Source organism: Lontra canadensis, unplaced genomic scaffold (genome assembly GCF_010015895.1).
Source record: "Lontra canadensis isolate GAN:19392208 unplaced genomic scaffold, GSC_riverotter_1.0 scaffold31, whole genome shotgun sequence".
NCBI classification, from domain to species: domain Eukaryota; kingdom Metazoa; phylum Chordata; class Mammalia; order Carnivora; family Mustelidae; genus Lontra; species Lontra canadensis.
In genome coordinates, this window is record NW_022631025.1 from 19,189,989 (window position 1) to 19,334,167 (window position 144,179).

Genomic DNA, 144,179 nt, shown 5'->3' on the forward strand with positions numbered 1-144,179 from the left:
ATCACTATTATCCCATTACTATCACAACTATTGCTACTGTTTTCAGAGGCAGGTGGATATGGAAGAGGTGGTAGAGAAAAGGAAGCAAAATCGAGCAAATGTAAACTTAGGATTTAGGGCAAACATCCCATTTTCATCTTTACAATAAGGGAGGGCACTGAGTTTACCTACTCAGAAATATAATAGAGGAGTTTAATGCCGGTGGGCAAACTCTACAACAACTCAACCCGCAAGAGGCTGGAGATCATTCAAGCCCTTTAGCTTTAGAATAAACTGATGAGGCTCGCAGAAGGCTGTATCCTCGGGAAGTAGGTCCCTGTTGACCTTCCTTTAAAAGTGTACAAAGTTCATGGTTCCCCATGATCCTCTGAGCAAATGTCACATGCTTCTGATACAGCTCACAGTCCGACAAAAGAGCGAGCAGGGGACTCTATTTGAAAATACCCTGGTGAAATTGTGTGTGTCTATGTGTAGCGGGGTCTGGAGAAGAGTGAAGGGACACAGTGTACCCAGGAAGTTGTACTAGAATTGGGGGACTACAAGCAGCCTTGGAAATCGTGGCTGAAGACTCCTGTTTTTAAGACTTGGAAACTGAAACACTGTGGGGTTCGTGACTTGGCCAAACTCACACTGCTTCGAGTGGCCCATCATGATGCCCAGAATTGTGCCCTTCCCCGAAGCACACTGCCCCACTGCATTTAGAAACAAGGGCCTTCAGTTTTAGTGTCAGGCCTGTGGATGCTTGATTATGCAGCAGCGGGCAAATCATGTTATCCGGTTGCATAGAGATTAGATTTCTAAAGGTTCTTTGCTCCTTAACATTCAATGACCCAGCTGTAAGTTTCCTTTCTCACCCTGGCTCTTTCCTTCCAGGCCCCACATCCATTGAGCGTCCTTGCAGGACTTAAGAATGGCCTCCCTTTGTGAGATGTCTCAGCCTGGGTAGGCAGCAGTCCTAGGGCCCACCCAAGAAGATTTATAGTGGGGAGCTTTCTCATAGCCGTGCTTTGACAAGGAAAATGGCAGGCAGCCAGCATCCCAAACCAAACAATTGTCAGATGGCTGGGGAAAGAAAAATAAATGTTGAACGGAGTCAAGAACTCAATAGCTATTTCAAGGCAGTAGAAGGCTTCCTTTATGGTCATTTCTACTGAAGCATCAGTGCGTGCCTGAGCCAGAGGAACTGCCCCTTCCTGACCCCAAATGCCGGGGGTCCAGAGGCCTGAGTGCATTCGGTCAGCCATCTGCTTGGGCCTGGGAGACCACCACCAGTGAGGGCAGGATTCCAGCTGCTACCAGGGGATCTTTGCAGATCTCTCAGGCCAGCAGGGACGCTTTCAGAAACTCTTGGTATCCATCCTGCCGGTGCACAGAGCCGCCCTCCTATTCATCTTGGCATGCAGGGATATGCTTCTCAAGCCCACAGGGTCTTTTTGGTGACATATGTTTGTTTCCTTGACCAATTACTCTCTGTATCCATCTACCACACTGTGGGGTTGACATTTTTTTGATTTTTCCTGGATTGAAAATCGGAGATAAACGACTTCTTTTCACTCTATTCTTCACCCCCACCTCGCTCTTTATTTATGATTAGGCTTGCATCTATTTTTACATGTTTTATAGGGATCATGTGCTACAGATATTGTGTATTTGAGGCTCTCTGAGCTCCATGTGTGCGGAGATTCTACCCTGGTGAGGACAGTCCAGCCAATTTAGATTCTTCAGGCACTGAACTTAATTTCGGACTTCTTCCTTCCTTTATTTGTCCATCTCTTTTTTTCCCTCTTCCTCATTTCTTCCTCCCGCCTCTTTTTCTTTTTCTTCCATTGAAATGTTTTCCTCTGTATCGTACTCTGGGATAGGAGAGCAAAGTAAATATATCAGTAAGAATAAATTTTACAGATGTGTATTTCTCGATTGGCATAATCTCATTTTTAGTAAGCTTTCTTTTGAAGAAGGCAGTGTAAATTTTTTAAAATCTATGCCAGATGAAAAGAAAATATATTTCATTCCCAGGAAAAACTTGAAAATTACCAGAGGATAAAATAGTAAATATCTGTTTTGAGGCATTCTCTCAAACATGAATGCCTTTAAAGCTCATGAGGAAAATGTGTTTACCCATTCAAGGTGAGGCAGTTGGGAATGATGGGGTCTGGTTAGAGCTAGAATATCATGTCTAATAGCATTCAAATTTAGTTTTAACTTGTTAAATTTTTTTAATCTATCACATCAGCTACTCAAGATAAATTTGTAGACTGAAGGCAATAAGTTTGCAACTATTTCTTTGGTAGTCGTGACTTCTTTTTTTAAAGATTTTTTTTTTTTTTTATTTGACAGACAGATCACAAGTAGGCAGAGAGGCAGGCAGAGACAGACAGGAGGAGGAGGCAGGCTCCCTGCTGAGCAGAGAGCCCGATTTGGGACTCGATCCCAGGACCCTGAGATCATGACCTGAGCCAAACGCAGATGCTTTAACCACTGAGCCACCCAGGCGCCCCCAAGTAGTCATGACTTCTTTATCTTACTTCTCTAGTAAAACTGATGCTTGTCCTAGAATCACTTTCTTAAGATGATGGTGTCCATTACCACAGAGCTAGTCATGCTACTCATCTTGTTGTCCTCATTGCTTTTAAGATAAATTGAGAATTCTTCTGGCATTTAATGTTTGTTCTCCTTGATCTGACCCAACCTGTTTTTATGCCCATTATCATTTTCTGTATTCTCCTTAGATTTTTGCCAATCCCACCTACTCATATTTTCTTTTTTTTTTTTTTTTTTAAGATTTTATTTATTTATTTGACAGAGAGAGACACAGTGAAAGATGGAACACAGGAGGGAGAGTGAGGAAGAGAAGCAGGCTTCCCGTTGAGCAGGGAGCCCAATGTGAGGCTTGATCCCAAGATCCCTGGGATCTTGACCTGAGCCAAAGACAGATGCTTAATGACTGAGCCACCCAGGCTCCCCTCATATTTTCCTCTTTTGTTCCTGTGAAAAAAATGTCTTTCTTTTTTCCCTCTTTTTCAAAGTTTAAATTCAATTAGCCAACATATAGTAATCATTAGTTTCAGATGTAGTGTTCAATAATTTATCAGTTGTGACATAAATCAATGGAACAGAATAGAGAACCCAGAAATGGACCCTCAACTCTGTGGTCAACTAATCTTTGACAAAGCAGGAAAGAATATCTAATAGAAAAAAAGACAGTCTCTTCAATAAATGGTGCTGGGAAAATTGGACAACCACATGGAGAAAAATGAAACTGGATCATTCTTCTACACCATACACAAAGATAATCTCACCCACTCATATTTTTGTAAATAGATCTTTTTTTTTCATTCTTTTCCACCCATGTCCTTTTGTTGATATCACATCTTTTCCCTGTCTTTGAAGGCACTCCACTTGTTCAAAACCTTGGTTTAAACTGCCTTTACTGAGTTCTAGCCCTTTGCTTTGTGCTCTCCTAACCCTTTATGGAAATGTCTTGCAGGTTAGGGTGACATATGTCTTGGTTTGTCCTGGACAGTCTCTTTATGCTTGTTGTCCCAGCATAATTATTACCTTATATTAGTCATATTAATTATGACACTTATATTTCTGTCTTATGTTTAAGTATATTTATATCCTCATTAGACCAGCCAGGCTAAACTATTTCTGTTACGTTCACAACTTCCAGTTAAGGCAATTGGTGAATTTTATCTCATTTACAATAGAAAGAAAGGGTCCGAGATAGAGTGTGTTTTATAAGTAGCTTAGAGATTAAGTGACTCTTATCTTTAGGTGTTGGCATTCTTTTTTCTTGTTTGGAGAAATTAGACTTTGGTTCTTTCTTGAATTTAGACAGATAGTGGTGATGGAGTACAGATTATGGAACTATGTGTCTTAGAGCATGGAAGGATCTTACATGACTATCTAGGCAAGTCTCCTGCCTTCACTCATGTAAATAATCTCGGAGTGGACATCTGCTACATTTGACCTCTGCATCATTTTTTTCCCTTCTATACATGGTAGCACACAAATTTTTCTTTAGGGAAACTACCCTCACCTAGCTTTCAGTAGCAAGGCCACTAGAACTAGGGTGGAGTCAGCAAGGTACCTAAGGTGCAAAATTTAAGGAGGCACTCACTCTCAGGGTGATGCAAGAACAGGATCAGCAATGGAAGAGTGCCTTCTTAAACAATGTGCCCTAAAGGCCTTGCTTTCCATGAGACCCTAGTTCTAGCCCTAGCTCTAGCCTGAATTCTGGCCCTCAGTCCAACTCTGGCCCTGATCCAACTCTGTCTCCAGGGATGGACATTTGACCCAAGCCTGGTAAAAGAACTTTCTTCCCACTGCCCATGGTGATTGATTGCAAGAAAATCATGTGACACAGAACCAGTAAAATTCTATTCTAGGATTTTTATTGGAATTCTTAGGAAAACATTTCTTGATTGGATTATTTGTTCTTTGGGTGTTGAGTTTGATAAGTTCTTTATAGAGTTTGGATACTAGTCCTTTGTCTGGTATGTCATTTGCAAATATAAGTAGGGTTGTCTCCTAGTGCATTGTTTGAGCACCTGATTTCTTCTGGAATGTTTAGGTACATAGTCACATATGCACACACTCACTTTGGTTTTTCCTACATGTCAGCGCATAACTCAGATTTCTGTTTATTTGCCCCTGTCCATAAATAAGAAGTGTGAAGACCCACAGGAATTAACACTTGCTCTTGGTCACATGACTTTAGTCAAGTGTAGAGAGTAAAGCTGGCTTTATCCTTGTCTGTGCAGCATCGCTTCATTCCTCTCCATGGCTTCTGATGTTCACGAACACCACATAATAGTTCCAGCATTGAAGCACTCATTTCAAGTGCTTTGGGCAGAAATTGCAAGTTAAAGGTATTTAGAAGCCAAGAGCCTATGCTTGATTTTTCAAAGAACTTTCATTTCTGATTAATTTACTGCCCGGGTTATTATGTTAAGTAAAGGAAAGGGCTAAAGCCAAAAGAAATAAGGTTAAAATGAATCTAGGTCTCTGTACTTCTGTTCAGTGATACTTTCAGTTCCTCTCATGGCAGCTCAAACCTCAAAATTCCTCATTTTTGTCTTCAAGATAGATTTTAATACATGGTTGGGACGAGTTGGGTATCTAGATTATGGCTTATTACAGTGCTTACTCGGCTTAAGACCAAACAGTGGGGATTGATTTTTTTCCTCTCCCAGTGGGGCACACAACTTGGTTTGCTAATGGTGACAAATGACATTAAGAGACAAATCAGTTTAAATTAATGACCCTACACTTGCGAAATACCTCAGGGAGGGCAAGTTCACTCTGATATTGGAGAGAGAGTGGTACTCTTGCCACCTGCGATTAGTGAAGTTAATGAAAAATCCAAAGGCCATCACAACTTCACACACTCCAGCATGCATTTGAATCATCGAGAGGCCTCACTAAAACACAAATCGAGGGGCTCTGTCTCTAGAGTCCTGAGTTCAGCAGGTCTGGGATGAGGCCCAAGAATTTATATTTCTAGCAACTTCCAAGGTGATGCTGATCAAATTCCATCATTAATATAGAGTAGCAATTGTCAAGTTCTGGTGACCACACTTCGACAATTGCTACTCTATATTAATGATGGAATTTGATCAAAACAGGGACTCAGTTAGTGAGAGGTGTTTACAGAGCTGCCTACACAAGAGATGAACTTTCTGAGGCTGTGATAGAAAGGAGAAAGAAAGTCATTCCCAGTGCACCTTCAGTTTTGTTCACAGGTGTCCCATTTTCCCTTTTTAACCCTTCAAACCCAGACATGCTACTAGCATACATTTAAATATTTGAAAGAAGACATATGACAGAGGGTGTATCATTCGTGAGAAAGAAAACAAGCAATCTTGATTTTTTTATTAACATGTAATGTATTATTTGCTTCAGGGGTACAGGTCTGTGAATCATCAGTCTTACGCAATTCACAGCACTCACCATAGCACATACTCTCCCCAATTTCCATAACCCCAGCCACTCTATCCCTCCCCTCCACCACTACCCCCCAGAAAACCTCAGTTTGTTTCCTGAAATTAAGAGTCTCGTATGGTTTGTCTCCCTCCCTGGTCCCATCTTGTTTCATTTTTTCACTCTTTATCCCCCACAACCCCCCACACTGCCTCTCAAATTCCTCATATCGGAGAGATCATATGATAACTGTCTTTCTCTGATTGACTTATTTCAGTTAGCATAATATCTTCTAGTTCCATCCACGTTATTGCAAATGGCAAGATTTCAGGGGTTTTGATGGTTTCATAGTATTCCATTATATATAGATAACTGTTGATGGACATCTATATTCTTTCCATAGTTTGGCTATTGTGGACACTGCTGCTATAAACATTTGGGTGTACATGCCCCTTCAGATCGCTATATTTGTATCTTTAGGGTAAATACCCAGTAGTGCAATTACTGGGTTGTAAGGTACCTCTATTTTCAACTTTTTGAGGAACCTCCATATTGTTTTCCAGAGTGGCTGCACCAACTTACATTCCCACCAATAGTATAGGAGTGTTGCCCTCTCAGCATCCTCACCAACATCTGTCATTTCCTGACTTGTTAATTTTAGCCATTCTGACTGTGAGGTGGTATCTCATTGTGGTTTTGATTTGTATTTCCCTGATGCCAAGTGATGTGGAGCACTTTTTTCATGTGTCTGTTGGCCATCTGGATGTCTTCTTTGTAGAAATGTCTGTTCATGTCTTCTGCCCATTTCTTATTATAGTCTTTGGCTTAAAATCTAATTTATCTGATATAAGCATTGCCACCCCAGCTTTCTTTTGATGTCCATTGGCATGATAAATTGTTTTTCACCCCCTCACTTTAAATCTGGAGGTGTCTTTGGCTCTAAAATGAGTTTCTTGCAGACAGCATATTGATGGATCTTGGTTTTTTATCCATTCTGATACCCTGTGTCTTTTGATTGTGGGCATTTAGCCCATTTACATTCAGGGTAACTATTGAAAGATATTAATTTAGTGCCACTATATTGCCTGTAAGGTGATTATTACTGTATATTGTCTCTGTTCCTTTCTGGTCTGTTACTTTTAGGTTCTCCCTTTGCTTAGAGGCCCCCTTTCAATATTTCCTGTAGGGCTTGTTTGGTGTTTGCAAATTCTTTTTGTTTTGTTTGTCTTGGAGGCTTTGTATCTCTCTTTCTATATTCAATGACAGCCTAGCTGGATATAGTATTCTTGGCTGCATATTTTTCTCATGTAGTGCTCTGAATATATTATGCTAGTCCTTTCTGGCCTGCCAGGTCTCTCTGGATAGGTCTGTTACCAATCTAATATTTCTACCATTGTATGTTACAGACTTCTTGTCCCAAGATGCTTTTAGGATTTTCTTTTTGTCACTGAGACTTGTAAGTTTTACTATTAGATGATGGGGTGTGGACCTACTTTTGTTGATTTTGAGGGAGGTTCTCTGTGCCTCCTGGATTTTGATGCTTGTTCCCCATCAGCAAATTAGGGAAATTTTCTGGTATAATTTGCTCCAATATACCTTCTGCCCCTCTCTTTCTTCTTCTTCTGGGATCCTAATTATTCTAATATTGTTTTGTCTTTTAGTATCATTTATCTCTCAAATTCTCCCCTCTTGGTCCAGTAGTTGTTGATCTCACTTTTCTCAGCTTCTTTTTTATTCATCATTTGGTCTTCTATATCATTAATTCTCTTTTCTGCTTCATTTATCCTAGCAGTAAGAACCTCCAGTTTTTATTACACCTCATTAATAGTTTTTTTTTTTTTAAATTGCAATTTGGTTAGACTTTAGTTCTTCTATTTATTCAGAAAGGGATTTTATTTCTCCAGAATGGGATTCTCTAATATATTCCACGCTTTTTTCAAGTTCAGCTAGTATCTTGATAATCATCATTCTGAACTCTAGTTCTGACATCTTACTAATGTCTGTATTGATTAGGTCCCTAGCTGTCAGTACTGCCTCTTACTCTTTCTTTTGAGGTGAGTTTTTATGCCTTGTCATTTTATCCAAATAAGAATAGATGAATGAGAGAACAAAATACTAAAATGGTAGCAATTACCCCCACAAAATATACAGTAAGCAAATCCAAAGAAACCCAAAATGGGGAGAGAAGGAAGGAGGGGAAAATTATATAGATATGTGTGTGTGTGTTTGTGTTAGAATGGTGACTAGAGCAGAGCACACACTTGATTTTGTGTGTATTTTCATCTTTTAGAAGAGACTGCCCCCCAAAATTTTAAAGAAAGAAAAACTTATATATATACACAAAAATAAGGGTAAACACATTGAAGGGATAGGATATGACTATAAAGATGAAAATTTAGAGAGATTCTAAAAAAGGAATTGATAAGGTAAGAAGTTGGTTGAAAAAAGAATTAAAAAAAGAGGAAAGAATGTGATCAGGCTGGAGACTCGAACAAAGCCATGCACTACAGTTAGGGTATATTTTGATCTGTTAGAAGAAACTGTATCCCAAAATTTTAAAGAAAGAAAAACCTATATATATATATACAAAAAATAGGGTTAAATACAATGAAGGGATAGAATATGACTATGGCAACGAAAATTTTAAAAGATTTTTTAAAAAGGTGTTGATAAGATAAAATAGTTTAAAAAGGTTAAAATCAGAAAGAGGTTTAATTTTAAAAAATAGAATAAGAAAAAAATAAAATTTAAAAATTTTAACTTTGAAAGACTAAAGGATCATGGAGAAAAAGCAATGTATTCTATGTGCTGCATTCCCCAGGTCTGAAGTTCTGAGTTTTTCTTTGATCGGTGAACTTGGTCTTGACTGGATATTCTTGCCGATCATCTGGGGGACCAGCCTGTTGCTGGGATTCTCAAATGTCTTTGTCTGAGGTGGAATTGCACCGCCCTTGCCAGGAGCCAGGTTAAGTAATCTGCTCAGTTTTGCTATGGGTAGTTTTTGGTTCCCTGAACGCTTTCCTTTCCATACTGCTTTGGAGGATGGGAATGAAGATAGCGGCCTCCCAATCCCCAGCCTGGGAGGAGACCAGAACTCAGGGCCCCACTCCTCAGTGCGCCCTCAGAGAAAAGCAATCAATCCCTCCCCTCTCCCTGGTCTCCCACTGTGCTCCGTGCTCACCTGGCCTGTGACCGATTGTTTCCGTCTCTAGCACTCCTCTGCATTTAGACTCTCCAAACATAGCCGATTCCTGAAGAGCACTCCTGAGCCACTTCCCCTGGGGAATGTAGGTGAGTCTCCCAGATCTGCCACTTTTGGGGTCCCTCCTCGAAGATTAGTGGCCCAACTGTGCCTGGGATCACAGTTTAAGGTCACACCGAGCTGAGAGCCCACTGCTCAGCTCTGTTTCTGCAGCCGGTTTCCCCACTCTGATACTTGGGAGCTCTCCCACACTGAGACACCCCCAGTCTTTTTATGACCCCATGGGACCTGAGACCACACTGTCCCTGCAAGGGCTCCACCCCCAGCTTATTCTCTGGAGTGACGTCCCTCACTAGAGCAGACTTGTAAAAGTTCCGATTTTGTGCTCCAGGTCTCTACTGTTTTCCAGGAGCCAGCCCCCTCCCCCCACAGTTTCTCTTCCTGTGTATCATGTATCGAGTCCTTCGGGTCTCTGATTGACTTCTCCACAGGGCCTGTCTTCCAGAAAGTGGTCGCTTTTCTGCTTCTAGAATTGCTGCTCTTCTTCTCTTCAATCTCCTGTTGAGTGTGTAGGTCTTCAGAGAAGTTTGATAACTATGTAGCTGAACTCTTAGATCTCTTACTTCTCCTCTGTCTTGCTCCTTCCAAAAACAGTCTTGATTGATTTAGTTGTGGCTCTTAGTTTTCCATGCCCAGAAACTTTGTAGTTTCATTGATTGGGGATCAATCTTTCCGGGTTGGGTGTGCATTCACAGCTGACCATTAAACCAGTCTGAAAGTGAATGGATGAATGCATGACGAGAATTACAATATGCAAGAGAACTATTACTCTCATGTCAGGAGCTAATACTTTCTCTTACAGTAGGCAAAAATTATAAAGACCAAAATACTGTCCAGTTGTATCTAAAAGCTGCTGAGAAAGTGTGACCCTGGAGCAAGAGGTATCCTTTGAATTTGAGGAATGTTGGTGACAGGCTCATGTGATGCACTCTACTCTGATTGAGGAAAGCCTTTCTGAGGGACATGAGTACTACCACCCTTTCCATCAGGGTCCACTTTGCTCTCTGGGTAGTGCTGGAAATACACTGCTAAAATGTACTTGCCTTGCTTGCTTTTCTATGTGCCAAATTGGCCAGATGATTTCCAGAATACATTATGATGTTTAGACAAGTTGAAAGCAAGGGTTATTCTGGACATTGAGTCATTCTGCTCCCTGATTCTGTACACATAGCTCTCCCGATCTATTTTAATATATCACAGAAATGTCTGCCAAATTTCATAGTAAAATGAAGTGAACTTTCCTGTGGACATAAGAAGACCTAAAGGAATATGTGGGAAATTCAACATTTTTAAAATTTATTTTCTTATTCTTAGTTCTAAAACTTGGACCTTACTCCTTAAAATAATGCCATTCAACTATCAGTTCTTGTCCCTTGGTCCTTTGAGATTGATATACAAATGAGTTAGTTTCCTTGGATCACACAGAAGTCTAAGGCCTCCTCAAGAATTTCATGATTCTTGGAAACTTATGTATTTCTACTCTAGTAATGGTTCTGATTTCTTATTCTCTTTCTCCAATGGGTTCTTTCAGCTCCACATTGACCTGTGTAGGGAACAAAGACACCTTTTAAAATTTCCGACAATATTGCTTCCCCAAAACATTTCTTATAATGGGTTTTTACTGAAATTGTAGGGTGATGGAGGGGTAGGAGTGGGGGGGGGGGCATGTTGTGATGGCAGGTGGTATAAAGACTGACAGCATAGCATTATACAGGAAAGCATTCAGGATGAAATACTACACATCTATGTGTTAAAAATGCTTCAGGGTCCTAACATGGTTTTTTGTTTGTTTGTTTTTTACTTTTAGCCAGCATATAGTACATCATCAGTTTCAGAGGTAGAGTTCAGTAATTCATCAGTTGCTTGTAACACTCAGTGCTTATATATCATGTGCCATCCTTAATGCCCATTAGGGTCCTATCATGTTGAATTGAATTCCTCACAGGACATTTTTTCCCCCATGACTCTGATCTCCCAACATATCATGTTACTACTTATTGAACTTTTCTTAATGACTCAATTTTGAGTTAGTAGGAATGTTCTGGGTCTCAAAACAGTTTGGCCCTCTCCTTTTCCTCCTATTTGTCTCCATATCATTTCTTCAACACCCTACTCTCAAATCATAGTGGTCTAGTATGGTATTTTCTAAAACAAAAACAGCTCTCTATAGACCACTACGCTATCAATGTTTCAAAATAATGAGTAAACTTCATACTTCAAAATGATTTTTCACATTTTCCTGCATAGTCTCTTGTGAGTTGCTGTGATCTCCACTTTGAGAAAAATGGTACTGGTAGTCCCTTTTGTAGTTTCAATCTCAGACAGCAGCTGGCTTTCCATGACCTTGGGCATGTGGTACCTCTCTTTGGTACCTGGATCCTGCCTCAAGGATGTGTTATGTACTGCTCTGTATTATCCTGTGTGACTAGACCAATGTGAGGAGAGCCCAATTACCAATACAATGAGTGAAACATTTGCAACATCCAATCTGGTTACACAAATAATTTTTACATTTCTCAGGAAAATGTAATATTTTTTGACATTGAAATTTCAAGTCTATACTCAAAGTTTTTCCAAAATAGTTTGTGTGTGTGTTTTATTCATATGTTATTGTCAATCTCTAGTCTGACAACAATTGAGCCATGTATACTTATCTTATTTTTAATTGCATTGTATTATATTTCATTGTGTTTATTAAACCTAAGAGTTATAGAGTGCTTTAGTAGGCTTTCTGAATAAATAGATATATTTTCCTTTTTTAAGGGTTTTTAAAAAGATTCCACTGCAATAGTCGTATCTTTTTGTCTGCTTCTTATATTATTGTCTACCCAAGTTTATCATGTTGAAAATTTTCTTCTATTTTTAAATTAAAAAAAAAAAAGAATGGATAGCGAATGCTGTTGAATGGTTTGGAAACATCCGAATGATTAAATGATATGTCTTTTTTTCTTATTAGTCCTAGTTTTTGAATAATTATATTATGTGATTTCTCAATACTCTGCCTGAATTTTCAGGATAAACCCTACTTAGTCATGGTGGCTAATTTCTTTGTACTAATGGATTCAGTTTATAGTATTTATATTAATAAGTAAGGTTTGTGTTTTTAATTTTCTTTCTGATACTTTTTGTATCTAGTTTCAAGCTTAGCTTCTAAAAAACTTGAGTAGCTTCTGTAGCACAAGATGATTGTTTTTTGAAAATCTATATAATTTTTAGATAAACTATTTTAAAAAGTAGTTTTCAGATAAGCATTTAAATAAGTTTCCTGTGATCGTTTTTTTGTATTTTTAAATCTTTAATTGAATCATTTTAGGTAATATACTACTACCCATAAACTCAAGTATTCTATCAAGATGTTCTTATTTTTAGAATCACAGAGTATTTTCTATTTGTTTAATCTCTATATTAATATTTATTATACAAATATATACTTCATTATTTATTATATTCATTATTTATTAAGTTTCATCAGCATTTTAAAACATTTTTATGGGTTTTTTTGTTTTTTCATAGAACCAGTGCTTGGACTTATTTAGCTATTTTATAGTAATACAATTTTTTAAAAAATTAGTCATGTTATCCTGATTTTTGTAATAAGATTTTAAAAATTACTTAATACCTTCTTAAATCCTATGCTTTTTCTAGTATATTCTTACCTATAATGAAGACATTAAGGGTTATGAATTTGCTTCTGGTTACAACTTTGATAGATTTTTGATAGAATTAAGTAAATAAATTTATATATAGTTCTCCAAATTCCACTCTTCTAACAGTCTGTAGTTGTACTTGTGATTTTCTTTTATTACTCATGAGTTTCTTCAATTCTGCAATTTAATTACTGTTCTAATTTTATAAACAAACATCTCATGGACAATTGGGAAAAATGAGTCTTTGTAACTCTAAGCTTTAAATATATGCAAGTGTTGTGTATGTATTTGTATATATATGCATATTTGTATATATAAATGCATATTTATGCATTTATGCATATTTATATATGCATAATATATATGCATATATATATAAATATGCATAAATATGCATATTCATATATATATACAAATACATACACAAAAATTTCCCACAATTCTATTCCTGTACGTTTCCTGGAATTTCTGATTTGTTCACTGGAGTATTTTAATGCTTTGTTAGTTAATTAGGTCTTTGGAGCTAACTACCTTATTTTCTCTAGATGCATATAGGGTTTTATTTTTATCCTTTTAATTAAATAATTAAAATTTTGCCTGAATTTCTGCACATATAGGGTGCTTTTCAATAATTTTTCCAGAAACACAATCAACTGCTTTGATTGACTCTTTATTTTTTAAAACATTTTACTCTGAAGTAATTTTAGATTTACAGAAGAATTGCAAAGACAGTACACAGAATTCCCATATACTCCCAGATTTAGCTAATGTTAACAAATGTTATGCAAAATGGTATGTTTATCAAAGAAATTAACATTAGTGTAATATTTTTAACTGAACTACAGACTTTATTTTGTTTTCCCTAGTTTTTCCAGTGTCGTGCCTTTTCTCTGCCAGGATTCAATGCATTTAGTTGTCATGCCTCTTTAGAATGCTCCAATCTGTGACAGTGTTTTATAACCTTGACACTTTCGATAAGTATATTCAATCATTTCTTAAAACTAGCAATGGAATGCATTCTTCATCTGTGATTTCTGCCTCTATTCCAATCATTCTTCACATTTTGCCCCTGGGGAACATATATAATTAATAAGTTTGATCTCCATTGTCTTATTTCCTTATCTGTCATCTTCTTTCAAAGATTTTCTTCCCCCGCTTCCCGATAAATTTGGAGAGTGTTTCTCACGTTTGTCTTCCACCATGACTATTTGATTATCTGCAGTATCAATGTTGTCACCAACATTAAAAATAGGGCTTGTCTCAATTTGATTTTCATGCAACACTTTCTTATAGAACATTTTATCTTAGCTTGTAATCTATGCCATGCATCTACTATAATTACTTATTATATTAATTATAAATAATCTTAGCCTATTGTCTCCCTTTCATGACATGTTCCTGTTTCACAACATAGAAAGCCATAAGGAAAAAAAAGAGAATGAAGTAGACATACATGAGCAGAAAGAAGTTTATGCAGCTACAAAGGAGAGGCAGCAAGATCAGCTGCTGTGGTTTTGAGAATTTCCAACTCAGATATCTTCTGAGAATGTCAAAAATCCTTGTAGGGTTTTCTTCTGTTTCCTTCAGAAGTTTGTTCCATGCGAAATTATATTTACCTTATTTTTCAGTACTTTTTATTTTCAGTCAGCATAATTTTGTCTTTGTTTCTCTACATATCTGCATTCCGTCTACCTGCCAGCAGGGCTGATGAGGGCCCTTGGGCTTCCTTCCCCACTCCATGGTGCACTGCTTAAGAGCTCTTCTTGTACAGACTGACATATCTGTTGAGTTCCAGCTTACTTTCCAAAGCTGACCAAGGTTCCATCTAGTGTCTCCCATCCACGGTAAGTTGTTTTGGGTGACTGTATTTCCCACAAAACAGCATGCTGTTATTCTTTCCATATTTCTCTTCTCTGAGACCAGTGGCCTCTGGGTGAATATAAAAAGATGAGGCAAAGGAGGAAAAGCAAAGTCCTAAAAGCACAGAGATGAATATCTCAATTCTTTTGATGGCTAGGAAAGATTGTCCGGCAATATGGGGGAGTGAAAATTGGCTGCCTATATTTTGGGGGAAGAGGGTGGGTAGAGCTGCTTATTCATGGTACAAAGGGTGGATAGATCGCAAGTGTTTTTTTATTAATTCATCAATTCAACAAATATGCACATTGTATCGTGGTTATGTATAAGGCACTATGCTTGGTTCTGGTAATATACACTTAAATAAGAAAGACTTGGTCCCTGACTTCATTAATTTTTTTCCTAGTTGCTGAAGATGAGTTAGTATTTTTGAATGTCAGCATTTACTGAATGTATCTCGCTCCATGAAATTGTTATCGGAACTAAACACGATAATCTTAGAGAAAAAAAAAAAGATTTTATTTATTTATTTGAGAGACACAAAGAGAGAGAGAGAGGAGGGGAACAGGGAGAAGGAGAGAATCTCAAACAGACACTACACTCAGGGGCTCATCTCATGACCCTGAGATCATGACCTGAGCCAAAAGTAAGAGTTGGACATCCCTAACCATTATAACCTACATCTGGTATCTGTTGCATGGTAAACAGTCAGCCAAGATTAGCTATTGCTACTTTTGTTCTGATTATTATGACTGCTGCTATTTTTTTTTTTTTTTAACTACTACTGGTCAGGAATTTAGGTGAACACCTTACAGGGCTCAAAATGTTCAGCCTTCAAAATTTGGGGACATCAGTCTTCTTAGTTTTCCTCGTATTTTCATCTATTGGGGGGACACTTTGGTGACCAGAATGATTTCAAACTTAAAAATGGTTGCAAAAACAAAGAATTCCTTTACACTGTTTCCTACCTCTCCCAGACTTTAACATCTTCGTAATCACGGTATAATTATCAAAACCAAGAGATTAACGTTCCCATGATACATTTAACTGATCTATATACCTTATTCAAGTTTCCTACCACGAGTTGTTTGACCAATGTCCTTTCTAGACCACAATCTGATACAGGATCCCCTAAACCATTGAGTCCTTAAGTCTCTTTAGTCTCTGTTAATTGGGATACTTCCTATGCCTTGTGGTCTTTCATGACCTTGACACTTTTTGAAGAGTACTGGCCAGTACTCAATTTGGATTTGTCTCATGTTTCTTCATGATTAAATCCAAATTAAGGATTTGGGGTAAGGATATCAATGAAGTAATACTCTATCCTTCTCAGCACATCATGATCAGGAAGCACATGCTGTTATGTCTAATCTTTGAGAACTTTGACTGCTTGTTTAACATGGTGTCTTCCAAGTTTCTCTATATTAATGTGACTACTTTTTCCCTTGGTAATTAATGAGCGTCTTGAGGGGAGATACTTCGAGACTATGTAAATATCCTGTTTCTCATCTTTTGCCCACTAATTTTAGCGTTCATCGATGGTGATACTGATGCCAGTTTTATGGCTACTTATTATTCTTGCCCACAACAATTATTATTGGTGATCTTCTAATTCCATCATTCCATCTTTACTTCCTAACTGGAATTCTACTGCAGTGACAGCTTTACCTTCTTCTCCACTTAATTATTTATACAACTCTTTATTTATACAGTAAGTCTTCATGGATGTTCATTGCAATCATTATTTATTTTGTGACCCAGATCAAAATGACCCAGATTTGACCACTGGGAGCTCCTTGCAGTTGTGTCCCATTTTGAATAATATTTTATTTTATTTATTTTTTTAAAGATTTATTTATTTATTTATTTGACAGACAGAGATCACAAGTAGGCAGAAAGACAGGCAGAGAGAGAGGGGGAAGCAGAGAGCCTGATGTGGGTCTCGATCCCAGGACCCTGGGATCATGATCTGAACTGAAGGCAGAGGCTTTAACTCACTGAGCCACCCAGGTGCCCCTTGAATAATATTTTAAATTGGAAACCTCATGTATATTAACTTCCCCTCCCTAAATTTTATTATTAAAACTTTTAAACAAAAAGTTAACCAGTCAGTTATAAGTTAGGATAAATGGCATGGGCAGAAAATTTCCCATAAGCAGTTTTTTAATGGTGGCAAGGAGGAAAGAATATTTAAATAGGGGGACCTTGAGGTTTTTATGTGAGTAAGGGGTGGCTCTGCATGAAATAAAGGAAAGAAGGAATCTGGAACAAGAAATTAAACACAATGAACAAGTGTTATTACAACATCTAAATGGTGTGAGGTCCAATTTTTAGATGCAAACTTAAACCTACTTCACCCTTTTGTTTAGGATTGAAGCAGAGGAATGGGGTGATTGAATGCTGGGAATCAGGTATTGGACTCCCCTTTCCTTCTGGAAAGGCCTTATCTGACCTTTTCTGAAGTGGAAATTTAGCCAGACACAGTCAACACTCAAATCAAGTGGTTGCCTGTGTTTCCATCATCCTGGGCCCCATTGGAAATGTGTCTATTTTTTGAGAAACCATGGAGCTCAATCTACATTTCTCATTACCATTTAGTAAAAGAGGGACTGCAGTTGACTATAACAGATAAAGGGCAATTGCTTATTTTTTAATCAATTCTTATTGATTTGGGAGACACAGGATTCTTAATTGTATGTGTACTTCATCTTCCCATTGGAAATTTCTACTTCATCTGATAGATAGATTCTGGTTTAAATTGCAGTGCAATATCCTGATGTGCGCTGGTTGGAAAAGGGTTTAAGTCTTTTCAAATACTTGAGAGAAGAGTCTACAGAACAGGGGAGCCTTTCTTCTGCTGATATTAGCAGTCTTGACTGGTGAGGGAGGCTCTGAACCCAGACTGCTTGGGTTTGAATCCCCCTTCAGTCACTACCTGTGTAACCTTGGGTGAGCTACTTCAACTCCTGATGTCTCAGTGTGTTCATCTGTGAAATGGGTATAACAGTAGTACCATCTACCTTATGAGGTTGTTGTAAAGATTAAGTGAGGATAATTGATGTAAAGCATTTAGCTTTGAGCCTGGCCTCTACTCTCTCTTTTTTTTTTTTTTTCCTCTCCCCTGGGAAGAAAGTGCAAGTTATCACCACTTTGTGGCTGAGCAGCAAGTTTCGTCTCATTTTCTTTGGAATCTCCCTTTTTCAGTTTGCTGAAGTATATTTTTATATGCCTGCCATCAACATTTTTAATAATTCTATTGATAAAAAATTGTGAGCTGTTTTTATTCACATATCACTTATTCTTCTTTTCATTGTGACATACTTACAAGTGATTACAGGTAAATTTTATATTTGTGCTATATGTATTTCTCATGAATATATTCATACATATGTAATGTATGGTTATAATTGATTCACAAAAAAAGGAACACAGAGATCAAAGGCATATGTTATTTTTAGGATTATGATACAGCTTTTAGTTAGTTTGGTAGATGTTTATACTAGTAATATGCTTTAATTCCATCTTTTAAAAATCTGACCATGTTTTGGTACATCTTGTGAATAGAGCATTAAAAATTTTTTTTGCCAAATATGTATTTCTAAATTATTTCATTCATAAATGCCTCATTATTTATCTCTAAAAGTTAAAGATATTTAGCATAACCAAAGCAACATTATCACATCTAAATTTTTAAAAATGCTTAATTTAACAGAAATGGAGAAATACATCTGTAATTTTTAAAAATATTATAAAGAAATTCTGTATATCCTTAACCCAGTTTTTTCCAGTAGTAACATCTTGCGTAATCATGATGCAATATGACAACCAGGAAATTTATATCGATGCAGTTCATCTCCACATCTAAAAAGTTTTCACAACAGTTCTCTAACATCATTCAATGTAAAGGTAGTGTTCAAATTTCTGTATTATTTCATAATATCTTCCCAGTTGTTTTCTTGTCATCAGTAGGATCTTTATGCTCTTGAGAGCAAAACAAACTTCTGTCTTACTAACCTTTGCTGCCTTTCCTAGCCCAGTGTGGATAAGGATATTGTAAGCCCATTCTGCACTAGGTGTGAGAATGGAACAGGACAGAGAGACAAAGAGAAGTTTACCTAGTTATGATTACTGTCCCTAATCTGAAAGTCACAAAATGGAAGTGCCCAAACGACAGGTGCTTATGCAAGAACCCATGGCACTAGAGCCACACCTGGAGGCTTCTTTCCTGTTTTCTGTGACAGCATGAGAGATCCATGGATGCTCTAGGGAAAAATTCTTTTAAAAATTCTGGACAGTTGACAACCCGCAGGACGGGTGGGACTCCACTCCAATATTGCTGACACAGCTTAATACGTTCCGGTACACTGACTTCGAGGGCTAGTTAGATGGGCTCTGGATGAAAGGACACAGGACCTGGCTTTAAGGACGCGGGTTCCATTCTGATCCTATCATGTACCAGCCTTGAACTTTGGGCAGGTCATTTAATCTTTTTGAAATTCTATATTTCATCCATGCAGCAGAAATAGGAGTGCTTATTTTATAGTTTTATTGGCTGATGACACAAGATAATGTTTGTGAAGTTGCCCAGCACATCCCAGTGTTCAATAAATGCTAGTTCAGCCGGGGTGCTTGGCAAACAGCAAAAACCAAACGCTACAAAAAACGTTCTTCGATGTTAGCAATGAGGCTGAAAATTTGAAAACTATTTTTTTTTAAACTCCCTGGGTACTTTAATTTTTCTCCAGACAAGCACAAGGTTGACACAGGACACCTTTTTCATAGAGGTAGTCTTGACTAGGGTCTGGCATTCACCTCCCTCTCCCTTTCGGCCCCACTTCCTGTACAGATCAGGGCTGATGCATGCTCAAACTGCTTGTGACTTGAGCTAGACCTGGTTGAACATCAATGGTCCCTTTGTGGGCAATTTTGTTCTGTTTTTTCCTTAGGAGCAAAATGCCATCCTGGTCAAGATCTAGAAAGTTGCTGTTTCATTGTAATAGGATATGCATTTAAATCAGAGCTATGCAAGTTGAAGGATACTCCTGGTCACATCAGATTCAGCAAGCCAGGGGGAAAATCTCCTGTCTTCTGGAATCACTGAGCCTGAAGGCCTTTGAGGCTGGCTGGCGGCAGGGTTGCCTACTAGCAGCCCACTCTTAATGTAGATATTTTGTTTCTGCACCACCACTGGCAGTCAAACATTGCAAATAAATCCTATTATTTGTTCCTTTCCTTCCTAACATGTTATTTCCACACTTATGATTTTAGAAAGATGTTATTTCCAAACTTTGGGTATAAAATGAAAATTTCTTCCACAACACCTGCCATGATGTTGTATTTTTTATTCCCTCATAAAGGAAGTTGCTTTATTATGGAATTCACAACTTAAAAACGTCAATTGTGTCATTATGTAATTGAATTCCTAAATGCATCTTCTTTTCCTTTTAGCCTCTAATATCAGAATGTATAAAATGAGCAGAAAAAAACACAATATGGGGTTAAGCCTTGGGAACTGCATGAGAGTTTGGGAAAAGTTTTAGGATGCTTTTATTTAAAATGTTAAAATCTTTTGGTAATATTAGGAAGAGTCTCTAAAGGTTTTTCTAATTTAACTATTTCAATAAGTGCTGAAGATTTTCTGTGGAAAGAGCACAAAAACTCTTTAAACAAAGGCCCATTTCACATTTTAATGCAAATTAGTATAATTTGGAGAGGCCACCTATATTTCTAAATATAACGCTGCATAAAATTAGTGGCATATTTTATATTATCCATTCACTTAAACTAATCTCACTTCTGAAAAGCCCTATAGGGATGAATAGATTGCCTGTAGAAAGTAGGCTTATAAGCTTTCAAATATTTAAAGAAAAGATGAGACTATAAAGGCATGGAGGAGAGAGGATATAGAATTCTCGAGAAAACATTACTCAAGCTTCAATGGCGATAATGTTGGAAGAATAAGGCTCATAAGTAGCTCCCACCTCCTGTGGTTCCCCAAGATTGCACGGCCGGGAACAGTGGCCACCGCAGCCATCAGGACCACAACAAGGGACGGTGCTGAGACCATTTCTGGAAACACTGCTAATAGCCTCATTTACGATTAAATGCCCCATAATATATCATTCCCTTGCTTCATGCATATATTTGTACCTCATTTATGATGAATTGCCTGCCCTTGAGTGGATGAGTCGATGTAATTGCTGTTTAGTGTTTCTCTGCTCTGCTTGTGGGACTGGACTGTTCTAGAAGACTCTCAGGATTGCTTCCTTTTCCCCCATTTGCTTCCCACAGTACTTGGGGTGGGGAGGGTGGAATGGCAGAGCAACTATTTCTTCTCCAGGTCAGGAATTCTGCATGTGAATGACAATACAGGTAGTCATTAACTCAGATTCTTCAGAGACAGAGTCCTGGATAGAGGGCCCCTCTCTCCTCTGCCCAGGCAGGGGGTAGGCTCCTTCCCTGCATTGCTGAACATGCAATCCACATTTCAAGAGCCTGGCAAGATCTCGGCAGGGATACCGAACCTCTGATAAAAGTAGGCATTTGCTAACAACCTGAGGAATGTAGGGTGAGGTATGACAATGAAGATATTTAGAAGAGACTCTGCTGTTTTTGATGTGGAGAAATAGATATCTGGGAGGGAAGAGAAAGGAGCTGGGGTTCGAAGGGGGCCTGCCAGTCACTAACCAGCAGCCAGGACAGAAAAATGACTAACGGCTACTAGTCCAGTATCCCGGGCTGCTGTGATGGGATGCGTGCTCTGCCCAGTGCTTGAAGAAGGCAGGCCAGGAAAATAAAAGCAGTAGACGAAGACTGAGGCCGGTTCAGGAAGGTTGCAAAGGATACCAATAAACTCCAGATAAAATGCATTTCTGAGTGTCAGGAGGTCCTGAATGGGAGCAAGCAGGATATTTAGTGCTTACTTCTGGAGACCCTGGGATATAGAAGGGATTGTTCAAAAAATCTAGACTGTACATTTCTGTGTCCTTTGAGTGAGTGCTGCATACAAGTCCCAAGTAAGTCTGAAACCAGGAATAATAATGGGCCCATTTACCAAGTACACATTGCAGTCTCCTGGGCATTCTTAGCCAGTCGAAAGTTTTAATATACTTGGGGTAATTTAGGGATGATAGTCTCCAAAAGCTAAGTGATAGAATGAGGGTGTTGAGCTTCTGAATCCGGGGCACCTGTATGTGTGTATAAAGAGCAGATGTTTCCTCACAGTTTTCTGTGGAATGGTTTAGTCCTCAGGATTAAAGGGAGATTAATCTATGGGAGATGGGTTTTTAGTCATGGGGCTGCCTTTTCCCCAGTGGCCTGGGAAAAGTGAGGGACACTCAGTTCTGCCTCATGAAATATTCCAGCTTCACACCTTGGATTGGACCACCTGGGACCTGGATTGGGGACATGTAGAAAACCAGACAGAATAGAGAATTTGAAGTGACAGGATGCACAAGGACAGGGTTGGTGACCTCTCTCCATTTGAAGAACTCCAGATCCCAAGCTCCTACTTCTCTGTTCTTTTTCTTAAAAAAAAAAAAAAATCGAGGTATAATTGACATAACATTATAATAGTTTCAGGTGTACAATGTAACAACTCAGTATTGTATATATTGCAGATGATCATCACAACAGGTCCAGTGAACATCCCTCATGATATATGGTTATTTTTCTTCCAACTTCTAAAATGAGTGAGTAATGTGGGCATCATGGACTCTAAGCCAGAGGGAGTTGCCCATGTGGATGGTCTCTTGTGGGACCTGGTGCTGTTGGTGTATATCCTGTATGGGCCCTTGGCCCAGTGTAGGGCATACCTGAAGTCCTCTACATGGGATATCAGTGTGCTGCCCACATCATATCCTCTCAAGAACCTACTGAAGAATCCCAAGGGTGGGTGGAAAGAATTCCTAGGATAGTTCTGTGGCTCCTAACCCCTGGTTCTCAAATTTCAGAAAATAAGTTCTCTGTTGCAATTGACATATTAAATTCGAATGTCAAGTGGAGACATTTTAAATATGGGAGATAAGCTATCTCCCATATTTAGAATAGTAATAAACTGCCCAGAAGTACTGGTCCTCTTGAACTTTTGTGAACAGAGTTTTGGGTGCTCTTTGGGGTCTGAAATGAGTCACTATTGTATCCAATGAATCTTAGAACTGTTGGCCATCCTTGATTAAACAGAAGTCCTTATATTGCAGAAGAGGTAATGTCTTGCTCAGTGTCATATAGAACATTTGACTAACTCTTTACCTGAGTGGGCAAGGCTGTCAGACATGGAAGTTTATGGTCTTTAGCATCTTGGACCATCTAGACCCAAGAAAGCTTGGTAGATGGAGAGGTACTGCCCACACTCTTGACTTCCTCTTTCTACTAAGAACAGCCTATCCAGGGGATTCAAGAGTAGAACCACCCAATGGAAGCTCAGAACTAAAGATGAATCCTTCCTTGAGTAGTTCTGCTACTGATGATAACAGAGCATGCTAGGTTCAGAGTTCAGTTACAACCCCATTTTCTAGTTGTGTTGCTATGCACAACCTATACTTTAAGATTGATGGAGGAAGTAGCAGGAGGATGGTTCTGGAACTCTACAGGAGCCTCTGTGGACCATCACATGCTTCTGCAGGGTGCCGAGTATAGCTGGGTACCTATCTCAGGCAGCTTTTAAACTAGAGTTCAATGTGCCTCAGAAGATCAGAGCAATGCTGAATAGTTGTCTGAAGTGAAAAGTCTGTGGGAGCAGGAAGAGAGTAAGTGAAAGATCCAAAGAGTTTTAATAAGATGTAGGCAAGAATGAGAGAGAAAGTGAATGGGAACAAGCCATATAAACATCGCTAGAAGAGGAAAGAAGGGGGCATCTTCAATAGAAAACTTTCAGCCAGGGCCATTTTAGTCTGCATAAACTCTAAAAAATAATTGTAATTTTGGAATTTCTACACCAAAGAACATCCAACATTTACATATTGCCAGATCCAAAATGAAATATAAATTTTGTTGTAAATAAAGCAACAAGATTTTTATAATTGACTTTTAAAATTATCTGCTGTCAAATAACTCATTTACTTCATGATTGACGGTGATTTCATTGAAATCATTGTGCATTCAAAATCCTTGCAAAGTGAGAAAATAGATGCTCCTGATTATTTTCAAGTCGTAGTAAAATTTTGCAAATGTTAAATTTAATGATTGGTAAATCTGAGGAGTATAATATTTTATAGGCATTAAATTAAACATTTATTAATTTTGAATTTCAGCCTTCCTTTTAGAGGTAATAACGTTTTTTTCAGGTGTCTAGCATTTTCATGGGTCCCTGAATAGCTCACAGGATCTTGTCGCTGTGCCTAGAGTGACAGTTGGATAAGACAGCTGTTTCCAGCTGAGCCCACCACAAGGAAGACAGTTGCTAAGTCAGTTTAGACAGTTGGGTACAATTTGCAAGGAGAGTTCTCAGAAGATGTAGACAAATGACCTTTTTGTTGTCTTACCTTCAGTTTTACAATGGTGTGTTGTTTCTGTGGTTTATTTAATTGCATTCCCAACAGAAGGGAAAGGAATGGGTTGAATATCTTCTGATTACAGGACAAACAGATTTCTGTCCTAAAAGGCACGTGGAAATTCTGGACACTGACTTGTCAAGGCAAGAAGGTGTTTTTTTATTTGCATTATATCTTGTTCCACAAAAATTTGAAGTTACATATCACAAATACACATGTAACACTATGGAGAAAATGTTATTCTCTTATATGTCATTAGAAGAAGGGAAGGTCTTTGGAAAATTCTTTGGAAAGCCACTTGGAAATGTAGTGGAGACTTCAGGGCCTGAGTGACCACTGTTGGAGGAAGTCCTCTTTTCCTACCAGAAGGGTGAGAAATTGGAAATTCTATGTGAACATCCAAGGAAGAAGGAACAGGTACTGGAAGAGCCAGACCTTGCAGGGTGGCCTCCCATAGTGAAGAATTTGGAAGCATTTGGGTTTAAATAGAATTGTCAATGGTGTGTTCTTTCTGGTGAGCTTGAAGAGGAAGACAAAGGGACATTGACATTTAGATCACACACATAGCGTGTGTAATATAAATCAGAACAGATATATCAGAAAGGAGACACATGGAATACAGAGGACTCTACCTAAAATGAAGCTATGAATTGTCCTGATACATGTTCCCTAAGATCCAGAAATGATTAATTATAAGTGTTTTAATAAAATGAATATTGTGAGTTGGCATAGAGCACGATTCAGGACATTAGTCTCCTTTTCTCCCCTTATTTGGGACCTCAGTCATCCTCATGCTGAAAGATGGAGGAGCGGTTCTCCAAGGTTCTCTTCTTAGCTCTCTTCTTTCTTTCTTCTTGCCTTTGGATCTTATTCTCTTCACCATACTCTCCTCTGCCCAATTTTTCTTCTTGTTAATGGTTAATTGCTTTTATCAATGATTTTACTAAGTCACTTCCAGCTTTTTCTTTTTCTTACTTTCTGGATGCAATCAGTTAATTAATAAATACTATTAATACTACCTGGGAAATCTGTCTCACCCTGTATCAGCTTCCCATTGCCACCATAACAAATGACTACAAACTTTGTGGTTTAAAACAACACAGATTTATTATCATATAGTTCTAGAGGTCAGAAGTCCAAAGTAGTTTCTTGGGCTAAAATCAAGGCATCAGCAAGATTGCATTCCTTCTGGAGGTTCTAGGGGAGAATCTACCTCTTTACGTTTTCTAGCTTTTAGGGGACATCTGTGGTGTTCGGCTGATGCCTCCTCCCTCTACCTGCAGAACTAATAAGATAGCATCTTCCCTCCTATCTTATCTCTGTATCCATCCTTACATTTTCTCTCTCTGACTCTGATCCTTTTCCCTTTTTCATATAAAGACTCTTGTGATTAGATTGAACCCATCCTTATAATTCAGGGTAATCTTCTAATCTGAGATCCTTAATCCCATCTGCAAAGTCCCCTTTGCCAGGTAAGGTCACATATACATAAATACTAGGGATGTGGATGTGAACATCTTTGAAGGGCGACTCTATATAGCCCAGTACACACATCCTTGACCTATTCTCTCTTTCTTGTTACTATCCTATCTGCCTTACCTCATGTCTAGAATTTATAATAGCTTTAAAACCAGACTATCTCTAGCACCTCACTCTTCCCATCCAAAATCTGTACGGCTTCCCATTATCTCCTTGCAGCTGAGATCTGGTCACACCTTCTCCAAAGACTTCCCCAAAGCCATTTTGTGGCTCCTCACATAAGCATGCAGAAGAAAGCCCCAAATTCTCAGACTTGAAAGGTGGTCATTCGCACCATCCCCATGTTCGACCCCTCCGCAGGACTCAACCCTGTATTTGTATATACCGGCTCTCTTCATGACTCCTTCTATATGCCCTGAACTTTCTCAAATATTTCCATCTGCTTTTAGAATCCCTTCCATGTATAATTTTCTTCTGTTCCTACCTTGTTGGCTGAAGTTCAAGTTGTCAGTCAGGGCTCAAATCAAATCTTCCTTTTCCTGAGGTGCCTGAGTGGCTCCGTAGGTTGAGTGCCTAACTCTTGGTTTTGTTTTGGGCCATGATCTCAGAGTCGTAAGACTGAGCCTTGTGTTGGGCTCCAGGCCCAGTGAGAAGTCTGCTTGGCAGTTCTCTCCCTCTACCTCTCCCCCAACTCAGGCATACACACTCTCTCTAAAATAAATAAATCTTTAAAATAAAAATCTTCCCTTTCCCATTACAACTAGGTCTATCCAGTCTTCACATATTTTTATCATCTCTCTTCCTTCCATATCCCCCCCCTGCATTTTTATAATGGCATGGTTGTCGGTCTCCTCAGACTATGAGGCTCTAATGGGAAGAGACCCTTACCTGTGTTTTTGAGATCTCACAGCTCTTAACAAAAATGTATTGCTCATTGATTGAAGAATGTGAACAGATATTTCTCTTATTAACTATTGGAGAGATTTTCTTTAGGGAGTAGCCAAGGGATTTATAGATTTGCACTTAAAATCACTTTTAAAGGACTATTAAGGCACAACCACAGAAGTTTTGCATATTTTGGTTTGCTCCTTTTCTGGCCAGAGGAAAGTTTCTCCCTTCATTGGACTAGGGAGTCCAAGTCTCTTGGTGAGGGTTAGAATTATGGGAAAGGTCCCTCAGGTCTTCCCAATTCATTTGCCCCCCCCACCCCCCAGTAGCGTTTCACATCTGCTTTGTCGTTTGTGAGTCTCAGATATGGTGCCAAGGGGCCTTGTCTTCCAACAGATACTTCTTTTCAACTCTGTCTGCGGTGAATGATTCCTCTCAGTACCTTATCCAGTCTATAATTCCCCATTTCTTAGCTGTATTGAAGGTGAGGAAGGCCTATCTGATCTCCCAAGAGGCTCAGTGCCAATGGAGTAATTAGCTAGGCTTCATGCCAATTCAGAGCTTTGATCTGAAAACCCATAACCTTTAGTTTCAATACGATGGCAGAAGAAGGTGCTGGGCTAAAGAAGAATGCTCTAGGCTCTTCTTTCAGAACTGTGTAAACATTACCCAGACAACTTGAGAACTGGACTGTATGAAGTATTGTTGAAAAAAAAAAAGAGAGAGATTTATTGGTTCATTTTACTAATCAAACTGTGACAGTGTGTCAGTGGCCTCACAGTAAATTTCAACTAAGGCAGCCTCTATTCCAAAGCAATAAGGCAAATACAGTTATTGAATTGTGAATGGCATTTTTCTGGGCACAGAAATCCTCAATGTGAACAGATCTGCTTCTGTTAGGATGTTTATGACCGTAATGAACGTGGCATCAGGAAAAGCCAACTGTATTTTTTTCCATCTTAAAAAAAATCAGGGAGGAAAAGAAACGTGGTATGACATATAAAAGGCACATTTGACCAGAAGACACATTCCGGTTTTGTGGCCACCAGCTTCAATACAAAAGATTTCTGTTGGAGTGAGGTTTGAATGGCTGACAAGAAATAAAGCAGCCTCAGAAAGCTGTCTGTCCATGTGAAGTACTTTGCTGGCACCACACAGATACGGCAGCTGCATTCGGTATCCAACTGGGAGCTATAGATTTTTACTAATACTCTTGGAGAAAGAGACTGGCAAATACACTCTGTGAGGTGCGCTCAGAAGGTTAGCTCGGCTGCCAGGGAAGCCTGTGGAACTCCAGAGGATGTCTCCACACTTCCCTAATGCCTTTCTCTCATCAGTGGTTTGACTACAGCTTTTAAACTTGAGAGTGAATCATAATGGAATTGCAAAGTGGTCTCGTTATGTTAGATGGATTGCAACAAGGCATAATGGATGACAGTAGGGATGGGGGGAGTGTCAATGGTGGCTGGCAGCAGGCTTGGCCCTCGCTCAGTTAATGAAGGCAGTGGTCTTTGTGGGTGACTGGCAGGGATTCTGGGACAGACACCCTGTCTTAAAAATACCTACCCTGCTGGCCTGCCATGATGCTTTTTATCTCAGCCTTTAAATACCTACTGGCTAAGGTTTAGAGGTCTTTAACAACCAATAAAATGCCAGGGCTGCTGGAATGAGTCATGCATTCAACCATATTAGCACTCAAGAGAATTCCCTTCAAATCTCTCTCTCTCTCTCTCTCCCCGTGTTCCTATCTGCTCCTGCTGTGACCACTCTGACAACGTCCCTATTTGTCCATAATTTCTCTCACTTCCTCACCACACACATCTAATGAGTAAGTGAGTGTTGTCACCTCTACCTCTGGGTTGATTTCCTCCATCCCAGGACACCACACTGGTCATCTCTTGACTGTCTCAATGCAGTATGCTTGGGTCTTCTGTTATGGCTCCTGGACAGCCATTCTCTTCATGGCCTCCACTTGCCTTTCTAAAACACAGGTCTGACCTTGTCACCATTCCCCTTAAAACCTCTCAAGAACTCCTTAGTGGCCAAAGGATTGTCCATATCTTATAGTTTGACAACAATGACCCTTCACAAATCCACCTCCCACCATCTTTCTCTCCTATTCCCTGGCTTCCCACCATGGGGGAAATATTCACCTTTCCCCTGATTGTAACAGCAGCACCTCTGCTGATTTTCCCTTATTACATACGTTCTTGCCCTTCTCCTTAACTGAACTTTCCATTCATCTCTGCTTCTGAAATTTCTTCTTATCTTCCCAAAGCCAAAACATATGTTAATGCTGTTTCTGCAACTCTTCTAGGCAAGACTTAGCCAGTCCCTCCTCTGCTCAAAATAATTTGTACACAACTCCATCAAAGCATTTTCCAGACTGTTAGCAACATTCTCCGCACTTCCTCAAAGGTATAAATAATGTAGCATTCATCTCTACGTCTTCAGTGCCTAACACAATGGCTAGAATAATAAATCTCAATTAAAAAAGCTGACTAACAAAATGAAACATTCTTGGGAATTTGTAGGTATGATCAATTACCTATATAAATAGTTATATTTATGTAGTTCTATGGCAAATTGTAAAGTAAGAGAAACAAATCTTCATTTGTATATCATTTTCTTCTCCTTTTTTTTTTTTTTTAATACCATTCCCCTCATTTTCTCTCAGGAAAGGCTTATGGAATGTGTTCCCTTAATCCTTAATGACAAAACAAGCATTAAAGGGGTGACTACTTTATCACAGATGTTTGGGGGGAAATGTTGGTGTCAGAAAATAAGATAGACCAGGTCCCTGCTTTCATGGGACTTGAAATCCAGGTTGTGTAAGATAAACATCAACTAGACAAATATGTAAATAAGATCTTTTTGGATAGTGATCATTGCTCTTCAGAGAAATAGAAGAGGAGACAGAGGAGCGATTGACCGGAAGGCTCCTTCGGATCAATGTTATCACATGTCCCTAGGAAGGTGTCATTTAAGCAAAAGACAAATGACAAGGAAAAAGATACTAACCAGTTGGTGACATGATGTGGGTGAAAATGGGGTGGGGTGGGGAGCAAAGATAGCAGCAGCTCTTGCAAAATGTCAAAGGAGGGAAAAGTGGTCACATTGGGGAAGAAAAGAAAGGCCCAGTGACTGAAGAAAGACATGTAGGAGGAAGGGTAGCTACACTCTGATAGGGGGGCAAGGAAAGATGGCGTAACACAGGCTGGCATGCTTTTCTGACCATCACAGGATGCCTTTGGAGGGCTTTCAGTGGGAGACCAGTGTGAGGTTAAAGCTGGAGATCCATGACCTCTGGAACTGGGATCTGGCACAGCTCTTGAGGGTTTCATGATATCATTCTTCTGGAATGTATGTGCACCTCCCTGCTTCCCAGCTCATCTCTCTCTCTCTGTCTTGATCTCCTCCTTTGTTCCCATTTGTCTTTCTCTTACTGTTTTCAAGGACTCTGGGGCATAATTTAAAGAAACCAACCAAAGGAGGTCTCTTTTTTCCCTTGTTATATTGAAAATTTTGATGTTGATTTTGTTTCATGCTCTGCTCTAACTCCATTTATCTTCTAGTGGACTTATGCCCTAGGAAGAGGCAGTGCATGTTCCCTGTGGGTTTGCAAAGTTTTTGTGTACCACACACATATCTTAATCTGAGAAACATTGGGAGGTGAGATAGATTGACTTAATTTGAGTGAGATGGGTTAGGTCCCACATGGAATGGGCATGCTTGAAGGGGATCTTCAGGGAGCACCAGGCAGCTGTGGGGAATCCAGGTAGAGAGACGTTTTGCTAGTGAGCGGAATAAAGGGAGCAACACAGGACAAAACAGTTGTTGAAAGGGGGAAGTGAGAGGGCCCCGGAGGCAAATTACTTATCCCTTCACTTACTTTACGATATATCCAGAAGGTCAGTTCCATAAGCAAGGGCCTTGCTTAATCTGTTCACTGCTGTATATTCAGCACCCAGAGCACTGCTTTATACAGAGTAGATGCTCAGTAACTATTTACAGAGTGAGCCAATAAAGGAATAAATGAAATATTCAACGAACATGGAAACCAGCAAAGCCTGCAGCCACTGTCCTGATCTGAGACTCTGCCAGAAAAAGACTAGGAAAAATACACCATGAATGAAGAGGTCACTTAAAATTGATCCTGGAATATTATTGTTGACATTTGAAGAGGGAGTGGGAAGCGGGGAAAAAAAGAAGAAGAGGAAAACCCATGATATTAAAGATGTATAGTCCAAAAAAAAAAAAAAAAGGGAAAATTAGAAAAAGAGAAACAGTAGGTATAGTTTTAAAATAGTATGAAATTGAATAGAGATTGAACATATTTAATCAGACTATAAAAGTCTTTCATAATTACTAAGATGACAGAGAAACCCCTTGAAAGGAAGTTTATGAAGCACCGCTCCAATCAGATTCAGAGCCTTTTGGGACCATTTGAGTGATAACTGTGTGGGTGTTACTCCCTGTAGATTATCATTTTCTTTCTGAATTCATTTCCTCCAGCAGGAATGAGAGCCTGCGTCACTCACAGGGCGTTCTTGTGTGATGTGTGGGTTTCCCTGTCTGAGAGCTTATAGAATCACAGGGCTCATAGTGAACGGGTCACGAGAGGCTCATTCGCCCAGGTGGGAAGGCTCAGTCATCATCCAGAAAGACAGGTTTGAAGATGTCCAAGCCAGAGTGCCCAGAGCTCTCTTTTCAACCAGTTGTGTTGGTGTTCTGTCATTGTGTCCAAATGTCCTTCAAGGCTCTGCTCAAATGCTCCCTTCCCTCTCTGACTTTCCCAAGACATCTTTCCCCTTTGCTCCTACTGGGCTTACCACATATCTGTAGTATTATATTTAATCATAATATAGAGAGCTCAATTACCGACATGTATTATGTACCACACAGTTTATGCGTATACTCATTCATATCACTCGTTCATGAGTTTTTGAACATATTTTAGACTTAAGACACACTATGCTGGGTATATTCTTGGGACTCCCAGTCATTCAAACATGGCAGCTGCCTTTAGGAAGCTTAGCGCATAGAATGGGGAAATGCTGCCAATATCATTTGCTGAGAGGTTACTATACTTCTGTTCTTAGGCTGGATGCTTTACATGTATTATCTCTAAAATCATAATAATCCTATAAGAAAAGAACCAGAAAGCATGCTCGTAGAGAGTAAACTGATTTGGTTGCTTCAAGGCCACATGGTTAGGAAATGATTACAACTCAGGTCTGTTTGGTTCCCAGCTACATTTATTCCCTAAATTACATTCTTATGGCTATTCTCTGCTAGTCAGTCTCCCTGTAATGGCATCTGTAGCTGTCTGCACCACCCTTTTCCCCCATTGATTATACTATCATAGCTATGGGTTAGGAAACGTACTTCTTAATTACTAATTTCTACCAGAGGGTTTAGGATATTGTAGGTGCTCTATAAGGATTTGTTGAAAGGATGCCTTCATGCTTGAATGAGATAGGAGGCTCCCCACTTCAGGGTGGTCTGGCCTCAGTCAACTCAGCTCTCTTCCCCAGCTCTGGGCATCTATCACCTGATCAGTCAGAGTCTGGCCAGGTATCTGAAGCAGGAAATATTTTAATACAGGGAATTAGAGGCTTGCTTACCCATGACAAACTCTGGGAACCAGGGTTAAGAGGGAATTGCTAGTGCCCAAGAAATCTGAATGTGTAGGAAGCCATGACAGCCACATAGTGATTTTCAGTAGGATATGGGGACCTGCGAGTCACCAGCCCTCAGCTGCTACTGTAGAAAAGTGGCTTCTTCTCTCTGCTTTCCAAACCCTGAGTGAGAACCTTTCCTTGGAAGTATCTGACCCAGAATCCTGGTGGCAGGGGATTCTGGGAAGTATAGTTTCCAGAGGGAGAACAGAAGATGGCGAGTGATCCTGGGTTGACAGTCTGGCTCTTGTTGAGCTCATGTTCCTTTTCTCTTTGCTTCTTAGATAAAATTTCTTACTGTGAACCCCAACACCATTTCCTCAGTCAGGCTGCAATTTTGTAAGTCAACTTGTATCTCGCTGCCATGCTAACAGCAGCAATGCTAGAACTCTGCTGGTAGTGAAAGGAGATGCATTTCTAACCAGGACAAGGGAATTCTCTCCCCATCCCCGCCCCCACTTTCCAACAGAGACTAAATTATGAGGTCTAAAAGGGCTTCCAAATAGAGCCTTGACCAGTGCTGAATCGACTTGAAGAATGATGAACGGTTGGCTTCTCTCTCTCAGCAGCTGTGAGTTTGGTCAGCCTTTTGCAGAGTAAGAGGAAATTTAATGAACCCAAATAAGACATGATCCTTTGTGGCTATAAAAGTTACACTTTGAAAAAGCTCAGCTGGTCAAGAGCCACTTGAAAATGATGTTACTGCTGGGGAACTCTGTCAAAAGTCCACTCCTCTGGGTGAGTTTCCTTCTCTTTGAGGGAAAACAAAGAGAGGTTTTACAAGCTAGAGAAGGGTCATTTTGCTATTTGAAAGAGCACATTCAAAAATTGAGGCCCCGTGTGGTTGGGAGACATCCATAGTCAGTACTTGTTTATTTGTCCAGCTTTACACCATGTAAGTGATGCAGAATCCTTTCCGCCTCTAATAATAACACCACCATGGCCCTGAGTTAATGGAAAGCTGGCATGGCCAAATGAGAGCCGGTGTTCAGATTAACCACTGTGGGTCAGACAAGTCCACAGTCGCGGTTGGGGTGGGAGGCAAATGAGTGGAGGGGAAGCAGAGCAGAGGGAGCCCATCTTAAAATATTTTTGCCTCATCAGCAGATTTAACACATGAGATTTTACCACCAAAGTTATCAGCTGGAGGGTTTTCGAAAGGATCCAGAGAAACAACCACCTACTTCATATTCTGTGGCTTTTAATTGTACAAGCAGCATGTTTTAGAAAGCTTTTGTGCCGAGAAGTCTTCATTTTGTAGAGCACTTTGCTGGCTCATACGGTAGGCAAAGGTGCTTCAATGGTGTAATTATGATGTGTTTCCAGTTTGCCTCAAATTTTGATTCAATCAGAATCCCTCAATCTGACAGCCTATAATCAAACAAAGAGAGTGCTCTGGAAGCAGGGGATTAACAGAGGGGAATTAAACTGTCGTTTTCAAACAGCTTAGACCAATATGAAAGCCCATTTAGGAGTCTCTCCATAAATATCCCTTTTGTTTTGTCTAATTGCCGGTTTGAATGTATCCGACTCATCAATGGGATTAGGGTTAATAGATGTTTGGTCACGCAGAACATGCAGAGGAGGAATCTGATACACACACACAAAAATTGCCCTTAATGAGCTTAGCAAATGTTTGCCATATTTTTAATGAACCCTGGGGCTGTCATTTAGAAATGCTTAGCAACTGCTTTTCCATCCTTGGAAATGGAGCAACCGAAGGACATTAACACTATGTACACCCGTAAATAAGAGGAACTATTTAAAGACACCAGCCAGGAGGAGGGAATGATGACATCTCTCTGCCAGTGATACTTAACACCCCGGGTGTGGGTTCAGTGTGTGACAACATAGCTGAGAGGCTGGAGTTTCCCGAAGGGCACGGCGGGGCGTGAGGTTTTTGCAAAGGGTCAAGAAACGGCTTTCTTTTTTTAAGATAAACCTGTTGAGGATGGAATTTCCCTGCCTCCTCCCCCAGGCCCTGCTTCTGTTTTCACACCTTCCCACTGCCCTCTCTGAGTGTCTGTGGAGAGGATTGTGAAAGAGGAGGGTTCTGTGTTGGAGCCGCTCCCCCAGGCCACAAAGCAGGCCACTCCCTAGCTCAGCTGAGGTGGGTGTGGGGGTGCCGGATTGGCAAGCGCTAGGGATTGATTGCTCAGAAGACTGAATGATCCATCTTGGGAACCCTTGGGATTTGGCTCTGAAACCATTGCAGTCGGCGGTAATGGGGACTTATTGAAGGAGGCCATGTGGCTTGCACTCTCAGAGCCCAGACTGGCCCTAAAAGAATCAGGTTTTCCTCGGGGAAGGTTTGATTTGATAGACAGAGCACAAAATGTAAGTCCAATGGATTATGGTTAGAGCAAATGAAGGATGTCTTAGACCCTTCGTTTTCATAAAGCCAATTGATTTCAAGGACTTCCTGCTCCCTGCCATCTCCTGCAGCCCTGGCTCTCAAGGAGGCAAAAATAGATATAACCTTGTTTAAAAAAAAAAAAATCACGGACTAAACACAACCACTTTTCAGCTTTGCTTGAAAATGAACAACCCTCCTGTGATAGCAGCTGGACTTTTGTGTTGAATGATGGGATCATAACTCTTATTAGAACAGAACTAAGAAAAGGCCATTGCTGGCATTGTACGAGGGAGCTCTGCAAAGTGCACAGAATTATAACATTTTCTCTGGAAGGAGTAGAAGAAAGAAAAATCAGTGTCTTGAGGGAAAAGGGCCTGTCTGTTTTGTTCTTGTTGTTCTCCTGGTGGTGGTGGTGGTGGTAAGGGCAGTGGTCGGGGTGCCTGTGTCTGTGTGTTTATGTATTTTACTAGTTATTTGTCATCAAGTGCTCCTTGCCCTCAAGTGACTTTTAGGATGCCTGGTTTGATGCATGAAGCTAGAGATATTACCAAAGGCTTTATGGCTTCGTGGTTAAAAATCATTATCACCAATAAGCTATTTTTCTTTCAAAAGTGTCTAGATTCTTGGCACCCAAGCCAGTGGATCAGATGAGTTAAAAAAAAAAAAAAAATCATCTGTTAAGGAGGTCCCTGAGGTCAAAGGTCCCAAACCCAAACACCAAGTACCACGTCTAGATTGGTACTAGAGTTGAATGAATCTAGGTGGATGAAGCTGTAAGGAGTGGTAGGAACTGCAGAAAACTGAAAACCACACATGCCCCATGTGACGAGGGCACTGACTACTGCGCTGACTGTCCTGACTTGTGAACTCCCTGACTTGTGAACCAACCCTGTCTCATGCCTCTTAACTTTACAACTGCCTGGGTTTCCAGACTTTAGGCTTGATTTTTTTTTTTTTAAGATTTTGTTTATTTATTTGATAGAGAGAGAGAGAGAGAGATCACACGTGGGCCAAAGGGCAGGCAGAGAGAGAGGGGGAAGCATGCTCCCTGCTGAGCAGAGAGCCCCATGTGGGGCTCGATCCCAGGACCATGGGACCCTGGGACCATGACCTGAGCTGAAGGCAGAGGCTTAACCCACTGAGCCACCCAGGCGCCTCTTTAGGCTTGATTTTGACCTTGATAGCAGTGATTCACTGGTTAGCTTGTTTTTTGCTTTTAATACTGCATCTTGCATTTTCTTTTAATTTAATTTCTTTTAATTTTTAATTCTGAGCATCATCCTAAATCCGCATCTCTGGGATGAATGAAAGAATGTGGTGGTGAATGAATGAATGGCCAATGAATGTGTGATTTTTTTTTTCCTCCGTCCCTCCTTCTTTCCTTTGCTTCTGCCTTCCTTCCTCTTTTCCAGGATATATAAAGATAGACAAGGAATAGACTCTCTACTTTGTAGGCATTGCATAACCTACATAATCTAGAGGGAGCAGTGAAAACCATATACACAAACAGTTGTAACAGGAGGGGAGGGGCTCAAGTTGGGAAACACACAGTGGGCTTGGGGAGATAAAGAAGGGATCCTCTGAGTCTCATCAAGCCATGTCACGGAAGATCTCACAGACCATTGAAGGTGTGTTAAATTGTGTGTCGCTATTTACCAGGTGTCAGTGTTGAGAAGAATACTCTATGAGGTTAGAGGACAGCTTGTACAAGGAGGCAGGAGTGTGAGAGTGTGACTTGCTTGGAAAATTTACAAACATAGCTGTAGATTGAGATGCTCAATTGTGGCTTGACCCTAATGCAAAAAAGTTCTCTCCTGCTGGCCAAATATCTGAACCTAGACCAGGCAAAGCCCTCTGGCCATCTTTCTGGGTGATTCATTTTTCAGGGACAGCATTTGGCTGTTTAATGAACACCAATGTGTCTAAGACAATGCTTCTGTTTTTTGTCATCTCCCAAATATATTTTTTAAGAATCTTTCAGTTGTCATGCTGATTCAAATCATTCCAGTATGCCTTTCTGAACACCTACCAAGGAATGGCAGTGAGCCATGGAAGGTGGAGTTACAGAGGCTCTATATCATCCCCTCTCTTCTTAAAGAGTTGACAATCTCTCAGAAACATTGATGAGGTTACTTTAAAAAAGGGTAGGGGGAACTTTTGGGGGAAAGAAGCCATATTTTTATAAAAAAACAAACAAAAGAAAATGCCTTGGCTTATTTGTGACTTTTCAGATTTACTATCAGAGATTTTCTTAGCTAAGGCACAAGAGGTTCAGTGAGAATTATCTCACTAAAAAAATGGTAAAAAGATGTAAAATTTAGATCAAAATCCTCTTTGGGAATGGAGGGAGGAAGGACTGGCCAGAAATCTTATGTTAGTCTATTTAGACTTCGTTCAGCCTTTTTGACGTCTGGAATTGGCTATGCTTATAAATTTCATAAATTAAAGTATCACTGTGTAGCTTTGAATGTCTCAGAAATTTAATGCACGATGCTAACATAAGGCTGGCATTACAGGGGAAAAATGCTAGTTTACCACTGTGTCTGTCTTTGGAGAACTTAGATGTACTCTAAATATGATATAATCAAGAAAGGACAATATTTTAAAAGCTGGCATTTTCACGAATTTTATCTATTCCTGAGTTTCCAACTGATCTTTTTTTTAATTAAAAAATGGTTTCAAGTTGTGGTGAGGTACATATAACATAAAGTTCACTATTTTAACCATTTTAAGTGTATGTGACCTATTTGTTTTTAAAGAGGGACAGAGCTTATCCCAAAGTATTCTTTGAAGGAGGCAATTCTTAAATGTTTGTATTTAGGTTGGGAGATGGAAAAAGTCCTTTTCCTAATTAAGTCAAGAGAGAGAAAGATTGGAATTTTACATTAGTAAATAATGCATTAGCTTTGGATTTCTTACTAAGAGGATCAAAACATAGGCCTGGAAGCTAGAAGCCCTTGGTTCTAGAGTGCCAGCCCATTGTGGAAGGAGCCTGCTGATGCCCACAGAGGGAGTGGGAGCAAAAGTTTATAGCTGACTCGTTGGGCTCATTTGTAGCTGAGCTCTGGCCACTGATCTGTTTGGGTCTTTTCATGGGTGGTGGGCAATATTGGGTTATTTATTCTGACAGGAGGCTAGATGCTATTTCCATCTGCCTTGGAGTATTTGAGGAGATAAATGTCTGCCACATCCTGATAAATGGCCTCTCTGGTTCACTGCCAGAGAAACTGAGTTATGGCTCCTATATTTCATTTCAGAGAAAACTTCAGCCATCTGAAGTGTGCAGAGCAGGCTTCCATTTGACCAGGACAGCAAAGAGTTTCTCTGTTTAAAGGATACCGGTCTGCACAGTAGCTCCTTGGGGGGACTGGAGGGTAGGGGATAAATAGAAAGCACTCTGTAAGTCAGACCAGTAAATCAAGTGTAGTCAATTCAAAATATGAAAAAGAATCCAGGGACCGAAATGTAATACTTCTATGTCCTGGCTGGGTTTAAAATCATCTTTACCTTCACGCTCACATCCTTAGTCAGTTAAAATCATCCTAGAGCACATTATCTTTAAAAATAACATGGATGGGATGTGCATAAGCATTTAAATGCTATCTGGAGGATCATAAGTTATTTATTTTCATAAGAAATATGAAAAAGATACATTTTTTTGCACATACATCAGTTATAGGTATCAGTGGATTGAATAAAAATTTATTCTAGAGATCAGCTGATTTTCAGATACCAAATAGCAAGGGGATTATAATTGTGAATAGGTTTGTCATGATCTAGTGTCATGCATATATATACCGCATGCATTCATCACTTACTGATATGTGGACACCTACATATGTTGAGAGGCTTGTACTGATGGGGTGGGGTGTCTGCTGCATGGAAGGAGGGGAAATGTTTCAGGTTAATGTAGCCCAATGGGATGTGTGAGGTCAGTCCCTCCAAGGGAGCTTGTGGTGGTCACCATGACCTTTGAGGGAACAGACAAAACACAGAAGGAAGTCCCTTTTATGCATTCTTGTTAGCTTAGAAGTGAGGTGAGCCAAGAACTCCCTTGGGAATTCAATCAAATTGAGCAAAGTATCCCTATGTGCCAAACTGTATCTTTTCCAGTTGCCTGGACACCGGGGCCATCCTTTATGAAAAAGCCATTAAGATGGGACAAAACCATGCCATCTGAGCAAATGTTAATTGCAGGTGGATCCTGGTGGGGTCGAGGTAGCTCCATATGGAGAATGGTCTGGGGTGGGGTTTTGGAAAGTTTTGTGCCACTGTGTTAGGCCTGGAGGAAAGACATGGAGTTAGGTATAAAAGATTTGTCCTACATTCAAGAAAACTCCTCGGTATGAAACTCACTTATTATTCCCTGCCTAACTTTGGTCAGTTGTACCTTCATGCGGCCTTGTCTAATTGAAACATACTTGATCATTCCTGGTGGAAAACTGGAAAGAAGTAGAAGCTTGTCCTCCCAGGGCACCATGGGAGTTAGAGCACAAGAAGCAGACTTGCTGCTCGACCCAAGGAAAGGTGGGGCCCACACAGGGGTATGTGTAGGGAGTTCCAAATAAATCTGAATTTTTCTTATAAATTTGACACTGGTAAAAAAAAAAAAAAAGATGCAATTTCAGGATAACTTTTCTTTCCTAAGCTGATGGTACAGTATAACCTGACACAAATTTTTTGAAACACTCAGAGACACAGAGGCAGTAAACACTGAGTTATGAACATGGTTCATGCAGTAATTAACCTCAGTGGAGAATGCCTAATTTTGAATCCTGTGTAACCTCCCCTAAGAAACCTTCTCTGATACCTTCAACCACCTTTCTGCATCTTTACATGGTGAATGATCTGCCCCTTTTTCCTAGTCCCAAAACATTCTGTGCCTACTTCTCTCATCATACTATGCACATAATCACTTGTCTTTCTAACTAGACACTTGTGAACTAATTGAAAATGCATTCTCTAGCATTGAGCAACTTGAGCCATTGTAAGTGTTTAGTTAACGTTGAATGAATAGTTGTCTCCAGAAAAATCCTGAAGCTCAAGAAAAAAAAAAAATGTTGTTTCTTGCTGTTTCCTAAATAAGTTTAAAAGGGTTATTCCAAAGCAGAGGCAAAATGGACAATAAATGCAATTTATCAAGATGGGACATAGTTCTAGTTGGTAAGTGGTAGAAAATAGTGACAGTCAAAAGAGGAGTCACTGACTGTAGAAGTCTGCTAATTCTGAGTGCTGTGGACTTAGATTCTGGGCTCATTCATGCAAGGAAGGGCTTGGAATGACCACACTTTGAGCAAAGCAGAGCAGGCAATCCCTGAGGTCTCCTACCAAGCAGGAGTCATGGAAGCAACAGCCATCTATGCATTCAATTCTTGACGTCACCACTTACTTACTCTGAGATCTTGGATAGTGGCAGTAAGAAGTCCAATCTTCCATTGGACTTCTTGTCCATTTTGCCTCTGCTTTGGAATAACCCTTTTACACTTATCTAGGAAACAGCAGGAAACTTTTTTTTTTTTTTTAATCTTGAGCTTCAGGGTTTTTCTGGAGACATCTATTCATTCAACGTTAATTGAACATTTACAATGTGCTTGATATGTGTTCGAAAGCATAATTGACACACAGAATATTAGTTCCCTCCTTCTGTGTGTCAGAAGGTGGTTTGGTTTGGGCTAGGTGCTCTGAGAACAGCACCAATTCTCTTCTCTGATGCACCAAGATCCTGTTCTCTAAGGCAGACCCTGCATGAACTTTCAGGGAGACTCGGCAATCCTTCTGCACCAACCAAGTCATTACAATTCATGAGTTTCAATCTCTCCTTCAGTGGCTCTCACCTCCCAATCAATACAAACTAGCTCTATGTTGAGGGACGCTCCCTTGGCAGAGAACAAAGACGCATATTCTCTTCCTTGCATCAGCACCACCCTTTCAGACTTGCAGGCTGAGCTCTTCAGAGCCAACTCTATTCCAGGTAGAGAGAAGATGGGTCTTACTGAAGAGGTGTAGTTGTGTCTTTGAACTGGATTCACATTGCCTGGATTGTGGCAATGCTCCTTCAGAACTGAAAGTTGCAAAGTTTGAATATTGTATCTTGAAGCCAAAATGCATTTGTAGTAATGTTGTTTTACATCTGTCTATTAGTACAGATTAAAAACAAAACTATAAGAATGGCCATAAAGCAGAATTCACCCTTAACTTCTTCAATTGCTGTTAGTTTCAGGAGCCAATTCACGATATCTTTCCCTATTCTATCGGGTTTCGTAATTTTGAGGCTCTTTTCTCATCGCTCATGAGATCTTAAGTATATATACTTACATGGGGTCACTAAGCTTTGCCTATATTTGACATATTTCCATAGAAAAATAATCCCGTTAAGTCAAATAGAAACCCCACATACCCTCTTCAGAAGCACAAGCTTAACATTTTTTTTCTTAATTTACACAGAGGTGAGTTTAGGAATATTCCTGCTCCATCTCCTTTTTCTTTTTTTTCCCCCTCATAAGGCCAGTGATGCATCAAAAATGATAAGTATTTATAAAGGGAGCAAATGAGATCCATTAGATTTTATGCCACTGTTTTTTTTTTTTTTAAGTGTAGAGTTTCTCTACATCCATTTAAATTAGACTTTGCTCTAATAACCTATCAAGGGGTGGATACAATTTCAATTGAGTAATGCTAAGATAGAAGCTGGAGCCAGACCAACACGATTCCAGTGTCAGGACCACACCTAATTATTGTGACCCAACCAGAGATACGATGCCTTGTCTTTTTAAACCAGCTAAACTGAAGGGGAAGCATGCCAGGGAGAGGGTGTGCCAGTTTGGCCTTACATGCCCCAAACTTGCTGTCTAGATTGATTCAGTGGAAAGAACGTGGGCTTTGTAGACAAACCTCAGATTGAATTCTGGCTGTTGCACTTCTAACCTTGAGGCCTCGAGCATATTACTTAACCTCTCTGAGTCTCAGTTTCCTTTCCCATAAAACAGGGATTATATCTCCCCTGCAGTACTGTTTGTAAAGATGAAATGAAATACATTAACTCATGTCTGTTCTTTGGGCTAGCACAGGGTGGCTACTCCAGAACTATCCATTTCTTTGCTCCCTGTTCTTTCTAAGTGTGTCACATTAATGGTGGGCAATGTTTTGAGTGAGTTATTGAAAAGAGCTACTTTTCTACAATGATGCTGACATTCACCAGATCTTTCACACTGAGAATAGAAATGTTCAGGAAAGTTCTGGAGAGATGGTATGAATTACAGCAGGATCCTTTCTTAGTACATTCTTCTCATTTTCCCCTCTTTTAGAGAAGAAAAGGAAATAATAGTCCATGGGAGGAAAAGGCGTTCAGATTTCCTTTCCTCTCTTATATTTTATTTTATTTTAGTTCAGTTTGATTTTTGGTAGAATAGAGAACTTGCACCAAATCTTTAGAGGCTACAACAAATTCACCATCTTCGTGTTCTACCCTGGATAAGACCTCAAGCTTCACCTGGGCAAATGTCCTTCTCTGTGACCATCTTCTGGAAATCAGAGAGAAGATGCAGTTTCATTGCTCAGCATGTAAAGTAGCAGGCCATCCATATAGGACACGACGTGCAAAGTACCAGTAACTTGACATTCAAGGCACTTTAACTCCTGTTTCCATAGCTACACTGTAATCCAGACATTTGAGAGGCAGGCCTGCCTCTGCCAGGCCTGTCATTTCAGGGAAATAAATTAAGAGAGCTGATGACAAGGCCTGGATTATACAATTTCTTTAAAGTACAAAGCAGACCTGAAACCTAACCAGGAACGAACAGAGTTCAGACAAAATGGATAAAATCCATTTCCAGTAACCTTTGTAAGAAAATCTGAATGCAACCTCCTTTAGACATTTTGTTCCCCCGCTCCCAGAAGCAGCTTCATATGCTGCACCTGGCAGGGTGATTTGCGGCACCATATTTTTCTTAGTTTTAAGAGGTGATACCATATTTTTTTAACTGGAAGTTTGGAAAAAATAAACAGATGGGAAGACACTGGTGGTGGGGAGGCATGATGGAGAGAGAAAAAGACGGAAAGATGGGTGAGGCAGGTGCTAAAGGGCAAAGCTTCAGTACCAGACACTGAGATATTTGCATATTCACAATATGTTTCTGGCCCAGAGCACGTTTCTCTGGAGTTCTGTATGTATTTCTAGGTCTCTATATTTATCAGTGTCTCTGGCTACATATGTAAGACTAAGTTTGGAGGTGGTGTGTTTGCTGGATGCTTTGCAGCGGTACTCGAAGAGTTTCATCTTAAATATGCACTGACTGGGGGCGCCTGGGTGGCTCAGTCATTAAGCATCTGCGTTCGGCTCAGGTCATAATCCCAGCGTCCTGGGATCGAGCCCTGCATGGGGCTCCCTACTCTGCAGGAAGCCTGCTTCTCCCTTTCCCGCTCCCCCTGCTTGTATTCCTTCTCTCGCTGTGTCTCTCTCTGTCAAATAAATAAAATCTTAAAAAAAAAAAAAATATGCACTGGCTGGTGATAGAGGAGCTCCTGTCACATAGAAGGGGGTGTGGGGGACGGTAGACTGGAGGGGCGAGGGAACACTGGCTCAGATCTGCGGCAGGTTGGCCAGTGGTAAACAGGGCCTTTCAACATTGTTTTCATCAAGTGTTTCTGAACCAGTTCATTTATTTTTGGAGTCCCCATAACACCAAACAAAAGCAGTCTGATAATAAAATCAGACTGTGCCGCATGGGAACAACTACCCTTCTCCAAAAGGCCCAGGCCAAGCTCCTTTTTACCTCATGTGCCAGTGAAGTTCAGGGGTAGATAATTCCAGTGGGAAATCAGGTAATGCCTGCTTGCCCGAATGCTATTTATTTGCTGATTTATTTTGGTAAATAAGCAAGACAGAAAGTTGTTTTGGAAGGGAAGAAGTAAGGAGAAAGGGAGTTAGAGGAATGGATTATGTTCCTCAGCGTTGATCTCTGAGACGTTCTCACCACGAAAAAGAAACGGTAATTAACTGATGTGATGCAGATGTGAACCAACACAGAGGTGGTGATCATTTTGCCATATAGATAAGTACATCAAATCAACTCACTGTACGCCTTAAACTTATGCAATGTTATATATGTCGATCATTTCTCAGTAAAGCTGGGAAGAAAAAGAAGGTATTATTATAGGTCTCTGTGCTCTCCCAGTGATGTGGCCACTGGCCATCATGGGAATCTGCCAGTTGTTAATCAGTTTACTTTTTGCCCTTTTCTTAGTGTTGGTAACACCCACACCATTCAGACCCTCTGCACCAGGTGACACTGATGACACAGCTGGTTTTTATTTCTTTTCTTTTTTAAGATTTTATTTATTTGAGAGAGAGAAAAAAAGAGAGAGAGCAGGCACATGTGCATGCAAATGGGGAGAGGGGCCAAGGGCCTAGCAGAGCCCCTGCTGTTGAGCACAACCCCCAGCTGGATCCCAGGACCCCAGGATCATGACCTGAGCCAAAGTCAGATGCTTAACTAACTGAGCCACCCAGGTGCCCCTCAGCTGGTTGTTATTTCTAGCATCTTCTAGAAAACTTACTTTGGGGAACAACATATTAAAAACATTTTTATTGAATTATGTACAACATTAAACATTCCCTTGTAATGACGTTTTAAATCCATTATTTCATTTAAAACTGTTTACAAAGGAATATCGGCCCATGTGTTTGCTTCCAATTAGGTGGATTTATTTCTTTTTTCCAAACTGAAAAACAAAAGATGAGAATTAGGAAGTAAAATTATGAACACATGAAAAGTGAAGAAATTTATATGATATTGTTGGCCTGGGGGGGATATGTGTGTGGGTAGGCATGTGTATATACCACTCACACCCTCACCCACACAAGAACAGACTTTTAGTGTTTTGTTCATACTGGAGTGAACTAGATGCAACAAAGTTTAAGCTAAAGTAATGTGGATAACGTTTTGAACATTGATTATTGTGCCTTAGTCGTCTACCTTTGCAAGTGCAAGCTCTTAATCCTTTCCTGCCCAATGCATCCATCTGCGTGGGGACCATGGGAGGAGACAGATAATCTTCCATATGCAAACTGAGACCGGGCAGTGGGACAAACACCTGTCAGCCACACTATTGAGCTGAGAGGGGGATTTTCCAGTCCAGAGTAGAGAAGACCCTGCTTTAGTCCATGATGGACTGACCTGCCTAAGATAAGGAACTTTGGATCTAGTGGATTGCAAGTGATAAGTCCCCCTTTCCAGACTGGGGGAATGGTAGGAAAAAGAAGTGAGAAAGGGAGAAAGAGGAGAGAAGTGAAGGTAAGTGGGTCCCAATTTTCATCTTTTCCAGACTTCTTTTCAACTCATTTGGGGTCTAGGGAAAGCCATCTTGCAGGTTGACCCATGCAGTCTGAAGCCCCACCATATCAGAGTAACTCATGGTGGCAGAGATTGTTCTAGGGCCCCCAGGACCACCCCCAGGTTTGATGATGCCCTAGGAGGATTCACAGGACTCTGCATATAGTCTGACTCATGGTTGTGATTTATTGCAATGAATAGATACAAAACAGTATCACCAAAGGTAGAGGAGCCTGGGGTGAAGTCTGGAAGAAAGCAGATGCAGTCTTCTGTGAGATCTCCCCTGTGGAGTTGCATGGGATGTGTTTGATTCACCCCAGCAATGATTGTGACAACACACGTAAAATGCTATCTTCCAGGAAGCTCATTAGAGAGTCAGTGCCCTGGGGTCTTATTGGGAACTGATCAGGAAGGCATTCTCTCACTGGCATGTACCAAAACTCCAGACTCCCAGAGGAAAGCAGGTGTTCAGTATAAGCCTCATTGTCTGCACAAATGTTTTAGAGATACCAGTTCATTCTTATCAGTTAGTATGGTAGGAACTCTCCCCAGTTCCAAGTTCCCAGATGCCAGCTAAGGGCCACCCTTGTGAGGGGGCCGTAGGGTAGGATGCATTCTCAGGCCATCTGTTACTTTTTTGCACCGAGGGTGATCAGGCCGAGGGGATCTGAGGACAGAGTTTCTTGACAGCCTTTGGTTCTCAAATGGCACGGGTGCCACCTTAAAAGACCAGGGGACTGCCATGGGGTCCGCTGTGCAAGGAGGGATGATCTCGCCAGAGAGGCTGGACTGGGTGAGGTTCGCTGGTCCAGATGGAGGATTTTGCAGGATTGGTGTCTGTAGCCAGCAGGAGTGAGGGGAGGCCAGATTGTTTGGGGGAACTCCATCTAGAGCATTTCCAAAGGCAGAAGAATGTAGCAGCCCCAGACAATTCCAGAGACCAGTAGGAGCCATGATGACCAGGAAGATAAGGGAAATCCCTCCAGCAGCCAAATATCCAGGGCCTGAATAAGCCCAGAGGTCCCTTACCCTCATTGCTAGGGGACATGAGGCACCCTCTCTCCCAAGTACTCGGGTGCTCTTTGGGATATAAACAGAGAAGCAAGGAGAGCCTGAACATTGCCTGGGTGACTGCTTAGGGTCTAGATCATGGCTCTAAGCCAGATTGTATACTGAATACATTTTCCCCCCACTCAACAGTGGGTAGGTATTGGGAGGTCAAGCCAGATTAGCAACCGAAATTTAAGATTACATTTTTCCCTATGTCAGCATTATAGTGTAAGTTGAACTCTGTGTCTTTGCTACACTAGTAATTTCTATTTAATTTGTGAGAAAGAGTATTATTTTATAGTCTAAAGTTAGTGTTTACCATTTCACTGCCCAAAAGTTTTCTCCTAAAAAAGTTACCTTAAAAAGGTATCTTCTAAAAATAAGAATATGTTGCCACTAAATGATAGTATTTTCAAAGTGCTCAAGATTCAAAATCCAAGACACATCCCAAATATAAAGCTCTTAACTCCAGGTAAAGTGAACAATATGTGATAGATAGTCTATCACCAGATAGATAGATAGATAGTCTAAAAATCACCACCAACAGTCCGTTGTCTCCCTGTTTGGGCGAGCTGATTCATCCGTTAAGTGGAGACGTCCCTCTCCTTAAATCTAGGCTGGTGCCTCAGCCCTCTGATTGGCTTTGATCAATAGAATACAGCAAAGATCACTCATGCCAGTTCTGAGCCTAGCTTTTATGAAGGCTGACATCCTTCTTTTCTCTAGGGAAGCCCACTGCCACGTAATAAATGCGGTGCTGTGAATATGCCCAGTTAGGTATGTGCCGAGGCCACAAGGCGGACACTGAGAAGCCCCACCAACAGTAAGAAGTGAGCCCCAGACCTGTAAGCCCAGTTGAACTGTCCAGCTCATTCCCAGCCATTGAGATCATCCCAGCTAAGATCCTAGATACCACAAAGCAAAGACACTCTTACTGTCCAGATTCCTGATCTATGGATTCATGAACAAATGAAATAGTTGTTATTGTAAGTCACTAAATTTCAGGGTAGCTTCTAATGCAGCAATAGATAACTGGAATATATTTAAGTTACCAACAGAATTAAAAAGGTAACCTTCAAAAAAAAAAAAAATAAACACAGAGTCTTTGTTATCTACATGAAATAGTTTTAACTCAGACTTTTAGAGTCAAATTATCCTCCCAATAGCATATGATTACCAAATCTTCCAGTCATTTTGACATGAAAATTTTTTGTGTCTTTTGACAGTACAGATCAAGGAACATAAAAATTAACTGTTGTTTTTTTTTTTTCCCCCAAGTGGAAGTAGAAAACATACCATTAATTCAGCTGTGCATCAATCATTACCAGTATTAACTGCTTTGGTAAATTGATTTCAGCTTTGGCCCAAGGAAATGTTAAAAAATTTTTATTACAGAATTTCCCCAAATTATACAAAAGTAGGAAATTAGGATAAGGCAGTTGCTATGTATCTTTCAGGCAAATTCAAGAATGATCAGCATTCTGCTTTTTTTCTTTTCCCCCCTAAAGAATTCATGTTCTGACCACCCTTTTCACAAGCAGCATTCTTTCTGGGCACCTGTATCTGAACTTCATGGCAGAAACTGGAAGAGAAAGAGGAAGAGAAGAGAAGTATCCTTCTGTGAAAAACTTGAGAATCCCCCATTCTCATGTCCTGCTCCCAATTTCTTTAATCAGGAGACTTACTTTCCATTTAGCACTCCAGTTTGTGCACGGAGGGATATTGACTCCAAAACCGAGATGACGTGCTTAGCTTTACTGAGTTTGTAGCAATGGTTGGGGTTCTGCCTGTAATAAGTGCCTCTGATATAAACACTTCCAGAACCCATAGTCTAAAAGGGCATCCTCCTGCAGAAAGTTTGAAACAAAATTTAAACAAGATTTTGATCACAGGTTTACAATAGTTTCAGGACAAAAGCTTTGGCTTAAGATGTTTTAGGAGTTGCTGGTGGGTCTTTGAGAACGTAGTGTGTGTTATACATTAGCTGTTTAATGTGTTCAGTTGTTGAATCCAACATTGCTCAGAAGGTTTAAACATTGACAGTCATGAAAACAAACACTAGTTCATGTTCCCAGGGTCTAAAAAGAAATCAAAGGAAGCCTAATAGAAGGCAGGCTTAATCATTTTTCTCCATCCGACTAATAAAGATGTGGAAAACCGACCTTCAGTTTTACATTTAAGTGGTAATCTTCGTAATTACATCTGGGTTACAGAATGTAATGCTATGTTTCTTCTCCATAGTTGTAAAATGAAAACTGATCTTTTACATAGGCCACCGTCTGGATCACATGACCATGGCGGGCTTAATGAGACTCGGGCAGCAGGCCAAAAGGAAATGTGTTAGAGACTCTCTCCCTCTTTCTTTCTTGAGAATCTGTGTCAGAGTTGTATTTTTCTTGGGGCAGAGTTTTCTCTGTCCGTTTATGGATATGGAGAGGGACAGAATGAAAAGAGCAGAAAATTGGGTGAGGATAAGTAGGTGAAGTAGGAATTTGCTGAAAGAAGGCTGGTCAGTATGTTGGCAGGCCTGCTAGTTTGGGAAAGCTTTTGGGAAGGCTGGCTTTGTTTGTTATTAAAACTGTGGTAGACCCTGAGTGTTGAGACATGGGTCATAACTGTTTGAGAGGTAGTTCTCATTGAAGTAAGAAGCTTATATTTATCATATGTTGCTTTTCAAGGATTGTTCTTTTAAGAATTTGATTCTCTTAGAAACACAAAGAAGGCCATGAGATATCAGCAGGGTGCCCTATTTCCTAACTATGGCATGAAAAGGACAGAGTCCTGAAAAGGGAACATCTGGGTGAAGGTTTTGACTCACTTTGTTCTAGGAAGGCCTATGGATAAATAGCTAAATAGCTAAATTTACTTAGATTCATCACACAATGTCCAACTTGCTTTATATGCAAAATGAAGATAATAAAATCTTTACTTCCTACATGAAAAGATTGATTTAAAAATTCAATGGCATTGGCTGGTGGCTTGAAAACATAACTGAAAAAGTTCAAGTAGAGTATGAAGGCCTGGTTGTCGACATTCGTGTTATTTATGGAGTGCTGACCTCATGCAGAACAGAGCCTTTGGAAGAGAAGTTTCAAAGAAACATGTCAGTTATTACTACTAATATAAACAAGATTGTAATCCATAAATAAATCATTTGTTCTTGAGACTAGGAAGTTAGGTAAAAGTGAAATAAACACATGGATTTTATCATCATTTTTTCCTTGTAGTTGGCATTTGCTGGTACATCAATAGGTATTTGCTCTTTATTCAAAGCATATATATGCTTGGTGCAGAAGCCTGCACGCACACACACACATTGTATTTCTAGGAACTGCTGCAGTCTTATAACCCTAAACACAATCAAAATGGGCATTGTTGATTGTAAAGAGTTAGAAACGGAGAGCTCTCTAAAAGCCTGGGCTCCACCTGGGGAAATAAGTCACCATAAGAACTTACTACCATCTTCTGCTTCTGCTTTCTATTACTGCCTAATGAACCACCCCTAAATCGAATAGCCTAAAACAATATACATTTTATTGCTTATGCTTCTATGAATGAGGAACTATGGCAAAGTTCACTGGGAGATGGCCCAACTCTTCTGTATGTGGTGTCATCTGGGGTAGCTCAGCTGAGCTCGAGGATCTGATCAGCCGGGCCCTTTGGTCTCCTCCACACTGCTTCTCTCTCCATGCAGTTTCTCACCCACCAGGGACTCTCTCTCCATGTGGCCTCTTTTCCAACAGGAGCCAGGATTTCTTTCTGAGAGGGGAAAATGGAAGCAGCAAGAGCTCTTAAGACCTAGGCCCGGAACCAATGGCAGCATCCTTCCTTCTGAAATCTTGTTGTGTGAGGAAGATGAACTCCTGAATGTTTGCACCATTTTGCTGGGGTATTCTGTTCTGTGGCTGAGTAATTCCTTTTGGTGACAACCCGAAAACCTGGCTTATCGGAGGGCTGAAACATTCTCCATCTGTCCCCTTAGTTTTCATCATGGAACACAGAGCTTTCCTGGGGCAGCCAGGAATCCCACTGCCTGGATGACGATTTGAAATGAGAAGAGCAGGCATTTCACCATTTTGTTCACTTTATGCGGGGGAAGGGGTATTAGTCCTTGTTGAGAAGACAGGTCAGCTAAGCAAAATATCTCTGTTGCCCAAAGAATTACAGTTCTTCCAGGTGAATTTAGTAAGAAGGGGCTGCCCTGGGACTTTGAAAAGGGTTGCTGCAGAGCGAAAAATGGTATAAGGATACAGAATTAAGTGGTAGCAACAAACATAAATATTCATGACAGGTTGCCAAAGAACTTGAAAGGAAGAGGAGGCAGTCCGAGCTAATGGATTATTTCCATAAACCTTTACCTCAAGAAACAGTTGTAGAGAATTAATCTGGCAACTGTACAATCCCAAGATTCTAATTATACAATCTCCCTCAAATGTCATAGCTGAGAACAGGAATAAACCATACCTCCTTGCTCGAATATTTGTGTGTTAATTCACATCTTAGTTGGACTGTATGCAGTCTAATAGGTTGAGAAGTAGTAGATGTGTGTATTGAAGACTCAAAATACAGAAATCAGCTGCTCGCTGTGAAGGCCTGACCTCCCTAACCCTTTTCCCAACGCTTCTGAACTTTGAAAGGGTTGCTACTCTGTTATTGGAAAATGGGTCCAAAAAATATGAGAACTTAAGAAAAAAATAACACAACAACAACGACAACAACAACAGGTCACATGAAAATGTTTGTCTCAGGTCCTTCCCTATGGCTTTCTGTGTCTGAAGTGATCAGCGAAGGGAAAACACAAAGGAAGACATGGTGGGGAAGAGGACAAATGCCATTGAAAAGGACAGTCTAGGGAGAAGGCTCTGTCCTGTTCATCTTCTCCCTCCTTCCCTCTCTCCTCCTTTACTTACAGAGGGCAACTGCTTTGGGTGTTTTTCTCCATGTAGACATGAGGCTGTGTCTAGCTAGTCTCATCTAGTTCACATGGGTCCATGGATTTCCTTTCATGGCATCCTCTTTATTTCAGGGCAGTGGAATATTCTAGTTTCACTCCACTCTGGTTTTCTCTCAAGAGGACCTGGAGAACTGCACAGGTAAGGCAGAAACCAGTGCTGTCAACATTGCTGAGGGGAAACCCACTTTCTGTTGACTGGCCACATTTTCCATTCATGGCCATGGATGGGCACACAGAGCTCTTTTTCTTTTGCTTTCTGTATGGGTTTCTCCTCATCTTTGTAACTGCTCAAAGGTTTTGGAATCTAGGGCTTGGAATGGAGCCCTCTGGCCTTTACTGTTTCCTTGGGTGACTGCTTTTAGGGCTGTGGCTTTAAATACCTATCTCTGTGCTAATATCTCAAATTTGTGTCTTCAAACCAGACTTCCCTCATGACTCCAGCATCCTAGATCTAAGTGTCAGTGGACATCTTCTTTTTTTTTTTTTTTTAAGATTTTATTTATTTATTTATTTGACAGACAAAGACCACAAGTTGGCAGAAAGGCAGGCAGGGAGAGAGGAGGAAGCAGGCTCCATGCTGAGCAGAGAGCACTACGTGGGGCTCAATCCCAGGACCCTGAGATCATGACATGAGCTGAAGGCAGAGGCTTTAACCCACTGAACCCCCCAGGCCCCCTGTGGACATCTTCTTTTAAGAGTTGGTCGGCAACTTAAACTTAACATATTAAAAAAAAAAAGTCACTTGACAAACACACTGTCCCCACCCAAACACACACATGTGTGTGCACACACACAGACATTTGCACAAGCACATGTGTCTCTTCGGGGCCATCTTGTGTCTGTAAAGGCTCCTTCTCACCCTCACCCACTCAGTAGTTCAAGGCCAAGTACCTAGGAGTCATTTCTTATTTTTCTCCTTTATTTACCACATACTCCTTTACTCACAAGCATAGTAGGCCATTCGATCTCTAAAATAAAACCAGAATCCATCTTCTTCTCAGTATTTTTAGTATTAACCCCTTAATCTAAGTCTCTAAACTGTCATTTCAAATGAATTCGTCCACTGTCTTCCTAACGGGTTTTCCCACTCCTCTCATTGCCTGCAGTCAATTCCCTATACAGGAGCCAAAGTGTTTTTTTTAAAAAGGTGAATCTGAACATGCCGCTCTTCTGCATCAAATCATCCAATATCTTCCTGCCACACATAGAATAAACTCATACTGCTTACACCCCGCATGAGCTGATCCCACCTATCACCCCCACTTCATCCAGCACGTCCCTCCCAGCTGCTCATTATGACTCCACCCTCCTTCCTGCATCTCCAACACCTCATGCCGCTGCTTTAAATCTTTTGCATCTGCCATCCCCTTTGCCTGGAATATTTTCCCTCCAAATCCCTTTATATGTGGATTCTTATGGAATTCAGTTGTCAGATCTGATGGATACATCCTTTTCCAACTACCTAGGACATCACCCTCTCTTATTTTCTTCAGAGCATTTCCCATTACCTAATATTGGTTATGGAATATCTCTCCTGGTAGCATGTAAGCTCCTTTAGAGTGGGGACCTTGCGTGTTTACTCTATTGAATCTCCAACACCTAGAATATTGTCTGGTACATACAGTTTTCTCAGTAAATATTTGTTTACTATAAGCTTTTTAACTAGTGTTTATTAGATGAATGAATATATGAGAGATGCTGACATTTGCTGGTGCTTTTCTTGGAAAGAGTTCTTCCCACTACCTCCAACCCCACCCCACTCTATTTGGATGAATCCATCTGACTTGGATTTTTAGTCAGTATATGCATTATGGTCTAGCCAGATTCCAGAGCCACAAATAGGTATAGTCTTTCTCAAGCAAATATTTGCCCAAACATATCTCACTGGACCTTGGTACTCTTACCTTATTGGAGAGTATTATTCTTGAAACATCAAATATTCTTTCTACATTTCCTACCAGGTCTAGGATTCCATGAGTTTCTCTTCTTTATCTTTTGTTTTCTTTAGCTAGATGTGCAGGAGTTACCAGCAGTATCTGTGTACTGTCTTCCATAAACAGTGGAGTCAAAGGCTAAGGGGGTATCTGACTTGACTTGTGCAAGATTTCTGCAGCCGTAGAGGAACAGAATAATCTTTGTAGCCAAATTCTTTGCCATATCTCTTAAAGTGTGCAAAATGCTTTCCATGCTCACTGATATTGGCCTTTAAGCATTTTGCCATTATAACAAGGAATTTAGTTTTATGTCTTTTTAAATTCCTGGTGATAAGCCATTGTGGTTCCATTTTATAAATATTTACTTTTGGAAATTTGATACATATTCAAATTTAGAGAAGTAAGATGCCACACGACATGGTTGAACTTGAAGTTCGGTCTGATATTTTGCTTGTCTTCAAAGAATTTTTTTTAGAACTGTAAATTAATTGGTTTATTCTACACAGTGAAAGTGTAAAATGTTAGAATTCTTATTTGCTTCTATAATTGACAATTTTTTAAAAAAGATTTTATTTACTTATTTGACAGAGAGAGATCAGGCAGAGAGGCAGGCAGAGAGAAAGGAGGAAGCAGGCTCCTTGCTGAGCTGAAAGCCCGATGTGGGGCTTGATCCCAGGATGCTGAGACCATGACCTGAGCTGAAGGCAGAGGCTTAACCCACTGAGCCACCCAGGCGCCCCTATAATTGACAATTTTAATTGATATATTTTATTTATTAAAAAATCAAGGATTTATACCTATTTTAAATAGGAATGGGTAGAGTCATAACTCAGATAGATATATATATATATATATATATATATATATAAAGAGAGAGAGAGAGGCATATGTATATACACGTGTGTAGTCACACATGTATGATACATGTGTATAAAATATTCCTTAGAGTATTTTTATGTTTTTTATCCATGCTATAATTCATCTGTCAAAAATCTTCAAAACTTTTCAGTTAAGCATCTCTTTGGCTTTTTCAGGTAGGAGTACTAACACTAGAAATGAATCTGAATTTTTATAATATCATATATAGAAGTGACTATGGTTATTGAGCATTTTTAGTAGGGGTGTTGTGCTCTTCCCTTAAGAAGTATAAACTATTGGAGAGTAGTATAAATTGTTATTATGATATTACGGGAAGCAGATAGAACAGGGGATCTAAGTGTTCTGGGTTCTAGTACTATCTATACTACTAACTAATTATACGTGTTTATATATAAGCCACAGTCTTCTGGGTGTCAGAATCAATCACCTTGTTCTTCAAGAAAATCTTCTAACATACATTTCATTACAAAAGGTTTCTATACCTAAAAAATTTCAGGAACTGCTTTTAATATCCCTTGTGTAGTCTTAGAAATCCAGTAAGAATATTATCATGTTGTAGGCACTGAGAAGGTCCATAAAAGCAACAAAGTTGATTAAAAAACAACAACAACAACAACAAACCACCATTTCTCAAACATTTTTGCTCACAGAACTTTATTTTTAAATCATTTTAACTTTTTCTCAGAACACCTCTCAAATCTTGTCATTTAAGTGTTCTGCAATAACCCAGCATAGGTAATATCCTTACACTACAAGACTTCCGAGGGTTGTTTCAAACCCTAGAAATCCATGATTCTTTATATCAAAATTATAAAAATAATAGCTCAAAACAAAACAATAGACTCAACTCTCAGAATTTTTTTCTGAAACCCTATTTTTTTTCTCATAATGTAATCTGCCAATAAAATTTAGATCTTTCATTACTGTCTCATCAAAAGTCTGAAAAACCAGAAGTCATATTATTTTATGGTTTATTTAATAGTTCTGATTATAACAAACATGCAAAAAGAAGGGGGAAGTGACAAGTCTCAGAAATTGTACCTATTTCTCCTGACTATATACGGTATTATTAGTTCCCTTCAATGAGAAATTAGCAAGCCAACTCTATGTTTCTGGTGGTAAGCCAGGCACTAGACATGTAGATGTGAGTAAGATATGTCCCTGCATCCTGTGATAAACAACTGCGCAAAATGTTATGAGGACCCCAAATCTAGTATGAGTATACACAGGCTGGGAGGACAAAATAGAATATAAATATAATACAATAAGAAAACCAGGGGCACCTGGGTGGTTCAGTGGGTTAAGCCTCTGCCTTCAGCTCAGGTCATGATCTCAGGGTCCTGGGATCGAGCCCCGCATCGGGCTCTCTGCTCAGCGGGGAGCCTGCTTCTCACTCTCTCTCTGCCTGCCTCTCTGCCTGCTTGTGAGCTCTGTCTGTCAAAAAAACAAACAAACAAACAAAAAAACCAAAAAACAAAAACAAAAAAACCCCCAAAACTTAAAGAAAACCGAAGTAAGCCAAAGAAAAGCCGTAACATGGACTCTTGACAGAAATTGTTGGTACTGGAAGGCAGTGGGCCCATAAGATAAGGGACATGGTGGCTATGGAAAGAAAAGCCAGAAAAGACAATCTCAATAGTTCATGGATCCCATTTCTAGGAACTTTATCAGAGGATCCCACACTTTAAGAGACAACGGGTCCTTGAAGCTTATTAACAAGTCATTCTACAGATAATTACGCTAAGGTCCAAAGTCACAAACCTGATTTGTGGCAGAAACAAGACCCAGGTCTAAGACATCTGACTTTGAGCAAATCTTTTTCCACTGTGAAATTATTGGGAAATCCTGTGACTTTTATTTTTATTACTATCCTACATGACTTGAAATAAATAGGCCATTGTTTGTGGCTATCCAGTGAGTTCCAGTGATACCTTAATGAGATTTGAGTTATAACATATTAAATAGCAATTCAACAAATGTCCATATTAGAAGAACAGGAGTTCTACTTGGATACAGAGAAAATGGCAAGTAATTCAAGGCACACGAGGAAGGAACAACTGACCTGGTCTCTGATGATATATGGCGATGGTGGGAGGAGAGGAAGGAAGACCTTCAAGCTCATTCAATATTTCATTGTCTACTGATGGGAAGAATGTTGATGGCATTGCCAGCTGCAGGTGGCCTGTGGAGGAGGGGAAGCAATGCTGATGATGTGGAGGGCTAAGAGTGGGGGCCAGACAAGAGGGATTCTCTGAAGGGAGAATTGATGCACCCGGTTATGCCATGCATGGTGAATAAAGCAAGACAATTTAAAAAGCATGCTGATGACGAGGGAAGGCCATTTAGCTAGTTATAGGGATGGAGTCTAAGGTTTCTTAGACTTCACTACACATAAGAGCAGCTGTAAATAATCAAAATTTTTAAGTCTAGAAAGAATATGGGGAGATCATCAAGTTTTTTTCCTGCCCCTAAAAAAGTTCTCTTCAGTCTTTAATAATGGATAATACGATGGTTTTATCATGTTTTTAAAAACACCCCTTGAAAAAATAATTGTACGTCTAATAATCATTTTGTCCGTAGATTGTTCTGCATGCATATTCTGGACCCTCTTCTCTATTTGTTCCATCTCCTTTTATACAGACTGAAAATTGATAATATAATCAGTAGACCTCATTTCTCTCCCTAAAGGCAACTTGGGGAGAACTGCTTGTTAGCTGTTCCTTCTCAAATCTAAACTTTAAAGTTCCCATGAAGTTTGCTTCATGGAAATTATATACCAACTTCAGTGTTATTTTGACAGCCCAGCTTCAATTTCTCTCTATTCTATTTTAACGGATGAGGCAATAACCAGATACAGTTCTCTTTTTCGGGGGGAAAAAAAGACCATTCAAATAATGAATGGATAGTTTGTATTTTCTGTAGGTTCTGGCCTTATTTATATAAACAGAAGGAACCCTTTTGAACTTCTTAAGAGTACTATACATGTATCTTAGTTCAGTTTGATATTCAATACATTAAGCCTCCTGTTACTCCCCTCCCCTTGAATAAATAAAAATGCTTCTTTGCTCCTTTGCTAGGCAGTTGCTTTGGAGAATATGTAAATAACTTTTTGACATACATTTTCAGAATCCTCCTCTAACACTGTGATGATATATATTTTTTGATTCAAAGACAAACTCCAGCACCACAATTTCTTGGGACAAAAAAACACATTTCCCAGGTAGAACAGAAATGATAAATAGAGAGGTTTCCAGAAGCTTACAAAGCCTGCTACTTAATATTATTTTTCTGAATCTATGGTAAAGAAATTGATCTATTGATAATTTTAACAGGTGTCTGAGAAAATAAAGACCGTGTATCAAATTCCTGTCACTGGCAATAGTCTTCTCTTTGGGATGTCTCATCATGGAGACATTACAGATATTTGCAAAGGGAAATGAGAAGGCGTAAGTTATTTTATTTATAGGCAATTCAAATTCTTCCTGCGAAGAATTTATAGCATCACATAAAAAAGCTAAAATATCGACATTCTCACTTCCAATCTTGCACATCCTTTTAAGTCACTGTCCCTAAAATCCTCACGTCCTCCCCAAATTCCCCCAAATGCTACTGTCACTTCTTCCAATATATTTTTGTAATATCAGCTCTTTTCTGTCTACATCAAAGTCAGGTGACTGTACTGGTTTCCTGAATTTGCAGTAATTTGCACTTTGACCTTGTTTAAAGTGTACAAATATTTACCTTGTAAATAATATGAATAATGTAACTCTTTATTTGTTCTTTATCTGTTCTGCTAAAAAAGTACCATGTGATATACCTATAAACTGTTGCTTATTTCTAAAACAGTAGCAAAATAAGTCATAAATTCCGGTGTAAAACGATGGGGTGGAGAGGCAGTTAATTGACTTGTGATGATTTGAGAGAGCTAGACTCAATTGATTTACTATTCATGGAGTTGATGAATTTTATTACATTATCAGTGTCATGTAGTAGGGAGTCCTTTTCGTCTGGGCTATTAATTTGGTGTTTTTATAACGGTTTTTACTAACCTGTGTACAAGGGCCAGCTTCAGCAAAATCACTTAAGCTTTTTCAAATGACAAATTCCTGTGCTCACCTGATTCTGATTTCATCTCGGTTTCCAAGGACAGGCCTTGGGACCTGCATTTTAAACAAGCAGCTCTGACTATTCTCACGATAAAATGCTTGAGAGTCACTGGTTTATGACAAGATGTATATTCTAACCCAAATCTCCTGTTGAACTTGGCAGTCTGTTTATAGAACCAGCTATTAGTTTTTCTAGAATGTTCTACAGGTATTTCATATTGTTGCATGCTCCACCCACCAAACCTAGGAAGCACCTGAGACTCTGCCCACTCTACTTTATTTTATTTTATTTTATTTATTTTATTTTTTTACTTATTTGAGAGAGAGAATGAGAGAAAGCACAAGCAGGAGGAGGAGCAGAGGGAGAGGGAGAAGCAGGTTCCCCACTGAACAGGGAGCCCCATGCGGGGCTCAATCCCAGGACCCCAGGATCAGACGCTTAACCAGCTGAACCACCCAGGCAACCCAACTGCCCACTCTCTTATCAGCAACACACAATCCATCAATATGTGTCCCCATGTCTAATATCTTAAGATTCTTGAGTCTATCATCTCTTCTCCATCCCCATTCTTCCCTAACATGCCAAGTTGCTAAGACTTTTCATAATGTAAAGCGATGTGACCAAGTAGAGTGTATCATGTCCCTTTTTGAGCTTCCAAGTGGCACAAAAAGGGGGAACAGTGGCAGTGGGCTGCCACTCATGCAGGCAAGAAGCCTTTCTTTGTTGCTATCTATATTTGTAGAAAACCAAATAGCAACAGTAAAACTGTTGGTCTGCTTTAATTACCATGATTAAACAGTGTTAATAATAAAATACTCCTCACTATGGGATTTTTCCCACCAATTTCAGCACACTGTTGGCCCACATGTACTTTGTACATATTTTTATGATCTTTACACATGCCACTTTATGTTATAATTGTATGTTGACACATTTTTCCCTTGCCCTAAACTCTCAGCTCTTTATGTATTTTCTATCTCCCAGCAACTAGCGGAACACTCCCTATGCATTAATAAATGCAAATCTTCCATACTGGAATAAACGGATTATTACTACATTATATACAAGGCATGGATCAAACTGGAAGACAAGGTAGGCATATCTGCATACTCATTCCCACAGAAATCTCTGTAAATTATGATACAATAGAAAATGACTATGGAAAACGAGATGCCATTATTGGATTAAGTAATTCAAAGAATAATTGAGTGAAGAAGTCAAACCGGTGTGACTATTTGAATAAACCACTGCCCTAACACCAGCTGGAGAGTACATCAAATACAAGAATAACATATAGACACACACATAACCCTCTACTAATAGGTAAACACGGAATATCAGACTCAAAATGAACAAAGACACGCGCACACACACACACACACACACACACATTACTAATATTTAAGGAAAATGAGCAACATTGTTTTATAGAAGCACCAAATCATAGAAGTGTTAATGATCAAAACAATGAAGATAGTATAGGAAATGTAAAATAAATATAACTAATATACTCAGATGAAGAAGAAGGAATATTTAATTCTGTAAGAAAGAATAGTTTGTTTGTTTTTTATGAGAAAGGGACACTTAAAATCTAAACAGCATCATCATGGGTACAAACAAAAACTCAGTTGACATATTTGGTAGTGAAATAGACAAGGATGGGTTGTTTGAACAGAAATATTAAGCCAGAGAATTATCCCAGTATTTAGCATAAAATGTTTAAAAAATCTTTGAAAAATAGCTAAAATAGTAGAGAAATTGGCTCTGAAATTTAGAATACTTTTGTCACAAGGTAGCAAAATAAAATCTGTCCACATGGAAATTAAAAGCCAATCTTCCATCTAACTACTAGGTCAAAAAGGGTGCTATATAATAAGTATCTGTTGTGGCCAAAGTTATTCAAGGAAGTTTTTTACTAAAAATCATGAAATTGTTGTGTTAGAAAATGAGAAATCTCAGAGAAAAGGTTTTAATCATTCAACTCAAGAAATTAGGGGGAAAATAAATCTAAAGCATGAGAAAACAATTGCTAAAGTAAAATAAGAAATTAGTAAAATTTAAACCAAATTTAAAATAAGAAATTAGTGAAATTTAAACTAAAAATTTGATAAGCAGAACTGAATGCTATTTTAAAAGATGAATAAAATACAAAAAACATTAACAAATATGCTAAAAACCCCAGGAGGTACAAAAGCAGTATAAGATATAAATTTTATACCTTTTATACTTATAAAAGGCATAAAAATTTAAAGAAAATATTATGTGTATTTTGCATAAAAATTTTGAAAAATTGGATCAAACAGACAAAGTACTGGGAAATTATCAAACAACAAGATTAGTTTTAACAATATGTAGAATACTTGCACACGTGGGTAGAACAACTAGCCAGGACACCTGGGTGGCTCAGTCAGTTAAGCATCTCCCTTGGGCTCAGGTCATGATCCCAGGGTCCTGGGATTGAATTCTGCATCAGGAACCTTGCTCATCAGGGAGCCTGCTTCTCTCTCTGCCTGCAGCTCCCCCTGCTTGTGCTCTCTCTTGCTCTCTCTCTCTCTCTCTCTGACAAATAAACAAAATCTTTAAAAAAAAAAAAAAACTATAGCATAAACCAAAATTGCGGAAATAATTTCTTTTTTTTTTTTTTAAAGATTTTATTCATTTGTCAGGGAGAGAGAGAGAGCAAGCAAGTACACACAAGCAGGCAGAGAGGCAGGTTCCCTGCTGAGCAAGAAGCCCGATGCCGGACTTGATCCCAGGACCCTGGGATCATGACCTGAGCTGAAGGCAGTGGCTTAACCCACTGAGCCACCCAGGCATCCCGCAGAAATCATTTCTAAGGAGGCACCAGGCTCCGGTGATTTTACTAAAAAGTCTTCTAAATTTTTAAGAAATGAATCATTTTCCATATTAATAAATTTTTCTGGAGCAGTGAAAGTGTGGAAGCCTTTTTAAAATAATCCTGCCACCCTACTGTGGCACTAAATGGATCTAATACACTAAAATACACTATATGGATCTGACTTTCACCTATAACTTAATCATAGGGCACCTGGGTGGCTCAGTGGGTTAAAGCCTTTAGAGGCCTTCGGCTCAGATCATGATCCCAGGGTCCTAGGATCAAGCCCTGCATCGGGCTCTCTGCTCAGCGGGGAGCCTGCTTTCCCCTCTCTCTGCCTGCCTCTCTGTCTACTTGTGATCTCTGTCAAGTAAATAAAATCTTAAAAAAAAATTGAAGCAAACATCCTGAATATAATATTAGTAAGTTGAAATCAACAACATGCTAATTGGATGATACATTTTTATGTCAGGAATGCAAAGATTGCTTCGACGGCATAAAAATCATAACATAAAAATTAGTTACTATATTAACAAATCAAATTAGAAAGAAATTACATGACTGCCTCCATTGATGAAAACGCATCTGATGAATTTCAATTCTCAGTCTTCACTTTTTAATTGAAACTTGAAAATTTAACAGTAATCCAGAGTAGAATCCACAAGCAAGCATTACATGTATCTGTCATATATGTCTCTAATCCATGTTAGCCTTAGATGATATTTCTAACTCCATCATTCCCTCTATATTTACTATTTGACAATCTACTCTAAGAATATATGAATTTTGTTATGTTTATCATTCAATTAGAAATATTTCTTAACTTTTAAAATTCCTTTAACCCCTGGGTATGTTTTAACTTCCCCATATTAAAGCCTTGCTAGGTAACTTCTTTTTTTTTTCTTTTTTTTAAATTTTGATTCCAAATTAATTCTCTTATTGAGGAACCTGTGTAGCTCAGTTAGTTAAGCATCTGACTCTTGATCTCAGCTCAGATCCTAGTCTTAGGGTTGTGAGTTTAAACCTTAAGTTGGTCCCCATGCTGGGCATGGAGACTACAAATAGATTAGATAGATAGATAGATAGATAGATAGATGATAGATAAATAAAATTCGGTTATTGTCCATTAACCTACTCTGTAAGGCTTTAATATTTGGGAATTTACAGAATCTTATTTATCGCCTAGCATATGTTTCATTGGTACTGGAAAAGAAAGAATATTTAGTTCCTAGAGTCTTATTTCATAAATTAGTCAATGTGGCTGATAGTTTGGGTCAGGTTTTCTATGTATTTTCCAGTTGTTTTGTTTCATTTTATCACTCTAGGAAGGGGCGCTAATATCTCCAACCGTAATTGTGATTTTTCTGTTTTTCTCTTCAATTTGTCGATTTTTGCTTCATACACTATGAAGTTATTAAACACATATGGAGTTAAAATTACCGTGTTTTCCTCATGAATTGATTCTTTTATTGTGCTGGAAATATCCTCTGTGTCTTTGGTTTGCCCTTTGTCTTGAAGTCTTCTGTATGGTCTGAATATTAATATTGCCTCTACAGCTTACTTATGCATACTCATGGCATGACATATTTTTTCTGTCAATTTACTTTCCATTTATCTCTGTTTTTCATATACACAGTGTGTCTCTTACAGGGGATATATATTTGGGTCGTATTTATTTATCTGTTCTGACAAATTTTGCTTTTTAATTTGAATGTTTAGGCAATGTATGTTTAACATAATTATTGATATGAGTGGATACCAATGTATCATTTTGTTGTTTGTTTCCTGTTTGCCCCACTTGCTTTTTAACTTTTTTCATTTTGCCTTCTGTTTCCAGTGCTTTCTAGGAATTTTAATATGCATTTGTAAATCAATATCAAAATCAATTTGGCGTTAATGTTGCACTTCTTCATTTAAAATATAAGAAACTTACAGCAGGTTAGTCCCATTTTACTTTTCTTTCTTTGTGTTATTTTCATCATATGTTGTTTAAAAATATTCATAGAATGAAAAAATACAGCCTTTTATATCTATCTATACATTCACTATATCTGTATTTCTTGATCTCTTCCTATAGATCCTAGTTTCTGTCTGGTATTATTTTTCTTTAACCTGAACTTTTATGGTGGTTTTTTGAAGCAAATCTTTTGATAATGAATTCTCTTAACTTTCATTTACCTGAAAATAGCTTTACTTTGCTTTAATTTTTTTATTGATATTTTCATAGGATAAAGACTCAAAGGTTGACATTTTGGGGTTTTTTTAGAGCAATTTTTAGTTCACAGCAAAATGGAATGGAAGGTACAGAGATTTCTGATATACCCCTTATTCTTACATACACATAGTCATCCCCACGATCAACATCTTGCACCACAGCAGTACATTTGTTACAAAAGATGAAGCTATGTTGACACATCATTATCATCCATAGTCCCTAGTTTACATTAGAGTTCACTCTTGGTGTTTATATTATATGGGTTTTGACAAATGTGTAGTGACATGTATCCTCCATTGTAACATCCTACCAGAATAGTTTCACTGCCCTAAAATCCTCTATGCTCTGCCTGTTTGTCTCTCCCTTCCCTCAACACCAAGCTACAACTGATCCTTTTACTATCTCCACAGTTTTGCCTATTATAGAATATCATGTAATTGGAATTATGTAGTTGTGGTTTTCTTTGTGTTTATTCTATCTTGGGATGTTTGAGATTCTTGAACCTTTTTAATATTTTTGGAACAAACTTTGAGCATTATTTAGTAATATTTCTTCCAATATTTGTTTTTTCTCCATGTGTTTTAATTTTCTCTTTTTGGGCTTTAATTACTCATGTATTGCATTGCTTGATATTAATTGATAGCACATCAGAGTTCTGTTCATTCTTTCTCATTATTTTTTCTCTTTTCTTTAGATTTGATCATTCTTGTTCCTTTATTTTTTAAGAGATTTACTTATTTTATTTATTTATTTTTAAGATTTTATTTATTTATTTGACAGACAGGGATCACAAGTAGGCAGAAAGGCAGACAGAGAGAGAGGAAGGGAAGCAGGCTCCCAGCTGAGCAGAGAGCCTGATGCAGGGCTGAATCCCAGGACCCTGGGATCATGACCTGAGCCAAAGGCAGAGGCTTCAACCCACTGAGCCACCCAGGTGCCCCTATATACTTATTTTAGAAATAGAGAGCAAGAGCACATTAGTGGGAGAGGCAGAGAGAGAGAGAGAGAGAGAGAGAGAATTTCAAACAAACTCCACACTCAGCATGGAGTAGATGTGGGGCTTGATCTCAGGAGCCTGAGGTCATGACCTAAGCTGAAACCCAGAGTCTGAAGCTTAACCAACTGAGTCATCCAGGTGCCCTGCTTTATTTATTTATTTTTTTGACATTGATGTATGTGTTTTAGAGAGAAAGAGAGAGGAAATGCAAGTGAGGGAAGGGGCAGAAGGAGAGGGAGAGAATATTTAGCAGACTCCCCACAGAGCACAGAGCTGAACACAGGTCTCAATGCAGGACTCTATCTCGTGACCCTGAGATTAGGACCTGAGCTGAAATAAAAAAATATGATGCTTAACTGACTCAACCACCCAGGTTTCCCCTAATTTTTATTGCTTTAAGTTCACTAATCCATTCATCTGCTATACCCAGTGCACAAGTTTTTCATTTTTGCATTACATGTTTTGAATCTAGATTTCATTTGGTAGTTTGTAACAGTTTTGAATTCTCTGTTGATATTCCCCATTCCTTCAACCATTAAGAACTTTTTTAAAGTTTTTTTTCTTGACTATATTTATTTCAACTTTCTATTCTATTCTAACTTCTTTGAATTCTTTGCCTATTATTCATTTGGGGGTCATATGGATGTTGTAAAAAATCAGTTGAAGCTATCATTATTTTCTTTTTCTTTTTTTTTTTAAGATTTTATTTTATTTATTTGACAGAGAGAGATCACAGTAGACAGAGGCAGGCAGAGAGAGAGAGAGAGGGAAGCAGGCTCCCCACTGAGCAGAGAGCCCGATGCGGGACTCGATCCCAGGATCCTGAGATCATGACCTGAGCCGAAGGCAGCGGCTTAACCCACTGAGCCACCCAGGCGTCCCGAAGCTATCATTATTTTCAAATAATCAATATTTACCTTGAGATTCAATACTAAAACTATTAAAATCTAATGAGTTGGATATATAACCAACATAAAATAATCAAGACATTTAGTGTATAAATATACTCAAAATGCACAAACTTGTTTTAAATAATGAAAATTTATTAACACAAATTGATGTAAATTTTTCTTGAATAAAATGCCTCACTAATGTAAAGATGTTATGTTCTCCAAGAACTAATCAAACTCAAGGAAATTTTAATTAAAGATCAGATATGACATTTGTGTGTGTGTGTGTGTGAAATATTCCGACACTTAAGTTCATCTGGAAGAAAAATGTATCAATAGAAATCTAAACATGATTGAAGGTGAGTACAGGGAGCAGGTACCAAAATACACTAAAAAAGCTATAGTCATTAAAAAATATGAATATTGGTTTTGGCATCTTCCCTGCCAATATCTTATTCCAAACTATCATCCTGTTTTAATTCCATTAATGCATTACCTTCTAAACTGCTATTTCTGTTTCTACTATTCTCCTTTGTCATTTATCCCCAGCACAGCTGCTAAAATAATCCCATTAAAATATAAGTCAGATGATATTATTTCTAGGCACAAAAATTGCCAATGGCTTCTTATGTCACTCAAAATAAAAGGGAAAAATCCATAAATTAATTCTAAGGCCCATAGAAGATCTGGCTTGTATTTATTTCTCTTTTTTCATCTCCCATTGTGCCTTCTTTTTTTTTTTTTTAAGATTATTTATTTATTTGACAGAGAGAGAGAGAGAGAGAAAGAGGTCACAAGTAGGCAGAGAGGCAGGCAGAGAGAGAGGGTGAAGCAGGCTCCCTGCTGAGCAGAGAGCCTGATTCGGGGGCTCAATCCCAGGACCTTGGGACCATGACCTGAGCTGAAGGCAGAGGCTTAAACCACTGAGCCACCCAGGTGCCCCCCATTGTGCCTTCTCACTACTAAGCCTCCTTGATGTTGAGCAAACACCCTGAGCATGCTCCTGCCTTGAGAATAAGCAACTAAATAGGTGGCAGGGAAGCCAGGCCCTTCTCTGGCGTGGCAGAGTGAAGCAATGCAGCAAGTAGAAGGGGCAGCTGCAATTTCTAGATCGTGAAGCAGAGGTTCTGCGAATGTGCATGGTCCACCATGGCAGAGCTGGCCCCCAAAGGTAGATTGTGTCTGGAGTTGGCTCCTCCCTTCTAGTCACTGCTGTTTAGCTTCCTGTAGCAGACGTGAGCTGTTCTGCTTGCAGCAATGATCAGAGAGAAGGCTTCTGGTACCATATTTCTCAATACATGTAATTTTACAGAGTGGCTTTATTTTGGGGACTCCATTCCTTTCCACTGGGCAGTTGTCGAGCTGTGCCAGTTCTCCCTTATCTCTTTAACTCCAGAATTTAGGGAAAGAGATTCGTTGCCTATGACACTCTTTTCTATGGAAACAACCCTGACTTCATCTCACAAAATTTTCCTTCATTTTCTCAGATGCCTTTATTCAACAATGAATACTTTGGTGTGTTAATCCAAACTGTCATTGCTCTTTCCCAGAGCATGGCCTGCCCTGTGTACTTCCCCTTTGTCCAATGGTACTACTTACAACATTCTCCAAGGTGACTCTATTTCTATCTACACAAAGAGCCCCTGGCGGCTATTTTCACTGAGGGAAGAAATAAGATATATGATGGGGCACCTAACTTCAACAGCATAATTGCATCCTTTTGGAGGTTTAAATATCTACTTTGAGTTTGTTTAAAGAGAGTATGGAGATAAAAAGGAAGGAGGAAGATTCTTTGGATATCTGGAGTGAAGATGAATACCATGGAAGATGAAGAAAAGTAGTCTGCGGAAGAAGTTTGCCTTACTCACTTAAGACATTTTTTTAATACTTTAAATACCAGTAAGTAGAATGTCAGGTGAGAGGTAGAAGTCTTGTATAATGTGGTAATATTCCATTTTCATAGGAAAAATCCTATTCAGTACTTTGAAGCCTGTTTTATTTCACCTGGATAAATTTAAGAGCCCTCCCCCTCCCCCTTTTTAAATACTCAGTCTGACTAGGAAGAGCTATTGATTGTAAAGTATAAAATGATTCTGATTAACTTTGCAGTGCTGCAGCCAAAGCTTATTTAAGAAACATTTAACCTTAGAAATCCATAATTCAAGTCTCTATCTGCACCATCCAATTTTTATTTTGTCTTTGGCTAGTCAATAATCTCTTCAATTTCTTTAACTTCCTCTTCTAAGCTCGTTATGTGTTCGGTTACTGTCACTGACAAGCATTACCTAAATAATGACACAAATAAGCAAAGTGATATAGGAGGTGGCTTGTTGGCTTTGGCACAACAGACAGAAGAACTGGTTAGTACAGAGTTGCTAGCAGAGTGATTGTAGGCAACAGTGAGAATAATTTGTTATGTTCTATTATTACAGTAATTTTCACAAGTTAATTCTATAATTTCCATTCATTTTGTTTCTAGGCTTCAGTCTAGATAGCATTTACTGATTGTCTTGAGCTCATTAAGCCTTTTTTTTTTTTTTTGACAGTGATCAGTTTGCTTTTATAACCACGTATTGAGTTCCTAATTGTTGTTACAGTGTTTTTTATTTCTTCAACATCACACAAATCTTTTCCATATGTTAAAGTTCTCTTCTGAGGTGGCCCACATTATTTTCTATTTTCTGAAATGTATGCATTAGTTATTGTGAAATATATATCAGTAACTAAGTCTCCTTTGAGTTTGTTTGAATTGTCTCTATTTTCTTTTGGTCTTGTTGTTTGGTGTGCCTTGTTATTTTGATTAAATGTTAGACACTGTGTTGAAAAACTGTAGAGGCTTTGCACTAATTTATCTTCCTCTAGAGTGGACTCATCCTATCCTCGGGAATGCAGCAGAAGGTTGGATCAACTCAACCTAGTTGCAGACTGTGCTCACTCAGTTTAGTGTCCAGGCTTTATGTAAGCCTTGATCTACTTTTGGTCTTCTTACACTCACCCATCTTCAGTGGTTTTAATCCATAGCCTGGAGCTTCCTAAGACCTATTTAACTTTGTAGGTCATGAATTCTAACTTTTGCTTCCTAGCATAAAGGGATGACCAAAATTCTCATATGCCTTTCAGCCATTTTCATTTTATACTTCTTGGTATTTTGCTTTACTCAGGTTAATCAGCAAATGACCAGAATAAAATGAGTTTCAAGTATTGGGTGTAATTCTTTTTGACCTCACTTCTCCCTTGGATCTTGTTTCCTCGATATTTAGCTGCCTTAGCAGCCTTGAACTTCAAGTTTTGTCTTCATTAAGCTGATGATATTGCCTGAAAACACTCTCCATCTGTTATTGACAACACCTTGTCTTCCTATCCAGCCCATCTCCTCATGCTAAGGCTCTGTAAATGTCCTAGGATATATCAGAAAGCAAAAAATTGAGTTAACTTCAATTATTTTTCCTTCTCTCTATAATCTGGACCCTCAATTCTTTCTGTCAGTAATGCTTTGATGCCTACAAACAGATGTTTCGTATTTTATGGGACTTCCAAATTTTTTTCTCTAGAAACACTGGTATGCTATAAGTTACAGCAACTACAAACAATAGAAATTTCTTGGCCAACCTTTTAACATATGATTTGTTATCAAAGATTGCTTGATAATATTTATTTCCACTTTGGTATTTTAGATATGATTCTTTTTAAAATTTATTCACTTATGTTGTGTGAAAAAAGGAAGCCATCTTAAGAAATAAATACTTCCAAATATGTCATAACTCCAGAAGTTTAGAATTTGAGTTTGTCTGGATGAAATTCTCCAAATTTGATTTCAGGCCAAAGGAAGATATTTTAGAAGAAAAAAAATAAAATAAACTAGGTCAATTCATTATTATTATTTTTTTGGTAAGTGTGTTCTATCATTTATAAATATGAATGTGTAGGTATAAAGGTGAGGTAACAAACAGAATTGTTTTTCAAGTAGAGATAACACTGAAGCAGCTACTATTCTCTAAACAGGAGAAATAATAAAGTTTGATTTTAATTTTTATTTTCTTATAATTTTCTGCCTTTTAACACTTGCTTATTTTCTTATTCTGTCATTAAATTCCAGTTTTTATAGTTTAATAGTACATTCTCTGTAGTACATGTATTATATAGCTTTTCTGTAGCTACTCATTAACATTCATAATAGTTATAATTAAGAAAGTGTTAAAAGCCTTTTTCAATAGGAAGTGGACCAAATTGAAAAATATGTGGGAATAAGAAGGGAGATATTGACAATTGGGTGAAATCAGTCACTTATTAAGGAGAGTACAATTGTTTTTCTAAAATATAAAGTGATCATAAGAAACCACAATGTTTGGAAGATATGAAATTAATATTGCCAAAGAAATTATGGGTTCTCCAAGTTTAAAAATATTTGAGAAAACAAGTATTGTGATAAAAGCATTATAAAAGCCATCTCATTTGGGTTAATTCATTTCTTAGCTATTGACATGATTATTTCAAAGGATTCTGAAAATCATACAGGATAATACAATATAGAAGAAAGTAATTTATTTTAAGGGGAATGGTTTTGTGTAATAGTTTTCAGTTCACTGAAAGTCTTTTATTATTTTGATATATTTAAACATGATAAGCAAAACTTTTTTAAAAGTTGTGTGTGATAGCTCTGATTAGCATCCCTTATAGGTCTATAGATGTGTTTCTATAGTTGCTCTGTTTCTCTCAATTTTTAAACTCACTATCTTGTCTTCTCATATATGGTTAGTTTTGATTGAGTGCTAGACATTGTATTTAAAAATTGAAGAGATAAATTGAGGCCTGGCTTATGGTATCTTCCTTCTGAGAATTACATTTGTGTCTGCAAGGTGGCTAGGGATTCTAGCCATCCCAGGTCACATTCATACAATCAAGAATTGAAATAATCCCCAAATAGGTTTAGACCTTGCCAAGGTTGATTTATTTCTGCTTTACTCTTGCCTGTAGGGAGTATGTGGCTTCAGAATACTAATTTGAAAGCTGGAAAGGTTTTCCAGGGATTTACTTCCCCCATTGCTAAACCCCCAGTTTTAATTTGTATTTCTGTATACTTGTGAGAGTTTGGTCATCCAGCTCAGTAGCTTAGCTGTTCAGTAATTTTTTTTTTTCTTCTGAAACTGGAAGAGACTCTTAGAAGAAAAGCAATCTCAAGTGCTTATTTCAACTTTCAAGATTTATTTATTTTCTTAGATCTTGACACTATAATTTTTCAGTGAGATGTTAATTCTCTATTGCATTCAGATCTTCTTTTTTATACATATTTTGTCTAGATTTTCAAGCTGTTTTCAATGGGAAATTTGATATGAAATGCCTAGGTTATCATTACTGCAATAGAACACCCTAAAAATAGTTAAATATGACCAGAAGTTATTTTTTCCTGCAACCCCAAAATGTGGAACCATATTTTGCCCAAATTATTCACTGAAGAGAACTATCTGAATCATATTCTATTCATTTTATTACATTTGGTTTTAAAACTTAGTTGTATGTTTAACCTACTATGTTAAAATAAAACAGAAAAATATTTATAAAAAGCTAATAATTTCTCTCCTCCTCACTTCCTCACATCCTTGACCAATCTCTGTCCCTTGAAATAGCCAATCTTCAGCATGTATATATCTACACTTATTTTTATGTATATGTACAAGCTTTATATACACACGTTTATTTTTAAGAAATAAAATTTATTTCATACTCAGTGTGTTAATTTATTTTAATAAATTTCTATGCAAGTTAACCAAGACACTTCAAAAATATCTATAGAACTGTATCAATTTTTGGTAGACAGAGTAATTCTCTAAAATAAGCAAAATTTGAGATTGTTTTTCTTTTTGGCAGCAAGATGTGTTTTAGTGCTCATGTGTCTTTCATTATCTTCTTTCATTAGTTTCAGAGGGCAAAGTCATTATAAGACTTTTACTTGAATGACTTCTAAGTTCTCTGAGTATCACATTCCAAAAGCAGAAGCTGCTGGGAGTGAGTAGCATCCAGTACTCTTTAAGGGCTGCTTCACGTTAGGCAAAATATGTTTGCAAGTTTAGGGGCTTTATGGACTATAGAAGAAATTTTACAGACAGACACATATTCAATACATATATGTATTAAATAAATAAAATAATTCACATAAATATATTAATAATTAGATTTGGAATTAATTTATTATTAATTAGAATTCTGTACCAATTTTATTATATATGTATATACTCACACAAACCCATAGTATATGAAGCCAAACATTATATTCATATGAGATTTGATATGCAAACTCTGTTTTTTGACTCCGAGCTCTTGACTGTCCCCCTAATCCATTGTACTTGAATTTCTTCAGTTTCATTGCATTCACATGTTCTTTTTGATCTTTGAATTTTCTCAGAACTCTCTATTTTGTTACCTGTTTTGTTTGTACTTTGGTGCCCAGTTCTACTCCACAATGTGTTAGAACAAGGCTGACAAAAACTACTTTCCTATTCAAATTCTCATTTTTTTTCTTCAATTGGGAAAAAAGTCACTTGAGTCTCACAAATTGCCTTAATATCTCAAGAGTTTTTGAATTTCTATCAATTTTTGGCTGAGAGGTTAAGAGGATGCATGATTATCCTGTAGAAGTTCTCTTATTAGAAATAATTGTCCTAAGTATTTGACCAGTTAAATAGAAATTTCATTTAACGTGGGTTGGGGTGCCTAGGTGGCTCAGTCGGTTAAGGATCTGACTCTTGATTTCTGCTCAGGGTTGTAAGTGCAGAGCCTACCTAAGATTCTCTCTCTTTCCCTTTCCTTTTTTTTTTTTTTTAATATTTTATTTATTTGACAGAGAGAGAGAGAGAGATCACAAGTAGGCAGAGAGGCAGGCAGAGGAAGAGGGCAGAAGCAGGCTCCCCACTGAGCAGAGAGCCCAACGTGAGACTCTATCCCAGGACCCTGAGATCATAACCTGAGCTGAAGGCAGAGGCTTAATCCACTGAGCCACCCAGGCACCCCTTTCCCTTTCCTTCTGTCCCACGCCCCCTTTCACTCTCTAAAAAGAAAACAGGTAATTATACAATATGATTCATACATCTATATATATGTATATATACACAAATATCTTACACATTTTATTTTATGTGTATTCATATATTATGAATTATATATATGTAGAGTTTTGGCCAATCAATCAATACACTTCAAGTTCTTATTTAGTATTAATCAAACTTCTTTTATTATAATAAAAGGAATTTGGCATCATCAGTTAGGATGTTCTATTATATTTATTATGTAAATATTCCAATAATCCATTAATCCAATAATCCAATAATCCATTACATACATTTTTCACATTTGGCTTATTTAAAAATTCATGAGAATTTAAAGATACTTGCAGTGCAGTTTAAAAGAGGAAAGCTTACAATTCTTTTCCTCACACTTAATGTGACAACATTTTTTTTAGTAACTCATTTTTACTGGGTTTTTACTAAGAATTCAACTTAGTTTTAAGGGAAATGACAATTCTTCTTTTATTGTCTTCATATTTCATCTTAAAACTTGCTTAAATAGTTTTGGGGGAAAACACAACTGGTCCTTATTAAGCATGCAGGTCAGTAGGTGCTAGCAGACATGGCTAAATATGCCAAAGGTTGTTTGTCCACTGGTATCCAGTACACAGGGGAACCACATGCTATCTAGAGAGTGGAATACCCTTGCAAATGAATGGAGAGCTGGTTAAAAGGTATTTCATTTCCTATAGTGGATATATTTGCCCATCCATTAGATCTCCAAAATAGGACTAGGGAAGATATCTGGTGGTAGAAAAATGCCTTCTCCTATTGGGCCTATGCTATGGAATGCTATTTTAAAAGATTTTATTTATTTATTTGACAGAGAGAGAGAGAGAGAGAGAGAGCATGCACAAGTAGGCAGAGAGGCAGGCAGAGAGAGACCAGAAAGCAGGCTCCCTGCTGAGCAGAGAGCCCGATGTGGGGCTTGATCCCAGGACCCTGAGATCATGACCTAAGCCAAAGGCAGAGGCCTAACCCACTGAGCCACCCAGGCGCCCCTGGAATGTTATTTTAATCAAAGATTGCTACAAAATAGTTTCCAGATTTTTACCTAAATAATTTTTGTAAATCTTTTTATTTAGTTTACTTCTCTAGAAATTGCTGAAATTGTTGGTGCTATTCCTGGAAATTGCTATGCATTTTACATTTTCCATTTCAAAATTGTGTCTGCATTGTAGGCGATTCTCTGGCTACCCAAGAAATTTAATATTTTATTGTAGAATTATACTATGCTAAAATATTATAGTATACTAAAATACTATATTATTTTTTCTTACTAGAAATTTTATAATTCAAAGACTGTATCCAAAAAAATGATCTTTTTGACCAAATTGGCCAGCTAAATTTAGCAATAAATTAATAACTATTTTTCCCCATCTTTTGTCTATAAACTGTAATCTTTGAATCAACCAATTGTTTTGGCCTCCTCTTACAGATCACCTAAGTAGGTTTATTTCACAGTCCAGTTACCATTGTGTCTGACTCACATAAACACACTTGGAGCTCATTTGCAAATTCTCACACTAAATACCAAATTAAAGTATGCTTTTGATTAACAAGCTTTATCAACCCATAAATCTCCTATATGACTATAGTAAGAGCTAGAGTTCCTTAAAACCATTGTCACATAATCATTAACTTGCCCACTTTCTCTCAGCCCATTTCATATCTGTAGGCAAAAATATAAATCCATTAAAATACAATTCTACAAACTTCCCTTGTTTCTTTGTGTTCCAGAGTGAGGTGTGATTGAAATAAGCCCTGGGTGATCTGTTGTTAATATCTTTTTAAGAAAGCCGGGAAAATCACAGTGACTTAAAAATGAAACTCATGAATTCATTTCAAAGTTCACATAAATCTGAAACTTGAAGTTAAACTTGAAGGTCACACGAAACATAAGAACTGGAAGCCCTAGGGTTTCTTAGCGTTTTGGTTATTCTAGTTCTGTCAGTTCTGAGTGACCAGGCCAACTTCCTTTGGAACACTGAATTATGAAAGTGCATCTAGTTCTGTATAACTTCTGTGTACATTAGTAAAGATCTTAAAATTCTTCAAGAAACAATTAGTGGACATTTTGTGGATTTTCATCTCTGTTATGTGACTTTCTTTTTTGGTTCTAAATACTGATTCTCTTACTGATTGAGAGTTTGAGAGAACATGTCCATTGAACAGATTTCTTCACTCTAATAGGACATTGCCCTCTTCCACTGTGGTTGAAGTGCCCTTCTTGGCACTCCACTCCTCTACCAGGCTCTGTTGACTCCTGCTGGGTACCCCCTTTGGATACCACATTCTCTGTTGAACATTCACCCACTGTGCATCTGCTAGGGAATGTCTCTGCTTGACTGAATGTGCCCTCAGGTACCTTTTCCTTAGGAGCTTCCAACTAATTGGTCCAAGTCTTGTGACAAAAAAGCTACATGGTCATCCATGGCAAAGTGGAATAAAATATTTCTCCTTTGTTAGTTGTACAGTGTTGAAAATAACACAAAGCATGATTCTTCTGCCAGATATAGAATAGGCTTTTAAAATAAATAGTTATTTCAGTTTTTAATCTCCCCTACCATGCCTCTTGTTGAGTCAGGAGGAGGTATGAATATCAGACATCACTCAGAGGATGAAGGCTTTGTTAGTGGGTCAGTTCATAGTCCTCTGCTCCATTACTGCTCAGAGTGACTTTTCTCCCCAAGAGGCTCTTAATTTTGCTGCTACAAATAGATTGTTGTGGCATCCATTTGATTTCTCCATTCCATAAACTGAGGTTTTGGGTTTTTTTCATTTTATGTATGTCTGTATGTATTTTTCCAGCTTTATTGAAATCTAATTGGTATACGATATTACATAAATTGGGTGTGTGCCAGGGACTAGGAGGCGGAGGAGATGTTGGTCAAGGGTACATATGTACAGCTATACAATGAATAAGCTCTAGGGATTGAATGTATAGCATGGTGACTATAGTTAACAATACTGTACTACATGCTTGAAAGTTGCTAGGACAGTAGATCTTAAATGTTCCCACCACACACAAAAAATGGTAATTTTGTGAGTTGATACATATATTAACTAATCTTATTTATTTATATTTTTTGTTATTATTTGGCTGTTTCAATTATTCGTTCCATTTTCATTTGGCATGAGTCTTGTTTTCTCAAGAAATAGTGTTGGCTTTTCTGCAAAGAGATTTCAATTGTACAAGCACCCCCAGGTTGCCAGATGTATCATGATGTATTTGAACCTAGCAGTGAACTGATCTTGGACTCTTTCATGGGAAGCTCCTTAGAGTCCACTCCAGTATGCTTTTGGAAGGTTTGGCCAACTGTTTGCTAGACATGGCAAACTATATGTGACTATTACTAAGACTCAAATCTGGACACTTTCTGCTTTACCATACTTACAATAGACCTATAGGTTATGCATTATACACTGGTTTCTACAGGTGACCAAGCTTGTCCCTAAAGAGTTTTAGGAACTTGCTTAGGGCCTCTTACATCCAGTGAGCAACACTGAAGATTCTGAAGGCAGGCTTTTATCTACTGCACCTCATTACACTTTTAAAACTGGGATACAGCATACAAATCATAACACTTCATAGGAGAATTATCTTAGAAGCAGGTGGGTGAAATGATCTCTAGTTTCTTCATTTACCTTCTCATTCATCAGGAAGTTATTGGCATTCATGTTCTTCGATTGAAGAACCACCAGGACACTAGACTCTTCTCTTCTTTTAGCTTCTCATGGAGAATTTTGTTTTGTTATTTTGTTGTTGGTGGTGTTGTTTTACTATTAAGAAAATAACTACTCCCTGTTAGGCTGGGTGTCTGCTTTTCCCTTTCCCTCTGCCCCTTCACCCCTACTCATTCTCTCTCTATCTCTCTGGCTTGCTCTCTCTCTCTCTCAAGTAAATAAATAAAATATCAAAACAAAGAAAAGAACATAACTATTTGACATTACTTTTCACTTTGTTTGAAATCCCTATGGCTTCCCATTTTAAAGTGACATCTAGTGGGGTGCCTGGATGGCCCTGTTGGTTAAAGGTCTCACTCTTGATTTCAGCTCAGGTCCTAATCTCAGTGTTGTGAGATGGAGCCCCGCCTTGGACTCAGTGCTCAACAGGGAGTTGGCTTAAGATTCTCTCCCTCTCCCTCTGCTCTACCCCCTTCACACTTTCTCTAAGATGAATGAATGAATGAATGAATGAATGATATTTAGCATTGCTTAGTCACCACAAGAGAGAAGTATTTCTTGGAATTATACAATGGAAGGGAGGCTAAGAAACACATAGTCCACTTCCCCATTTAGTGCTTCAGTCCCAACAGCCTAGAGTCTGCCATGCTTCATAAGATCCACATCAGACCACTAACTATGCTCTAGAACCCCACCATCTTCAGGGCAGTCTTGACACGCTAACATTCTAATGCTGGCTTTAAAGCCTCTGGTCTTACCTTTGCCTCCTAAGAGAATATGAAAATCCTCATGTCTCTTCCACATGGAGACTTTTCAGAAACCTTCGTGACCCACTCTTATAGCAATGATAATAACCACTTACAAGTCTTTTTCATTTTTAAATTTATGGAACACTCTAACAGAAGTCTTGTTTAAAATTACCTCTGAGGTAAAGACAGTAAGTGTTTACAGATGAGGAAAATGAGGTTCAGGGAAGGAAGCCAAATAAGATTATTTTAGAACTCTTCTCCAAGCTTCTGTCCTTCTGTAAGTGACCTGTTTCCTTTTCCCATCAATCTTGCACCATGCCCTCTTAGCGCTGCAAATACTGTCCTGGCTCATGGTGACGTTCATGTTCTCAGGACTAAAGCGAGGGACCACAGCTATTTCTGAGCAGTGCGAATGGGTTGTGTTCACCTAGAGAAACAGTGCTGATAAACTGTTGAGTGCTTAGGTAATATCATTGCAGAAATAATATGACATAGGTGGGAAAAAAGCAGCAGAAGACCAGGATTGGAGGGTGGGTACACTGAGGTGACTTCCTGAGGATGGGATGGTTACATGATTAAAAATAAAAAAAAAAAAAAAAGAAATATATATATATATATATATATATATACACATGCTATATATATATATATGCCATTCCAACTTTTCCTCTTGGATATTTTGTAACCCATTTACCAAGTGGTCCTGTCCATATATTTCTGTTTCCTAAGTTTCCAAAACCAATCAGAAGACAACTGCAGAACCCTCTTCTATACATCCCCATCTCTACAGCCCTTGTCTTGATTGAGTCCTGTGTGATGTTTCTTCTGGCTATTTGTAATATCCTCCTCACTGTGCTCTGTCACTGCAGTCTTGCAAATCCATAATCCTCTCCAAACATGAAGCTGACCAAGTCAGTTTTCTACTCAAAAGCCTTCAGTCATCTCCCATTCTATGGAGAATCACATGCAGTCCCTCAAGCTTGCCATTTGAATTTTACAATTTTCCCAAGCTCCCACAAGACCTGCAGTCATGCATTCTTGATCTTACAGAACTAAGAACTGTATTTGCTTTTCTCTAAATACAGGTTGCATTTTTCCTGCCTTTGTGCTCCAAGCACACTTGTTTTTCTCTCTTTCTGGAATTCCAGTTGCTTCTTACCTCCATACTAGATTTACAACCTTTCAAAGGCCTACTGAAATCTAACCTCTTCCAAAAGCCATCTTGTGTCCCCCACCGCCCCCTTTGTTTTTTTTTTTTTAACTTTCCCTGAACTCCATTACATATTCATCCCAGTCAGCCACTATTGAGTATTTAAGTGGTTGACTCTCCCAATTCACTGTAATTCCTGGAGAAGAAAATCCACAGCCTATCACAGGCACTTAAAAGATTTCATGGATTGAATTGAATCCCAACTGGTGTTAGTATAGTTGTGTATTTATTTATTTGTCATGTGTTTCTTCAGTATATGTTTGTTGAGTGGCTGCTTTTTTGACAACTAAGAATTTCAAGCCCAGCGGGAAAGATCTGCACAATTGTATCTAAGTATAATTCACCATAGGAGAATGCCATAACTGGGACTGGGATAACTATGGTGGAGCTATGGTCACTTAGTTTCATATTGTGCTTCTTCAGTGCTCTTTTCATTCCTCATGACTCTATTTTTCTTCATCATTTAAGTTTTGGTCTCTTGTAGGCTGTACCTGGATAGTGATTGAAAAACCATGTAAAATGTACTGTAACCCAGTACTTTTTCTTAGTACTCTCCCCAGTACTCTGATCTTAGTTTTCCTTTCCTTTGTGGTCATTTAGCGGCTATGGATCCTTCAGCACTTTCCACCTCTCCTTTTCTTGCTTCAGAGTTGGGGACAGTCTTTCATTTTCCTTCTTCTTAAAGATCAGCACACAGGCATTAGAGTTTTAGAGTTTTTTCTGTTAGTAAGTATAACTAAAGAAAGAAAGTGTTAACCCAAAAAGAAAATTAAGAAATATTCTGTGGGGACAGACACTTATAAGTCACCAAATCCTACTTTTGGATTTTTCTGGAGTAGTGTTTGGTTGCACTTTTAGACTACAGCCCTCCTGGTTTTAGCTCTATAATTCTATTATGATACAATATACATAACTCAAAATTGATGATCTTAACTGTTTTTGAGTGTACAGTTTTTGTGGCATTAAAGATATTCACACTCTTGTGCAGCTGTTACCACCATCCATCTCTAGAGCTTTTTCATTGACCCTAAATAAATCTCCATACCCATTAAACACTAGCTTACCATTCCTCCTTCCTCTGCCCCCAGCTCCTGCAATCCACACTTCCACTTTCTGTCTCAGTGAATTGGACTCCACTCGGTACTTCGAAGTATGTGTCCTTTTGTGATTGACCTATTGTACTTAGGAGACTGTCTTCAGGTTTCATCCACATTGGAGTATGTCTCAGAATTTCCCTCCCTTTGAAGCATAATAATATTCCACTGGATGTACATACCACAGTTCGTTTATTAATCTGTTGATGGATACTTGGGCTGCATTCACCTTTCGCCTATTGTAAATGATGCAGCCGTGAACATGGGTGTACAAATACCTGTTCAAGTCCTTTCACTTCTTTTGGGTTCATACCCAGAAGTGGAATTGCTGAATTGCATGGTAATTTTATGTGTAATTTTTTAAAGGAGTTGCAATACCCTTTTCCACAGCGGCTACATCATTTTACATTCCTAACAGCAATGCACAAGCAATGCACAACGTTCCAATTTTTCCACATCCTTGCAGTGCTTGTTAGTTTGTTTCTTTTTTCATTTCTTTTCTTTCCTTTTCTTTTTAAATTTTATAATGCTAGCCATCCTAATGAATGTGAAAGGGTGTATCTCATTGTGGTTTCCTGGATGTTTCTGAAGGTGATAATCACCTAATCGCACCCTTTCTTCAGACCCACATGTCTTCTTCTACTTTGCTCTGTGAAAACTTATTTTCCCAGGATGTCATTCTGAGCAATAATGGAGGGCAAAATAGTAGGTATTCTTTGTAATAAGGAATTTATTTAGATTTATGAGATCTCTGTATGGATGCCGTCTCTCAGTGTTCAGTTCCTTCCCCTTGACATGGTCTTTGTAGAAAATTTTCTTAGACCTCTTTCCATCTCTGACCACATTTGGTGATAGTTCAGACTTGGATCTACCCAGATACAAGAATCCATTTATTTTCATGCAACTGTTTATTAATTCGTACCTTCATGCATTTATTCCATTCTTCCTTATCACCCCTGTATTTAAAATGTTTAATGTCTTTTCTTTATTGCTTATAGTAATTAAGGAGGTGTACCAGTGAAATATTTGGATCATTTCCCATTCGTTCAGTGTTCAAGCTGATTCTCTAAACATCTTTTATGGGAGGGCCAAGTTTTGTGGGGTACATTGAATTGTCTATTAGAAATGGATGTTCACTTCATATCTGGCTCAAGTCAGCATTTCAAAGTAAGACCCAATACTTTTAGAAATCTATTTACACAGCCTGAAGTAGGTACTTGTAGTCCACTTAGAAGTGGAACTATTTCTTTCTTTCTAATATTACAAATAACATATTGTGAGTTAAGGATGCTTAATAAATGCCAAATAATAAAAAAAGGAGACTGGCAAGGCTGTTTTCCTGGATCTTATAATAATTTTCTTAAATTTCTTTATATCATTACAGTAATGATTTCCTTTCCTTTTCTATCTGTCTTTTTCTTTCTTTCTTTTCTGAGCAAGGGAAAACAAGATTGACAGTGAGAATTACCACATGCAATGTTTTGTTGTTGCTGTTAGATTTCAGGCTTATAACTAAATAAAAGATGGCATAATTTTGCATCAAATATGTCCCCAAATAAATCTAGGACTTTCCACTAAGCTTTGTTCTCAGGAAACCATCTCCATATCTCACTGTAGAAATATTTCCATGTGTAATTAATTTAAATATAACGTAAAAGAAACAGACTTAAAACGAAAAAAAAAAAAATGCCTTCTACCCAAACATATTTGACCACAAACCAAAGGCACATTTTGGGTTTGGTCCTTATTTTGATGATCACAGGATTTATCTTTATTTGCATTTTACTTGGGCTATTTTCAATGCCTGGGGAGACATGATGCACACTGTAAAATAATGTAATAAAATAATTGGACATATTTCCCTTGTCTCTGGGCATATTTATGCTTGTATACATGGTCACATTGCAAGGGCTGGCAGTGCAGCAACCTCAGCTGTAAATTGTTATGCTAATAGTGCCAAGTCACCATGGCCGCTCTCTTTCTGAGAAGCAGACTGGGTGTTCCAATGGGAGAGATTGCCCTCAAGTCAGCTGAGAAGTCAGGGCAGCCCATAAAACAAATGTCTGTTGGGCTTAAAAGAAAAAGACCCATGAAACAAAACAAACCAACATCTAGTCCTTTGCCAGTAGAAGTTTTATAGAAAGCACAAAATTAGTGACAGATTGAGGGACGTTCTTCTGGTCTAGAATCAGGGAACAAACACAGCTACTATCATTCTTCCCATTCTCAGCCAAAAGAACTTGGTTGCCCACAGTGCCTGCATTTGTTCTGACCTCTCACATGAGGAGAGTGATTTAAAAACTAGTCATTTCAAAAAAAAAAAAAAAAAAGAAAGAAAGAAAGAAAGAAAGAAAAGAAAGAAAGAGACAACAACAACAACTGGTCATTTCAACTCAGGAAACTTGGTTAAGTGGAGTGAGCTAGCTTTGGAATCAGAGTTATAGTCAGAAGCAAGTTTGATACGATTTGAGAGTTGGAGTTGGGAATTCAGGATCTCAAATCAGGACAGATGATTTCAAAGACAGCATTGTACTTGAAAATGTACATCAGAATCTGAAGTAGGGCCTTATCCGTTTTTAGGGAGAGGCAGGAGACTTCTAATTTCTTGAGTTCTCTATACAAGTTATGAATTGACCCTGAAATCAAGTAGGGATGCTCTCTACTATATCTGCCTGATGGCAAACAAAGTTGACCTGATTTTGTTCTCTCTGAGAAGTGGCTATAAGAGCTTTCATCAAGTGCTCAAAGGACAACATTAGTTTTGAGAAGGTACACTAAATTTAGAGTCACAAGACCAAAGTCTGAATCCTAGCTCCTTTCCTTGTCATTTTGGATCTGAGTTTGGTTATTTTGGAAATGTCACTCTATCTCCTCTGGTTGTCTTTTACCTAGAAGATGGGAACATTGGTTGTTAACCCTACCTGAAGACAGTGAGGTATTCTATAAATTCATGCCAAGGATCATGTTTATTTTAAAGCTGAATTCATTTCTCAGTAATAATCCTTAAAAAGCTCCTTTTTTTTTTTTTTTTTCCCTGTTAACTTGGAAGTATGTTTTTAGGGCCTCATTGCTACATATGAAGCCCCTGGAAAGGGAAAGTACCTAGAGGGTATGATATGGGAGTTTTTTATGAGCCAGTCTTGGAAGTTGCATATATCCCTCCCGCTCAGTTCCCCTTGGCTAGAATTCAGGCTCCCAGGCTTAGCTCTCTGCAAGGATGGCTGGGTATTGTAGCTGATTCTTATGCCTGGAGAGAAGAGGAAATGGAATTGGAATAGCTAGCCAAATTTAGGGTCAGAACAACAACTCACATAATGTCTGGTTTATAATACAGTCATGTAAATCGTTTTGATTAGAGTATCACTTAATGGGGATCGAAAGACCAAACTTTTCACAAATCCCCAGAAGGGACATTAAGAAAAGCTTGTGTTCAGCAGCAGGAAGCAGGTGGTGCCTTGTGAGAGGCAGGGTAACACTGATTCAGACATATCTTTCTTCTTTGTCTTCTCATGGGGGCTGACTGAGGTGGCTCAACTCTATGTGAGAGGAAGGGCCCTGCTCCCCAGTGATCAATATAGGAACCCTCTAAATGAGGGTTCAACAAGCTCAACTCACGAGCTTGTTTTGGCCTGCAGTACTTTCTAGAAAACGGTCACTCCTGGGATGTGGGGAAGAGGCCTGTAAGAAAGCAGAGCCCTGCCTGGGTGAACTTTACTAGTTTTTTTGAGAGGAGTCAGAATGTAAACCATACCATTTATATGTGGACAGTAATCTCATGGTCTAACTTGCAGACAGGAGAGATTTTGTGGTCAAGGGCTAGCCTCAGAAACAAAGTCTTGTGCATGAATAAATGATCCTGTGGTTCCTGACACATATGTGAGCATAAGGACTCATGATATGAGAGGACCATGAACCAAAGAAGCTGGCCCATTGGGTTGGTGGTGGGCACAAGAATGAAAGGCATCCAGCCTCTGAGTTAAAAGTACCTCCAAGTACCCCATAATTGCATTTTAACCAAGATTTTTTATAAATAAATATAACAATGTTGACTAGGGACTTGTTAGCTATAGGATCCCATATATTTTTAGTCATAGCAGTTTTTTTAACAGAGAAACTGCATATGGAGCCAGGGAATGATTTTGTATACTGGGAAACTTTCAAATTAAATTCATTACTCATTCTCAGTGAGTGGCCTTCATTTAGTGGTATTTCCTAAATTTCAGTGCAAACTGAAGTCCATGGAAAAGCATGTTAAAATTCCAGATCTCTGGTTTCCCAGCCCCTGCAAAAAATTCTGAACCAATAAATCTGGGGCAAGGCTTGGGACTCCAGATTTTAATACCATTCTCACCCCCCAAGAATTCTGCTTTGTAGCTAGTCCTCATGCTTTAGGAAAGACAGGCTTAGTGATTTAATAGGACTTGCTCATGTTTGTGCAAAAGTCGGTACACACGGTTTTCATGACTCTTAGCATAAGAAACTATGACATGATCAGCGTTGTCAGGAAGAGCACTTGTTCCTTTATTTATTTCAGGAAGGGCATAATGGATTTAGATCAAACCGTGAAATAACCGGCGGACACTGTAAGAAGCAACCTGACATGAACCACAGCGATTTGGTGCCTACTGTGTTCCAGGTGCTACACGGTGCACTTTATCTCTCACAGCAACCTCGCGAGGTGGGGGTTATTGATTTCATTTTAGAGTTGAGAAAACTGGAATTCCAAGGGGCTAAGTAAATTGCTAACCTTGGATGGATAGTAAGCAGCAGGGTCCAGATTTGGATCTTGCTGTGTTTGACTCCAGTGTCCTCTCGTCTGTTCTAGATCAAAGCTGCAGGCTGGGATAATGGCAGCTCATAGGAAGTAAGAGCAGGAGATGTGGGAGGAGATGGCAGGGCTAGCAGAGAACATGGGGAATGTCAGGAGGAAGAGGGCAACTGGCAGATGGGAAGACAAGTAATCTACCTTGAGTTTCTGGGGACCACAATAGGTCAAAGGGAGCATCTCTCCAAGATAGCTCCCTTAAGTTTCTGGTTCTGCTTTCTGTTGAATAGCATAAAAAATAAGTACTCTGTAAGGTGGCCATCACTGCACCTGTTGTTATGGACCAGGAATCTGAGGATTAGTGCACTTAAGCCATTAACTGAGTCACAGAATTAGTTAATGAACAATTGGGGATTATAATCCAAGTCTATCGGATCTCAGAACCCACTCTTTCCAATTCACAATATTCTCCCCCAACAGAATCCAAACAAGCATTTTCCTGACTGGTTTATTCTGTGAGATTAACAGGAGATAAGATTAGGAAGATTTGCTGTAAATTTCGGTGGTGGTGGTAAATTAGAAGCAGAAGTCAGGATCCATGGAATTGAGTAAGTGAAGGAACAGGGATTTGGGGGAATGGGCTTTGTACTAGTGAAGGAGGAGAAAGACAGGATAGGATAAAAGAAATGTACAAGGCAAGGAGAAGAAAAGGGAAGCCAAAGCAAAATGAAGAGAGAAATAGAGATAATTTGGTATTTTTTGCTTTATTAACACCATCCTTCTTAAATATGTCAGATTTTAAAAAACTTGACAGTAAAACTTTGGAAGGGATAGTGATAAAACCTGTTTCCAAATATATATACACACACACACAAATATAATATATATATTTGTATATGTGCATATATATTTGTGCATACATATGTATGTAAAATGCGTATATATTTGTGTGTGTGTATGTGTGTGTGTGTGTGTAATAAAAACACAATCACATTTTCATGGTCCTTTCATATGCTATAAGTACTGCAAAGTTAACACACCAGATGGCGGGGCACCTGTATGAGTGTGTGCCTGTTGGGAGGGTGGGTGAGGCTATTTGTGGGGTTCTATCTACCTATCAGTATGGACGTAGGAAGCAAAAGATGAATTGAGAAAATCACCATATTGAAATTGTACCTAATTTGTGTGAGTTAATAATGGGGACATAAAGCTGTATTTATTCTAGCCCATAAAAGCTAGAAAAGAAGTCTTTTATTATGAAATAATTACTTTCTCAAGGCAGGAAGATAATAGTAATTTGATGTATGAATGATTTCCTGATATTCCAAGTGAAATCCAAGGGAATTTCCAAAACCAAATATAGATTATGTTTGGCTTTCATACTGCTTCGAATGGTCTGTGACCATATTCTCTAATTAGCATTAAAAATCAAAAATTGATTATAAGAGGATCTCCAGAGGCAGGATCAAATGTGATTTTTTTTTTTCCTGAACGTCTTTGTTTTTTGATTGTTCTCCAATTAACACAGATTAGTAAACAAATTAAAGAAGATAATTGTTGCTGAATAGATATGCCAAGTCTCAAATTCCTAACAAGAACAATTCATTGGCAAATAGGTTGATGGCAGATGAGACCGAGTTTTTAGATAAAGATGATGATTTAAATCCAATTTTGATCTGAAGTCAGCTCATAAGGACCTCTGTAACTTTAATTTAGTTGAGCTTCAGTACTGGTAAGGCAAACTGAAAGATGAGTCTCAAAAATTACCATTAGTGATAAGTTTATTCCTGTAAGATAAATATCTAAGTTCTGAAACATTGATCTACAGAAATATTTTTAGCACATCTTGCTTGTGAGATGAAAAGTATGTCTCTACCATTTGCTGATGTTGACCATCATCATAGTCTTCTCTCTTACTCTATTATGTATATTCTTATATATTTCCCTCTACCAAACTCCCAAGAAAGCCAAATTACCTGGTGCCATAGGAAGCAATTTATTGAAGGCAGGACTGTTGGCAATGCTGTGACCCAGCCAAGGAGTGGCTCTAGAAAGTGACTCATTTCATATCCAATGAGAGCCAGGGGTGGGTGTGAGTGGATTGATGTCTGAGTGGTAGATGCAAACTTCTAGTGGAGGTTTCTACTTCTCCACCCAACCATTTGCTCCTTGGAGCTTTGCTGCCTCTCTATTTTACTTCCCTGCCGCTGACTCCCACCTATAGGCATCCTCTTCTTTTCTGACTCAGAATGGAAAAACTGCACCGAATGGTGAATTTTCTAGGCAGAGCTACAGCAGGGTTTTCTTCTTTGAAGTCCACTCTGCATTTCTCTGTTGGGAAGGAGGATTAACCTTCAGGGACATCCAAAGTTCAGAGTGAGGAATACAAGTATGGTTGCTCAGGTATTCCCTTCCTGTAGGTCCCTTTATGCCTTACTATCACCCATCTGCCTTAAGATTAAAATTAAGTAAGACATAATTATCCACTATTATTTTAGTTAAAAATGTAAGATTTTAAACCTACAAGTGCTTTAGTGCTAACCAATGGTGTTTCTTAAAACAAACAAGAAATAAAACAATGTCTAGAAATTGATTCCATAACCACGTCTCAAATGATAGGACTGATAATTCAGTCTGATACTGACCTTGAACTGGGATTGCTTGTCTTTTCATAGATATCTCTTTGAAATTGCCAAATCCGATGAGTTAAAAACTTAGTAAGCTTTTGAATGCATTTTTAAAACTTTTTTCAGACACTGTTTATATCAGTCATACGTATGTATATAAATATACATATGTGTATGTGTGTATATATACTATATATACGCAAAGCACATATACCTACATAGTGTAGATATATAAGTACACGTGTTTGAACTCTAAAGAGAGAAAGGTCAAAAATGACTTCAGTGACAGAGTGATTAAAGTTTGGGTTAATTTTATTTTGCCTGATAAGTTTACTTCTGGCCGTTGCGAGTTGGCAGCAGAATTGTCATCCTGGAGCTCTGTTTCACAATCTGAAACCTCTTCCCTTGTCTGTGTGTACGAGTGCAGAGACATTCGGGAGTGCTCACAAGTGTAACTGCAAGTTTGCCTCCGAGTGCATAGTCCTGAAATCTTAATATGCTACTTTTTTTCCTCCATAAACAATACAAAGAAGTTGACAGGTCTGAAAGGGGCTTATGTGAAAAGATAATTAAGAGCTTTAGAGAGTGTCAAGAGTCAATAGCTCAGCACTGTCAGCACCAAGGAGTGTTACAGGCTATAATTAGATGGCATGGAGGTGGAAGGTATGTTTGGCAGTTGATTCCTGCATGATCTCCGGCGGAAAAACAAAGAGCTGCCTTCACGAGATACCAGGCGAAGTGGGGAACAAAGGTACTGGAGTTAAACCTTTCAAGTGTCTGTCTGTTTTCCCAGGGTGCATCATTTGGTGAAGAGCTTCTTTCCTTTCTGGTGCCAGCATGGGACATTTGGCCCGCGTTCGTCATTCCCACAATCCTCTTGGCTTTGGGCTGCTGACCTCCCTGTGGCGTGGCGGATGAGACGCCATTTTTGTGGTGCCTGCGGGTCCAACTTGCTCCACGTTCCTGTACTGCCTTCGGACCCAGAAAGTTCGAACTGATTTCGGGCAGAGCTAGTTGATTGCTGATAAGAAGACCTTTTCCAAGGAGCTCTGGTAAGTCCAGAAGAGTTTCTCCATAAGAGGAAATGAAAGTCAAAAGGCATTACAGGACTGGGTAAAGTTGCTCTAAATCATGAGATTCAAAGTTTATAAACAGACAAAAATCTGTAAAATATGTGTTTGAGGGTACAACAATATACAGTATATTCTCACTTCCCCCATTATGATGATCTCAAATATGTATATGTGTGTGTATATATAGAGAGAGAGATACATATCTATCTCCATAAAATTCTTCACAGAGGCTTGTGCTTTAGAGCTTTTAGTTGCTTAGTGTTTTAGATGTACTCAGCCTGTCTGTTTGCTCTCTTGGTGTATTTTTCAGTCAGAGAGCAATACTTTGATATTACTGGTGAAGTTCTACTTCCATCATGTTAAAAGATAAACTGAGGCATATTAAAAGTTTTATGAATTTATTTGAGCAAAACTCAATTGGAATTGGGCAGCATCCAATCTAGCAGAAAGAAAGGCACTCTGATTTTCAGGGCATAAAAGAATGGGAACAGCAAAACTATAGTAGGTAAAAAATTGGGTAGGTTATTGCAAGGTTACTTTCCTTTAGGGGATGCCAGATGACCTAACTAATGTTGATCAACTGATTCCTAATTGAGTGGCTTATGATTCCATTTCTGGGAAATCTGAAACTGTAATTAAGCTAAGTCTTGGTTTGGTGATGCCGGGCTTAGCGTAAGTGACTCCATTTTGGGTTTGTTGTCCTGTTTCCAGCAGTAGTTGCCAAAGCACTGTCCATATTATTGAGCAAAACTGCAAATTTGGGAGTAAACATTCCTGGCCAAAAATGATCTTAAAAGCTTCTTCTGATATAGAAGTTGTAATTAAGCAACAATATTTAATCAAGAAAAGTGAATTTTAATCAATACTATTTAAGTTAAACATGTTAATATAATGACATAAATTGTATAAGTACAAAGTCAGAAAACATTACACAAAATTGGCCTGAAATCAGCCTGTACACCCTTAAAACATAACCATTTTTTAAATGTTTGAAAAATGTATTTCTTACCTCTAAGAACACTGTGATCAAAGAATCATCCCACACATACCTGCTAACTTTTTAGCATTTTCTTTAAAATCTTATGAAACACGTAAGGGTGGTTGAAGTCCCCATCATCTTGTTCCCATCTCCTGTTCCAAAGGCAGTATTTTCATAAATTTAAAAAAAATTTACATACATTTTTGTCTGTATATCTTGACAGTAATAGAGTATTGTTATTGTGTTACTGTGTTTTAAAAGTTCATAAATAGTGTCAAAAAAGGTCCCATTCTGTAATTTGTCTTTTTAAAATTTAATACTGTGGTTTTTTTGAGACCTATCCGTGTTAATATATACCCTGGTTTATTTTCTTAACTACTATATGTTATTCCATTTTATGATTAATGACAACGAGCCTGGAAAGGTAATTTGGGCTGGACTCTGCTAGTCCTCAGGTGCCACACTAAAGACTGCAGACTTTATCTGTGGTGACAGGTGTAAGAGAAACTAGAGGATGATAGGATGTTTCTAAGAATTAAATGGCGCGGAGAGATCTAAGAACCAGAAGAATGAGTGTGGGGAGACTAAGTAAAGTAGGTTGGAGTGGGAGGGCTTTGTGGGGCCCCAGGTTAATCCCACAATTCAGAGCATAATTACCCTATGAGATAAAATGATAGCCCACCCCTGTTGATTAACATTTAGGTAGTTTCTGATTTTTCTCTTAAAAAACAAAACCTATATGAATGTTCATGTATATATGTCTGGATGAGAGAGAGTTGCCCCATGTAGTTGTAGAATATTAACTATACCCATTTGGGCTAATTTTCCATATTGATGGAGTACTTGGGCATTTTGGCTCCCAGAATAAAAAAAGGGAAGAAATCAAAATAGACTGATGTTGTACATAGATGCAATCAACAAATAGCACCTGAATTCACATCTGTTGAAGTTGAATATTGTATCACTTATAAGTTTTCCATCATTTATGATTACGGTTGGGTTACTTTTCTGAAGTCATGCATTTTATCAATGATTCTCAGCCATCTTCTGGAGCTCAACATCCACTCAAAGGTACAGAATTTCAGTGGTCACACTGTCTACAAGTTCAGGTGTCAGGGTCCTTTCTGAATCTAACCTTAAGATCCAGTGACCCAAGATCATGCAGATTTCTCCTCAACCTGCCTCATTATCCAAAAGAGTTTTTACTTGGTTTGGGAGGAAAGAGAAGGGTATGAAGACCAACTCAGGCACATTTAAGAAGAAAGCAAACTTAAATAAAAATAAATGGCATATAGTAGCTTCTGCGATCCTCTCTTCTGCTCCCAAGCAGGTTTGAAAAGAGGTTAGTTAAGTTTTGCATGTAACTCTTAGGACTGTTTACTATTGCTCATTCTTTCCTCATTTTCTCTCATTAGAATCTAATAAGTGTGATATGATAGCTGAACTCAGACTATAATCAGATCAGGATGAGTTGCTTGAGAACGAGATGTTCTAACCCCCTTCTATAAGAAGACCCTGGACAGACAGATGGCTCAGAAACCTCATTGTATCTCATGCAATTGTTATATTACATTTGGAACCATGGTCTTAAGCTGGGGTCCCACAAAACCCTCCTCCTCCAGTAAACTTTCCTTAATGTCCCCACATTCATTCTTCTGATACTAAGATCTTATTGTGCCATTTAATGCTTGGAAACATCTTATCATCCCCTGGTTTCTTCTACATCAGACACTACAGATAAAGTTTGAAGTCTCCAGTGTGGCACTTGAAGACAGGCAGAATGCAGTCCACCCTACATTTCCAGGCTCAGTGTCACCTGTTCTTACTTCTGGATTTAGTGTTCTCCTTGGACACTCATGCCCTCATCTTTCATAGCTCTTCACTTTTGCTATAACCGTTGCTGAAAATCCTAAAAGACACACCTTGTTGAAATCTTGGCCAATGGTTTGTGTCTTCCTTGCTTAAATCCTAGTAACACCTTGTAGACGCTTCTGCTGCATGACCTGTTACCCACAATTATTAGCACTGATGCATGAATCTAAATCCTTCAGAAAATCCCAGACTTCCAGAAGACAAGGAAAATATCTCACTCCCTGTCAGATCTCCCCAACATACCACTGTGCGTATAGTAGGTTCCTATTTAATACAGTGGAAGCTGGACAAGAAAAGGAGTCTTATTTCGCTTATCACCCCTCTACCTTGTGTTCTTAGAACAGCACTTGGCATATGAGGGCTCATAAATATTTTGTATTATATCAAGAGTCGGTAAATTATGGTCTGTGGGCCACATCCAGCTCCATACCTGTTTTTATGAAGAATTTTTGGTATGCAGCCATGCTTATGCCTTTATATATTGTTTATGGATGCTTTCTCTACAACGGCAAAGTCGAGTAGTTACAATAGAGACTCTATGGCCCACAAAGCTGGAAATATTTACCATCTGGCTCCTTGCAGAACAGAGTTCACGGACCAAATAAATGTAAATGGGCTGTGCACCAGGGAGATACAAGACCAGAGAGCAGCATAAAATGTTCCTAAAAATACTGAATTTAGTTATTACTCTGATTTGTCATTTCAAGAGATTGGCCTCCTCTCTATTTCCATCAACATGAAGATAGGCATATATACATTTATTGTCAGCCTCCTTGCCATTATCTGCTGGTGAGTGATTAAAGATAGCTGAGACTGATATTTGAAAGTGAGAGACACACACACATGCATTTATGTGTGTATAGTGTATATATTCATTAATTGTAGGCATCACTTTGGAAAATGCTCAGAAGTATAAATAAAAATTATTACACTCTAATCACACAGTCCGATGTTTTAAAAGTCACACAGATCATTTTAACCAATTGATTTTCAGAGTTCAGTCAAGAAATTTCAGGTTTGTATACATATATTCATTACTAGCTGAACATCCAAAAATGACCTGCATATAATTGCATGGTGACAATATTATAATTCCATTAGAAACAGTGGTACTTATTACATGCTAACTTGTGTTTATCCTGAAACTCCATCACCTGATGAATATGCAATTAACCTACTTATTACCACAGGAAACACCTCCTTAGAAATACAACACATCCACATAATTTTTAACCTGATCTTCAAAGGCTTTCTGCGGGAGAAAATAATTTTTTCCCCAATAAGATGTATTATTGGAAACACAACGGTATGTAGCCAACTCACTACATCATCTGATTTATTTTAATTAGAGGTTAGCTGCTGAATGTGATTACAGTTATAATTATTACAATACCAGTCATCCACATTTCCATTAGCATTCCACTTGATCGTCAGCAATAAGCAGAAATAAAATATTAGGACTTTTAAGAGAAGAGATTACCAATTAGTACAATCCTCCACTGGCACAAGATAATTATTAATTATGATCATCATGGTAATTATTCACCAAGTTAAATTTCACAGGGCTACCGGTGTGCAGATCCTCTCTGCACTGCATTCCAACATCAGCAGCCTTCTTATCTGCTCTGGAAATCCTGAAGCAATATTTGTATTAAATACACAGTTGAATTGCACACCAAATGGGAAGGCAGCTGTAGAGGCCCAGAATGGATCTCCATTTCATTAAAGGATCCCTTCTCTTCGTAGAGTGTTGTGAGGGGAGTATGTAAAAACGTAGACCTTAAGAAAGGTACCTCTATTCACAGACAGACATGTGGGTTGATCACACAGGATACAGTTGAACCCAAATTAACCCTCCCAGTACCAGCTCTTTCATTCTCCTCCTACAACTGCCATTCATATTCGCACCAACACTCTTTATTTTAAGAGAGCCAACAAATGCTATTTGAGGATGGTTAATTACTCAAGGACGAACACTATAAAGAGAAGTTGGAAAAATATCTACAGGCATTGTGGTTTTCAACGTGCTTCCACTTCACTGCTGCAAAGCTGAAATATAAAGGCATTATTTGGCAATATGTACCTTTTTCTATGTAAATGCCTTTATACAAAACCACCATACTCTGCTCAAGGTTCTCTACCTGACATGAGAGAAGTTTAAGAAGGTATAAAGGAAATACCAAATGGGACTCAGGCGCTGGACTAGGATCTGGAAGACAATCAATGCTAGTCTTGATCTTGATCCTGAACCTCCATGGTTACTCTTGAGGCAAGTTGTTGAACCTCTCAGGGCCTCAGGTTCTTTCTGGAGACAACTCTCTCGTCTGCCTTCCTCCTGAGACTGTTGGTAGAGTCAAATGAGATTGTATATGCAGTCATATCTATGAGCTATAAACTGCTGTACAAATCTAAGGCACATTTAAATAATTCAAAGGAACCACATTCAACTAGACTTTTGAATATGTTTTAAGAAAATAATTTAAGAGCATTACATATCACCAAGTCATGTTTTTACTCAGTAGCCAGTGGGAAAAGGCTGGAGTTGCCGGAAATGGAATTTAGGTGAGAAATTAGAGTTTCTTCAATCTCTGGATTGGGAAGTGTTGAAATAAATGATAAAGCGAGGTTTCATTATCTCCTTTTTTTAAAAGGAAAATGCGGATGGCTAATGCTTTGGAAATGAAAAGTAGATGGGCTGGGACAGGGGGGTGGTTGATGGAACAGTGCAATCTCGGAGAATCTCTTTCATACACAGAATCATGTGCCCAGTGCTAGCAGGACGCACTTCTTGCTGTGGTTGTCTTTGTAGTAACTGCACCAATCAACTCTTGCTGACTCTAAATGGGGGAAAAGTAAAGTAAATTTCAAATGACTTTTTTTCATTGCTGTTCATGTTTGCTGCCAATGTTTGCTTCCATGCTTGAAAACATGAGCAGAGATTTGTCTTTGGGAAGAGCTCTATTTCTCTTGTTTAAATAGCTGCTGCCCTAAAGGGAATTGAAAAGAGGTTGGGAACAGCCAGTACCCCATGGCCAGAGGGACAGCACATTTTGCTCGACAAAACAAAGAATGTTTAGAATAAAAAGAAAGCAACCAACGTGGAATGTGTTATTGCTTACCTGCATTTCTTGAATTGGATCAGAAACAAAGACAGACAGACAGGGCTCAAATTGCCTTTGGGCATTTATCATTGTGTTTGGAGAGCCCAGGTTATGAAATATCAGTGTGATTAAAGATTTATGGATATAATAGTCATTTTCTTGTTAATTTAATTCTCTTACAGTTTTTAAAAAATACACATCTTCTATTCTAGGCCAAATTTCTGAAGTATCTGTCAGGAAGAAAATGCTATAATATATGAATTTTTTGCCCTATGAACTGATTATTTTTAGCAGCTTTTTATGAGCATAATAACAGTAATTTTAGCAGCTAATTTACCTAAAATCATTTCATTCCGAAACCTGAAAGCCCCCAAATCAAAAGGTTCTCTTTGTCTAAAAAGTTTAATCAAAATAAATGTTTCTAGTTAGTTTTGAGAGGAAAAATTAGGGTTTCTTCTTGCTCAGATATTTAGTAAGCTCTCAGGGAGGTGTGGGGGGAAGCAATCTGCCTGTCATAGGAGAGAAAAAAAAATTAAAGAGCAGGATTTTTAAATTGTACCTCTTGACACCAATAAATAACAAGAAAGAGCTAGTACCATTCTTTAACATGCGTGCGTACAATACAATAAGCAAATCTGACTCATCTGCCAGCCTGATTGCTTTGTTTAGAATTCCACTGTCAGAGGTAAAGTGGGGGTGAGGGGATTTATGTAAATTAGGCCCTTCCAAGCTGGAAGAAAGTTGGATTACTTAAAAAAACAAAAACAAAAACAAAAAAAAACCCAAAACAAAACAAAATAATTTTTCCAACTTTACAAAGTTAAAAGTGCTTTTGTTTGCACAGCAGTTCTGAATAAGAGTGACTTTTAAGTCCCCAGATTCAGGTTAGAAGTATGATCTGGAAACCACGACGATGAATTTCCACAGATTTTTTCCAAGCTTTGAAGGTAACTGCTCTGTATCTTCCTGCCTTTCTGGCGTTGAGTGTTGGAATGGGGAAATGGGCCAGGGGGCTAGAAGAGGGGGAGTGGATTTTTGGATGAGACATTTAGTCCTGGTTTCTGTATGAGCTGAGTGTCATCAATCAGATTAACCTAAGAAATAAGCAGCTGCCTGTCTGAAGGTTATATAAAGTGATGGCAGCTCCAATTTGTTTATGTTCAATCAGAATTGATAGGAAGGTAACAGTATAGACCCTGGAACGTAACAGTATAGACCCTCTGACCCCTGGAAACCTCTGTGTAGTACCCTAACATTGTGGGCACTTTGTTGGTTTGTTCTAGAGGGCAGTGGGGCTGGCACCTGATTCTCTGACCCCATTTGACCTGACCGTGGGTATTTCACATTCTGGCAGTCTGCGCGCACTTAAATGCTGAATTCAGATTACTTAGAGAATTCTAGGTCCTCTCTGACACTTCGCAGAGAGGGCATTGTTGCAGCGTTGACTGCAAAATAAGAAGTAATAAATTCAAATCCACACCACTGATTGGGGAATCAGAGAGCATGCGCTTCTGGGGAAATTTGGTTTTAGGCAATGGGTGGAGCCTGATGGCATGGAGAAACAGTCCTTTCAGGTGACACCAGCGTTTTCCCTTTCCAGCTCCAGTCTAATCCCAACCAGCCTTGGATTGACCCGCTATGGGGGCTGGAAGTTTTGTGAGAATGCTCTAGCTCTCATAGCAATTGAGGGAGAGGACAAGAAGGGGAGACAACAGGTCTGAAGAATTGCATTCTCCCCTGGAAGAGTGGCCAGGCTAAAGGCCAGCAACAGAGCTCTGGGCCTGTGGTTCTCAGAGTTCGTGGAGAACAAGGGTGGCTTCTGTCTACTCATGGTTCCAGGAATACTCGCTGATCTTCCTCGTCCTGAAGAAGCGGAGACATGGGGGTTTCACAACCTCTGTCTGAGGTGGAGCATGTCACTCTTTGTCCCTAAGGAGACCAAGAACTAATAATAAAATACCAAATGGTTAAATATTTTCTGTATTATTTTTAACAGGACTTCTTATCATTTTCTTATTTTTTTAAATGAAGAAGTGGAATTCAGTCAGGCTATGTGCTGAATCCTCTGTCACAATGGCTAACTTAACATTAATTAACATTTTTTGTCAGGAGCTGCATAAGAGCTAGCTTTGAGCAGAGAAATGGAGAGGCAGGACTGGGTAGGACAAACACAACCTCCCAAAGGATGTTAAACTGGGGGACAGTATTTTTTTAGATGGCTGCGCAAGATTGATGTGTCATTGGTGCCATGACTGTGGAGGCAGTGACCCAAATGAAGCTCATTTTGAAATGGAAAATGTATCTGTTATAGGAATGAAAAAGCACTATCAACTCATTTACACTGTGTTGCCGTGATTTTTCTGTATACATTGCTTAAATTATTTCATTTTCACTAATTTCTGAACAGTAGTGGGATTGAGGCCGGGGTCTACATTTTGTAGTTTTGTATTGGCTGGACAGTTTTAATAAATCCAAAAGTATGAGAGCAAAATTTTTAAAAATTTTGAAAATTATTAATTTGTTTCATAATTATGAGACAATATTTGACAGATATTTCACAGGCATTGAACAACATTGTTCAACAATTTTGAAGAGCCATTTTGAGGAGCCATTTTTGGGAGTGAAAATGTCTCAACAATCCCTGCCCTTGAAAAGGTCAAATTAGCTTTATTTGAAATAATGTGACTCCAAAGACACCCTCACCCTCCTTTTTGTCATCTTCCAGTATATCCACTGGAACTGTCCTGTTAGTGTCCAGATCTCAAAATGTGTTCTTTCAAAGATTCCTCCTAAGAGGAGCTGTGGCCCTCAAGCATAGTATGCCTTGGAGAGTAGCCTGCTTTTAATGATGATAAGAAATGTCACAAAAAAATAATCTATCGCATGTACTTTCTTAGTATAAATATATGAGAAAAGTTTGTTCTATCTTTTTTATTCATTCTAACAGACATTATTAGACATAATGAGCAATATTGTAGAGACTTATACAATAAGTTGAGAATTTGTAGATGGATGATGATCAGGTATAAGAATATTAAAAAAACAACAACACTATTTGGCCCATTGTGTTCTCATTATGTTTAGTTGCCAGAATCCCCCAGATAAGACTTAATTTTCCCTTTTAAATAATCTGTGAATTTATATTTTAAAAATACCTCTTTTCCCATTCCTTTCCAATGTTTTTGATATTTTGATACTTAATTCTATTTTTGATGCTATTTATATGCATGTATTATTTATTGTAATCATGTCATATTATTTTTGATAACCGACTGAGTGTAAACCATAAATAAACTGTCTTAACAAAGTTGTCATGTGGTATATGAAATTCACACTGATGACGAGAACACTAAAGTAAATTTACGTGAGTGGTTTTTCTTTGTTTAATTTAAAAGCTCTCTGCCAAGATTATTGAAACATAGGCTCCCAAATTTTATGACAACAGTAAAACCCGAGCAATATAGAAATTAATGGAAAACTTTCATATTAGACTTCTGATACAGCAGTTCAGAATGGTGGATGAAAGAAAGCCAAGCCTTCACTTTATGGGAAAATATCTGTGTTTAGCAATCCAGCACTAAAATATATTAAGACTTTAAGCTCCAGAGAGACTTCCAACCAGGTTTGATTCTAGGAACTCAAGTTTCAATGATCTGTTACATTGTTGTCCATCTAAAAAACATCTCTTGAAAATCTGTAAAGTCCTAATATCAGAATATATTTTGCATGTACCACAACTAATGTCCTATTTGGTAAACATTCTAACTTTGTTATATACCACCTTCTTTCTCCCCTTTGTATCCTGCCTATTTTATTCCTCTAGAATGCATGTTTTAAGACCACTAAATCTTCTGGTACTATACAATAATAAGAAATAAATGGCAGGGGCCCCTGGGTGGTTCAGTCATTAAGCGTCTGCCTTTAGCTCAGGTCATGATCCCAGGGTCCTGGCATGGAACCCCACATCAGGCTCCCTGCTGGGCTGGAAGCCTGCTTCTCCCTCTCCCACTCCCCCTGCTTGTGTTCCCTCTTTTACTGTGTCTCTCTCTGTCAAATAAGTAAAATCTTAAAAAAAAAAAAAAAAATGGCAGATCCCATCTGGGGATGAATAAATTATATAACTGGAAAATGCTTGGCTTGTATGGGAAAGAACATGTCATTTCTGGGATGACTTGTATGTACATGTATTTGTCGGATAGGGGTGTGTGCACTGAGATAGGGCAGCCTCCTCCTGTTAACAGATCTCAGAAAGCTCAGAAGAAGCCACAAGGCCAGGCACTGATGGGAGGATTGTTCAGTCTTTCCTTTTAAAACTACTTAACCAGGGGCGCCTGGGTGGCTCAGTGGGTTGAAGCCTCTGCCTCGGCTCAGGTCATGGTCTTGGGGTCCTGGGATCGAGCCCCGCATCGGGCTCTCTGCTCGGCGGGAAGCCTGCTCCCCCTGCCCCCCGGCCTGCCTCTCTGCCTACTTGTGATTTCTCTCTCTGTCAAATAAATAAATAAAATCTTTGAAAAAAAGAAAAAAAAAATACTACTTAACCAGGGAATGCCTAGGTGGCTCAATCCGTTATGCATCTGCCTTTGGCTCAGGTCATGATCCAGGAATCCCGGGATCAAGCCCTGCATGGGGCTCCCTGCTCAGCGGGGAGTCTGCTTCTCCCTCTGCCCCTGCTCCTTCTCTCTCTCTCTCTCTGTCTCTCAAATTAAAAAAAAAAAAAAAAATTTAAAAATTAAAAAAAAAAAAACCAAAAACTACTTAACCAGTTGGCACCTGAGCTCTAGTTTCAGTATTGAAATTTGACCTCAGGCAAACATTAAACTCATATGCTTCAGCTTCCCACAATTATTTAAATCATATCACTTGTATTGGTTGCAGTGGGAGGGAAAAATTCTCTGACAAAAATTCTCATCTCTTCCTCCTACAGATGTGGCCAAAAATACTGTGGATCTTCACTCCTGACATGTTCCTCTGCTCTGGTGTCTAGACTAATGTTTTTCAACGTTTAATCTGCAAATGAGTTGCCAGAGATCTTTGTCAGTTTGGAGATTTGCACTCAAGGTATCTGATTGTGGCCTGGGATTCTGCCTATCTGGCAAGCTCCGGAGCAACCCCAGTGAGACTCATCGTTGGACTGTACCTCAGGTACCAGGTGTCTGGATTAGAGTCCATTATAAATGTTGTCTGGTCACTTTGAGATGTTCCGTATAACATATTTTGGAACCAGTCTAAAGCTTGCAGCAGATTTAACTCCATGTGATAAGGTAACAGTATGAAAGTGTTAACATTTGATGAGCTGTGGGAGTACTTCAGTTTTAATAGAACTCACCTGTGATGTGAGAAGGATGTGTGAGAATGGGTTTTAAGGTCCCTAAACTTCAAAATAATTTGAATCCATCACTCTAGTCTATGTGCCATAGATGTAAAGATACATTTATTTCCTTCCCCCAAATTTTAGCTCCTGGCTCACTGTCAGCCTCCCCAATACTATCTTTGTCATAAATCATATTCCACCTAAATGCCCCTGGCTCCTTGACTCCTGTGATGACACCGACTTCCGTCCTGTGTCAGCCTCATCCCTCCATTACCTTGGGTTCAACCATCATCTTCTCTAACCACCACCATCCAATTCCTTTTCCATCACAACCAGTTCACGGGTACCAAATACTGCAGTCGTGGGGAACCTATCCTGCATTTTCCCATCCCTCACCTCTTCTTGCTCTCATTTCTGTCCTTGTCATGTTGAACTCAATGGTCCACCATAAGACCCCTCCCCTGCCCCTCTCCTGTTCATTATGCCAGCTGGGCAAAACCACATTGTCGCTTGCCACAGGCTGGATAATGCCCCCCACAAAATATCCAAGTCCCGACTCTAGCCAGCTGGGAGCGTCATGTTATAGGACAAAAGAGACTTTACAGACAAGATTCAATGAAAGCTCTCAAGATGGGGAGATCATTCTATATGGTATGAATGAACCCTGGATGCAAATGCGAGTGTTTTTAATCCTCACAGGACAAAGGCAGCAAAAGATTTGGCACAGAAGGTTGAGGACTATATGATAATGGAAGCAGAAGGGGATTTAAGGCACTAGGCTGCTTGTTTAAAAGATGGAGGAAGGGGCCAGAAACCAAAGAAAGCCTCTCTAGAATCTGGAAATAGCCAGGAAATGGATTCTCCAGAAGAGGCTCCATAGGGAGAGTGGTCCTGCTGACACCTTGACTATAGTCCAGTGAAACTGACTTCAGACTTCTGGTCTTCAAAACTGGAAGAGAATTGATTTGTGTTGTTAAAGCCACTAGGTTAGTGATGATTTGTTATAGCAGCCATAGGAAAAGATTACATTTTTTTTAAATCAAGTCTCTGCCTACACTATGCTTATACTAGCACAGCTAAACATGGTGAAGGGCAATCACACAACCATGCTGACCAGTTGAACTTTTTTTTTTTTCAAGATTATTTGAGAGAGAGAGAGAATGAACGAGTTGGGGGAGAGGTAGAGGGAGACGGAGAGAATCTTAAGCAGATGCCCTGCTGAGCACAGAGCCCAGTGTGGGGCTCGATCCCATGACCCTGAGATCATGACCTGAGCTGAAATCAAGAATCAGATGTCTTACTGACTGAGCCATCCAGGTGCCCTCCACCCCCAGCACTGGTATTTTAAATGGAAGTCCCTGAGTGAGTCTTCAGCTCTGCCCTGAAATCCTATGACATTACCCTTGCCTGCTCACACTCTTCCATTATTTTAGGGGATATTTCATATCTCCTTTCTCCTCAACTGTTTACTGCTTCTAGTCTCCTCTTTTAGCCAAAGAGCTATTCCACTGGAAACAAAAGCAGAAACAGAATCAATTAGACACAAAGTTGAAGACCTTCAGCCAGCTTCTACCGCCTTCCTGTGTCTCTGGCCTTTTACCAGCTCTCCCCTTAACTATAAATGAACTGTTCTCACCCCAAGCTAAGGCTCACACCTCTATTTTTATGCCAAATATCATCTCTTCTGCCTATTTCCCTAAAATAGGGAAACAGTTTTTCTTTTTTGACTTGCTCATTGACAACAACCTGAAAATCCTCTTACTCTTCCCACCCAACTATAGCCCTGTTTATTGCCTTAATTTTACCATAAAATATATCCAAAAAGTATCCACTCTTGCTGTCTTCTCCTCCCGTTGCTTCTTAATCCTACTAAAATGGACTTTTACCCCACCATCCAGTAAAAGTGCTCTTGTAGAGGTCATCAGTGGTTTTGATACCTCTGCCCACAGAGGTAAATTCTCAGTCCTTACTTGTCTTACCAACAGCTTTGACACAAGTGATCACTTCCTGCTCTGTCAAGCACTTTCTTCACTAGGCTTTCAGCTTGAACACTGCTGATTTTTCTTCCATCTCATCAACCTCTCTCCCTGACCTCTTAGAATTGGGCTGCTCCCAGAGTGAAGTCCTTGGATCTCATTCCTCAATCAACTCTCACCCTTATTTATCTCCTCCAACTCATAGCTTTAATATCATCTCTACACTGATGAATCCCAAACTTGTGTCTTCATGTTAAAACTTCCCTGTAATCCTCAGACTTGTATATTTAACTGCTTTTTTGATATCCCAACTTAGGTATACAACAGGTGCCTCAAATTTAACATGTCTATTGAAAGATAATCGTCATTCACAAAAATCTGTCCCTTCTACATTCTCTTCTAACCCAATAGATGGATGACAGTTTGCCCATTTTAGACCAAAAACATGGAGTCATTCTTGACCCCTCTTTTTTTCACATTCCATATTCACTGCAACAGCAACTCTGACAGCTCACATTTCATATTTATTCCATAGTCTGACCACTTCTCACCATGTTTGCTTCTTCTACTTTAGTCATCACCACCAGGAGATCTCACTGGGATTATGGTTACATTCCCAGCTTCTTCCCATTCCCAAAGTTTATTCTCGACACATTGACCAGAGTTGTGTTCTTAAGACCCTGGTATAGACCATGTCACTTCTCTGTGTGAAACCCTTCATTCTTACTTTATTTACACCAGTGTAGCCAAACCAACCTCCTTGCTGTCCCTTGAGTACTCTAGGCATACTCACACTTCAGGATCTGTGCACATGTTCTTTCCTCTATGATTTTCCTCAGACATGCAAGTAATTCACTCATTTGAGTCTTTCTGAAATACCACTTTCTTAGTGAATCCTCTCTAGGTCAATTTAAACATATATCTCCGCATCTCCATTCCTATTATTTTTCTAATAGTGCTCATCACTCTTAGATGGACTATATATTCATACACACACACACACACACACACAGATACTTTTTTGTATATATTCATATATATATACCCTTTTTTGGTTTATTGTGTCTTTATGCTTCCTAAAATAAAAAGCTCTTAAGATGAGGGGAGTTTTGTCTATTGTGTTTGCTGTAATATCCCCCACTGCATAAAACAGTGCCTGATACACGATAGAAACTCAGTGAATAATTTTATTGTTCCTAGAATTGCTGCTATTCTTTTCTTCAATTTCCTGTTGAGTTTGTAGGTATTGAATGGTTTGATAACTATCTGGCTGAATTCCTGCAACTTGCCGAAATTTAGGTCTCCTACTCCTCTGCCGTCTTGCTCCTCCCTCTCTCAATGAATAATTTTTGAGTGAATGGCTACATGAATGAATGAACAGATGAATGAATGAATGGAATATGTTACTGCCACTCCCCTCAAAGAAACCAATTAAGTAAATACATGGGTCCCACGAGAGTAGAAGGAGATAATCCAGAAATGTGTGCTGAGTATGCTCTGGAGTTACAGTGTAGAGGTCAGGTGATATTTCAGGGATGATACACACACTTAGATTACATTGAAGAGTTGGAGCTATTTCATGACTGTCTTCCATTGGTTCTTTTCTGTATTCCCCTGATGTATGTGAACATGGAAACTTCTTTTTCCCTTTAGAAAACAAATTCAGGAGTAAACAGAAGATGTATACTAACATTTCATTTTCAGAAATGAGTGGCTTTTGTAAAATTTCAAATATTTTATTGCCATATGAAGACCTTCAATTTTTTTTCTTTGTGTGTCTTAGGGTTTTAAAAATAGTGGGGGTATTTAGAAGAGAAATTTCCTAAGTTAGCATCTTGGATATTCACTCTCCCCCCCAACCTTTTATAATAAAAATTTTTGAAACTACAGAAAATTTGAAAAAAATTACTTCAATCAACAGTTACATTCTCTTTATCTGGATTCATCAACTGTTAATATTTAGCCATATTTGCTTATGTATATATTTATCCCTGTACATGCATCTGTCTTTTTTCCCCCAAACCATATGAAAGTGGGCGACAAAACATTTCACCCCTACCTATTTCAGTATATGTCTGCTAGAAAAAAGAACATTTATTAGCCACAATACAATTTTCATATATAAAAGTTACTAATTCAACAATATCATCTAATTGGAAGTCTTGAATAATTTCCGTTTGTCTGAAATATCATTTATTATCAAAATACCATTTATAGCTACTTATTTCTAATCCAGTGATGAATCAATTTTTACTTATTGCTCTAATTATTGTTGACCTTTCATCCATTTTAATCTGGAACATCATTCAGCCCACCCTTTTTATTTATTTATTTTTTGTAACATTAACTTGTCAAAAGAGTCCAGGTAGGTTGCACTGTGGACTGTCTCAGATTGTATCTGTTTCCTCATTTAGATTCATTTAAAGGTTTTTGGTAAGAACACTCTTTGGGTCCCCTATGTACTTCTCACTACTTCACAGAATACTTCTTACTACCTTCACAGGGACATATGACCTCATGTTGTCCCATTATTGATGTCACTAAGTTTTATCACTTGGTTAAGGTGGTAACTGCCTTATCTCTCTCTATTTAAAAAAAAAAGATTTTATTTATTTATTTGACAGAGAGAGAGATCACAAGTAGGGCAGGCAGAGAGAGCGGGAAAAGCAGGCTCCCTGCCGAGCGAGAGCCCAATGTGGGGCTTGATCCCGGGACCCTGAGATCATGACCTGAGCCGAAGGCAGAGGCTTAACCCTCTGAACCACCCAGGTGCCCCTTATCTCTTAATTATAGTTATGCACGTTTACCTTTGTAATTAGTAAGTATTCTCTGAAATGAAAGTATCCTTCTTAAAAAAAAGTATTTCTGGAAAACCTTTTCTATATGTTGGTAATTGTAACTATAAAATCCTGCAACCTAATAGTAGTATGATGGCCATGTGAGGTGAGGAATGGGGACACTTCCTGATGTTGTGTTTTTGTGTCTTAGGTTGTTCAAGCATTTTGTTATTATAATAATCCTTATGCCCTAGTCAACCTGGTGGGAATCCAGATTTTAGGAAAATAATTATTTTCCATCTGAGAGGTGAGATGTGATGGTGTCCCCTTGACTTTCAGATTCATCTGTGATAGACCTCTTGAGTTTAGAATAAAAGTATGACTTACCCATCAATACCCCACTCATCTGGGGCCAACAGGTGGCTTGCGAAGGGGTATCATAAAAAGTTGCCCTTTAACCAAAGCCAACATAGCCAAAGAGTTTTTGTACAGAAGAAAATGATTTGGTTTATCTTATTCCATTGATATGAGAAAGCTGGATTTTAGGAATTACTCTTTTTAGAAAATATGTAACAACATTATAGGAAGCAAATGAAATCATCCATAGTAACATTACCTGGTTCCAAAAACACTAAAGTGGTTGGCGTGCTGGGGTGCCTCAGTCGGTTAAGCATCTGCCTTCTGCTCAGGTCATGATCTCAGGGTCCTGGGATTGAGCCCCTCATCAGGCTTTCTGCTAAGCGGGGAGTCTGCTTCTCCCTCTCTCTCTGCCTGCCTCTCTGCCTACTTGTGATCTCTCTCTCTGTCAAATAAATAAATAAAATCTTAAAAAAAAAAAAGAAAAAGAAAAGAAAAGAAAAGAAAAAAGAAAAGAAAACACATGGTGTAGGAAGATCGGACTGTGACTGTGTGACCCTGGTAAGCTCTGTTTTTTTGGTGTGGGTGTTTTTTTTTTTTTTTACGATTATTGATTTTGTCCAGAAAACAGAAATAATGATGGTTATATCACAGGGCTGTTGTAAAAATTAAATGAGACTAATGTGCTTCATGAGCATAGCACAGTGTTTGAGTATGTGCTAAATGTTCAATGAATGTGTTTCACTAGTATTACAGTTTTTACTATGTAAAAGTACACTCATTTTTATACAAAGCTATAAAAATAACCTACATGTAATTTTGAGGAGATCTGAATCTTTCCCCTGTTTGAAATAGAGGCTTATGTTTAGTCGTCAGAAAGTAAATTTGGCATTTTCCTTAACTTTGCTTGGTTTATTGAATAGGCAGTGTTATTTTGAGTCAGAATTTCAAAACAAATTTACAGTATCATTTATCTAATTTACACATGGCCACATGCATCGTTCTGTGTTTTCATCTTTACTGTGAGATTAACAAGGGCTATTTTTTTTTTTTTACACCTGTGGAAATAATGAGAGGACTAATTCTATTTTAGAAAAAAATAAGCTCCTAAGAGTTCCTAACTTCCTAAACAAATAGAAAATTGCTGTTTATTTCTTAGAAAATACAACAAGGAATCAAAAGAAGGTTGGATTGTGCAATTTTAATATCTGTGTTTCAACGAAATTGGTATTTTGGATTCTCTAGTGACTAGCCTTCCAAGCAAAACAGTATTTAGGAACTCTTGATGGGTTTGGAAATTTGTATTCTAAATAGCTTACAGTAAAGAATTATGAATCCAGGGTATATTTTATCTGAATTAGTTTTTTAGACTGATAGCATGACATGCAGATGAGGGAAAAGATACAGGCAGAGGAGCCTTAGGGTGTGCACGGATCCTTGCCCCTGTGCTGATCCAGAGATAAGGGAAGTGGGTCTTTCTTCTGTTGGACTCATAGAACTGGATGGAACAAAGAAACAGGCATTCTTTTTTTTTTACGTCCACATCCTCTTCCCCTTTCTCTCTCGGTCTCTTTTTTTAAAGATTTATTTATTTATTTATTTGACAGAGATCACAAGGAGGCAGAGAGGCAGGCAGAAAGAGAGGCGGAAGCAGGCTCCCTGCCGAGCAGAGAGCCTGATGTGGGGTTCGATCCCAGGACCCTGGGATCATGACCCGAGCCAAAGGCAGAGGCTTTAACCCACTGAGCCACCCAGGCGCCCCAAGTCCATGTCCTCTTCCATGTTGTCTTTTGTTGACGCATGCTCAAGACTATCAGTGCTTAAGTGTATTAAGATACAGACATCAATACTGACAACTCAGTATTGTTCTCTCCACCAGCAAGCAAAAGCCAGATGACATCACTGGTGTGGCTGCACCCAGAGGGTGTTCAGCCTTACTTCCTGAAGTCATCAGAAAGTATCAGATCTCTGCAGTAGTGATCTTTGAAATCAGGGAAGAAGCTATGAGTTCCTCCCACTCTAATCTTGCAAATCCATTGCTTATGGAAATATTGATGATTTAATCTGCCTGTGTGCCTAGTAATGCCTGGAAAGTTGTTGGTTTGAGAGCTCCAGAAGCATCCTCTGACTGTCACTGAGATATTCAAATGTACAAGCATGGGGTATTAATATGATTTATAAGAATGGTGATTTTTTTTAATCAAAAATGTTTTCCTAGCACACAAACTTGCAATTACTGGAGGAAATTCCATGTGTGGGAAGTGTTAGGACTTCCAGTTCTATAACAATCAAGATCATTATTGTGATCTTGGGATTTATAGAAATATGTATGAGGATCACATCTGGAAGTACTTGAGAAATTGCCGAAGGTGGTGACACAGTGACCCCCAAGGTGGAAAGTAACTTGGAAATTTGGGGTCTGGTTTTAAAGATCTATTTGGTTTTATTAGTGCTGAATGGTTTGGGCCCTAAGGTTATACAGAAAACTCCCAGCAGGCCAAGTAGTAGAATTCAGGACATTATATCAAGCAGCTTTTTCTCAATAACAGACCACCTCCAAACTTAAACTCTTGAGACAAGGATGTCCAGTAATTTAGCTTGAGAACTGTGGGTAAGCAGTTTAGGCTGGGTTCCTCCAGGTGGTTCCTTGGCTCTTGGAGCCAGCCCTCTCGTTATGTCTGTGTCAGCTACTGGGTTAGCCGAGGTTGGCTGCCAGGATGGCCTTTAGCTAGGACAGTTAACTTCACAGTTTCCCATTCTTCAGTAGAAAAGCCCAGGCTTGTTCACAAGGCAGTTGGGTATTTCCGAGAGAGGAACAGAAATTAGGTGTCTGAAGGCCTGGGCTCAGCGTTGGCACAACTACACTTCTTGCCACATGAAAGTTGCCAAAGAAAATCACAAGGTCAGCCCAGATTCAAGAGCGTGGAACTAGGCTCCTCCTCACCAGGAGAGGCATTGTCAAGCCACATTGTAAAGTTTGTGATACAGGGAGGGAAATATTACACCTATTTCTGCAAACAGTCCACCAAACCTCCTTCAGCACTGGTTAGTTTGGTGGGTGATCCCTGGGCTCTTTCTAGGTCTATAAAAAAGACAGACACCCTCTTGAGCTAACTTTTTTTCTAAGGATCTTCCAGGAATGAGGCAATACTGATGGTCCAATATCAATCTCTTGCAAAACCCATTCACAGGTGTGGAAGCCTTGTCCCCCAAGGTAGTATAAACAATTCCACGGGTTAGATACTTGGAATAATCAAGAGTTCGAAGTTGGGTCGGGAATGGGAACAGTCAAAATAAGGAGTTAAATTGTAGCTAAACTTAGCTAGTGTTCTTGGCCAGCAATGTGGCAAGTTGTCATATATTCAGAAAAAAGAGTTAAGCTGGATATTGCCATGCATGATTCTCCTTTGAATCTGCACAAGATGTTTCATGCTCATTTTTTTATATTTAATTTTGCCTGTAAGCCAACTAAAATAAATAGCAGTGAAGTGTAATGTTTTGAAATAATCCCATAGTTTTCAAGTGCTCTTGAAGTAGAAAGCAATGAGGCCCTGTGTGCTTTCCTCTACCGACTTAACACTTACCGTTTATGCTGCCTGGAACAGTTCTCTTTAATTGATACTTGGCTTGATATCCTTTTAAATTATTAAAGATTGGAGGTGCTCATTAAATGAGAGATTAAAAGAAATAGTAGACACAGCTAATTATTAAAGGCCCAAGAAGAGACATGAAATGCATTTTATCTAAGGCTTTAGTGGATTGTTAAAGTAAATGAATGGTTTAGTGATAAACCAGTCGAAGTTAATCAATTGAGCAAACTATAGGGAAGCTCTTTGAGTCTAGATTTGAAGGGTTTATAAGTAATCATAGTAAGAGACTTACCAGCTGCTCCCTATTTCTTTAATTTTAGACCCTTGAGCTGCTAATTGGTCAGGAAATTGGGTCCAACCTCTACAGCTAATTATGACTGGAGGAAAGCAGCTTATGTGTCTTTGTGGGGGAAGGTCTGCATGGCTAAACATAAGCAGGTCAGAAGTTGGGGTGAATTCTTTTGTGGCACATTGTGATTTAAAGACAGTTGTGAATCATTCTGAGGCAAAGCTCTGAGGAGGCGTATTTTCGACTTCCTCGCTTCCTGAACTTTTCAACCTCTCAACTGCTCCTCCAACTTCCAGATCATGGGCTGTGTATTATTTTTGCCCGCTTACTAAGAGGGAATGTTGCTTGTTGACACAGCCACCGTTGACCAGTGAGATTAGTAACATGATACAGAGATTTTCACCACTTAAAAGTCACTGGTTCAACATGGCTCAGATAGGTAATGACTTACAGTTATTCTGACCTGACAGCTGTTTAGAGGCCCATTTAAAGTGAACTATTTCTCAGTTTGCCCCCAGATAGGGGACATGTTGCCTCTCTGGATTGCAAAATGTCATCTCTGTTGGAGTCTCACATAGCAGCAAGGCTCAGCGTTGAGTCATCATCACAAAGGCTAAAATAACATGTTGCCTAGAATTAGGAACATTTGGCTGGCTTTTGTGCAAAAGGTTTTGAGCCCTGTGGAAAAATAATATTGAGTTAGTTTCTCCTCAGAGTCAAAGTCACTCTACTTACAAGTTGAATACTATTAACTAGTTCAAGGCACCAGGGCAACATTTAACGCGTTACTAACAATCAGTGAGAGCTTCAGATAAGATGCATGTAATTGTCCCTTTCTTGGCCCTTGAACAATTAGCCACATCTACTGTGCTTCCTAATCGCTTATGTAATGAACATCTCTGATTGGAAAGAAGGGTCTGCCAGCCACTTAAGGAGGGATTGAGGCACCAGGGAGGACAGGGTTCAGAGGGTTTATGTCACTGAGGATTCAGTTATTTCCAGCCTCACAGAAAAAGGTACATAGTTCAAAGACAACAGCCACAGTGGACCACAAAGGGAAGGGAAGAATGGGATGGCGATTAGAGAAAGGGAACAGGACACGTGGGTTAATAATAAAACTATTTATTTATTTGGATTTTATTTATTTGAGAGAGAGAGACTGAGTGAGAGGGTGAAGGAGAACGAATCTGAAGCAGACTCCACACTGAGCACAGAGCCTGACTCAGGGCTCCATCCCATAACAGCGAGATCATAACCTGAGCTGAAACGAAGAGTCAGGAGCTTAACTGACTGAGCCACCCAGGTGCCCCAATAAAACTTTATTTAAAAACTGCATGCATTTAAAGCGGTTGTGACAGACAGACATACTCTTAACTGCAGGGTTTCAAGGCATCTTCTTCTGTGTGCCTAACTACACATGAAGGGCCCTAATAATCCTTTTGATGGCATAACCTTTCTTTTCACTGTTCAGTGGTTGTCTTTAGATCCAATGCATGCCTATCACAAGAACTGTAATAACTTATTTCTGATTTTATATTATACTTTGTGTGATGTGAGTGCTGAGTATGCAAAGACTTTCATCTGCCGTGTCAATTTGTTATGTCTAATCTTTCCAAATTATAAGGGTCAAATCTGTTATCATGGATCCTCTCTCATATATTCGTGTCTTACCTTCACAGCTAATCTGTACTTTTTTTGAAGGCAGCACACATTCCCTTTGTTACCTTTTACCTCTTTAAACTGCTGAAGATCATGCTGACAATGTGATTGGTGGCTGATGAATGAGTTTTTTAAGTCACTTTGGAGCTCTCTTGAGTGTTGTATCAGATTGTATTACCATTACTGTTATTTGTCACACAGCCCAAAGTATAAGACAGGAGGAGAAGACTACGATTCTTTTCGATTTGCACCCATCCTAGGGACTTAAATTGTAAGGATAGGAAGCCTGTGCCCCAGTGGTTCGCAGCATGCCATGTTTTGGCAGGCCTGTCTTTCTTGAGGTCATAAAACTTCACAAACTGGCTGAGAAATTCTAAGTGTTAACCCCCCTGCAAGAGTGCTGTAAACATAGGCTTGTGCTGAAGCCAAAGGGGCCAGGAGATACCACCTTAATTCTACAGTTTATGTTACTACTATTCCCTAGAGAGCCTAGCAGAGGAAATGAAGCAGAGAACATGTCTATTTTGAGCCTTCTTTACTCAAAACCTTTGTTGTAGCAAGGATTCTGTGGTGGGCTGAAATATGCAGCCCAAACACTTTGAAGCCATCCTGATCTTCTTCTTTTATTTTATTTTTAAAATTTCTTTTCAGCGTAATAGTATTCATTGTTTTTGCACCATACCCAGTGCTCCATGCAATACGTGCCCTCCCCAATACCCACCACCTGGTTCCCCCAACCTCCCACCCACCCCCCGCCGCCCCTTCAAAACCCTCAGGTTGTTTTACAATGTCCATAGTCTCTCATGGCTCACCTCCCCTTCCAATTTCCCTCAACTCCCTTCTCTCCATCTCCGCATGTTCGTGGGAATGCAAGTTGGTGCAGCCACTTTGGAGAACAGTGTGGCGATTCCTCAAGAAATTAAAAATAGAGCTTCCCTATGACCCTGCAATTGCACTACTGGGTATTTACCCCAAAGATACAGATGTAGTGAAAAGAAGGGCCATCTGTATCCCAATGTTTATAGCAGCAATGGCCACGGTCGCCAAACTGTGGAAAGAACCAAGATGACCTTCAATGGACAAATGGATAAGGAAGATGTGGTCCATATACACTATGGAGTATTATGCTGATCTTCTTATGTGAGGCTGTTTCATTTAATGTTACCATTTTTGTGTTAATGGAATGTGTTTTTAATTTCCTTTCCTTGCACTTCCCTGGACTTCTCGTCCTTCAAAACTTTTCTTATATTTTATTTTCTTTATGATAACTTTCTCCAGTGCTCCTCTACAGTTGATTACTTACTTATTGTTCTGGTTAGACTTTGGATTCACCTTTACTGTGGTATAGATGACAATGATTTGTAAATGTGTGTTTCTTTCTGCTTCTCCTCCTAGTACAAGAACTGTTGGAGGGTGAAGATAAGGTTTGCAGTCGTTATATCAATGCTTTCTTCTCCACCATCTTCCTTCTCCATGCCAAGGTTATACACAGGGCTACGTGATACCAAATAAGCATTCTTAAATGCATTGAATTTGGGGAAAAAATAAGATTTTATTTAAAATTTTGAAGGGAACATCGTTCAATATTAATATGAGAACTAGTTTGTTTACTGTTGAAAATAATCTAGCAGTTAATAGGAGTTTTAAATGTGCATATTGCAGATCAAACTGACATAATATATAAAATGCCTCTAGACGTGATAGCATTCCGAAGAACTTAACTTGAAAATGATAGAATTAGTGTGTCAGTTTTTAAGGTGGTTGAAGAAGAGCAAAAATTGTAATGGACTTACAATTCATTAAAATGATGGCTAGGAAGCTGCTCATATAATCTATCACAAAGTAGTTTTGGAGGGCAAATAACTAAAACAATTAAGGATATGCCTGGTAGAATGGAAGATTCAATATTTAGGAAAAAGATCAAGAAATGGGGTATTTGGATTGTCAAATTCACTCCTATGTCAATAATTTTGTGTTTCATTAGGAAAGCAGTTCATGGAGTCGGTAGGTTTGATTCCCACAAGTCTGACTCTAACACATCATTCATTAAGTGGCTTTGGTGTCTTAATGACTTGTTGTGCTTCAAGGTGTGGCCCTCTGGGCCTTCATCATTTGTATGACCTGGGAGCTAGCTGAAAATGCAGCTCTACTGTTCCGCCCAGGAAATTTGCAACTACAGCTCCATTTTAATGACAATCCCAGGTGATTCACGCTCACGTGACAACTGAGTGGCACTTGTCTCAGTATATGTCATTGAAATATGCATGATGATTACAGGAGATTAAGTCCATTTGAAAAAGTAATCAATTGCTGTTTCCTTCTAAGAAAGGAGAAAACATACATATTTAACGTGACAACTTCCTTGATGCCTCTTACTGGGGTAGCAGTAAAGTATCTGAAAATCAGCTTGTATCTTCTGAATTTGTTGTGAACTGACAGAGAAGCAAAGGAAAAAAAAAAAAGAATACCAAGTAGTCCAGTTAAAATAGCAATTTCATTTCATTCTGCCAGGAATTGACTTTTTTTCAATCAAAAGTTTGAAAAATAGGAATGTTTATCAAAGTTTCCTAACATCTTTAGTTTAGGTATTTTAGTCTGTCCAAGCAGTGTTTACAGAGCAGGCACATTAGACTTCTGTTCTTCATAAAAAAATCTAGTCAAAGAATATCCTGTTATATGAGATCATCTGGGAAACTGAAGAAGTTTGACACTTGACTGTCTTTGGTTGACTTATAGACCATTTGCTTCAAAGTTCTATCCTATTTTCTTTCTGTTGTCCTGTTAGTTTCATTCAGATTTTATTTGAATCCCAGATGGTAGCATCCGTGTAGTTTCCCAGAAACAAGTCACATTAGGCATAATAAAAAACCACAAATGGACTCTGTGGAGGAACCTGGTATGGCCTGCCTTCTTTCTTTCTCCCTTTCATTTTGCAATGTTTAAAAGAATGGCATTCCATGTGATGAGTTTGCCCACATTGTGGGGTTGGGGGGTGACATGAGGCAGTATGAGACTAGGGCCAGTTAAACACAGTTAATACCAGTTTTCCCTAGGCCAAATAGAAACATATTCGGTTTTAGAATTTTCAAGAATTAAACCCATGATCATGAGCCTGCTTTATTCCAGTTGTAAAATGACTTCCATTTCCTGCTGGCAGCTCAAACAGCTTTCTCTGGAAAGTCCTCTCCATAAATAGTTGTGTTTCTCTTCCCCCCCACCCTCCCGTCAAAGTCAGTCAGACACACGGAACTCTTGAGTCTCACCCCGCTACTAATGTCCACAACCAGCCCCACTTAATTGCAGTAATGGGGATTTACTCGTCAACTGTTCTGAAGGATGGTTTTATCTACGGGGAAGCAGAGACCCTTTCGTGCAGAAACAAAATATAAATATCTCACTATGCCCTTTTCCTTCCCCTTGCCTCCCAGGACCTGGAGCATAAGATCAGATCAACTCAAATATCTTAGAAATAGTGCTTTCTACTGGCAGTTATTATTTTGTTCATTTTTTTAAGTGACCTTAATTTTTTTCCCTTCCTCCTTGTTTCACTAATGGCCTGAGGCATAGAGAAATACAAACCGAACCTGACACACATCCAGACATTGGCTTGTCATGCCTTATGTTTGTATTTTTGACTCTTTGGAAATTAATTAAGAGATGTTGTTTTCAAAGTGCTTTTTTTCCCCGAGTTTCTCAAATATTTGAACAATTTTTACACATTTAAAAAAAAAATTTCCCTTTCTCTCTGTTTGTAATAAGATTAATTATGTGAGGTGCACCGCTGCTTATCCCCATGAAAGAAAATCTAAAACGAGGGATTTCAGCTTCAAGAAGGCTATTTTGTCCTGTTTCCGATGTTCTAAAGGGATTAATTTACCATATCGTATAGCCCTGGAAGACTGTGATAATTGAAAACATCCATATTCATTGCATGTTCAAAGGGATCTGTCTGACTTTGTAATGTAAAAAGTGCATTTTTAACCTGAACGGGGACCTGCATCTGCTATTGCTTAATCCTATTAGTCCAACAGTTCCAAAGCTTTAGTGTATAATCATTAGCTCGCGTTAATCCTGAGACATGCCTCCAGCTTCAGCCTGTCAGAAGGAATCCCTGCAGGGAAAATGTGGAGGTGCTGATAGCACAACACCAACTAATCTTATCTTAAATGCTAGCAGCAGTCTCTATCTGTGAGAGCCAGGGAATTAAAAACAAATTTTTTCTGGGTATTGGATCGCAGGGTGTTCCTCACTCCCCACCCCCACCTCCCCACCTCTCTCTCCTCTTTCTCTCTCTCTCCCTCTCTTTCTCCACCTCTCCTTCTCCCTCTCCTGGTGCTTCTTCCTTGCCCTAGTTTCCCTAGGTTCCTTGTCAGGGTGATGCTAGCGATGACAACAAGAATGAATGGAAGGGGGTTGGGGAAAGGAGCATTGAAGGTACTTACTGTTTCAGCAGGGAAGCTCTTTGCTAAGTCACTTAGGATACTTGCCAAGTTTTCTCCCATTTGTATTCCTTGACGTCATAAAGCCAAGCCAATCCTTTGCTTTCTGTTGCTCTGGATTATAATGTGAGCAGCAAAATGTTTTCTGATCGTTGTTACCATCCCCCATGACACAGCCTCCTGAAAGTTTGGGAGCCGGGTGCCCAGGTGCCCACTGAAGCTTGCCTGAGTAGAGAAGTAAACTGCCATAGAATACTAGCCAATGAGCTCCTGATGTGGGAAGAAGATGAAGTGGGGGTTGGGAGCAGGAGACAGAGTGGGCTTGGGGGTTGCTGGAAGAGCTATATGAAAATGTGGATGCCGAGTGGAGTTTTGAGCTGTATGTTTCAGACCAGAGTAGAATGGGAGTTAAGAGGACATTTGCTTTGGAGATTTTTTTTCAAAAGTGAGAGAGAAGTTTCATCATTTTTCTGTAACAAACATTAATTTAGTGATTACTACACACCCATCCTGGGGACTCTAATAGTGAATGTGGTCCTTGCTCTCACAGAACTTAGAGAAGTAGTCTAACTGCTATTAATAAACCATTGAACAAAGGAAAAATAGGCACATAAATCATTGATTACAAAGTGTGATAACTGCTAAGGTGCTCCATATTCTCTTATCTGTTTGCCTGGATGTCATGAGCTCGGCTTGGTCATCAGTAAAATGCCTCCAAGGAGCATGTTGGGAGTTGTGTGGTCCTCCTTTCCATGTGATGTATTAAAGTTTAACTACTTGCTTCCTCAGGAGACTGGAAATAGCCAGAGGGTTACACTTTTCTTCTGCCCATCTAAGTTTCATTAAGTATTCATTAAAATTTGGAGATGTTTCTAAATTCAGCCATTTTGGCAAAATGGTGTATCGATGATGCAATTGATAGTTAAAGAACATAATTTGACTTTGGCTGGTGTTTCCCATTGCCCGATGGTTCTCATTCAATTGATGGTATGCAGGATGAACAAATGTTGTATTTTAAGATTTATATATTTTCTATTGGAATCCTCTTCTGTTTATGAGAGTGATTTGAAGGTTCTCTTTTGAAATCCATTTAACTGACAGTGAACTCTTTTAAAAATATTAAAACAAGTTATAAATAGCACAGGAGTTGTAAATATAGGGCAAAAATCTTGAATATGGTGCTGGGATGACTTACTGTATGAACAACTATACTACAAAACTACTGGTGTTTAAAATGCAGTAAGAAGGGACACATGGGTGGCTCAGTTGGTTAAGTGGCGGCCTTCTGCTCAGTTCATGATCCCGGTGTCCTGGGATGGAATCCCACATCAGGCTCCTTGCGCAGCGGGGAGCCTGCTTTCCTCTCTGTCTGCCTCTCTCCCTGCTTGTGCGTGGTCTCTCTCTCTCTCTCTGATAATTAAATAAAAATCTTTAAAAAAAAAAAAAGCAGTAAGGATTGGTAACTCTCTAGCCATAACTGTGAAGACAAGAGCATTGTCCCTGCCGGAGAATATGAAGCTGCCTTGGTTGAGGAGCTGGTTCACCAGGTAACAGGGTTCCTTTGACTAGAGTTATCAGTTGTGAGCTGTGTTGCAAGTTAGTTGCCTAGACAAGATAAATGATAATGACAACAAAAAGCAGATTGTTGAATGTGTAAACCAAAAGAAAGGTAACAGAGAAATAAACATTTTCATTTTGGTCAATTTTGATAGATTCATTTATTATATTTAGTTTACAATAGCAAAATACAACTGTATATTGAAAGCTTTTTAAAAAAAAGTATAGCTCCTAGTGAAAAAAAAATCTAGCTTTTTAAAAAAATTTTTTTAAAGATTTTATTTATTTGACAGAGAGAGAGCACAAGCAGGGGGACTGGCAGGCAGAGGGAGAGGGAGAAACAGGCTTCCTACCAGGAGGAAGCCCAATACTCTGTCCCAAGGTCCCAGGATCATCATTTGAGCCAAACGCAGACCTTGCTTCACTGACTGAGCCACCCAGGCACCCCCACAATGTCTAGCTTCTAAGTAGCTCCTTTCCACCCATCAATATTATTGTTTTTAGGACAGCTGTAAAGTTACAGCAGAACATGCTGTCCAAGAATGTCTTTGAAGAAAATCATCGCAGCATTTGTGTTTTTGCCTCCAAGAACACATTGAGAGAATTACCTGCAGTGAGATTTAAGATGTTACCTGAGCAAGAATCACCAAATCACCAACCTTAATTCTTCACTTTTTATTTCCTCATAGATCATCACTTTGCTACTCCATTGAAAGGGACTCCTTAGCGTTTATGAATTTAAAAATCTGAGAGTAGATTGACTCAGCTAATCAGACACTATGCCACTCAATCATTTCATACTCTCTCAGCATGGTGCCTGCCAGAGCCTTCTAGAACCTGCAGAAACACGAAGCTGAATTGGACGTAGCATCCCCCCTCCAAGAATTTATTCTTTAAGGCGGGGGAGAGGTGATTTGGATACATCTACTTTCTATAAACGGTAGACAATATAAAAACAGGAAGTTTGGAGAACCTATTATTGCTGCCAGCTGGGGAGATAAGGAAGCTTTCTATGTCTGTGGTTGTCAATCCAGATTATGGATTCAATCCTTAGGGAACACTCAAAACTCAGCGTCTGAGCCTCATTTGCAGGGCCTCTGACTTAAGTGGTCTAGGCAGGGTTCGATCATCACTAGTCTCTCAAAGCTCCCTAAGTGATTTTAAATGCATCCAGGGGTGAGAACCACTGTTCTGAACACTTATCAATAAGAACTGGGTGGTTCTTACATTTCTTATGTGCAAAACATCCTATTTCTGATGAAAAATAAAATGTCATGATGGAATAGCTTACATAGGTTTTGTGTATGGCGGTGTTGATCTGGATCAATTCATTTAAAATATTTCATCAAACAATTGTTTTCCTTTGTGAGATTTTTTTTCCAAAGTGTATTTTAATCAATTAGAGAAATCAAAGACTTGGTTCCTCCAAGGCACTAATGCAACACTATTCATTAGTACATTTGACTCTTTAAAAAAAAATAAAATCTTGTTTGTTTACAAAAGATACAGGTTTTATCTACCTTTCATTGTGATAAAGAAAGTTGTAATATTCCTTCAGTACTCTAAAAGTTGATCAACGTCATTTGAAATTTTTTTTCAACTCCATGTTTCTTCCATATGGAATTCTCCGCCCTTAACAAAGGTCCAGGGCCCAATTGTGAAGGAAAAAGCTACTATAAATAGCTTTGAAAGAGGAGCTATCCTGAAGCTTGCTCATTGTAATCATGGAGTATTTCAAAAACTGTCTCTAAATTATCAAATTGTCTTGCTTGCTTTCTGTTGGCCTGATTACTCCTATGAAGAGAACCTTGGATACTGGGAACAATGCTGCCAAAAGGAGATACTGTGAAAAAATCTCTTATTTTCTCCTAGGGGTACCTCATTAAGCAGAAAGCTTCCTGAGAACTCAGCACATAGCATTCTGGAGAAACTAATGTGATGCTCTATTCAAAATTGTCTAGTTTATTCTTTGTTATGGATTTTCTTCAACTGTGCAAAACTTGGCTCATCTAAATTAATCTTCTAACTCCACTTCTTTAGTGGAATTGGAAGGGCGCTCGAGACGCTACCAAATCTAGGTATGACTGTGCATTAGTTGTATAATGCAAGCCTATTCTACTTTTTAAATTCTAGGATAAAAACCATGAAGAATGAATGAATAAACACATGGACAAATAGATGTGAAAGGCACCAGGACTGCTACGTAGTCACCTTCCCCAATAGGATAAGTCTTTTATTACTCATCCTACTTTTTGTAGGCATGAGCAATAGTTTGTCAACAACCCTTCTAGGACTTCCATCCCGAGGATAAGTATTTGAGGAGAAAATTTTTTTAAGATTTTTTTTTTAAAGATTTTATTTATTCGACACAGAGAGAGATATCACAAGTAGGCAGATAGGCAGGCAGAGAGAGAGAGGGAAGCACCAGGCAGAGGGTGGGGAAGCAGGCTTCCCCCTGAGCAGAGAGCCTGATGCAGGACTCGATCCCAGGACCCTGAGATCATGACCTGAGCTGAAGGCAGAAGCTTAACCCACTGAGCCACCTGGGCACCCTAAGATTTTTTTTTTAAAGTAGTCTCTACACCCAGTGTGGGGCTCAAACTCACTACCCTGAGATCAAGAGTTGCATGCTTTACCAACTGAGCCAGCCAGGAGCCACGGTTGAGGAGAAATTTGGTCCTCCTTGGGAAAGGTAGAAAAAGGTAGAAAGACTCACTTTAGGTATCTAAATTTAGGTATCTAGGTCAAAATATTGGGAAAAGTTGTATATGTATATATATGACATTTTAGAAGCTTGCAGAAAAAGTATTGTCCAACCAAATTCTGCACATTTATTCTGTATTTGCCAGTCTGCTTGCAGGTAGGAAAGGGTAATGTGACCAGTTTGTGGGGCCAGGAAAATGTGAGTATATGTGTCTCCATTATAGAGCAAAAAAAGGGAAAAGCCCATGAACAATTTCCAATCTTCCTTTCTCTCTTCCCCTCTCTTCCCAACTGGGAAAGCTATATGTTCCAGATGGCTAATCCCAAGAAGGTGGCCCTCTGTGTGACAGGGTGACTGGAGCAAAGCTCCTCCCTATGTCCCCTCATATGGGTCATATAGCGTGCCTCAGGAATATCAAACCATGGAGAACTTTGTGTTGTTGCTACTGTAGGATAGCCTAGTTATCTTGACTAATACAGTCAACAATGCTATAATAATGATCTTAACTAATTTTGGTTCTTCTCTGCTTTAAATGATTCTAATTCTGTCCATCTTCTTTTTACTTTTTGGGAATCATCAAAAACAGCAACCACCACCATTAGTAGCTACCACCTTACTCTGTCTTGAGCTAAGCCTCAGTTGGCTGGGGCAAGGAGGGGCGGGGGAGACTGCAAGTAGGCTGGGAAGGAGGTCTATCTGCTTTGTGTCCAAGGGAAGCATGTTGCTAATGCCCTTTCTGGGCTTGAAAGAAATAATTGGACTCATTAAGTTGCTTTTCTGTCTTCTTTTCATTAGTCTAGATAACCCTTAGGTTAATTAGACATGGTTTCTATCCCTAGGAAATTTTTCTGTATGCAGTTCGTAGTGGAGAGAATAGTCATAAATTCAATAATTAAATTTTCAGTTTTACAAACACTAAATAATGACAAACTACCTGTAAGGTGTCTTGAAAAATAATAGCCCTTGTGAAACTACTGTCTTGTATCAATAATTGTGCAAATATTAGGTTATGATCAAGATGCTTCTTTCTGTTCGAGTGACAAAGTGGTAGGTCCCAGTTTATGTGTGACCCACTGTACTGATGGTTAGCAGATGGGATCATGGAGTGTGGTTGCTTCTCAGCCCTGGCTGCACAAATATCTGGGTTTGTTTTTAAAAATACTGTTGCCCAGGCCTGATCCCAGACCTACTGAATGAGAATCTCTAAATCATTCTAGTCTCTAGCAGGGCTGGGCACCACTGGTGAAGTTAACAAGAACAGTAACCTGGAGTCAGAATCTGAATTTTGATCCTCTTTTTATTAGCTATGTAACTTCAGACAGATCATGCAGTCTCTCTCTCTCCCTGGATTTTGGTTTTCTCACCCATATGATATGTATAATAATACCCTCCCTGCCTTGCTCCACATATAGTTTTGATACCAAAATAAGAAAATGTATGTGGAAATTCTTTGTAAACTATGACAAGTAAAACTACAATATTGTCATTAGTATTCTTATAGGCTCATAGCCCTGACTCAATCCCACATCCAATCATTTTATTAAAGTCACAAGAAATAGGTTAACAAACTGGGTTTGTTAGTAAATTATCCACCTATTAGTGCTCAGGAGAAAATCAGAAATCCAAGCAGAATGACCTGGCTGGCAGACAACTCCTCCCTCCTGCTCCAATGTCTGTGTTTGTTGGAAGAAGCAGCCTTACAACATCTTGATGAATTACACTCTTAGGCCGCATTCTGGGCACAGCAGAAGTACTGATGATGTCAGGATTGCTGTTCTCTTTGGGAGTGGATTCTCTCCACTTTTCTTGAGGTCTTTACCTCTTCAAGAAGTGTGCACCTAAGTCAGATTGGTCTCTTCCACCCTAGAGAGGGCAAAGGCAGGATAGGGTCAGAAACAGGTGTCTACTTCCCACAATGATCTAGGTTTGAATCTTGACTCTGCTATTTGCTGGTTGTATGAACTTGGGTATCTTGTGTGACCCTCTTGAGCTTATTAAATCTTTACCAAGTTCCTACTCTTGCCAAACTCTCTGATTAGAGAAGAAAAGACCAATATAAAAGAGAATACCTCCTCCACAAAGAGTTTGCAGTCCAGACAGGAAAGACCAGCAAGCAAAGGGACAATAATTTTTACCTTCCTTGTTTTGTAATTAGGCGAGCCCTGTGCCTGGCAGAGAAGCTCTTCAGTGAATGGTAATAAATGTTGTCAGTATTTGTTGTCCTGGGTGTGCCAGAGGCACAAGCCAAAGGACATGAACCAAGCCCTCTGCCTAAGCAGGTCAGGCTGTAGTGAAATGTTACTCATCCATACCTTCTTGCTCCTGGCCATGCTCTGTGGGGGCTTAAGGAAACTAGGAAGCTCTTCTGAGTACAAAAAAGACCTTGAAAACCTCCCCTTGACCTCAGCTGTCCCTGCTGGCAGAAGATCAGACTCATTCTAAAGCAGATCTATGGCTTTGGGTTTTCTCCAGGACTGACAGGGCATAATTCCAGATCACTATTTCAGAACTCATCTCGGCCAGCAGTGAGTTGCCTCGGTTAGTCTCAGGAACACCCTGGCCTCCTGAGAATCACCCAACCAAAATGCCTGGGAACTGGGCCAGACTCCCTCAGGCTTTTTCTGGGCTTGCTGGGGAATCACTTTTGAGCCAGAACATATTCTACGATGAGAGATGAGGACAGGATCATCCAAACATTAACCGGCTCTCTCAAACATGGCCTCCTTTGTGGGTTCATTACATCCAAATTAATGGAATAATTTTTTTTTTTTAAGTCACAGAGATTTGTCCATGTAATAAGAAAATGATAATGTTTGACCATTTGTTTTATTTATTTGTTTTTTTAAATTTTGATTCCAGGATAGTTAACATTGACCATTCATTTCAGATGAAGGACATAAACATTTCTAGATTCATGAAATTAATGAATCGCCTTTTACCATACTGTCCAAGGACAGGAGATTCTGCCAAACCCAAGCTTGAGTCTGCTCGTCTTCTAGAACTTACAGATGTTCACAGTTTAAACAAAAACAAAAGGATAAGGAGAAAAATCCTCTCCAATAAAAGAATAATTAAAGCAGAACTTAAGGTGGGAAGAAAAGTTTGGTTTTTTAATTTTATTTTTATGTGGTTCTCCCTCCCCCTTTCTTTGGCTAGTCAAGTGAAGCAATGGGGTTATTTTTCCCATTTTCAAGCCTGACCTCAAGCACACCCATTCATTTGTTATATAAAGACAATGAATTACGTCACTACTGCCTCAACATGGATGATCTAGAGATAGGTTCCATGGAGTTACAGTCTTTCCCAGTGGCTAATTAAAAGGGCCTCCAAGGTCAAGATCTGCTTGCAGGTTCTAAGCCCTTTAAAGGGCAGGGTTGCCAGTCCCCACTTCCTTACTTCTCTGCAGGGATCCTTTCTGAAAAACACACCAACTTGCTCTCTTTAGGACTGTGACATACATGTGGTGAGATCATCTCAATAGTCTGCTTCTGTGTCAGAAAAGCTGTAAAAGTGTTCAAATCAAAATAGTGGCGTTTGGTTGAGGATGTTTCTCCTTCTCTCCCTGCTCATTTTTCATCTTCCCAAAGGGCTCCCCTCCCCCTCCCCTGCTATTCTTCACGCCTCTTACTTGTCTCCCTTCCTGACAAGAAGGAGTGTCTCCACGGGGCCAATGCATCAAGCAGTGACACCACAGAGTCTCGTTCCCCTCCGACAGACGTCAGTTTAAAAGGCAGGAGCAGATTCTGAGGCAGGGGTGAGGGACGTGAATGGAATTAGTCATCATTACCCTGAAGCGATGTGGGCTCGCTGTGGATGTTCCCTCATCAGGCTTCTCATGACTCTGCCCGGAGGATCACCCCCATCACTCTAAACAGTCATGACACAGCCGATGTATGGGTTAAAATGATGAGCAGGAGAGACAGGCCTATCCCAAAGTAAATAGACTGAATTAGAGGCATTACAACAGTTAATATGTCAGGTCCCTGTTGGGAGGCCATAGATCCTGTGTGGTCTATTTTCCCTGCATATTGAAATTGATTGTGCCTTGGGCTACTGCAGGGTTAGTTGGGGGGAGGGGAGCTGACGATTCATCCTTCCAGTCACATGGATCAAAGAAAGCAGACAGTGTTATGTGGAATTATTTGCTCTGAAGGTGCAGCGAATAGAATTTAATAGAGCAACGGGGTATAATGAAAGAAGCCATGAGTCTTAGCCAATGTCTCCCCAGGCCACACCATTGGAGGAGTATAAATAAGATCATGCTCTTACCCAAATCATATTTCCCTGGCTCAGCCCTATCTAACACTGCAGGAACTATACCCCTTTTTTCCTCCTCCCCCACCTGGCCAACTGTTTTTAGGACACCTCAGGGGATGCTTTCCATGCAATTGAATGCAGCCCTCTTGGCCGCCATATCTGAGGCTCTTCTCCCCTGCTTTCTGCATACTGGGGTGATGTCTGTCAGCGAGACTGCCAGCTCCTAAGCCAGTCCCTGAGGTCAAGCACGAAGGGAATCTTGCCACCACTGGGAGGCTGCTGGCACAGCCCTGTTGCCTGTAACGCCACACAGAGTCTCAAGTTACCGCTCAAGTGCTTGGCACCAATGCTTTTAATCCGGTTGGTTCCTCCTTGAACTCAAAGCAAATTCAATGCCACAGTGACTTTGATAGAGGTGATTTTGTTTGTTTGTTTCTATTCCCTCATTACATTTACTCTTCACTTGCATGAATCCACAGTGACTGAGTCTGAGAGTGGGTCAGGTGATAGTTAATGATTTTCTGGAAGCAGAAATGGAAGATTTGTGTGTAGCCTCTGTATGGGGAGTGCGCTGAAGATTCACCCCTTGCATGAGGGGAGATGAAGAAGCCAGCCTGGGGAAAAGGGGAAGGTAAACTGACTGCACTTGCAGGGGAGGCCCTTCAGAGATGTCCCAGCTGAGGCAAGGAGCTGGGATTTGTCCCCCCACATCATGGTTGCGGGTTGTGCCAGGGAAGAGACATAACCTTGGGTGAGGTGGTCCTTTTCAGCTGAGGGCAAGTTCCAAAGAAAGATTCAGCTGGGAGTGGTCTGTAGCCAATGATTTGGGCAACCAGGGGAATAAGTACCTTGGTCTTGAAAGGGTGATCTGACTGGTGCACATTCAGTCCCTGCCTCTTCCCTATCCTGTAGACTTTGTTGACCTTGGCCCTGTACTTTCTTAGGCTGAGTTATTTTCTAAGAAAATCCTCAAACCTGGTAAACTTTCTCAGTTCACTTTGGGTCATTGGATAAGTGATTGTTAATGTTCATCCTGGGACCACTTACACCATCCTGGTGGAAGCAAAATGAGAATATGTTTCATTTAAGTCCCAGTAAGTCAAATGAGAGGCTCCTATGTCCCAAGGAAGGTGAAAACTAGGTCTGATGCCTGTCTCAACTCTTAGCTGACATTGAAAATCACTTCACACCTCTAGGCCTTTAAATCCTAGTTAGACTAGCTGGCCGCTAAGGTTGGTTTCGGCTTTAGATTTTTCCAACAATATGCTCACATGGATGTCAAAGAAGCACATGTGTGACTTACCTCTTGGAGGACATTAAAGCTTTGTTGAAGAGACAGGCACCTGGGTGTCTCAGTCGTTTGAACATCTGACTCTTAGTTTCAGCTCAGATCATGATCTCAAGGTCCTGAGATGGAGCCCCACAATGGGCTCTGTGCTCACCATGGAGTCTGTTTGAAATTCTCTCTCTCCCTCTGCCACTCCCATTGTGTGCGCGCGCTCTCTCTCTCTCTCTCAAATAAATCATCCTTAAAAAGAAGAAAAGAAAAAAAAAGAAAAATTAGAATAACAATGTGTTGTTAATACAATCAGTAGTTAATACATTCAGATTCCAAATTAATTGCCAAAATCAACTCACTAATATAGAGGACTCAGCAAACTTGTATGAAGGGACACAAGGCAGATATTTTTGGTTTTGCAGACGCATATGGTCTCTGTTGCAACTAGTCTACTCTGCTATTGTAGTGTGAAATCAGTCATAGATAATAGATAAATCTATATGCATGGCTGTGCGCCAGTAAAACTTTATTTATAAAAACAGGTGACCAATTATGGTTTGCCAACTTTGCTAAGGAAAGGAATCTTAACAGTTATCTAACACTCTGCTACTCGAGGAGTGAGTGTGGTTCATGGATGCTCATCATTGGCCTCATCTGTATTAGAAATGCAGAACCTCAGACAGCACATCAGACCAACTGAATTATAACAGGCATTTCAAAACTATCCTCAGGTGATTTATATGCACAATAAAATTTGAGTGGCACTCACCTATTCTATTTTTCCCATTTTTATAGGCAAACACCCTGAGACCCAGAATGATCAAGTGACTTTTCTGAAATCATACAGCTGATTTTAGATCAAAATTAAAATAGAGGTCTTCTGAGTTTTTCTTTATTCTTATAAATATTTATTTTTAAAGATTTTATTTATTTGAGAGAGAGAGAGAGCGGGGGTAGGGGGCAGAAGGAGAGAGAGAGAGAAGCAGACTCTGCCAAGCACAGAGCCTGATTCAGGGCTTGATCTCACGACCCTGAGATTATATCCTGAGCCAAAATCAAGAGTCGGACACTTGACTGACTGAGCCACCCAGGCACTCCTACAAATATTTATTGAACCTCTCCTACATGTCAAGCAAAATGTCTGCCTTCATAGAACCTATATATTTTGGAAGGGAAACAGGTAATGAAAAATTTTCTAAATGAATCAATCACATGGCACATGGTTAGAAATCAGTAAATGTGTTGGAGGAAAATGAATCCAGAATAAATAATAGAGAGTATAGGAATGTGGGTATTATAATTTTACTAAGTTGGTCAAAGAAGACCTCATTAAGAAGGCAACATCTGAGCAACACTTAAAGGAGACAAAGGAATGAGCATGTAACTATCGAAGGGAACAACCTTCCAGACATAGGAAGTAGCAGGTACAAAGGTCCTCTACTGGGAGCATGACTAGTATGTTCAAGGAATAGGAAGGCAGCCCTGTGGCTTGGAGTAGAGTGAGAACAGGGAGTTAGATGGAAATAAGTTCATGAAGTCAGAGAGAGATGACGGCCTGTGGGAAGTTAGAGGACAGAATTGTGTAGGGTCTCAGAGATTGCTGTAAAAATTTGCTTTTTATACAAACTAAAAGATTTTGAGCAAAAGACAACAGGATTACTCTGGGTGCTATGATGAGAATAAAGAACAGTGGAGGATGCCAAAAGAGGGGTCAGGAAGACAAGTTAGGAGGCCTTTGCAATAATTCAAGGGGGATATCATGGTGGCTCATACCAAAGAGTTGAGAAGTGATTGGGTTAGGGAGATATTTAAGGCAAAGCAAACATGTTTTCCTAAAAGATGGTTAGATGTAGTATGCAAAAGAAAGAGAGGAGTGAATGTTGAGATTGACATCAACTGATGTGGGGAGAGAAAGGAGGAGCAGGTAAAGGAATGATGATTATAAGTTTTATTGTTGCTGGGATAAATTTGAGATGCCAGTTAGGCATCCAGTGGGAGCTGTCAAATAGGGACGTGCATCTAGAGTTCACTGGAAAGGTTGGGTTGGAGTTCTTAATATGCTGATACAATGTAGAGATGGTGTTTAAGTCCACAAGATTCAATGCGTTGACCAAGGAAATGGGTGGAGGTAAAGAAGGGAAGACGTCCAAAAACTAAGCCTTAAGACACTCCAATTTAAGAACTCAGAGAGTTGAAGAAGGACTGGCAAAGCACACTGCATCTTGCTCTCTGTGTTATGATAAGGCCATGTAGAGGGAGCATATCTCTGGTGTTAAGTGGGTCCTGATAGCCTCAGCCACTGCTCTCCTCTCTTTTTATAACAGCTTTCTGGCTGTTTCAGATAGGCTTGATTTTCCACTTGATTCCTACCAGATGCCAGACACTAGACTGAAAAAGGTGTGAGTGCCTGGGAGTAAAGAGCTAATTTGCTGTTTCTGAAGATGGTTCTGCTGGTACAAATGAACTATTTCATTTTGTGTTTGTATTCCACAATAGAAGGGTAGGGGGAAGGCACCAGAGCTATTTTCTGGTGACAAAGTCCATCAAACTCAGCTGGTTTCATTTGAATTAAGAAAAGGAAAAAAAAAAATTAACACAGATAAGGAGCCTGTTATTTCCAGGCTGAAAGAAACTTGTTTAGAAGCATTCAGTCTGAGGATGGCATTAGAAAAGAAACAGGAAGGATAGGCATCAAAACTACATGTTAACTTCTACTGTAGAGCATGTTTGTGCCCTTTCAGTTCCACGTTGCCAAGTCCCTTAGTGTTATTATCTGTGGTTACATCTTCTTTGGGGAAAAATTAAGGCAAGGATTGTGGCTTTAGATGCATCCTATTTTAAAGAGCCAGTGGGCTCAAGTGCAGAGTGTGGGGGGAAGCAGTTTAAATAAATAAAAGACATGAGGCCATAATAATTAGTGATTTTAGGGTAGGAATAAAAATCTGAATTTTTGTGTGAAATTTCTCAAATTTAACATTGGTAACTCAGATACTTTTCAAATGCTGTGAGAGCAGAACATATACATACACTCATACATACACATCTGTGCCTCACAACTCACTCATAAGCAGACAGTAATAATAAAGAATTTTCTAACAAACAATATTGATAAATGCCAAAGGAATCTATTCCTTGGTAATAATGATTTTCTGCTAAAAAAAAAAATCCAACGCTAATAAAGACAAGTGTGAAACAGAATAAGACATGATGTTCTGATGGTAGAATTTCAGGAATCACCCACCCTTCTCATTCAGGAAAAGCATTCTATGTCATGGGAACCTTTTTCTTACCACTGACCCACCAAGTCAGTAGTTACTTCCTTTGCCTACAAGTGAGGCTAGTTTTAATATTAAACCAAGTTAAAATAAAAATAACATAGTGATGGGACCCTAAAGTCCTCAAAACTGAGATTCTGGAATATCTTTGTATTCTTTTCCAGATAGAGGGTGATAGGAATTGACCTAAGCCAGTTTGACCCATTAGCAGGTTTCAGGTATTTTGGTGAATACCAGAAGCGGTCAGAAGTATATGGAAGCTATAAGGTCCCTTCACCAAATGGTATTTTACATTAAAAACAAATCTTAGACCCAACTACAATAACCCATGAATGAGTGGTCACAACCTGTTCTAATTAAGTGTGGGGAAATCTCCTTCCCACTCATAAGGCACTCTCACATGTCACAGCTGTGAAGGATTCACTAGGAGGTGGAAGCCACAATTTTGGGATTCTAGCTCGGTCAGTCATAATATTCTCTAGAAAGGTCCAAATAGAGCAAGAATGTGTGGCATTTCTATACCTTTCTCATCCAACAGTCTTAGAGGCTGAATAGTCCTCTAGTCAATCATGTATTTTAAATTCTTATTTTATTGGTGAAAACTGATCTCTCATACTAAGTAAAGAAACCACTAGTATCGATTTCTTTAATATTTGAAATTCTTACATAGTCATCTCTATATATGGATTATTAACTGGAGTCCTTGAAATGTTACCTAACCATTGGGATGAAAATTCTAGACAGAGTTCAAGTGTTAACAGGTCCTAGGGTGCAGATTAAAATGAATTCATACATTAGTACATTACATACTGTATGCTAAAGCATAATACATGAATAATATAACCATCATCCTAACTGCTTTCCATCTATACACAAAGAACAAATCCCCCCTCATTTGGAATTCCTACGACCTGCACGTTTATAACTCATGACACTCATGTCACTGGCTTTGAAAATTATCTTCATTACAAACAAGGAAATTTCCTCTTGAAATTGGTGTCAATATTTCCAAAAAGTTATTTCTCTTTGTGGGTTACTATATTCTTTATAGGTAGATTAAAGATACATATTATACATCTATATTTTTGGAAACTAAAAAGCAGACAACAGTTGCCTATGTAAGGAGCTGGAAGTTACCACTTTGTTCTAGTAACAGGTAAAAACCTGAACAGACTGCAAATCAACAAAATGTGACAATATGCAGGAAATTTACGGGGAAGGATACACACATTTCCCTCCATATAGGGTAGGGGGGTAAAAGAAGCAACATGAAGAACGAACTGCAAATACAATTCTATAGTGAGAATGTATGTTCTGTTGAGACTAGAAAATGTAAGAAAAATTAGGAACATTTGTAGTAGCTTCTAGGCTTGATTAAATAAAGAAAATCTATTATGTTATGAGGTAGTATGAAACAGGATACCAAGATAACCCTTGCTTGGCATGACTAGAAGGTAAGATTGGATTGTTCTAGTCTATGAGCTAATTAGACCTGTGACCTAATTCTTATTCTTCACTAATAACCATCTGTGTGAAGTTCTCCCTGTAACTTAATTTCCTGAATCTCATACTCAACTTTCAGAAGTAAGAACTATGTAAAAATGGAGGACACTAATTATTTTTCTCTCATAAAAATATGTTGCACGTTTTGTTTCCATGGAATCTTTCATTGTAAGGCAAGTAAACCAGAGTAAAGCCAATTTGGGGAAAACAAAAAGCAATAGTCTTATTTGCCTGATACCAGATCTCTTTTCATTCTGTTCTCTTCCTGGTTTTATCCACAATGATACGTACTTTTATGTAGAATGATGATATTACATAATTTTTATTTTACTAACAATTTTTTTAAAGTTTTTATTTGTTTGAGAGAGAGACTGAGAGCATAAGCCAGGGAAGTGGCAGAGAGAGAGGGAGAAGCAGGCTTCCTGCTGAGCAGGGAGCCCAGTGTGGGGCTCGATTTCAGGACCCTGAGATCATGACCTGAGCCTAAGGCAGACCTTAACCAACTGAGCCATCTAGTCACCCCTTATTGTACTAACAATTTTTATTTTCATTTTACTAACCTGGCATTAAAATTTAAAGCCAGGGGCGCCTGGGTTGCTCGGTGGGTTAAGCCTCTGCCTTCAGCTCAGGTCATGATCTCAGTGTCCTGGGATCAAGCCCCACATCAGGCTCTCTGCTCAGCGGGAAGCCTGGTTCCCCCCATCTCCCCCCCGCCTGGTGCTCTGCCTACATGTGATCTCTGTCAAATAAATTAATAAAATCTTTTTTTTAAATTAAAAAAAAATTAAAGCCATTCTTTTTATAGATTTCATTATCATTTTTGGTGTCTTTCCATATTATAAAATGATGTAAACATTTAGAATTAAATGAAATAATGTCTTCTAATTAGTTAAGGCCACCAGAGACCAATATTTTATTTAATAATATGCAAATTTAAAATTGCCTTCTGCATAATTTTAAAGCTATATATTGCCCCAAAGTTATATGAATGTATTCTCATTTTGAAAGAGACATATTTTAGAAAAATATAGAGATGTAAAGGAACATAGAGACATATTAACAGAATAAACTATACAGTAGCCTCTCGTTTCCTTTACCCTTCTTTAGACACCATGGCAATTGCAATTTTGATGTCAGTATTTCTAGTCTTTGTTTTTAAATTTTATTTATTTATTTGACAGAGACACAGCAAGAGAGGGAAAATGAGCAGAGGGAGTGGGAGAGGGAGAAGCAGGCTTCCCGCTGAGCAGTCTTTAAATAAATAAGTACAGAGGGCACTGACTGGCTCAGTTGGTAGAGCATGCAATTCTTGATCTTAGGGTTGTGAGTTTGAGCCCCACATTGGGTGTAGAGATTACTCAAAAATAGATAAATAAATTCAAGTATCAGTGTGTATGTGCATATGTATTTTGTTTTGCATAATTGTCACAATATCCGAATTATTGTGTAACTTTTCACACATCATGGAGATTTTACGTGTTTACATATTTATTTACAACATTTTTATTTAAAAATTTTTCCTTTTACTTTTATGTTAATTCTGTATAGTTAACATACAGTGCTGTATTAGTTTGAGGTGTACAATATAGTGATCTAACAATTCCATGTGTTACCCAGTGCTCATCACAACAGATACACTCCTTAATCCCCATCACCTATTACATCCATCCCCCCACCCATCTCCCCTCTGGTAACCAGCAGTTTGTTTGCTATAGTTAAGTATATGTTTCTTGATTAGTCTCTTTTTTTCCTTGGCTCGTTTTGTTTCTTAAATTCCACATATGAGTGAAATAATATGGTATTTGTCTTTTCTTATTTCACTTAGCATTATACTCTCTAGCTCCATTCAAGTTATTGCAAATGACAAGATTTCATTCTTTTTTATGGCTGAATAATATTTTATTATATACATATACACACACACACATATGTATGTGTGTATATTACACCTTCTTTATTCATTCATTAATCAGTGAACACTTGGGCTGCTTCCATATCTTGTCTACTGTAGATAATGCCGCTATAAACATAGAGGTGCATGTATTCTTTTAAATTAGTGTTTTTGTACTTTTGGGGTAAATACCCAGCAGTACAATTACTGGATCTTAAGCTAGTTCTATTTTTAACTTTTTGAAAACCTTCATACTGTTTTCCACAGTGGCTGCACAGTTTGTGTTCCCACCAAAACAGGGTTTCCCTTTCTCCACACCCTTGTCAACACTCATTTTTTCTTTTGGTTTTGATTTTAGCCATTCTGACAGGTATGAGGTGATATCTCATTGTACTTTTGATACATTTCCTGGAGATGAGTGATGTTGAGCACCTTTTCATGTGTCCTTTTTAGGGAAATATTTGTTAATGTGTTCTACCCACTTTTAACTGAATTATTTGTTTTTGGAATGTTGATTTTTTTAAAAAAATTGTATTTATTTATTTGGCAGAGATCACAAGTAGACAGAGAGGCAGGCAGAGAGGAAGAGAAGCAGGCTCCCCCTTGAGCAGGGAGCCCAATGCAGGGCTCGATTCTAGGACCCTGGGATCATGACCTGAGCCGAAGGCAGAGGCTTTAACCCACTGAACCACCCTTCCAGGTGCCCTGGAATATTGATTTATATAAGTTCTTTATATTTATTGGATACTAACCCGCTATCGGATATGTCATTTGCAAATATCTTCTTTCATTCCATAGGTTGTCTTTTAATTTTGTTGATTTTTTTTTCCACTGTGCAGAAGCTTTTTATTTCTATGCAATCCTAATAGCTTATTGTGCTTTTATTTTCCTTGCCTTAGGAGACTTATCTAGAAAAATGTTGTTACGGCCAGGCCAGTGTTAGAGATACTGCCTGTGCTTTCTTCTAGGATTTTTATGGTTTCAAGTTTCACCTTTAGGTCTTTAATCCATTTTGAATTTATTTTTGTGTATGGTGGAAAAATGTAGTCCAGTTTCATTTTTTTGGCATGTAACTGACCAACACCATTTTTTGAAGAGATTGTGTTTTCCTCATTGGATATTCTTTCCTGATTGTCAAAGATTAATTGATCGTAAAATGTGAGTTTATTTCTGGGTTTTTACTCTTTTCAAATTGACCTATGTGTTTGTTTATATGTTGGTATGATATTGTTTTGATTACTATAGCTTTGTATTATAATTTCAGATCCTGAAGTGTGACATGTCCAGCTTGGTTCTTCTTTTTCAAGGTCGCTTTGGCTATTTGGAGTTTTTTTTGGCTCCATACAAATTTTAGAATTTTTTTCTATTTCTGTGAAAAATGCCATTGGAATTTTGATTGGGATTGTATTGAATCTGTAGATTGCTTTGGCTGGTATGCACATTTTACCAGTATTAATTTTTTCTATTCATTAACATGGGATATCTTCCTAATTGATTGTGCTGCTTCAACTTCTTTCACCAGTGTCTTACAGTTTTCAGTGTACAGGTAATTGATCTCCTTGGTAAGGAGTATGCTTATTCCTAAACATTTTGTTATTTTTTTAATATTATTGTAAATGGCATTCTGATAGTTAGTTGTTAGTGCACAGAAATACAACTGATTTTTTTTAATACTGATATTGTATCCTGCAACATTACTGAATTTGTTTATCAGTTCTAACCATTGCTTTTTGTTTTATTTTTGTTTTTGTTTGGTGGAGTCTTTAGAGATTTCCACATAAAATATGTCATCTGTAAACAGAGACTGTTTTATTCCTATCTTTTGATTTTGATGGCTTTTATTCCTTTTTCTTAACTGAGTGGTGGATCTAGAATTTCCAGTACTATTTTGAATAAAAGTGGTGAGAGGGGACATCCTTATCTTGTTTCTGATCTCATTGACTATGAGGCTAACTCACATATGGTCCTTTTAAGGTTGAAATATACAATAACTCAGGTTGTTTATTTCTTATTAAGTAGAATTGGGTAGTTTGTGTCTTGCTATCTTTTTTTTTTTTTTTAGCTTGTGGATCATACCTATTTTAGGGTTCATGTTTGTTAACTTCATTATTTGATTGCCCTGTGGATCTGTTTTATTTTTTCTTATTTTATTTACTTATTTTCTTCTAATATGCCAGATATTAAAGAATTAGGAAACCCTGGCCAAACCATCCCAAGATGATGATTCTGAAAATGTAATTATGGTGTTTCTGCCAGATCCCTTTTTAACATCATGTTCATCTCTTGGGATCCAGCAAAAATGTTAAGCCACTATGCCCTTGTGCCTTTTAATATACCACAGTGCCAGTTAAACTAGCATGTCTGTTGCTTGGGAGTTATTTTCCTGAGTGATTCAGCAAATCTTATGATAAAGGACAGGCCAAAGACCTGACAAGCGCAAACCAAGCTGCAGAGCACTGAGCAGAGGCTTTTGACGAGAAAGGAAAAGTCTTGCACACTGAACTGTAATGACGCGGCCAGTGCAGGCTAACCGGAGGTGCAGCCAGGGCCTCCCCGAGATGGAAGAGTGTCTACTGAGGCTGCGGGCGGGCCGGGAGTGGCACCACGCTGCTGGGATGGCCAGCCCCACTAGGCTTCTTGAAACACAACTGCGGCAACATTCTGCATCACTGGAAACTGCAATATAATATTAAATCTGTTGGTCTATGAAAAAAAAAATTATTTCCTCAGAATGCCAAAAATTATATATGAATAGTTCTAGAAATAATTTAAAGCTTAGGATAATTTTTTTTTTCTTGTAATGAAGTTTCATTTTGCTTCTGACTGGTTGTTACTCTAGGGACATTAACAATCTAAAATCACCTCAACTCTAAAAGGTTTAAGATTATTTGAACCTGATTTTGTTTCCTGTTAGAGAAAGCCTCTTTCTGGTCCAATATTACTTTCTATGCCACATAAAAGTATGGTTATTTATACAAGGACCTTCTTATTTGACAGGACTTGAGTTCTAGTTTGGGGTCTCAGCCCTGTGAGTCTATCAAAAGCTCTGCTCAACTTCACAATGTTATAGCTATTGCTTTTGGAATTGACAGTCATCTTGAGAGAAGCTGTCTCAAGTGCTTATTGTTGTCCCTTTATCAAGTCATATAGTAATATTTCATAATATTGATTTATCAGCACTTACTAATATCTTGAAGGATATTGAAGTTACAACTTTCAAAATAGGTAAAAATCATTATACATTTAAGATGGAAGGTTTTTTTTTTGAAATTGGCCTTTTTTGTTTTATTTTTTCATATGCATTGTTGTCAAGGAGAAGTCTGATGCTAGCATGATTCTTTTTCTTTTGTAGGGAAGTTATTCTTTTTCTTAGGAACATCTATCTTGGAAGTATTATTTTTTTAGTTTTGGCTGTTGAATCACATTTTTTTTTTATTTAGCGCTGGATTTGGACTCTTTCTCTAAGTGCATAATTTTGAGTCTTCTGCTTGTAAAAAAATTCTATTATTTTATTGATTAAATATTCTATTTTCTAGTTTTCTTTTTCCTGATTCTCCTGTTAAATGAATTTTGGGTCTAATTGATCTGTTCTCCACAACACTTTATTTTTCCTAGCTTCCATTTTTTCCTTGAACACCATATTCTGTGAAGTTCTTTTTCATGTTTGTCTAGTTCACTAATTTAGTCTTAAACCTAGTTCATTTTGCTATTTATCTCCCCTTTTGAATTGATTTTCATTTCCATGCTCTTCAGATTTTTTTCATAAAATATTCTTCTATTTTTATAGAAACCATGAATGTATCCACACACTCTCATTACATACTTAGTCTGTTTGCTCCATTAAATGTTTTTTACATATATTTGTTTTCTACTTACCTAATTGGGGTTCTTTGATAGCTTGGCTTATCCTCAGATATTTGAAGATTCTTAGTTTATACACTTACATTCTTCTGGAATGTTCCCTGTTTGGCTGCTTGTGGATGCATGTTTTGACTATAGAAGCTAGTTTTCAAAGAGATACAAATACTGCAAAATAAGATGTTTTGGAGACCTGGTTTGGGTTTTGAAAGCATCTCCTCCATTTTTCTCTGTGCCTCAGCTGCCTGAAATTTTCTGCTTGCTTTATTCACTGATACATTTTGGCAGCAAACTCAGTTACTTTGTCCTCTCAAGATAATTGTACAAAGTAATAGTTTGACTTGATAATTATCTAAAGCTCCATTATTGTTACCTGTATCCTTTGATTGGAGTGTCCCCCAAAGCCACTCTGATCTCAACACCATTTGCCATCTGTATTTGTATATTTTCATTACAACTTTATGTAGTCTTCAGTTCCTCTTTCATTCCTATTCACTATCTGTTCTTCAGAAATTCATCAAAATTTTATATTCACTTAAGATGACCTTTTTTTGTTTCATTATATTTTAAGCAGTTTTGTTTTACTTCAAAGGAGTTGGAGCTACGATAAAAGTGATTGTGTGAGCTGAATCCAGTCTATTTTAACAGCATTGCAATGAAAATCATAATTTTGCAGAGCAAAACTATGAATAAAAATATTGTAATTATATATACTGTAAAAGTATATTGTATATTATGAAAATATATATATTGTAGAGCAAAAACCTCAGAAGTAGTTCACACAGAAACACATGGTGGTGGTTTGTGTCTACTTTTTATGTTGCTGTCATAGTGAGGGGATGGGTGCATGCAATCTCCAGAGACTGATTTATGTTGCATGTTGAGTATTGAATCTTTGGTCCTTGGTTAGCCAAAAAAAAGAAAGCCCACGGTGTAATAAAGCATGAGCCGGAGTACAAATCAGAGGAATGCTTCAGAATAAGTCAAACAAGTCTTAATATGAAACCTCTCCCCAAAACACAAGACACACATGAATATTTGATGGCAGGAAAGAGGTTTGAAAACGAAAACCGTGTTAAAAAGCAGGATTTGGGTTGATTTCAGGATACTGTTTATTGACAGTGACTGACATTTTATTGCATCTGAACTAAAACACTAGGCCAAGAATCTTCTGCAGTATATAAATAATAATTGTTTTATTTCTTGAACTTTCTCAGTGTACAACCCTGGTCTAGCCTAGATAGTCTGTGAAATTCAAACGCCACTTAAAATATATTCATAATAAAAAAAAAAACTTACAAAATTTCAACATATTTTAAATCAGGAATTCTATGCTATTTTTAAAAGATTTTATTTATTTATTTGACAGAGAGAGATCACAAGTAGATGGAGAGGCAGGCAGAGAGAGAGAGAGAGAGAGAGAGAGAGGGAAGCAGGCTCCCTGCTGAGCAGAGAGCCTGATGCGGGACTCGATCCCAGGACCCTGAGATCATGACCTGAGCTGAAGGCAGCGGCTTAACCCACTGAGCCACCCAGGCGCCCTCTATGCTATTTTTAAAAGCCCATTATCGGAAGTGCACACTGGCATTGTACAATGTGGGAGTAAGTCATTGGGGTCAATCCAGTTTTAGGAATTTTTGAAGTTTGAATCCATCTATGTGCATTTAAATTTGAAACTGAGCACCAAGAGTAATAGAATATTGTTAGCAAAAGGACCTGAGAACTCATTAGGCTAACATCACCATCATTTTAATTATCTGGAATTTTAAAATAAATGTGGTTTGGGGCTTAAATTACGTGTATAGTGATTGCTGAAGATAGCTGTGCACATCAGAATCACAGAGGGGATGTTTCTTAAAATGTGGAGCCCTGAGCCTTAGAGATCTCATTTCAGTTGGTTGTTCAGAGCACCTTGGGAATTTACAATATTAAAAATCTCCCTAGAGATATATGTCACATAGCAAGGTGTCAGAATCACTGATTCAGAACGTTTCCTGGATTATTCATGGTCCCTTCATTTATAGAATATGAAACATGTATAATCTTTTTTGTCTTTTTTTTTAATTAAAAATCTCTAGAATTTCCCTCAAAATGCTTCTAGATCCCAATTTTAGGCAAATGGGACACAAAAATGAGCCAAGAGGGGAACCAACCTGTTTCTATGAAACCTAAATGGTGTTAAAGTGTCCCACTTCTTTTTTTTTTTTCGATGAATGTTAGAAACACCACCCAACAAAAAATAAACCCTCAAAAAATAACAGCTTTTGTAACTCTCACTGCAAGTTTACGAAAACAGGAAACATCTGAGCTCTAGCAAATCCTTTGATGAAAACTTGCAAAACTAACTCCTCAAAAAGAGAACATAAACTAGAGCTCTCATCTTCAACATGATCATTGACCAAGGTCATTGCCTTTCTCTTACTAAGCCCCACAAATCACCCACAGATTTTCATAGCGTCGCTTGTGGTTATTACTGGAGTATCCAAATTTGCCTGTAGTCTCGATACTCTTTTTTTATTCATTTTTAAACTTGCAACAAAACTGAAGTACTTTATACTGTTTTTCTTTCCTTTTTTTTTTTTTTAACCCAGTGACTAGCAATAACAAAATGTACATTTGTGCTGTGGTCTTTTTGCAAAATCTGTAACAGAAGAGACCTAAACATTTCACCACTTCACTCCCCCAGTTAAAAATCTCTCAAAGGATTCCCATTTTCCTTAGGATGAAATTTTAAAAGTCCAATATGCTGGCTGTCCTCTATTGGCCATCTCTTCCTCCCCCAGTTTCTCTGTCCTTCTGTGCTGTGCTCTGTGTCCCAAGAAAGACACAGGATGGGAGCCATTGGCAGGGCATGAGGAGAGAAGGTTTGGAGGTATTTCTCTCCTGTTGCCTTGCTGTTTGTGCTTAACTCTCTGCCAAAGGTGTGGGTATCCTTGCTTCCACAGCTCCTGCTCTGAGAGGTCTCCAGTAGTTCTGCCCACTCCTCTTGCTCTTCAGGTGATGGCAGCTTCCTGTTATTGCTGTTCTCTGGGAGTCTGACCTTTTGTTCATTCCCCAAATGCTGCCTACATACCTATAAGTATCCCTTTTATTAAAATCTCTGTGTGAAACCATCCGAGTGAATTTTGTTTCTTCTTAGGACCTTGACCAGGAGGATGAATTTATAAGGTCCTGCATAATCTAACTTCTGCCTATGTTGCCCACAGGTCACTCTGTATTCCAACCATGATTTCTGCCACTCAAGGTCATGTGTTTCTTCCTTTCCTGAACTGTTCTTCCTCATTTTCCTTACCTCCGTCCCATCCTTCAGGTCCTCATGCATTTGAGTGATTTGTAGATCAGTACCGAGAAGCTTCAAATATTTGACACTTAGTATATGTTTTGTGACTAAGGATAGTACTACCCATGCAAATTGCTTCATCAACAATTTAGTCCAGGGAAATAGCTATTGAGAATAGAGATGGAACTGCTGCCTTGTACATTTTTTTTTCTTCATTTGGTTTTATAGATTAGACATATTCACAAAAAATTAATTTTAACCTGGTGGAAAATCAAGCAAGTTTGACCCCAAACTTTTTTTTAAACATTTACTAGATATACTACATCCTTTCAAAATTTTACAGAAAATATATTGAGGGCTTAAGGAGGAGAATGCTTATGTATGTTGTGCAACTTCTCCTCCTTAAGTCCACAATATATTTCCTATATAATTTTAAAAGGATGCAGAATTCATTGCTCTCTATCATGCAGTATGTATAAGTAATGTGAGAAGTAAAGTGAAAGAAATAGAGTGTCTAGAATATTAATTGTTGCTGAGTTGGTTTTCATATGCTTGGTTCTAGAGAAACTCTGACAGTATCAGGAGCAGAAAAACATGTAAAATATTGATGATCATTATTTGCCATAGGATGTACACAGCCGTACCTTCTTCATCCAGTGACCCTTCAATTTGATCTCAATGAGCATTACTAGTGTTCATGAAGGTCCTAAATATTTTCACTTCTACTGATCTCCTGATTGGCATAAAAGCCCTCCCACTTTATACATGAATAGCACATCACCTCTTCCTAATCTCCTGGACATGCTTTGCTTAATCTTGACCCAGTGAGATACATAGAGACTCAGAATGTTAAATGTCTTGGGAAGGCCCCAGTGATTGAACAGGGAAAAGTGTTGAAATAACTGTGGGTTTTCTGTCATCAGACTTGGTCTTCTACTGTTCCATGCGCATACCTGTGATCATCAAAAATTGGGCCGTTGTCTTTTCCTCTGCTTCTGAAAACAGAGTTATTTAGAAAGGAAAAGTTAGGGCTGACAAAATTGACCAAGAGAAAGAAAGATATATATCTCTTTGTGTAAAGAGCCTAACATTAATATATGGCAAATAATCAGTATTCTACAAATACTAGTTCTCTTGGAAGATAACTCGAAAATGTTCTTCTGGAAACAAACACTTGAGAACATAGAGTCTTGGTAAGAAAAAAAAAAAATTGCCATTGGTATATGCCATTGGTATATTTGATCTCTAACAGAGCAAAAGCTGCTGTTGCCCCAGATAATGGGGTTCATTAATACTGCTGTTAAATCTGATGTCTTTTCTGAATAAGAACTTAAAGAAGTTTGACTATTTTAAGGTCATTTCTGTAAAGAGAATCTGAACCATCTTATTTCTTGCCACAGATTATCTGCTTAATGAAGGCCATCAAGTGCTTTATGAACTCAATTAAACACAGCAAATGCATCTGTATGTCATTGCAGTAATTTGTCTGTGGTCCAAGAGAAGCCAGCTCCAGTGGTCTATAGAAGCGAGCATCAGAACATAATTCCAGATGGTAGAGTCCTCTGCCTGTGGCTCACTTGATAGCCAATTCCGTAAATTCCATACCAATTCCATAAATTGGTCGGATCTCCTTTGTTTGGAAATACCACCTTCCATTTCAAGAGCAACCATTTGCCATCCCTTAATTAAGATGAGCATGTCTTGGCCACCCATGACCTTTTGTCTTCCTGCAGATGCAAGAAGTACCCTTTTTCTTTGGTGCTAGCTCGGAGGTGGCCCACCAGTGGAGCCCCTCACTTTTGACAGTGGGATGAGGAGCTTGTATTTAAAAGCCAGATCCCTCAGCGACTAGTAGCCCAAGGAGAAAAGCATTATTAAAGTGTAGAATAGTGATTTTTTTTCCCCTTCTCTGAAGCCGATTGAGACATTTAGCTCATTTGGTTTTTTTAAAGAAGTAAAGGGAAAGAATGAGGGGAGGGGGAAGAGGGACAATCCTCTTGAATAAAAAAGCCAATCATCAGGTGACATCTCTGGCACGAACATTTAGTAACTGATAATTGCTGTAACTAGGGCCATTGAGCTTTGCAAATATTATCCAGTAAATTTTAATTAGCACCCGGGGGATTGAAGAGTTTCAGAATAAGCTCTTGGGAGAAGCTTCCCCAGCCAGTGGCGATGTGTGCTGAGTAATTTTAGATCAGCTGGCCTGTCAGAGCGGATCAGTGTCATCGCACCACTTATCCTGAGGAAAATGCACCTGCTTCTACATGGAAATAAGGTGCATTATCTGCCAATTTGTGCTGCTTATTTCTACAGCTCCCCAGGTTTGACGAGTGGGGAATGCAAGGGCTAAATCAGGAGGCTTTGGAGGAGAAAGGAAGGAGAGTGTCACTGCCCTCCAAGGGCACATACTATCACAGGCCCTTGAGTGGCTGCTGCTTCTTCTTTTGGTTGCCTTGGGACCTGTCTTGGGGCTGAGTCAAAATGATAGGCATTCTGTTATGAAACCTGAAGATGCTGTTTTGGTAATAAGGAAAAAAAAATATTCCGTATTATTTTCCTTTTGTATGGGGAATTTTCAGTTACATTCTGAAGGGTAGTGTAAGAAGTTAGGAATAGAGCAACACTGATCCCCAACAAGGAATCTATTAGAGGCTAAACTGTAATACCGGCTAGAAATGTTCAGAAACAAATACATGCAAATATAAAATGTATAACTTGATTTTCTTAATTGCACAGTACATGAAATATTCCTTAAATGTGAAAGAGGCAGTGAATACAAGAATATGGAGCTAATACTTACAAACAGACCATCTAAAAGGCACTATGCTAAGTGAAGTATATTTGCTATTTTACTCTCCCTACTCCTAGATAAGAAAAACAAATGTAGAGTAATTAATTGACTTGTTTGAGATCATTCCAGTATTTTGTGGCATTGCCTGATTTAACTCAAGAGCCCTTGCTTTCAGTAGTTCTGAAACTACTTACACATACACATACATACATACACATACATATGCACATGTGCATGCGAGGTGTACCAGCATGCCTGTGCATGCGCACATGCACGTGCACACACACACATGCACACATTCATAGCAGGTTAGTGTGGATACAGCTACTTCCTTTTCTCACTGATTTTCGACTGCTTTAAGATCAAGGATTTTAGCATTGAATGGGATTAATTATAACAAATATTTAGGATGCGTGTGTAGAAAAAGATTAGCTATCAGGAAAATGCAAATGGAAACCAAAGTGAGGAGGATAGCTATAATCAAATAGGTATATCTTCCCCCAGGAAGATAGCTATAATCAAAAAGTCACACAGAAGCGAGTGTAGGTGTGGAAAAATGGGAATCGTTCTCCACCCAGGTGAAATGGTACAGCCACTCTGGACAACAGTCTGGCAGTTTAACATAGTGAAACTAACATAGTTACCAGTGGACCTAGCAATTTCACTCCTGGGTATAGACCCACGAGAGGTGAAAACAGTCCACACAAAAAAATTATACATGAATATTCATAGCAACCCTACTCGAAGTAGCCAAAGGTGGAAACAAACCAAATGTCTACCAACTGATGAACAGGTAAACAAATTGGGGTATATGTGTACGATGAACTATTATTCAGACGTACAAAGCAACGAGTTACTAATACATGCTGCAACCTGACTGAACCTTGAAAACATTACACTGGTTGAAAGAAGTGGAAAGACCACGTATTGTACGACTCCACTATATGAGATGTCCAGAATAGGCAAACATACGGAGCCAGAGGGCAGAGAAGTGATTGCCTGGAGCTGGAGGGATGGGGTTCCTGGGAGGTTGCAGCTAAGGGGTGTAGTGAAATACTTTTGGGCTGGTGAAATGTTCTAAAATTGACTATATAATGGTTGTACGGCTCTGTGAATATACGAAAAGCCATAGAGTGGCACCCTTTATGTGAGCAACTTTTCCAACTTCCAGTGTCCTCGTTTGCAAAATATGAAGTCATGTCTCTAATTCAGAGTTGTGAGAACTAAAGATAATGCATGAGTGTTCAGGGTGCAGTGGATTTCTGCTACCTATTAGTGGTCGGAGCTATGGGTGTTACTGATACTGAATTCCGTTTTGTGGCCAATAAAAGATGACCAGGTGTAAAGAAAGAAGGAAAGTTAAGACTGAGGAGGTTGCAGATAGTCAAAGAAAAGGACAGCTAGACAGGGTGAGGGGGAAGGAGAGGGAAAGTCTCACAGACTTTCAGAGAGGACAGGGGTGAGGGGAGACTGTAACTAGGAAGCAGAGGGCCTGGCAGGGGGCAAGCGTCCTCCAAGCGAGAAATCCTGACAAAGCTTGTTGACCATGGGTGTGCAAGACTTACCCCTGACTAGTAAGTCTGAATTAGGCGATTAGTCAATTTTCAGCTCTTCTTGATTCTTGATTCTTTATTTATTTTTATTTTTTTAAGATTTTATTTATTTATTTGAGACAGAGAGAGAGTACAAGTTGGGGGAGGGGCAGAGGGAGAAGCAGACTGCCCTCTGAGCAGGGAGCTTGACTCGGGGCTGGATGCCAGTACCCCAGGAACATGACCTGAGTCGAAGACAGATGCTTAACGACTGAGCCACACAGGTGCCCCAATTCTTGTTTCTTGAAAACTCTGAGGTTTCATCCCTCCCCTCATACCCAAGATCCCCTGCACTCTGTTAAGACGTCTTGCTCTACTGGGGCATGAGAAGATTTTTTGAGCAGGCAACTTGATGGGATCTGTGGGCGGCCTATGAAAAATAAAAGCAAGGGGCCTAAGCAATACATATGAGGGCAGGTGAAATGAAACCAAGGGGTAGATGAGGCCCAGCTGAGAATTTATCACTTCTCAGTTTTATGCACAATTCCACTCTTTACTTTCCTCTCACATAGAAGCAGAATAGTAACAACCAACTCTCATTTGCCCTGGTTAAGTGAGTTTGGGGATACAAAATGGAGTAGCGATTCAGAAACTAGACTCGGCCATCACGTAGATCTGTATGATCTCAGGCAAATTATTTACCTGCTCTGGACCTATTTCCTCAAGGTCTCTTCTGGCTGCTTTGCAGGGTTCTTGCGATTTTAAAAGGGAAAAAATATGAACTGATAACAGAGTCCTTGATTCACAGTTATTTCTTAAGCACTTATTTTGCTTTAACTTCTTTCTTTTCTGATTGATCACTCTGCACATTTAGGAGTTCGCACTTTACCAAACAGAAATCACATCATCTGTGCTTCAAAGTAAGCAAGAAGGAAGTGATTGATACCAATCAAGACTAAACCTGAAAGTAAAGTAATATTTCTTTGGTCTGGAAAAAAATTCTTAATCATAGATAGTGGCATAGCTACCTGCATTTGGCAGATACTGTTTTGTGTGTGTGTATGAATAATACGCTTTATTTCCTCTGAAGTGCTGATATAGAAACAGAAATACAAAAATATCACATGGTATTTCCACTCTTACTGGAAGGACCAAGAATCTCAGATGCTCCCATGTCAGCCCAGGAGCTGGACTCATTTATGTGAGGTATTTATCCAATATGTATATTTTATTGAGCATCTTAGCAGCATTAGAATTCATCAGATCTGCTATAGAAATCGATTTACCTTGAGATTTCTCAACGTAGATTTGTGTCACACTTTTATTTGAATGAAGGCACATGAATGTACATTTATTGTCACCTGTGGACTGAAATGTCTGTTGCATCTTGAAAAAGCCACAGGAGAAATAGAAAGACCAGGCTTTGTCTCAAATTTTTCTTTATAATTGGGGAGACAAAAAATGCATTAAATAGCTGGAGAACTATAAACTACATATAGGGCAGTCTTTGTATTTTGGAAAGAAACATTTTAGCTATGTTCAAGCAGGAAGGAAGCCAAGGTGGCAAGATTTGAGTAGATGGTTGAGAAATGAAGATTGGGGCTGATGTCATATGCCAAGAGAAGGAGACTTTGTGCAGCCAGAGTGAGCATTTTGTGGTGTTATTATTTTTCTCTTTTCTTCAGTAATTACTCTTCTCCTCTCCTCTCCCCCCTTCTCCCTTCCTTCTTCTTGAGAATGTGCTGTGCATCAATTTTAAAATATTTTAGGATTCACCTAAGAGTTCAGGTAGAGGATTGAGGTGTGGTGCTGCTTACCTGTCTCAGACCATATTCAGGGGTATAGCTTTATCTGCATTACCTACTGGTAGACATTTCGTAAGCCTGAATTACCTTAATAACTGCCTCTAATTTCTACTTTACTAAGGCCATATTTAACATACTAACTAATCTTTGAATAGCACTAAAAAGTTTACTTAATATTCTCAGATATTATCTCATTTGATCTCCTAATTATCATGTCAGGTAATTTCTTACTAGCTCATTTTACATCTAATGTACTAAAATTTAGATTAGTACTTTCCAGATTGTTCAATGATAAAGTTAGCAATTCTAAAGTCCTAAGTATTCTGCAGGCTTTAAAAGAATTACATGCAAGAGAAAATAAGGTAAAATATAACATAATGAGAATTTTTCTGTTGTCTTGGAAGTTCAGCAAAAGTCTAAAAGCTGTAAAGGGTACAAAGGATAAAAAAGTTTTCCAGCATACAAAAGAAAAGAGCTAAATGTAATCCCACAGAATTGGCTGGAAGTGGAAACCCCATTCAGCCACCATCACTCCAACAGTCCAGGTAAGAGAAGGTCAGACATTAAAGAAAAAAAGAAAAAAGTAGATTTGGAAACTTCCCTTGGAAGGGAACTGGCAGCCCCCCTTCACTCCCTTAGGGAGGGGAGAGGTACTTCCTCTCTCTAGGCCAAGAGAGTGGGGCCCTCCACAAATGTTATGGTGTCTGCAAAAAGCAGACTGGCTTCTCTGTGACTTGAAGAATACTGGGACAGAACCTTTAGCTCTTCCTGGAGTGAAAGACACAGTTATTCTTGAGAAAGTTTGAAAAGTGTCCCTCGAGGTTTGGGGGAGAGACCCAGAGACTGGCATCTCTCACTGGGAAAATTCTAAATGCCCAAGGCTGGTTGGAGGTGATTGAAAAAAAAGAGAGAAGAGATCCTTGGTAAGGCTGTCCTTCATCCATTTGGAAGAGCCAGGATCTGTGTTTTTCCATGGGACACAGTGAGAGGCAGCCAGGCTTTGGACATCTTGAAAGGATCTTGACTGAGAAGGGTCTGTGCATCGACGTCTC

General features: G+C 38.9%; 1 long non-coding RNA gene across 2 annotated transcripts; it reads left to right on the top strand.

Moving 5' to 3' along the window:
* The first annotated feature begins 14,517 nt into the window (after positions 1-14,517).
* Positions 14,518-94,188, top strand: LOC116873048. 2 transcript variants are annotated; one of them, XR_004383731.1, is made up of 4 exons: positions 14,518-14,678; positions 22,311-22,382; positions 86,763-87,021; positions 93,866-94,188. It is a non-coding gene; the product is annotated as an uncharacterized LOC116873048 (long non-coding RNA). The 2 variants fall into 2 exon arrangements; XR_004383730.1 differs by lacking the exon at positions 93,866-94,188 and adding an exon at positions 91,457-92,202.
* The last annotated feature ends 49,991 nt before the right edge of the window (positions 94,189-144,179 follow it).